Below are 144,179 nucleotides of genomic sequence, written 5' to 3'. Positions count from 1 at the left end.
AAATGTGTCGACACAAACACATGCAAACGCACAGACAGGCAAAGATATAAACACAAACACATACATGCACGGTCACACAATTACGCTAACTCAAACAGACACACACATCAACACACAGATGCAGACACACACAAACTTACACACACGCAACAATACACACACTGCAAAAAGGTAAAACATGCGTGCACACTGACAAACACACACATACACACAGTTGTAGCCACACTCAATAATACTATAACAAACTGACACACACACACCAAAACACACATGCAGAAAGACACACACATACTAATGCTGTAGCAAACTGGCACTCACATCACCTGACGGATGCAGACACACACACACACACGCACACACCATTATATTATAACAAACTGACAGACACACTGACACACGCCAACACACATGTGCAGAAAGACACACACAATAAGGCTATAATAAACTGACACACACATGCAGAAAGACACACACAATAAGGTTATAACAAACTGACACACATGAAGAAAGACACACAATAAGGCTATAATAAACTGACATACAACTAACATACGCAGACACACACACAATAATTTTATAGCAAACTGACACACACACACACACACATGCAGAAAGACACACACAATAAGGCTATACTAAACTGACACACACATGCTGAAAGACACACACAATAAAGCTATAATAAACTGACACACACATTCAGTAAGACACACACAATAATACTACAGCAAACTAACACACATGCGCAGAAAGACACACACAATAAGGCTATAATAAACTGACACACACATTCAGAAAGACACACACAATAATACTACAGCAAACTAACACACATGCGCAGAAAGACACACACAATAAGGCTATAATAAACTGACACACACATGCAGAAAGACACACACAATAATAATATAGCAAACTAACACACATGCGCAGAAACACACACACAATAATGCTATAACAAACTGACACACACATGCAGAAAGACACACACACAATAAGGCTATAATACAACTAAGACACACACAATAAGGCTATAGCAAACTAACACACATGCGCAGAAACACACACACAATAATTCTATAACAAACTGACACACACATGCAGAAAGACACACACAATAGGGCTATAATAAAACTAAGACACACACAATAAGGCTATAGCAAACTAACACACATGCGCAGAAACACACACACAATAATTCTATAATACAACTAAGACACACACATGCAGAAAGACACACACAATAAAGCTATAATAAAACTAAGACACACACAATAATACTATAGAAAACTAACACACATGCGCAGAAACACACACACAATAATGCTATAACAAACTGACACACACATGCAGAAAGACACACACAATAAGGCTATAATACAACTAAGACACACACAATAAGGCTATAATAAAACTGACACACACATGCAGAAAGACACACACAATAAGGCTATAATAAAACTGACACACACATGCAGAAAGACACACACAATAAGGCTATAATACAACTAAGACACACACAATAAGGCTATAATAAAACTGACACACACATGCAGAAAGACACACACAATAAGGCTATAATAAAACTAAGACACACACAATAAGGCTATAATAAACTGACACACAACTAACATATTCAGACACACACAATCACACTACAGCAAACTGACACACACACACAAAAACACAGACACACACACAGACATAAGATGCAGATGCTAACAGCTGTTAGCATACTTGCTACACATCATCGCCACAGTAACCAGCAGACGATGAGCATCATTAGCGTCGACGTCTGTTTAAACAAGTCGTGTCGACAGAAGCCACTCATTCAATCCTGCAGAGATGGAATCAGAGTCTGTTTGCTCCGATGATTGTTGCACACACTCCCCAGGAATGACAACGAGAACACACACATCACCCCTCGACGAGCCCCTCGAACACACACTACACACGCCAGAGTCCTCAGAAGAAACACACAAATGGATCATGAAGGTTGCAGCAGCGTTCCAGACGGTGATGGATGACATCATAGAGTTTCATCATCTACTGTCTTGACTGCACCTGTTTGTATTTGAAGTTAAATTAACTATTGATACATTAATAATAAAACAAACTGACACACACACCAACACACACGTGCAGAAAGACACACACACACGTTAATACTATAATAAACTGACACACACATGCGGAAAGACACGCACAATAAGTCTATAATAAACTGACACACAACTAATATATGCAGACACACACACACAATAATACTATAATAAACTGACACACAACTAATATATGCAGACACACACACACAATAATACTATAATAAACTGACACACACATGCAGAAAGACACGCACAATAAGTCTATAATAAACTGACACACAACTAATATATGCAGACACACACACACAATAATACTATAACAAACTGACACAAACCAACACACACGTGCAGAAAGACACACACAATAAGGCTGTAATAAACTGACACACACATGCAGAAAGACACACACAATAATACTATAGCAAACTAACACACATGCGCAGAAAAACACACACAATAAGGCTATAATAAACTGACACAAAACTAACATATGCAGACACACACAAAAATACTATAGCAAACTGACACACACCAACACAAAAATGCAGAAAGACACACAATAAGGCTATAATAAACTGACACACAACTAACATATGCAGACACACACACAATAATACTATAGAAAACTGACACACACCGACACACACGTGCAGAAAGACACAAACACAATAAGGCTATAACAAACTGACACACAACTAAAAGATGCAGACACACACACAATAATACTATAGAAAACTGACACACACCAACAAACACGCGCAAAAAGACACACACACAATAATACTATAGAAAACTGACACACATCGACACAAACGTGCAGAAAGACACACACAAAATAGTACTATAGAAAACTGACACACACCGATACACACGTGCAGAAAGACACACACAATAAGGCTATAACAAACTGACACACAACTAAAAGATGCAGACACACACAAAATAATACTATAGAAAACTGACACACACCGATACACACGTGCAGAAAGACACACACAATAAGGCTATAACAAACTGACACACAACTAACATATGCAGACACACACACAATAATACTATAGAAAACTGACACACACCAACAAACACGAGCAAAAAGACACACACACAATAATACTATAGCAAACTGACACACACCGACACACACGTGCAGAAAGACACACACAATAAGGCTATAACAAACTGACACACAACTAACATACTCAGACACACACACACAATAATACTATACCGAACTGACACACACCAACACACACGTGCAGAAAGACACAAACACAATAAGGCTATAACAAACTGACACACAACTAAAAGATGCAGACACACACACAATAATACTATTGAAAACTGACACACACCAACAAACACGAGCAAAAAGACACACACACAATAATACTATAGAAAACTGACACACACCGACACAAACGTGCAGAAAGACACACACAATAAGGCTATAACAAACTGACACACAACTAAAAGATGCAGACACGAGCAAAAAGACACACACACAATAATACTATAGCAAACTGACACACACCAACACAAAAATGCAGAAAGACACACAATAAGGCTATAACAAACTGACACACAACTAACATATGCAGAAACACATACACAATAATACTATACCGAACTGACACACACCAACACACACGTGCAGAAAGACACACACAATAAGGCTATAACAAACTGACACACAACTAAAAGATGAAGACACACACAAAATAATACTATAGAAAACTGACACACACCGATACACACGTGCAGAAAGACACACACAATAAGGCTATAACAAACTGACACACACATGCAGAAAGACACACACAAGTGGATCATGAAGGTTGCAGCAGCATTCCAGACGGTGATGGATGACATCACAGAGTTTCATCATCTACTGTCTCGACTGCACCTGTTGGTATTTGAAGTTAAATTAAAACACGATCATTAGTAACGTCTCGGATCCAAAGATCAAAACCCAGTTTTCTCTTCCCCACCAGGAAACCTCTTCACAGTCGCTGCACAAACATGTGAACGTCTTCTGCAAACATGGACACATGGAAGAGCTGCTGATGAAACAGCTTCAGCGGAGCTTCATTAGTGCCGAGACCAGAACCAGGAGCTGGAACACAAGACACGGAGGGAGTCCAGAAAGTGTCGCTTCCTTCAGGATCCTTCGACTATGGACTCCATACTGTCCACGTGTCATTACAGAAAATACTGGTAAGAAAACACGTCGACGTAACGAGGCAAACAAATAAATATATTAAAGTCTAAAGACATGAACACCTCTCTGGAGACATCGAACCCAGAACCTTCCTGTCCTTCATTCATCCCTTCATTTGACCAACACGTTAGGTTAGGTTAGGTAGAACTTTATTGATCCCTCAGGAGGTCTCCCTCGGGAAACTGTTTTTTTCCAATTAGACACAGCAATACAGCAATTATTCATAAAAGTAAAAACAAAAATAAGAACAAAAACAAAGAGAAATAAAAAATAAAGAACAAGATGAAACAATCTAAGTCTAAAGATAAAGATAAAGAACATAAATCAAAGACAAATAACAAAGACAAAGGATACAAAGATTAACATAGAACAGAACGTCAAGATACTTTCACTCAACATCAAACTCAGAATTATACAATCTAATAGCCCGAGGAATAAATGAGTCCCTGAGTCTATTAGTGTTAAATCATCCATGATGGACAGTAGTTTGTTCAGTGATCTCCTCTCAGCAACTGTCACCAGTGAGTCCAGCTTCATGTGGAATAATAATAATAAATAAATTGACTACTGTCCATCATGGATGATGACATCATCCTCTGAACACTGTCATCAGTGAACAGAGAAGCGGATGCTCCTCCCATGATGCAACACTAATAGACTCAGGGACTCATTTATTCCTCGGGCTATTAGATTGTTTAATTCTGAGTTTGCAGGAGTGAAAGTATCTTGACATTCTGTTCTATGTTAATCTTTGTATCCTTTGTCTTTGTTATTTGTCTTTGATCTATGTTCTTTGTCTTTAGACTTAGATTGTATCATCTTGTTCTTTCTCTTTATCTCTCTTAGTTCTTATTTTATTTGTACTTTTATGAATAATTGCTGTATTGCTGTCTAATTAGAACAAAAACATTTCCCGAAGGAGACCTTCTCAGGGATCAATAAAGTTCTACCTAACCTACCTAAAGTGTTGGTCATTCATTGTAAATAATAAAATATTTTAAAATAATAATAACACCAGACATTATGGAACGAGTACCGAGCTACTTGACCGAACTCTCAGCCAATCACGTGACGCTATATAAACAATTCTGCTAATGTTCAGATTTGAACTATTTGCAACAAACGGTAGTTTTACAGCTTGATGTTAAATTTAAAAAGTCAGAGCGAGTGGATCAGGGCTCGATTGGTTATGTCTGGAAGGATGACACTATTATAGCAACATTCTTAGACTGAATTTAAATGGCTGAAAATTTAAAAAATATATAGAATTTAGTAAATTTATTTTTGAATTATTGGAATTAGAATATCAAACTCTGTGTAAAAAAAGTTGATTCATTTTGGAAATATTATTTTTAACTAATTTAATTACTAAAGAAATACAACAAAATTAAACTATTCAATATGCAAATGAATGTATGCACTAATTAAATAAATAAATAAAAAAATCAACCTTTTCATATAAAAATGATTGAATCCAATTATTAACAAAAACAATCAATGCTTAACCTTTGTTTTGTCGACAAAACAAGGGATACCACTAACACATTTGTTTTTTTCGGGTATTCGGGTCACATTGACCCAGACACAACCCAAGCATAAAAAACATTTTGATAACAAAAATGATAAGATAAGAACATTTTTTCTGATGACTCTGATCTACTTTCATACTTAATAATGCAGAAGTCAACAAGCAAATAAATTGTCGATCAATTCAAACTAATAAAGATAATTTAAATCAATTTAATTTTGATTCTAAACCCGCGTTAAGATGCTTTTCAGAGCCACTGACCACTGCAGACTATCAACAAACACGTGGTCATCACGTAAACTAACAATAACTTTGTGGTTTTGATCATTCTTGAAAGTTGTTATCTCGGCGAGGATTTCCTCTAACAAACACCCTGCTCCCGCCCGCCCACCGAGGGATTGTGGGTAATTAGCGTCCGGGGCTGAAAGTCACCGTCTCTCTTGGCCGCGGCCGTCTGCTGCATGCTGATAACATTGACGCGTCCTCCGTGTCTCCGCCCGCAAATTCTGCCGCATCCACCGAGGAAGAGGAGGAAGTGGCGAAGACAGTGATGGATGAAGAGACCGCGACCTTCGCGCCACCGGTCACGTGACCTCCCGTCATCGATCGGCGCCGGCGACCACACGCCAAGGAGAAAGAGAAACAAAACAGCCTTCAGACTTTTGAGACGATTTTGACGATGATTCAAACTGAATTTTCGAATCAACCGAAGTCTAGAGTGTCCCGGGTTCGCCCCGGGGCCTCCTCCACGTCGACAAACTCACTGACAAGATCATATCACGACCATCTTTTGACAAACTTTTTCTTCCCTTCGTTTGGACTTTTTTCTGTTTTCTTTCGCTTGTTTTGTTTCCACAGAATCCGAGTGTAATTTAATTTACGGGGGAAATTGGCCGCTCGTCTCTGGAGTTTGTTCGGAGAGGAAATGAACGGCGAAGGAGACAGTGACTTTATTTTTGATTAAAAAGAACGTTTTTTTTTGGGTCGAACGTCTCGGAGAATTTAAGGACGCCGCCCGACGGGGAAAAGCAAATTAGCCGAGTCGGCTAAGGTCGGACGAGGACGGGGGAAGATCTTCACGATACAAGACCGGTGGTCATAATGTTATGGCGGATTATTTGATGAATGCACTGCTAAGATATGACCTCTGTCGTCCAGGAGAGACTCAGAGTAGAAGCTCTGAGCTAGGAGGAGGCCCCGGGTCGGACCCAGGAGAGACGTCGTTGAAGACACTCTCCTCGCTCCCACGTTCACATCCAGGATTGATGGAGCGACTCCATATCTGCGCCGAGATAAGCGTTCGCTAATTGCGCGGCGGATAAACGCCGCCGACGAGCGTCCCCGCCGCCGAAATAACGAGCTCATAAAGATAAGGATCATGGGAAAATTGCAGATCAGGGACCTCGTATCGCCGGCGACGGAGCGCGACCGCCGGCTCGTCTTTGAGGCCGGACTCAGAGAATTAACTTTCACACCTTCGCGTTATCGTTCTGTCCTTCATCCTCGACTTCTTTCCTTCCCGTCTTCTAGTCTGTCACAGTTTCTTTGTTTCCTACTTTCTCGTTTGTTCTGCTTTTTATTGTCACTTCCTGCTGTACTTAGTTTTATTTAGTTAGTTGGTCACTTCCTTTCTAAGTTATGTGCATTTTGTTTTTCAATTTGCTCTTATGTTTGTTTTTTCATACCTTTATCTGTTTTTTCATCCACTCTTTTTTGTTTCTTTACTCTTTTATTCTTTTTTTTACCCTATTTGTTTGTTTATTCAAAATTATATTAGTTTATTTATCACCTCTGTTTGTTCCTTTAGTCTATTATTAATTTGTTTATTGACCATATTTGTTTGTTTGTTCACTTCTTCATGTGTTTGTTTGTTCACTTCTTCATTTGTTTGTTTATTCCCTCTTTTATTTGTTTGTTTTTTCACTTCTTCATGTGTATGTTTATTCCCTCCTTTTTTTGTTTACTCACTTCTTCATTTGTTGGTTTATCCCCTCCTTTATTTGTTTGTTTATTCTCTATGATGTTTTTTCCTTCACTGTTTTATTTGTTTCCCATTTGTTCTTTGTCAGTTTCTTCATTTGTTGGTTTGTTCAACTTTTCCTTTTTTTGTGTTTGTTCCCTGCTTCATTTGTTTGTTTAATCACTTCTTTATTCTTTTTAGTTCATTCATTGTGTTTGTTTCGTGTAGTATTTTTACTGCATTTATTTGTTGTTTTTTTAATCCCTATTTTTATCTTTGTCTTTTTCTTTCTTTTTTTCTTGTTTGTTTGTGTTTTTGTTAGTTGTTTATGTTTATAGAACATTTGTTCTTTGTTCCATGGTTTTCTTCTTCATTTGTTTGTTTGTTTTTCACTAATTTGTTCCTTTCTTCATTTCTTCCCCAATGGATCATAATTTTCTTCGGTTGTTTGTTATTTTTGTTTTATTTTCTCACTTTGTTTCTAATTTCCTTAACTCTTGTATGTGTGTTTGTGTGTGTTTGTACGTGCGTGCTTGCGTTTGCGTTCATAGGTGTGTGTGTGTATGTACGTGTGTGTGTGTGCGAGGGCAAATTTAAACCTGGTCGGCTTTGTGAGAGACTCAGGCCTGGAGGACTTTCTATGGACCAACACTTCCATGTTAGTTTTGGAAGTGACTCACGAAGCGATTCTTCTGGGTTCCAAGATGGCCGCTCGTGATCACGATGTCACTCACGTGTCGACTCTGAAACAAACCTTGCCGAAAAGACGCCGTAATTGAGCGTCCCCAGGACTAAAGGTGGGGATCGGTTCTGTCCTTCAACAGAGGGTCCAGAGTCGTGTCCCTCTTGAACAGCAGATGTGCTTCAGCCGAGGACGCCTCTCCTCCGTTCTCATTCTCTTTCTCTTTCCACTCGGGCTGCTCCGGCGTCGGGGTAATTACCAGCCGGCTCGCTCGCGGAGGCTCGGCTTGTGAAATTCAATCAGCGGTGAAGCGAGATTTAATTCCCAAAATCCCCCATGTTGAAGCAGTAAAGCTGCGTCCATTGATTTAGTGGCAACTTTTGTCTTCTCTCCGTCGACTTTTCGCCGAGAACACGGACGACCGCGGACTGTTTGAAGCTCGCCGTCGATGAACGTTTGCTCTTTATGTCGAAGGAACACGATCGCTCGGTCGCGCACGGACGATCGCGAAAATGAGCTGAACTTTACAAAGACTTCAGAGCGTTTTCGATGCAGCCGGTGATGCTAACGGTTAGCATTGCGCTTCTACGTCATCTATCCAGAGTCAATTCTGGTCGAAGTATCGTCAAAAACAATAACAACAAAAATAATAAGGTTCTGTTGACGACAGCAATACAATTTAAAAAAAAGATGCCCTCGCAAGATTTGAATGTTTCCTGTCTGTGTAGCATGTTAGCCTTTTAGCTTCTGCTACAAACAAGCTTAAAATATAGATTTATTAAATTTGTTTTTGGAATATTTCCTCTTGTCGAGGCTTCAATACAAGATGGACGTTACAAACAAGCAGTATGGAGGTATTTGGATGTTTTTAAGTGTCTTTTTTCGACAAAGAAAAACTGCAATACAATTCACCTTGTTGCGGCACCAACAAGGGAGGAAGTGGAGCACAATAACAAAATAAAAGCTTCTGTTTTGTTACCTTTAAAACGTAAAAGAAACTCTTCATAAAGCACTCACTGACGCCGTATCATCTTTTTGATTTTTGTTCTCGCTTCTACGACATCTCTCCAGAGTCAATTCTGGTCAAAATTCTATCGAAAACAACAACAACAAAAATATTAAGGTTCTGTTGACAACAGCAAGACAATTAAAAAAAAAGATGCCTTGTTTCTCGCAAGATTTGAGTGTTTCCTGTATGTGTAGCATGTTAGCCTTTTAGCTTCTGCTACAAACAAGCTTATAATATAGATTTGTTTAGATTTGTTTTTGGAACAATTCGTCATGTTGAGGCTTCAATGCAAGATGGACGTTACAAAGAAGCAGTATGGAGGTATTTGGATGATTTTAAGTGTCTTTTTGGACGAAGAAAAACTGCTTCTGTCTGAGTTCAAATACAGCTCGATGCAGCGCCAACAAGGGAGGAAGTAGAGCACAATAACAAAATAAAAGCCTCTGTTTTGTTACCTTGAAAATGTCAAATAAACTCTTCATAAAGGACCCACTGACGCCGTATCATCTTTTTCATTTTTGTTTTTGATTTTTGTTCCGCTTCTACGACATCTCTCCAGATTTAATTCTGGTTGAAGTTCCATCGAAAACGACAACAACAAAAATATTAATGTTCTGTTGACGACAGCAAGAGAATAAAAAAAAAAGATGCCTTGTCTCTCGCAAGATTTGAGTGTTTCCTGTCTGTGTAGCATGTTAGCCTTTTAGCTTCTGCTACAAACAAGCTTAAAATATAGATTTGTTTAAATTTGTTTTTGGAACAATTCGTCATCTCGAGGCTTCAATACAAGATGGACGTTACAAAGAAGCAGTATGGAGGTATTTCGATGATTTTAAGTGTCTTTTTGGACGAATAAAAACTGCTTCTGTCTGAGTTCAAATACAGCTCAACGCAGCACCAACAAGGGAGGAAGTGGAGCACAATAACAAAATAAAAGCCTCTGTTTTTTTACCTTTAAAACGTAAAAGAAACTCTTCATAAAGCCCTCACTGACGCCGTATCATCTTTTTGATTTTTGTTCTCACTTCTACGACATCTCTCCAGAGTCAATTCTGGTCAAAATTCTATCGAAAACAACAACAACAAAAATATTAAGGTTCTGTTGACGACAGCAATACAATTAAAAAAAAAAGATACCTTGTTTCTCGCAAGATTTGAGTGTTTCCTGTCTGTGTAGCATGTTAGCCTTTTAGCTTCTGCTACAAACAAGCTTAAAATATAGATTTATTACATTTATTTTTGGAACAATTCGTCATGTCGAGGCTTCAATACAAGATGGACGTTACAAAGAAGCAGTATGGAGGTATTTGGATGTTTTTAAGTGTCTTTTTGGACGAAGAAAAACGGCTTCTGTCTGAGTTCAAATACAGCTCGATGCAGCGCCAACAAGGGAGGAAGTGGAGCACAATAACAAAATAAAAGCCTCTGTTTTTTTACCTTTAAAACGTAAAAGAAACTCTTCATAAAGCACTCACTGACGCCTTATCATCTTTTTGATTTTTGTTCTCGCTTCTACGACATCTCTCCAGAGTCAATTCTGGTCAAAATTCTATCGAAAACAACAACAACAACAAAAATATTAAGGTTCTGTTGACGACAGCAATACAATACTAAAAAAAAAGCCTTGTTTCTCGCAAGATTTGAGTGTTTCCTGTCTGTGTAGCATGTTAGCCTTTTAGCTTCTGCTACAAACAAGCTTAACATATAGACTTGTTTAAATTGGTTTTTGGAACGATTCGTCATGTTGAGGCTTCAATACAAGATGGACGTTAAAAACAATCAGTATGGAGGTATTTGGATGTTTTTAAGTGTCTTTTTGGACGAAGAAAAACTGCAATATATATGCAAAATATTCAGCTCGATGCGGCACCAACAAGGGAAAAAGTTGAGCACAGTGACAAAATAAAAGCCTCTGTTTTGTTACCTAAAAGAAACTGTTCATAAAGCCCTCACTGATGCCGTATCATCTTTTTGATTTTTGTTCCGCTCTCTTCTCGTGGACTATATTGTGCCGCATTCAGTTCAAGTCGATGTCGACTGCGACAGTCAACGTGAGAGAAGATGAAAAGGAAGGAGGAGAAAATCTCATTTGCGAAAGGCCTCCGTTGTTCCTTTTTTTTTTCAACCCTGCGTCACCGACTGTGCGGCTCCAGTCGACGGCTTGACTTCGGCGCGACAGCATCATCCGCCGCGATCCCGGCAGGATCCATTAAGAGCAAAGCAAACCGAGCCTGCAGCTCGACGCTCGGCAGCTTTAATGAGTCGGGATACGAACAATAAGCCGTCAGGGTCCGCCGCAGGTCGAGTCCCACTCACTCGATTTAACGGTGATTAAATCCAAAAAAAGTATTAAACTCTCGTCGGCGGGATCATTCCGAACCGGTGAGCCGGACGAAGCCCCCCGATTTCGCCGGGGAGTGAGGCGAGAGAAACCTCTGCTTTCTGTGTGCGTTTTAATTTGGCTCTCTTTATGAAATGTTCGTCTCGGAGACGAGATCAGTCGCCGGGTTTTTAAAGGTGGTTTTATTAAAAGGTCAGCAGAGGAAGAAGTCTATACGCCGTAATGTCTTTTTGATGGAAGTGAAGTTGGATCGTCGGAGGTTTTTATGAATTTAACTCGAGTTATTCTGGGGCTTAAGTTCTCAGCGGCAGACGTCAAAGTCCAGATGGTGAGTTCAGAGGTCATCTGTGTCTTATGCTTTTATATATATATGCTTGGACGCGTGTGTCCACCAGGGGGCGCATCGGCAAACGAGACAACTGAATGGTGGATTTAAAAAAAACACGGGTCGTGGATGGACCAGGTTCGGTATCAGGAGGTGAGTCAACCACCTCAGGTAAGAACGTAAATCAGTGCCATCAGAATATTGACTGAATAATTATTCAATTTTTTTAATTGAATCTTTTAATTAAAAAGAAAAAAATAATCTTTTTTTTTTACACATGGAGTTTGGTTTCTTATTTAAATAATTCTAAAACACACGTTTTTAATTCAATGTTTTTTTCAATATATAGTCTTTTCAATTGTATAATAGTGTAAGCAGACAGTACTAATAGAGCACCGAGCGACTTGATCGAACTTTCAGCCAATCATGCGACACGCAGACGACCATGTGAATCTTCTGCACATTAATAGAATTAAAATATCAAACTCCATGTGTAAAGAAAATCAATATATATTTTTTTAATTCAATGAACTAGAAATACCTTTCAATGTAGGACAGTATTGGACCAACACTCTTTTTGGAGCCCGACCTACACCTTTCATTAACGACGCTTCATCTTTCGAGGTTTAATTAATGAACACGGACGAGGAAACCGGCTCGTCTGATGAAAAACACCTCGTCGTCGCGGCGACGCTCCGTTTCCCCTCTAATCTGGATTTAATGATTCTAAAACTGTTTGTGTAAATGAGTCATGTTTCATCTCCACACTCTTCAGGATCACACGCTCCATTACAGCCACGAGGAGGAACGAGGGAAGAGACGAGAAACAACCGAGGGGGAAACGATACGACGCTTCAGGAAGAACAAAGATGTTCGTTTTCATGTAGGAAAAAATGATTTATTTGATTTAATATATGTTAAAAAACGAAATTAAATTAATGTAAAGGTAACTATTACCTTTAAAAAAATGGAGTAAATTATGATTATTTGTAAATAGAAATGTTAGTATTTGAAAAAGTTAATAGTGATTATTATATATATAAATATATATACTGAATACGAAGTATTGTTCGAGAAGAAAACTTTAAGGTATATAAGGGAAAATAGACATCAGTTAAATAATAATAATTATAGGTATTTGTATTGGCAAGAATCTGGTGATACGATACATGTCACGATACAGAGGCAACGATACGATATATTGCAATACTGTAATAACAAGTTTACATTTGTAGTATTGTGGAGTACTTGACTCTGGTGTTGTAGAATTTACAGACCACATGACTCTTGACGAAGTCATAACTGCTTTCATTTGTTTTGAAACCAAAATATGTCCAAATATCAGCTTTAAAAGCTGCTGGAGTCACTGCATCCTCTCGTCCTCAGTCATCGCGGGGATCTCAAGGGATTTCATTGTTCCTTTATCTGTGGAGGATGTAATGACTGCTGCCATCTACACACTTTATTGAAATATAAACCATAAACATTTGACAGTATTGTGTAGAAAAAGATTTGCAATATTTCAGTATACAGATGTTTTCGTACACCCTTAAGTGTAAATGGGGTTGAAGGTCAAAAAGAGCGGTGGAAAGGTCATCGTTACTCAGTGTAACTGCTTTCATTTGTTTCGAAACCAAAATATGTACAAACATCGGCTTTAAAAGCTGCTGGAGTCAACTGTATCCTCTCGTCCTCAGTCATCGCCAGAATTTTCCTTGTCCCTTTGGCTGCGTAGGATGTAATGACTGCTGCCATCTAGTGGGCAGAGGTTTAATCACAACTGAAAAATGAAAAAAGTATGCAAATATTTGCATGTTAACTGTAAATGAAAAGAAAAAAATGTTTTATTTTACACACACTTCATTAAAATACAAACTGTGGAAAAAATTTGATTTTTGATCCGGAAAATAATAATAGACATCTCTTTAAAAATCAGATCAGTGTCGTGAAATAAATATGGTAACATTTAAACTTGAACAACAACTTTAACAAATTAAAGAAATATATATATATTATTACAGTGCTACTATATGATAAGGTATCTTGAAAAATACAAACAAAAACTGGATATTCAAGTATTTTCCTCGAACCTCTGGTTGATCACGATTCTCATAAATACCACATTAAGACGTTGTATAAACCGGAGTTTGATTGACGCGCCTCCGACTCTCCGGGTGTTCTTCCTGGAGGGTCTCCGTGGGTCTTCGGGTTCCACTCGTGGTTCTGCTCCCTCAGAGCTTCACGCTCCACCGACCAGATGCTGCTGCTGCAGGAAGAAGGAGCCGCAGCTGAGGAGAAAATACTTCCCTCTTTCCACAAAAAAACCTCCTGACTGATGATTAAAGAAATACCTGTGAAGATCCCTCTCTGAGGCTTGAATATCATTGGTTCAATCCCCGCTTTTTCCGACTTTGTGCCACTGAGCAAGACCCTCAAGACCACAGGACCCTCGAACTGATCTTCTCTACGATCCTCCTGAGAACCATGGACTCAAATTAAGCTAGAGATGACACATCTGGAACACTGAGAACATCGTCATTTTCACAAAGTGATTTGAGCGACTCTCCTGGAACTTCCTCTCCGGAGGATAGTTCAGCTTTAATGGAAGCATTTAAAAAGTGTTTCCACGGCGACGACAGATGGCGGGAGAGATGGGGGGGTGGGGGGGGGACCAGAGGGTTCATCCAGGTTCATTCTCCAGGTTCATCACCAGGAGAAAGAGGACGACGCAAATCCATCCGAGCTCAAGTCACTCGTCCGAGTCACTGTACGCTTCATGATTCTCTGGATGAGGATCAGCACCTCTGCTTTAACTCACAGCACACACTAGAAGAACTGAACGAGAGCCACACAGCGTTGTTAGCTGTCCTCAAGTTGAAGGATGTTCACGTCAAGGAGATCTTTGTTTGGAGGACGAAGCATTTCCCGCCGCGACTAAACTCTTGTTGATGTTTCCTTGACAACGCCGAGTCAAAGCAGCTGCAGATCTGAGCGTCCAGCACTTAACACACCAGGTGAAAACTGAAGAGCTGCTTCTTTATTTGTCTCTGATGAGATAACATCCATCTGTGATAGAACATTCAATGATGAAGATAAAAGGATGGAGATACAAATATAAAGATAAAAGGATGAAGATAGAAGGATGGATATAATAAGATTAATATAACAGGATTAAGATGAATTGATTTTGATTTTGTGGCCTCAGATGTGGAGTGACCTTCAGTCTATGCTTTGACCTTCACTCTCCTACTCTGACCTTCGGTCTCCTACTCTGACCTTCGGTCTCCTACTCTGACCCTCACTCTCCTGCTCTGATCTTCACTTTCCTGCTCTGACCTTCAGTATCCTACTCTGACCTTCAGTCTCTTGCTCCAACCTTCACTCTCCTACCATGACATTCAGTCTCCTACGCTGACCTTCAGTCTTCTGTTCTGACCTTTAGTCTCCTGTTCTGACCTTCAGTCTCCTGCTCTGACCTTCAGTCTCCTGCTCTGACCTTCACTCTCCTGTTCTGACCTTTGGTCTCCTGTTCTGACCTTCAGTCTCCTGCTCTGACCTTCACTGTCCTGCTCTTACCTTCAGTCTCCTGCTCTGAACTTTAGTCTCCTGCTCTGACCTTCAGTCTCCTGCTTTGACCTCCAGTCTCCTGCTCTGAACTTCACTCTCTGACTCTGACCTTCACTCTCCTGCTCTGACCTTCGGTCTCCTGCTCTGACCTTCAGTCTCCTGCTTTGACCTTCACTCTCCTACTCTGACCTTCACTCTCCTGCTTTGACCTTCAGTCTCCTGCTCTGACCTTCACTCTCCTGCTCCGACCTTCACTCTCCTGCTCTGAACTTCCCTCAGGTCTCCTACTCTGACCTTCAGTCTCCTGCTCTGACCTCCAGTCTCCTGCTCTGAACATCACTCTCTGACTCTGACCTTCACTCTCCTGCTCTGACCTTCGGTCTCCTGCTCTGACCTTCAGTCTCCTGCTTTGACCTTCACTTTCCTACTCTGACCTTCACTCTCCTGCTTTGACCTTCACTCTCTTACTCTGACCTCCAGTCCCCTGCTCTGACCTTCACTCTCCTGCTCTGAACTTCCCTCGGGTCTCCTCAGGTCAAGGCTCCTCCAGCAGCACATAATGCGCAGCAGCTCCGGTGAAGTTAAATCTCTCTCTCGCCCACATTACCAGATCTTAATGTGTTTTATGTGGAGAGCAATAACGCCGCGGTGGGAAACTCCAGTAATCTATAGACACTTCAGCCTCCGCCGCGGTAATGAAGTCGCTGCTGGTTGAGTAATTTATTGTGTATTCTTACTGTGCTAATGGATTTTAGCCTCATTACGCCTCAAAGCGCTGTTTCTTCGCGGGTCTGCGGTTCCACTTTGACTTCAGGTGAGTTCTGCTCGTGCCTTCATCTCCTTCACGTTCATAATTCACGTTTATAATTCATGTTTACTTAAGAGCTCATTGGGCGATAACCGCGACAATACTTAAGTCGGCGTACATCAACATCGCAACGTCTCACAACAGTCGCACACTGAAGGTGTGAAAATCCATTTCTCGCCTCGACCTGTAAGCAACGTCTGTCTGAGCGCCGCTCGCTCCTCCATCACGCCGCCGCGGCTGTTAGCGCTAACGACGCCCGTGATGAACGACGCCCGTCTGCGGAGGCAGAAGCTGCTTTTGTGTTTCCGACGGCAAACGTCCTTCAGATTGCAGGATGAAGGTTCGAGTCCGACACGTCAAGGTGCCTGGAAGTAAAGAGTCCATTGTGCGCCTTATAGCTTCTAATTCTGGCTGTACTCACTGAACTCTCGAAATGGTGGTAAACTATCAAGTCAACACAAGTCTCTGTAGTATTATTCCGTGAGTAATACTATGAAGCAGCACCGTACTAAATATACCTTATAGTCCTTAAGGACGGTATATATTCTCTTATTCATAGATCCATTCATTCATTTATCCATTCATTATTCCCTTATTGAGATTGCAAGGGCTGGAGTCTATCCCAGTTTCTTTGGGCGAGAGGCGGGGGACACCCTGGACAGGAAGCCAGTCTGTCGCAAAGACACACAACCGTTCATACCTATGGACAATTTCCTCAAGTTCCAAATCACCCTTTTTATGTGGGAGTAAACACAGGCAACACGGGGTAAACATACAAACCTTTGGTCACAAGTTTCCTCCCTCCTGACCTGGAAGCGAACCGGCAACCTTCTTGCTGTGACTTTGAATTGACTGTAGACATCTGTTATGATTGAAGGATTCTGATATCACTTTGTGTTTCTGTTATTTATATACTGGTTTGATTGTAAGACTCTGGTTCGACTGTAGGACTTGACTTTAGGACTTTGGTTCGACTGTCAGACTCTTGTTACGACAGTATGACTTTGGCTCGATTGTAGGGCTCTTGTTCATCTGTAGGACTCTTGTTCGACTGTAAGACTCTGGTTCAACTGTAAGATTTTGGTTAGACTGTAGAACTCTCGTTTGACTGTAGGATTTTGGGTTTGACCATAAGACTCTGGTTTGACTTTAGGACTCATGTTCGACTGTAGGAATCTTGTTTGACTTTAGGACTCTTGTTCGACTGTAGGACTCTTGTTCGACTGTAAGACTCTTGTTTGACTGTAAGACTCTGGTTCGACTGTGAGACTCTTGTGCGACTGTAAGACTCTGGTTCGACTGTTAGATTTTGGTTCGACTGTAGGACTCTTGTTTGACTGTAGGATTTTGGGGTTTGACCGTAGGACTCGGGTTCGACTGTAGGAATCTTGTTTGACTGTAAGGCTCTTGTTCGACTGTAAGACTCTGGTTTGACTGTAGGACTGTTGTTCAACAGCAGTACTCTGGTTCAACTCTAGGACTCTTGTTCGACTGTAAGACGCTGGTTTGACTGTAGGACTCTTGTTCGACTGTAGGAATATTGTTCGACTGTAGGACTCTTGTTTGACTGTAAGACTCGTTTGATTGTAAGACTCTGGTTAGACTGTAAGATTTGGGTTTGACTGTAGAACTTTCGTTTGACTGTAGGATTTTGGGTTTAATCATAAGACTCTGGTTTGACTTTAGGACTCTTGTTCGACTGTAAGACTTTTGTTTGACTGTAAGACTCGTTTGACTGTAAGACTCTTGTTGACTGTAAGACTGGTTCGACTGTAAGACTCTTGTTCAACTGTTAGACTCTTGTTCAACTGTAAGACATTTGTTTGACTGTAAGACTCGTTTGACTGTAAGACTCTTGTTGACTGTAAGACTGGTTCGACTGTAAGACTCTTGTTCAACTGTTAGACTCTTGTTCAACTGTAAGACTTTTGTTTGACTGTAAGACTCTTGTTGACTGTAAGACTCTGGTTCGACTGAAAGATTTTGGTTGGACTGTAGAACTGTTGTTTGACTGTAGGATTTTGGGTTTGAATTTAGGACTCGGGTTCGACTGTAGGACTTTTGTTCAACTCTTGTTCGACTGTAGGACTCTTGTTCGACTGTAGGACTTTTGTTCAACTCTTGTTCGACTGTAGGACTTTTGTTCAACTCTTGTTCGACTGTAGGACTCTTGTTCGACTGTAGGACTCTTGTTTGACTGTAGGATTTTGGGGTTGACCGTAGGACTCGGGTTCGACTGTAGGAATCTTGTTTGACTGTAAGGCTCTTGTTCGACTGTAAGACTCTGGTTTGACTGTAGGACTGTTGTTCAACAGCAGTACTCTGGTTCAACTCTAGGACTCTTGTTCGACTGTAAGACGCTGGTTTGACTGTAGGACTCTTGTTCGACTGTAGGAATATTGTTCGACTGTAGGACTCTTGTTTGACTGTAAGACTCGTTTGATTGTAAGACTCTGGTTAGACTGTAACATTTGGGTTTGACTGTAGAACTTTCGTTTGACTGTAGGATTTTGGGTTTAATCATAAGACTCTGGTTTGACTTTAGGACTCTTGTTCGACTGTAAGACTTTTGTTTGACTGTAAGACTCGTTTGACTGTAAGACTCTTGTTGACTGTAAGACTGGTTCGACTGTAAGACTCTTGTTCAACTGTTAGACTCTTGTTCAACTGTAAGACATTTGTTTGACTGTAAGACTCGTTTGACTGTAAGACTCTTGTTGACTGTAAGACTCTGGTTCGACTGAAAGATTTTGGTTGGACTGTAGAACTGTTGTTTGACTGTAGGATTTTGGGTTTGAATTTAGGACTCGGGTTCGACTGTAGGACTTTTGTTCAACTCTTGTTCGACTGTAGGACTCTTGTTCGACTGTAGGACTTTTGTTCAACTCTTGTTCGACTGTAGGACTCTTGTTCGACTGTAGGACTTTTGTTCAACTCTTGTTCGACTGTAGGACTCTTGTTCGACTGTAGGACTTTTGTTCAACTCTTGTTCGACTGTAGGACTCTTGTTCGACTGTAGGACTCTTGTTCGACTGTAAGATTTTGGTTAGACTGTAGAACTCTCGTTTGACTGTAGGATTTTTGGTTTGACCATAAGACTCTGGTTTGACTTTAGGACTCATGTTCGACTGTAGGAATCTTGTTTGACTTTAGGACTCTTGTTCGACTGTAGGACTCTTGTTCGACTGTAAGACTCTTGTTTGACTGTAAGACTCTGGTTCGACTGTGAGACTCTTGTGCGACTGTAAGACTCTGGTTCGACTGTTAGATTTTGGTTCGACTGTAGGACTCTTGTTTGACTGTAAGATTTTGGGGTTTGACCGTAGGACTCGGGTTCGACTGTAGGAATCTTGTTTGACTGTAAGGCTCTTGTTCGACTGTAAGACTCTGGTTTGACTGTAGGACTGTTGTTCAACAGCAGTACTCTGGTTCAACTCTAGGACTCTTGTTCGACTGTAAGACGCTGGTTTGACTGTAGGACTCTTGTTCGACTGTAGGAATATTGTTCGACTGTAGGACTCTTGTTTGACTGTAAGACTCGTTTGATTGTAAGACTCTGGTTAGACTGTAAGATTTGGGTTCGACTGTAGAACTTTCGTTTGACTGTAGGATTTTGGGTTTAATCATAAGACTCTGGTTTGACTTTAGGACTCTTGTTCGACTGTAAGACTTTTGTTTGACTGTAAGACTCGTTTGACTGTAAGACTCTTGTTGACTGTAAGACTGGTTCGACTGTAAGACTCTTGTTCAACTGTTAGACTCTTGTTCAACTGTAAGACTTTTGTTTGACTGTAAGACTCTTGTTGACTGTAAGACTCTGGTTCGACTGAAAGATTTTGGTTGGACTGTAGAACTGTTGTTTGACTGTAGGATTTTGGGTTTGAATTTAGGACTCGGGTTCGACTGTAGGACTTTTGTTCAACTCTTGTTCGACTGTAGGACTCTTGTTCGACTGTAGGACTTTTGTTCAACTCTTGTTCGACTGTAGGACTTTTGTTCAACTCTTGTTCGACTGTAGGACTCTTGTTCGACTGTAGGACTCTTGTTCGACTGTAAGACTCTTGTTCGACTGTAGGACTGTGGTAACCATCTGAGTCAGCCTGTCTGGTCAGGGCCGTCAAACAACAGGCTGTCGTTGGGACATTGAAGTGTTGCATGACTTTGAGTCCAAAGTTCTCTGATAAGGCGACAACGGCTTCTATCTTTGTAATCAGATCAAGTCCAGTCCGAGTCGGGAGGGAGGGGGCGCTACAACGCTCCGTCCTCGGGCGGGTCGCCTTCTTTTTAAAATGCAAATGAGACAGCGGCCGGCGGGTCGATAACGGAGCGAGGTGGAGGCATTTTAATAAGTGACACAGTGGGCGGCCGAGGAGCCGCTGGAATTGAACCCGTCACTTTGTAATTACAGCTCAGAGTGTCTAAGCAGCTCTGACACATAATCATTGTCGCCTCTCGGAAACTCTCCGTCCTTGTATCTCACTTCGGCCCCGAGTTGAAGTCATGTGATCCGAGCTCACCCTCGCACCAGGTGACCACGACTGACCATCTGGGCGTTGGTGAGAGGGACGGTTGTCCGGTTCGACCAGGTCCCTCGGACGTCTGATGGAGACCGAACAGGTGAAGGTGGGACTTGTGAAAGTTTCATGTTTATTTCCGTTGATTTAATTTATGTATTTTCAACAGTTTGTTTCCTGTAAACACTTTCTTAAACATTCATAGATTCTGGCAGCAGGAGAGAACATTTCTGAGCAAGATTATTAAAGTCTCCTTCAGTTTCCGTCTTTGTGTGTGTGTCTGTGCATTTGTGTCCGTGCATGTGTGTGTCCGTGCATGTGTGAGTCTGAGTCTCTGTGTGCGTGTGCTTGTCTGTGCCTGTGTTTGTGCATGTGTGAGTCTGAGCAGTGTGTGTAGGCGTGTCTGTGTATATGGACATGTTGTGTGTGTGTGTGTGTGTGTGTGTGTGTGTGTGTGTGTGTTTGTGTATGTCCGTACGTTTGTGCTTGTCCGTTTATATGGTTGTGTTAGGAGTAAGTGTGAGTCTGTGCATGTGTTTCTGAGTATATGGTTGTGTTTGGATTGTTGTGCTTGTGTTTGAATTTCTGTGAGTATGTTTGCACGTGTGTGTCTGTGTGTATCTGTGTGTGTGTGTGTGTGTGTGTGTGTGTGTGTGTGTGTGTGTGTGTGTGTGTGTGTGTGTGTAATCCTGTCTGTGGATATGGTTGTGTTACGAGAGTGTGTGTTTTTATATGCGAGTCTGTGCCTGTGTACATGGATGTGTTAGAAGTGTGTCTGTTTGAATTTGTGTGTGAGTCTGTGTGCATGTGTGTGTATATAGTTGTGTCCGAAATGTATGTGTTCAGTTGGAGTCTCTGTGTGTGTGTGTGTGTGTTTTTTTTGTATGCATGAGTCTGTGCAGTATGAGTAAGCCTGTCTTTGTACATGCTTGTTTCCGGAGTGTGTATGTGAGTGTGTGTAAGTTTTTGTTGTAAGTAAGTAAGTAAGTATTTTTTATTTATATAGCGCTTTTCCAGACCAGGGTCACAAAGCGCTTAAACAATCAAAACAATATTAAAAGTCTGTCTATGTGTTGAGTGTGTGTGTTTGTGTCTGTGTGTGCGTTTCTGTGCGAGCGTGTGTTTGTGTGTGTATGTATGAGTCTGTGCAGTGTGTGTGTGTGTGTGTGTGTTTGTGCTTGTGTGTGTATGTGTAAACGTGTGAGTGTGTGTTTGTGTTTGTGGTTGGAAATGTGTCAAACCGTTTAGGTTCAACAAGTTTCTCTGCTGGTGAGGAAAGTTTATTTTTATTCTACAAACATCAGTGTGTGCGCTCAGGAGAAGAACACAACTTTGTGCGTGTGTGTGAGTCCGAACATCAGCTGGTTCTGGCACACGTGTGTCTCCTCCATCACTCCCGTCTCTCTCGGTGTGACTCCGGCTGATAAGGTTGTCATGACATTTTCCAGCTGGCGTCGGTTTGAGAGCAGGAAACAGAAGCAGATGATGGATCATCAACACACACCCGGTGGAGGAGACTAATGGACCTGACGGGAGCTCTAATCCTCCACCGGTCCTGCTATGGTGGAGGAAAAAGGTCAGACCTCCATCAGCTTCATGACGCTCAGGCACAAACATTATGACCCCACGAGCAGAGTCTCACTGTAATTTAATGTTCTTAACGCCACACACATGAAGAGTTCGATGAATAAATTGTTTTAATTAATAATAATTCATCATTAAAAAGAGTAACTTCACCTCGACAGAAACTGGAACAACCACCTCTCGCTTTTTTCAGTCGCTTTGAGGGTTTGCCGTTTGAAGGAAGTACATGTGCACAGCAGGGATGTAGTTTCAAAATAAAAGTTTTGAAACAATGAAAGGTGTTTAATTAACTATTAAGTGAACATAATGTGAAATACTCAACATTAAAAATTAAAAACACTCTTGCCATCAAAAGTACTCTACTAAGGATTTCCACTTGAGTAAAGTACAGATACTTAAAACCTGTACAAATACAGTAAGTAGGTTTTGTAGTTCCAAGCTAAGAATGTGGAGCTAACAAACATTATGCTAAGAATGTGGAGCTAACAAAAATTAGGCTAACAAATGTGGAGCTAAAAAACATCTAGCAAATACGAATGGAGCTACAAACATTAAGCTTAAAAGTGTGGCGATAACAAATAATGAGCTAAATAATGTGTAACCAACAAACATTAAGCTAATGAATGTAGAGCTAACAAACAAAGCTATTGAACGTGAAGCTAAGAAACAATAAAAGAATGAATGGAGTCAACAAACATCAAAGTAAAAGGTGTGGAGCTAACAAACATTAGGCTAATGAATGTAGAGCTAACAAACAATAAGATAGCAAACATTAAGCTAACAAACGGGGGGCTAACATATATAAAGCCCACAAACACAGAGCTAACAAACATTAAGCTGAAGAATGTAAAGCTAACAAACACTAAAGCTAACAAACATTAAGCTCACAAACAGTGGCTAACAAATATAAAGCGCACAAACACAGAGCTAACAAACATAAAGCTAATGAATGTAGAGCTAACAAACAATAAGCTAGCAAACATTAAGCTAACAAACATTAAAGCTAACAAACATTAAGCTCACAAACAGTGGCTAACAAATATAAAGCGCACAAACACAGAGCTAACAAACATAAAGCTAATGAATGTAGAGCTAACAAACAATAAGCTAACAAACATTAAGCTAACAAACATTAAAGCTAACAAACATTAAGCTCACAAACAGTGGCTAACAAATATAAAGCGCACAAACAAAGAGCTAACAAACATTAAGCTAAAGAATAGGCTAACAACAATAAACTAAGTTCACCTGAAATGTGTCTTTTTTTCTAAACCGAGATTCATGAAAACAACTTTGTCGTCTTCATATTTACTTGTTCCAGAGTTTAAACACTCGTCGACTCTTTGGATGGATTTGTTTGTTTGTTCCTGCCTCGGGCCGCGAGCAGCAGCAGTTACAGTAATGGCTTCACGACGTCTCCAAAGCTGTATTTGCATTTTACTCTCCTGACCTTGATGATTATGGAAATATGAAACGTAATTTGGAGCCGAATTCCCTTTTCAGGCTCGTCACGTCGAGGGAGGAAACTGATCCGACTGCAGATGTTTGCTCACCGCTCACCTCCTTTGTTAACCCTTGAGTCGTGACTCAAGTCTTTCATATGGTCAGTTTAACCCTTGAGTGGTGACTCAAGTCCTTCTCATGGTCAGTTTAACCCTTGAGTGGTGACTCAAGTCCTTCTCATGGTCATTTTAACCCTTGAGTCGTGGCTCAAGTCCTTCTCATGGTCATTTTAACCCTTGAGTCGTGGCTCAAGTTCTTCTCATGGTCATTTTAACCCTTGAGTCGTGGCTCAAGTCCTTCTCATGGTCATTTTAACCCTTGAGTCGTGGCTCAAGTCCTTCTCATGGTCATTTTAACCCTTGAGTCGTGGCTCAAGTCCTTCTCATGGTCATTTTAACCCTTGAGTCGTGACTCAAGTTCTTCTCATGGTCAGTTTAACCCTTGAGTCGTGGCTCAAGTCCTTCTCATGGTCATTTTAACCCTTGAGTCGTGACTCAAGTCCTTCTCATGGTCAGTTTAACCCTTGAGTCGTGGCTCAAGTCCTTCTCATGGTCATTTTAACCCTTGAGTCGTGGCTCAAGTCCTTCTCATGGTCATTTTAACCCTTGAGTCGTGGCTCAAGTTCTTCTCATGGTCATTTTAACCCTTGAGTCGTGGCTCAAGTCCTTCTCATGGTCATTTTAACCCTTGAGTCGTGACTCAAGTCCTTCTCATGGTCATTTTAACCCTTGAGTTGTTACTCAAGTCCTTAATATGGTCATTTTAACCCTTGAGTTGTTACTCAAGTCCTTAATATAGTAAGTAAGTAAGTAAGTAAGTAATATTTATTTATATAGCGCTTTTCGAGACCAGGGTCACAAAGCGCTTAGACAATCAAAACAATACTCAAAAAAGTACATACTTTAAAGATCAAGATAATACTGAGAACAACACAGGAGTTCCAGAAAATCAAGGAAAAGCCTGAACAAATTGAAACGTCTTAAGATGTTTCTTAAAGGAGTCAGTAGATCCATCAAGCGCAAAGAGAGAAGAAGATCGTTCCAAAGCTTAGGAGCAACAGCCTGACAAGATTTCTCTCCTCTGGTCCTGAGCTGTGTGCGTGGAACCATAAGTAGATTCTGATCCACAGACCTCAGAGCCCGAGCTGGGGTGTAAGTCTGGATCAGATCAGTGATGTAAGGAGGAGCCTGACCATGAATAGATCTGAAAGTAAGAACCAGAATTTTAAAGTTGATCCTGAAAGAAACTGGAAGCCAGTGAAGAGTTTTAAGGATCGGAGAAATGTGAGTTCTTCTACTAGAGCGGGTCAGAATTCTCGCTGCAGATTTCCGAATCAACTGCAGGCGAGACACATCCTTCTTGTTAAGACATGAAAACAAACTGTTACAATAGTCCAGGCGAGAAGAAACAAACGCATGGATTACAAGCTCCAGATCATGTTCCGACAACATTTTCCTAAGTTTAGAGATTTTTCTCAGTTGAAGGAAACAGTTTCTGGTCAGTTTTCTGCAGTGTCGAACAAGAGACATGTCTTAATCAAATACAACACCCAGGTTTCTCAGGCTCAGTTTGACAGACTGACCTAAGTCACCCAAGTACTGACTCAACCCTGGAACCTTATCATCAGAAGCAATCACCAGAGTTTCAGTTTTGTCCACATTTAGCTGTAAAGTGTTTTCACTCAGCCACTGTTTGATTTCTAGCAAACAATTGACTAATCTGTTCAGCCTTTGGGGCTCAGTTGGATCAAAAGAGCAGTAGAATTGGATGTCATCAGCAAAAATGTGATAAGAAACATCTGGAAATCTCTGAATGATTTTACCGAGGGGAATCAAGTACAGCAAAAACAATAAAGGACCCAGAACAGAACCTGGAGGGACTCCACACAACAGATCTGCCGATTCAGACCTCATTTGATTGGCAGATACACTGAAACTGCGCCCAGAAAGGTATGATGAGAACCATTCTAACACAGACCCAGACAGTCCCTCTTCATCCCTCAGTCTTCTCAGCAGGATCTGGTGATCAACTGTGTCAAAGGCTGACGACAGATCCAAGAGAACCAGAACAGTGGATTTACCAGAGTCAGCCGACATCATGACAGTTTAACCCTTGAGTTGATACTCAAGTCCTTCTCATGGTCATTTTAACCCTTGAGTCGTAACTATAGTACTTCACATGGTCATTTTAACCCTTGAGTCGTAACTAAAGTACTTCACATGGTCAGTGTAACCCTTGAGTTGTAACTTACGTCCTTCATATGATTAGTTTAACCCTTGAGTCTTGACTGGAGTCCTTAATATGATAAGTTTAACCCATGAGTCAAGGCTGGAGTCCCTAACATGGTCAGTTTAACTGTGGAGTCATAACTGGAGTCCTTCACATGATCAGGTTTAACCCTTGAGTCATGACTCAAGTCCTTCACATGATCAGGTTTAACCCTTGAGTCATGACTCAAGTCCTTCAAATAATCAGGTTTAACCTGTGAGTCAAGAACTAGAGCAGCTACAGAGAACTCGACAACAAGGTTACACACTGCAGAGCGGCCGCACACACACACCATCACTCTTCATCGCCGCACAACTCGACACTTGTCAGCGACACCACAACTGTCGCCTTGTGTTTTTTTCCGACTCGTTCAAAGAACGGCGTTCTCTCTGGTCGCAGCACCGACACACTTAAGATAAGACGACTTGAGTCGGAAACTTAATCCTGAACTTTGAAACAAACAGAGTCTGAATCAAAGGCGACAGATCGTTTCTCTCCTCCGTCACCGGAGAACCGGTTTCAAAGCGGCGTCGCGAGTCTTGAGTGTTGTTTGTTTGCCACCGAAACATGAAGCGCTTCCGACTCGCCCAGAAATGAGTCTTCAGAAAGAAGCTTTGTGAGTTTCTTCTCCTGCAGCTCTCAGGTCACAGATAAACACACATGTGAGTGTTTTCTTCTCGTCTGCTCCTGAACTATAAACCTTTGACTCTTCCTCACAGAAGAGAGAGATAAACATGAATTATTCTAAAATAAAGTCATGAACTCGAGCCTTAGTTACCACGACGGTGTTAGCATGAAGCTAATCCGCTAATGCTATTGAAAAACCACATCATCTCTTCTAAGTGCGTAGCTAGTTTCTTTTTTTAAATTTATCTTTTATGTTCTCAAATTTCACTTTAAATAGAATAAATACAATTTAAAATAAATCTTCTCAATTAGTATCGCGCTCAAAAACGTAGCATTAGCAGGCATTAGCTAGGCAACCTCAACATTTAGCTTAGCATTAGCTTACTAAACACCAGTGCTGTGTCTCAAATCGCATACTTCTCTTAGTATACTAGATGTTAGTATGCATCAGGATAGTGTACATACTAATTAGTATGCAAATTCTTAACAGATAGTACATCTCAAATCAAACACTTCTGCTACACACTAACAGGAAATGACACGACTTCTTCTTCTACTTCTATTTAACGATGGTTGCAACCAACTGTTTGAACGCTATCGACACCTGCTGGCAGTACGTCTTGCAAGTTTGGAAAAAGAAATAAAGAAAAAATATGAGAATCGAAATATTCGCCAGATAGTTAAGCTGGTATCAGCAGCGAAGATGTGTCGTCCTTCTACTGCTGCTGAAAATGCACCTGTAAGTATATGAATATATATAATATATATATGACGTAACTTCCGTTTAAAACGTCATTAAGATGGCGGCCGTTTAGGGTGGTTAGTGTCCATCGATCCATACTCATTTTTGTGGGCGTTTTAGTGACAATTTAGTGTGCATGGAGCACTAAATTTCGCATACTAAGAATTGAGACGCACTTACGCACTAAAAATACTAACTTTGAGTACGCTAGTATGCGATTTGAGACACAGCACAAGATATAAAAGTTTGATTAGCAACAACTGAGATATTTACCTTTTCTTGATGAGAGTTGTTGTTCAAGTTTAACTCGATGACGGATCAATTTACGAGCCGTGCGAGTCTGTTGTCGCGGAGATTCCCTCGTCGCTAATGAATCTCGCTAAAGGTCGACAAGATTTACAAATAGAGTCACTCAGAGGTGCCATGAGTGAATCTCAATAGAAATGTATTGTTTGGAGGAACTAACCACTATTATACTAATATAATAATATAATAATAATACTAAAATATTATTGTTTAAAAAAACCAGAGGATCAAAGTAAAAAAAACATTTTTTTACTAACTGATGCCAGGTTGAAGAAAAAGTCGTGACTATGACGTTATAAGACGTCCTTGACCTCCCGTTCAGCGTCAAGATCGGAAATATGTTTTCGGGGGAGGCGGGGGAGTCGAAGGGGGGAGTGGAAGGGGGGAGTCGAAGGGGGGAGTCGAAGGGGGGAGTGGAAGTGGAAGGAGAATTGTGAGTCAACACAACCGTTTGTCTGCAAAATGTAAATAAACACAACTTTAATTAGAGAAACAAACAAAATTACTGGATCGACTAATTGTTGCTGATGAAGCTGCTGATTGTTTTCTTTCATTAGTCCTTTACACACATATCAACACAAACACACATATACACACAGGTAGACTTATTTAAACACACACAACTGATATCGATATGTAAAAACACACACACAACAGCTCCTTTCAATGCACACACCTGACTCATATCAACACACTTACACACCAACTTGTTTTAATACACACAACGACTCATTTAACCACACACCGGACTCACATTAACACACGCACACACAACTCATTTTAATACACACACCTGACTCTCATCAACACACACGCGCGCACACACAGAACTCATTTTAATAAACACACCTGAATCCTATCATCCCACACGCACACAACTCATTCCGATTCATTTAAACCCACCTGACATGAAACAACACAATTTCAGTGGAAAGGAAACAAAGTAACAGATGGAGCGAAGATACATCAGTGACAATAAACGAGTGAAGATACATCAGTGACGATGAAGGAGTGAAGATACATCAGTGACAATAAACGAGTGAAGATACATCAGTTACAATGAATGAGTGAAGATACATCAGTGACGATGAACGAGTGAAGATACATCAGTTACAATGAACGAGTGAAGATACATCAGTGAAAATGAAGGAGTGTAGATACAACAGTTAATAAAAGGAGGATGGATAATGAAAGAGTGAAGGTAAAGGAGGATGGATAATGAAAGAGTGAAGGTGAAAGGAGGATGGATAGTGAAAGAGTGACAATGAAAGGAGGATGATAGTGAAAGAGTGAAGGTGAAAGGAGGATGATAGTGAAAGAGTGAAGGTGAAAGGAGGATGATAATGAAAGAGTGAAGGTGAAAGGAGGATGATAGTGAAAGAGTGAAGGTGAAAGGAAGATGATAATGAAAGAGTGAAGGTGAAAAGGAAGATGATAATGAAAGAGTGAAGGTGAAAGGAGGATGGATAGTGAAAGGAGGATGATAGTAAAAGAGTGAAGGTGAAAGGAGGATGGATAATGAAAGAGTGAAGGTGAAAGGAAGATGATAATGAAAGAGTGAAGGTGAAAGGAGGATGGATAGTGAAAGAGTGAAGGTGAAAGGAGGATGATAGTAAAAGAGTGAAGGTGAAAGGAGGATGATAATGAAAGAGTGAAGGTGAAAAGGAAGATGATAATGAAAGAGTGAAGGTGAAAGGAGGATGATAGTAAAAGAGTGAAGGTGAAAGGAGGATGATAATGAAAGAGTGAAGGTGAAAAGTAAGATGGATAATGAAAGAGTGAAGGTGAAAGGAGGATGATAATGAAAGAGTGAAAGTGAAAAGGAAGATGGATAATGAAAGAGTGAAGGTGAAAAGAAGATGATAATGAAATAGTGAAGGTGAAAAGGAAGATGATAATAAAAGAGTGAAGGTGAAAAGGAAGATGATAATAAAAGAGTGAAGGTGAAAAGGAAGATGATAATAAAAGAGTGAAGATGAAAGGAGGATGATAGTGAAAGAGTGAAGATGAAAGGGTGAATAAAGTTGCACACAGACCAGTTTGTTCTTCAGGTTTATTGTGAGCGTCAGTGAGACACAAACGGAGGAAACAGACGTGAGAACAGCAACGGTTGTTTGTGAACAAGGTGACAAATCGACAAGTATGACGTCACATAAACTTTATTTACACGCCTGAAGAGGACAGGAAGTGAGCGTTTTTGTGTCCGTGACATCACTTCCTGTCCTGGCTGTGGAAAAAATTCAACATTTGGAGTCGAGAGTGAAAGATGCATAGAAACGAGCTCCGACAGGTTTTCGTCCTTCCGTGACTCAATCGTTTTTTCTTTTTAAATGAATAAATCTGATCAAAAAAATATTGACTCTTTTTATCAGCTTTTCGTAAAGACTATTAAATCAAAGTCTCATTTGCATATTTGGAAATAATCAGCACTTTTTCTTTTCTTTTTTTTTTTTGGTCCCGGAATATCTGACAGAGTTCAGGCAGCTACGTTCTAACAGGAAATCGAAACTTCCTCACGTCAGGCGCAACATTGATTCAGCGGAATTGACTCGGGTTTGGGGACGCACGAAAAAAGGAGAGATCTTTAAAATCCGAACGAATGAAAAGAGGGAAAAAAGAAAGAAGGATGGTTTCGGTCACACTGGGGAATCAGAACTTTTCCTTGAAGGCACAGGAAAGAAGTTGGGAAAAATAAATCCGATATTTACATAAATGAATATCGTAAAACAATCTTTAAGCGACGATCGGAACTTGATCGATCTGAAGATGAGTTTTTGTCTCCCACTAGTGGCTGATGATGGTAAACCTGCGCTTGAAACATCTTCAACCTTCTGAGAAAATATCATTAAAATATCAAATAACAGAATTTAACGTTTTTTTTAACAATTGAAATCTAGTTGTTGTTTGTTGTAGCATTTAATTATTAATGTAAAATTCAATAGTTTCTATATTGAAACGTTGAATCTGCTTTGATTGAAATAAAATCAGTATTTTCAGGTAATTTTTTAATAATTTTATGGATTTTACACGTACATTTTGATATTCCTTTTTTAGTGTTAGCACTGTTATGTTAGCATACTGAATTTCAAATGCTACAAATAAATAAAATTGAATTTAGATTTTGTTTTCGGAATTATTGGAATAAGAATATCAAACTCTATGTGAAAAACAAACAAAAAAACATCTATTATACCAACAGTATCGAATGTAAAATGCTTTGGGGTAAAAAATATAGAATTTAGAAAACTTTGAATTATCGGAATCAGAATATATAAAAAAAAGAAACAATAATTAAAACCTATAGAAACGATTGTTTATTTAAAATAAAATTAAAAAAACGTAACATTTCAATAAAACGTTTAAATTCAACTAATTAATATTCTGTTGGTATTGATATACTTTCATAAGGGCGCCCCCTGCAGGCTGAAAAAAAATCGAATAGGGTATTTTTTAATTAAATTAAAAGGAAAAAAAGCCCAAGATGTGCGCTGGGGGCGTGGCTGCTGAGCTGGGCTAGCCAGAAGAATGATTCAAAGGTTATTTTTGATAATTTTATGAGACAAAAATTCATCCTCACGGTGGCGCTGTCGCCCCTGACATTTGATAACTGCATGTTTCTGATTCCCTCGTCAGCGACACGTGTTGAACTGCGCCTTGAATTTTTTCTTTTTCGTCGTTTTTGAGTCTCGTCGTCGTAGTTCTCTCGCCGCGGACCCAAGACCGAAGTCCGAAGGACCGCCTAAGAGTCCCCGACCCACACCACCACGTTGCCCTTGGCCACGTCGCTGATCTCGCAGTTGAGCTTGCTCAGGCGCCCGTCCAGGACGAAGAGGGACTCCCTGGACGGGCTGGCCAGGTACTGACCGAACATCCCACCAGAGACCACCACCCGGTTCCGGGCGCTCCAGGGCCACTGGGACGACTCCACGGCCTCCTTCAGGCTCTTGATCATCTTCACCTTCCCGCTGCTCAGCTCCACGAACAGAAGGTCCGTCTGGCGTCCGGAGCTGCCGAACACGTTGTACTGGTGCAGCTCGGTGAAGGATCTCTGGAACGCCAGGTCCGAGATGTGCAGGTTGGTGTGGATGTCGTACGGATCCTGGATCTCGCCTCGGTCCGAGACGCTCTGGATCCTCAGCAGGCCGTCGCGGTCGTCCACCGTCACCAGGTGGCGCCCGTCCGGGGACACGTGCGGCGTCCCGGTCACGTCGCCGTTGGGCCCGACCACGCTGTCCGTGACCCCGTCCACGATGAGCTGAGGCCGGGCGGCGCCGGTGGAGTCGGGTCGGCAGCCGACCAGGTAGTAGCCGCCCAGGTGGGTGTAGGCCAGAGAGGTGGGGACGCAGCCGGACTCGTGGAGGCTGATGTTCCTCACGTACGACAGGGTCTCCAGACTGACCTTGTGCAGCACCGGCTGGTTCTGGTGGAGGACGAGACCGAACCTGACAGGAGAAGAATCAGGAGGTTTATTGAGTGAACCTCGAGACCGGCACAAAAACAAGACCTGATGGAAAGACTGATAGAAGTTTGAATAGAGATAACAGTGTCAGGTTAACATTTTAAATTTTGGAACTAAATGTATTTATTGAATTTTTTAAGCGTTTAAGTCAATTATTTTTAATGAAGTTTGATTTTTCTTTTTTAATAAATTGAGAAATCACATTTTTTCAAAATATATATATTTTTTTTTTATTTACACATCGTTTTTGATATTCAATGTTTTGTTTAATTTAAGCCTTGAATTATTTATTTATTTTGAAATAATTTGATTCAATAATTAAATTTTTTTTTTAAATTAATAAAATACATAGAGTTTGACATTCTAATTAAAAGAATGCAATCTTAATTTTCTAAATTCAGTATTTTTTAATTTGTAGCCTTTTTAATTCAATATAAAAAAAATGAGTGAATATTTATTTTTAGAATATCAAACTCTATGTTTAAAAACGTTTTTTTATACACTTCAAACAAATGTAAACGTTTAATATAAAATATATTAAAATCAACTAATTAAAAAAATCCATCTTAAGTCAAAAAAAAATTAAATATAAAAAAATGAGTATAATAGTGCAACATGAATGTTTTTTTTCATATCAAACTATGTGTAAAATGTTTTTTTAAATTCAGTTATTAAAAACAAATGTAAACGTTTAATATAAAATGTATTAAAATCAACTATTTAAAAAAATACATTTAAAGTTAAAAAAAAAAAAAAAATTAGTATAATAGTGCACCATGAATTCACATAGAGTTTGACATTTTAATTCCAATATTAAAAGAAACAAGTTTTCTAAATTCAATATTATTTTATTTGTAGCCTTTTGAATTCAATGTAAAATTGTTGGTTTAATAGCGTACATTTTCATGTTGAATTTAAAAGAATATGAATTAAAGATATATATTTTTAATTAGACTCTCAAACTATGCGTAAAAACTTTTTTTTAATTCAGTTATTAAAAAAAAATGTAACCTTTTAATATAGAAATGATTAAATTCAATTATTAAAATATATATATATATATATATTCAAGTTTAAAACAAGAATTCCATTTCAAAAGTTTGTAAAGTAAAATTCATCCCTTGTAATATTCCTCCCGAATAAAGTTCCTCCTGAATGTTCACACAAATGTCTGCTCGTTAACAACATGCTCTTTAGAAGCGACTCGAAATCGTCCCGCGATCAATGGCGTCGAAAACGTTCGCTCGTGTTCCGCCGGCGGAGGATCGCGGGGCAGCGTTGGTGAGGAATGGCTGCTGACAGTCGGCGCCGCCGGGCGAGCAGGAGAAACACAAGAGTGTTTTTCTGCTGACTGGTGCGACGGCAGGTCGATGCTGGAATAAATGAGAGAAGTTGCCGCTCGCTCCGGCGCTACACGGTCGCGGCGAGAATGTGAATTTATGCGAGTGTTAGCGACGCCTTCGTGTTCCTGGATCGACTGATCGATGATCGGCTGATGAACGACTGTTTGCAGCAGGAGGGAGCTGACGCCGACAAACCTCTGACTCGCGGGTCCAACGGGAGGCGCTGACGAATGGGACGGAGGGTCCGGAGCAGACCTACCTGACGTGGTCGAACACCAGGTTGGACTCGGGGATGAAGAAGTCTTGGACTCTGTCGAAGTGACGTCCGACCGGCTGAGTGTGAACGATGTGATGAGAGACTCGACTGCTGGCCTGACTGATGACCTGAGAACCAACACTTGAGTTAGTTCTGTTGGTTCGTGACACACTTGACTCACCTCCTCACTTGATATCACTCTCATGACTTTTTTCATCTCACTCTTTGCTGCTCACTCTCTTGACTGCTTTATCTCACTCTTTGCTGCTCACCCTTTCGAATGTTTCATCTCACTCTTTGCTGCTCACTCTTTCGAATGTTTCATCTCACTCTCTCGACTGTTCCATCTCACTCTTTGCTGCTCACTCTTTCAAATGTTTCATCTCACTCTCGACTGTTTGATCTCACTATTTGCTGCTCATTCTCTCGACTGTTTCATCTCACTCTTTGCTGCTCACACTCTCGACTGTTTCATCTCACTCTTTGCTGCTCACTGTTTCGAATGTTTCATCTCACTCTCTCGACTGTTTCATCTCACTATTTGCTGCTCACTGTTTCGAATGTTTCATCTCACTCTCTCAACTGTTTCATCTCACTCTCTCGACTGTTTCATCTCACTATTTGCTGCTCACTGTTTCGAATGTTTCATCTCACTCTCTCAACTGTTTCATCTCACTCTCTCGACTGTTTCATCTCACTCTTTGCTGCTCACGCTCTCGACTGTTTCATCTCACTCTTTGCTGCTCACTGTTTCGAATGTTTCATCTCACTCTCTCGACTATTTCATCTCACTATTTGCTGCTCACTGTTTCGAATGTTTCATCTCACTCTCTCAACTGTTTCATCTCACTCTCTCGACTGTTTCATCTCACTATTTGCTGCTCACTGTTTCGAATGTTTCATCTCACTCTCTCAACTGTTTCATCTCACTCTCTCGACTGTTTCATCTCACTCTTTGCTGCTCACGCTCTCGACTGTTTCATCTCACTCTTTGCTGCTCACTGTTTCGAATGTTTCATCTCACTCTCTCGACTGTTTCATCTCACTATTTGCTGCTCACTGTTTCGAATGTTTCATCTCACTCTCTCAACTGTTTCATCTCACTCTCTCGACTGTTTCATCTCACTCTTTGCTGCTCACTGTTTCGAATGTTTCATCTCACTCTCTCAACTGCTTCATCTCACTCTCTCGACTGTTTCATCTCACTCTCTCAACTGTTTCATCTCACTCTCTCGACTGTTTCATCTCACTATTTGCTGCTCACTGTTTCGAATGTTTCATCTCACTCTCTCAACTGTTTCATCTCACTCTCTCGACTGTTTCATCTCACTCTTTGCTGCTCACTGTTTCGAATGTTTCATCTCACTCTCTCAACTGCTTCATCTCACTCTCTCAACTGTTTCATCTCACTCTCTCAACTGTTTCATCTCACTCTCTTGACTGTTTCATCTCACTATTTGCTGCTCATTCTCTCGACTGTTTCATCTCACTCTTTGCTGCTCACGCTCTCGACTGTTTGATCTCACTCTCTCGACTGTTTCATCTCACTATTTGCTGCTCACTGTTTCGAATGTTTCATCTCACTCTCTCAACTGTTTCATCTCACTATTTGCTGCTCACTGTTTCGAATGTTTCATCTCACTCTCTCAACTGTTTCATCTCACTCTCTCGACTGTTTCATCTCACTCTTTGCTGCTCACTGTTTCGAATGTTTCATCTCACTCTCTCAACTGCTTCATCTCACTCTCTCAACTGTTTCATCTCACTCTCTCAACTGTTTCATCTCACTCTCTTGACTGTTTCATCTCACTATTTGCTGCTCATTCTCTCGACTGTTTCATCTCACTATTTGCTGCTCATTCTCTCGACTGTTTCATCTCACTCTTTGCTGCTCACGCTCTCGACTGCTTTATCTCACTCTTTGCTGCTCACCCTTTCGAATGTTTCATCTCACTCTTTGCTGCTCACTCTTTCGAATGTTTCATCTCACTCTCTCGACTGTTCCATCTCACTCTTTGCTGCTCACTCTTTCAAATGTTTCATCTCACTCTCGACTGTTTGATCTCACTATTTGCTGCTCATTCTCTCGACTGTTTCATCTCACTCTTTGCTGCTCACACTCTCGACTGTTTCATCTCACTCTTTGCTGCTCACTGTTTCGAATGTTTCATCTCACTCTCTCGACTGTTTCATCTCACTATTTGCTGCTCACTGTTTCGAATGTTTCATCTCACTCTCTCAACTGTTTCATCTCACTCTCTCGACTGTTTCATCTCACTATTTGCTGCTCACTGTTTCGAATGTTTCATCTCACTCTCTCAACTGTTTCATCTCACTCTCTCGACTGTTTCATCTCACTATTTGCTGCTCATTCTCTCGACTGTTTCATCTCACTCTTTGCTGCTCAAGCTCTCGACTGTTTGATCTCACTATTTGCTGCTCATTCTCTCGACTGTTTCATCTCACTCTTTGCTGCTCACGCTCTCGACTGTTTCATCTCACTCTTTGCTGCTCACTCTCGACTGTTTCATCTCACTCTTTGCTGCTCACTGTTTCGAATGTTTCATCTCACTCTCTCAACTGTTTCATCTCACTCTCTCGACTGTTTCATCTCACTCTTTTTTGCTCACTCTATCGACTTTTTCATCTCACTCTTTGCTGCTTACACTCTCGACTGTTTCATGTCACTCTTTGCTGCTCACTCTTTCCAATGTTTCATCTCACTCTTTGCTGCTCACGCTCTCGACTGTTTTATCTCACTCTTTGCTGCACACTCTCTTGACTTCTTTATCTCACTCTTTGCTGCTCACTCTCTTGACTTATTTATCTCACTCTTCGCTGCTCACTCTCTTGACTGTTTCATCTTACTCTTTGATGCTCACTCATTCGAATGTTTCTTCTCACTCTCTCTACTGTTTTCTCTCACTCTTTGACTCTATTTCTTTCCACTCACTCTTTTCGGCTGTGCCTCACTCTAAGCTATTTTATCTTTTCATATTCTATAAATTGCATTTTTACTCACTCTTTAAAGCTCCCTGTCTCACTCTATAGTATTTAATTTCACTCTATGTTGCACTTGTTCATATTTCTCTAATGTAGCTTTCTGTCTCACTCTCTAAACATATTGATCTTACTCTTTTCCACTCTCCAGGTCGCTTTATCTCACTCTTTTGTGCTTTCCCCCACTCTCTAGAGCCCACTGTCTCACTCTCTGGGCTTCTTTTATTCACCCTCTCTTTAACGATCTGTGTTGTCATTTCATTCACTCTTTTTTTTCTGTCTCACTCTCCCAGCAGAAAAGTGAGACCTCACCTGCAGGGTGGGGTAGTTCTTCTGGGCGTCGCCCCAGCTGAGCAGCCACACCTGGTCATGTGACCTGTCGTAGTGGATCTTGACAGGATACGGGTCAGTGCCGACCGTCTGCAGGACGAGAGACACGTGAGGGTCAGAGGTCAGAGGTCACTCGGACGCTCTTCTTCTTCTTCTTCTTCTTCTTCTTCTTCTTCTCTCTGTACCTGCACGGCCTTCTGGGACTGGACGTCCACGATGAGGACTCGGTCCAAGGTCGGCTGCGTCACGTAGATGAACTTGTCTCTGACGTTGACGGCCGACGCCCACACACACTTCTGGACTTCCTGTCCCGGGGAGGACGGACACACTTCCTCCTGGAGGACAGAGTGGATTTGAAGACCTGAGCTGTTTTTATTAGTGTGTGTACAGTTTGTGTTTGTGCGAGTTGTGTCTATTTGTCTTTTAATTAGTGTGTCCGAATGTGCTTGTGTGTGTGTGTGTGTGGGGGGGGGGGGTGTGTGTGTGTGTGTGTGTGTGAGTGTGAGTGTGATTGAAGTGTATGTGAGAAGGTTTGTGTCATGTGTGAGAGTGTGTACTTGCCTGTGTGGAGTTGTGTGTGTGTGTCCATATGTATGTAAAGGTGTGTGGAGTGTGCATGTGTGTGTGTGTGTGTGCTTAAAGGTGTGCATACATGTGTAAAGGTGTTTCTGTGCATATGTGTGTGAAGGTCTGTTTGTGTGCGTGAAGGTGTGTGTGAAAATGTGTGTGGAGTGTGCATGTGTGTGTGCGTGCTTAAAGGTGTGCGTACATGGTAAAGGTACGTGTGTGCATATGTGTGTGAAGGTGTGTGTGAATCCGTGTGTGTGTGTGTGTGTGTGTGTGTAAAAATGTGTGTGAAGGTGTGTGTATGAATATGTATGTGAAGGTGTGTGTGGAGTGTGCATGTGTGTGTGTGTGTGCGTACGTGTGTAAAGGAGTTTGTGTGCATATGTGTGTGAAGGTGTGTTTGTGTGCATGAAGGTGTGTGTGTGAAAATGTGTGTGAAGGTGTGTGTATGAATATGTATGTGAAGGTGTGTGTGGAGTGTGCATGTGTGTGTGCGTGCTTAAAGTCGTGCATACGTTTCTAAAGGTGTTTGTGTGCCTATGTGTGTGAAAGTGTGTTTGTGTGCGTGAAGGTGTGTGTGTGAAGGCATGAGCGGTGTGTGTTTGTGTGAGCAGTTTAAGGGCACAAGTGTAAATGTACGTGTGTGTGGGTGGGGGTGTCTGTGTGAAGGTGTGTATGTGTGTGTGTAACGGTGTGGTTGAGTGTAGGTGCTTGTGTCTGGTGTGTGTATAAAAGCGTGTGTGTGTATGTGTGTATATGAGTGTGTGTGTCAGTGTGTGTGTTGGTGTATGTGTTGGTGTATGTGCTTGTGTCTGGTGTGTGTATAAAAGCATGTGTGTGTGTATCTATCAATGTGTGTGGGTGTCAGTGTGTTTGTTTGAGTGTATGTGCTTGTGTCTGGTGTGTGTATAAAAGCATGTGTGTGTGTGTATCTATCAATGTGTGTGTATGAGTGTGTGCGTCTCAATGTGTGTGTTTGAGTGTATGTGCTTGTGTCTGGTGTGTGTACTGTATAAAAGCATGTGTGTGTGTATCTATCAATGTGTGTGTGTGTGTCAGTGTGTGTGTTTGAGTGTATGTGCTTGTGTCTGGTGTGTGTATAAAAGCATGTGTGTGTGTGTATCTATCAATGTGTGTGTATGAGTGTGTGCGTCTCAATGTGTGTGTTTGAGTGTATGTGCTTGTGTCTGGTGTGTGTATAAAAGCATGTGTGTGTGTATCTATCAATGTGTGTGTGTGTCAGTGTGTTTGTTTGAGTGTATGTGCTTGTGTCGGGTGTGTGTATAAAATCATGTGTGTGTGTGTATCTATCAATGTGTGTGTATGAGTGTGTGCGTCTTAATGTGTGTGTTTGAGTGTATGTGCTTGTGTCTGGTGTGTGTGTATAAAAGCATGTGTGTGTATGAGCATGTCAGTGTGTGTGTGTGTTGTCACTACAGTTGTGTGCTAAAAGGTTCATGATGACACAGAGCTTGTGTACGACGTGTGTATCATGTGTGTGTTTATAAACACTCGCAGGTGAAGCAACATCTACTGACTCTGAGTCAGTGATTCAAGAGCAGATCATCGATTACATTACGACTCTGAGGACGAGCTTCATGAAACATGTAGAGACTTTAGCTTTTCATAAAACATGACGTTTAGCGTGAAGAGCTGCAACACAACCGCACACTGGAGCAACACACCAGAGATCGACAACACCTGAGAGAGGCTGGTAATAAACGCGCACACACACACACACACACATGACGACGAAAAGATGCAAAACACAAGCTCAGAAGTGTGTGACACACAGAAGAGGTGAGACACACACAAGTGTCGACAATCTGTGGTTGTCAGAAGTGTTACACAAAAGTGTGTGTGCTAGAATGAACGTGGAGCTCATGATGGAAGTCTCCGCACAGCTCTGAGATGATTGAGGCTCAGATGAAGAGAGAACATCATCAGGAGCTTCTTCTCAGACTCGAGCGCCGACGATCACTGAGAGTCAACAGAGACGAGTGAAGAGACATGAACGTCACGGAGCAGAAGAGCAGTGTTTGAAGAAGGAGAGAGTCTCGGAGATGACAGACATTTTCATCTTCATCATCATCACCATCACCATCATCTTCTTCATCATCTTCATCATCATCATCTTCTTCATCATCTTCATCGTAATCATCATCATCATCATCCTCATCTTCATCTTCATCACTATCATCACCATCGTCATCATCATCTTCATCATCATCATCATCACCATCGTCATCAACATCTTCATCGTCATTTTCATCTTCATCATCATCTTCATCATCATCATCATCTTCTTCATCGTCATCATCCTCGTCTTCATCGACAATATCATCTTCATCATCATCATCAACTTCATCATCATCATCTTCATCATCATTATAATCATCATCATCATCTTCTTCTTTATCATCATCATCACGCTCATCATCTTCTTTATCATCACGATCATCATCTTCATCATCATCATCTTCTTCTTTATCATTATCATCATCATCATCTTCTTTATCATCACGATCATCATCTTCATCATCATCATCTTCTTCTTTATCATCATCATCATCTTCTTTATCATCACGATCATCATCTTCATCATCATCATCTTCTTTATCATCATCATCACGCTCATCATCTTCTTTATCATCACGATCATCATCTTTATCATCATCATCATCATCTTCTTCTTTATCATCATCATCATCTTCATCATCATCATCATCATCTTCTTTATCATCATCATCACGCTCATCATCTTCTTTATCATCACGATCATCATCTTTATCATCATCATCATCATCTTCTTCTTTATCATCATCATCATCTTCATCATCATCATCATCTTCATCATCATCATCATCACGCTCATCATCATCATTATAATCATCATCATCATCATATTCTTCTTTATCATCATCATCACGATCATCATCTTCATCATCATCATCACCATCTTCATCATCATCATCATCTTCTTTATCATCATCATCATCATCATGATCCTCGTCTTCATTAACGTCATCATCGTCATCTTCATCACCATGGCCCCTATATTGGTTAAGTTTCTTGTCACAGGTTCTAACTCTGCTCTAACTTTTGACCAGGTTTAACTTTCTGCTCCACAGCACAAACAAACGTTACCATCAGAGGCTTGAAGGCAACAACGTGACGAGAAGTGAGTCCAGACGTTCACCCTTCACCGCTGTGGACGCACTGACCTGCAGAGCCAGGAGCTTCTCACTGGGTTTGATGTGTCTCTGGATCTCACAGGCCACAGGGTGGACCACCTTGATGCCCTCCTCGTAGAAGACGTAGAACATGTTCCCGATGCCGAGTCCTGTTGGAGACACAAGGACGTCAGCAGGTACACCTCAGGATAGAATAGAGGTGAAGAAAAGACTCGTACCTTCTTCCCTCCACAGGATGTTGGCCACTGAGAGAGATAAGAAGAAGAGAGAGAAGAAGAGAGAGAGGAGAAGAAGAAGAAAGAGGGAGAGAAGTCATGCAAGAATCAATATGTCAGTTGTTCAGAGACAAACACTGCTTGATGACAAACGTCTCCTTCACTTCCACAAGAACAAACAATCGATGGAAGGAAATGATTTGAGGACAAACACTGCAGGACGAGAGCGAGAGAACAAGTCATAAAGCTCTCCATGATCTCTGATGATCTCTGGAACTCATGAAGGTCCGTGTGGATGAGAAGAAGGTGTCAAGGTCTTTTTTTTCCACCTTTTAAAGTTGAAGTTTTAAACTCAAACTTTCTTCCTTTTGTTCATCATCTACTTCTTCTATTTCCTATCGAATATATATTTATTTTCACTATTTTTTCCTCTTTTTCCTTCAACCCTCGACCTTCTTCCTCTTTGTTCCTCGACAAATATTCTGCTTCTCTTCAGATTCTAATCCTCGCTGACGCGTCGCTTCAAAAGTGCTTCGTCGGGAGTTTTTTCCTCGACGTTCCTCCTCGAAAGACCACCATCGTCATTGTGTCTCAGTGTGTGTGTCTCAGTGCACGAGGGGATTTGAACCCATGACCAATGTTTAGTCATGTCATCATCATCATCATTCTCATTCTCATCATCTTCTTCATCTTCTTCATCATCATCATCTTCATCATCATCATCATCATCATCATCATCATCATCTTCATCATCGTCTACTTTATCTTCTTTATCTTAATCATCGTCATCATCTTCTCTATCTTCATCATCTTCATCATCATCATCATCTTCGTCATCGTCATCATCATCATCATCATCTACTTTTTAAATTCTTTATCTTCATCCTTATCTTCTTTATCTTCTTTATCTTCTTCATCAACCTTATCTTCTTTATCTTCATCCTTATCTTCTTTATCTTCATCATCATCCTCATCTTCTTTATCTTCATCATCATCCTTATCTTCTTTATCTTCCTCATCTACTTTACCTTCATCATCATCCTTATCTTCTTTATCTTCATCATCATCCTCATCTTCTTTATCTTCATCATCATCCTTATCTTCTTTATCTTCCTCATCTTCTTTATATTCATCATCATCCTTATCGTTTTATCTTCATCATCGTCCTCATCTTCTTTATCTTCATCATCATCATCATCTTCTTTTTATTCTTCATCATCATCCTCATCTTCGTTATCTTCATCATCCTCATAATCATCATCTTCATCATCATCATCATCTTTAGTCATATATTGTGTCCCAAAAACAAAGAATCGGAATCTGAACCCTTGCGTGGTAACTTGATAATTTACAGCACATTTGCTAACATTTAGCATTGTGCGTTAATGGCTACGTTCAAAATGTACATCCTAAATTCTTTATCTTCATCCTTATCTTCTTTATCTTCTTCATCATCCTTATCTTCTTTATCTTCATCCTTATTTTCTTTATCTTCATCATCATCCTCATCTTCTTTATCTTCTTCATCATCCTTATCTTCTTTATCTTCATCATCATCCTTATCTGCTTTATCTTCATCATCATCCTCATCTTCTTTATCTTCATCATCATCCTTATCTTCTTTATCTTCCTCATCTTCTTTATATTCATCATCATCCTTATCTTCTTTATCTTTATCTTCTTCATCATCCTTATCTTCTTTATCTTCATCATCATCCTCATCTGCTTTATCTTCATCATCATCCTCATCTTCTTTATCTTCATCATCATCCTTATCTTCTTTATCTTCCTCATCTTCTTTATCTTCATCATCATCCTTATCTTCTTTATCTTCATCATCATCCTCATCTTCTTTATCTTCATCATCATCCTTATCTTCTTTATCTTCCTCATCTTCTTTATATTCATCATCATCCTTATCGTTTTATCTTCATCATCGTCCTCATCTTCTTTATCTTCATCATCATCATCATCTTCTTTTTATTCTTCATCATCATCCTCATCTTCGTTATCTTCATCATCCTCATAATCATCATCTTCATCATCATCATCTTCTTTTTATTCTTCATCATCATCCTCATCTTCGTTATCTTCATCATCCTCATAATCATCATCTGCATCATCATCATCATCTTTAGTCATGTATTGTGTCCCAAAAACAAAGAATCGGAATCTGAACCCTTGCGTGGTAACTTGATAATTTACAGCACATTTGCTAACATTTAGCATCGTGCGTTAATGGCTACGTTCAAAATGTACATCCTTAACTGTACACGAGATGAGGCCATGTTTGTAATTTGTCAGCAAGGTTTAAAAATCTCAGGAAAACTTGTCCAAGTCAGGGAACAGCTGGTCATAATGTTTGACAATTTAATAGAACGAGGAACGAGATTCTGCTGCCTGACGTCCAATCGTTGCCTTTCATTATGTGGCAGGAAGTCGGCGGCGGCGGCGGCGGCGAGGGAGTCCATACATCAACCTCCTCTTCCACTCGTCGTCTTCCTCTCTTCAGCTAATACGTGGATTTCCTTCGCCCCCCGTCAGCGAGGTTACATAAATTCAATTTGTTTACACGATCAAAACAGCCCTCGGTGCCGCCGGAGCGTCAGCGGCAGAAGAAGAGTCAGAAGTGGAGACGACGGCGAGAGGAATACTCACGAGACGGAATTACGGGAATCATCGGAGAGAAGAAAAAAGGGAGGATGAAAGAGTTGTTGTTCCCCTTTGAAATCAAACAACAAGTTCTGAGCCGACGACAAGTAACAAGGAGAAGAAAACAAGTCTGCCGAGGGTTCAAGGCTTTCAAAGAACATTCCGTCACGAAGCCTCGACTTCGGCTGCAGGATCATCAGTTCGTTCGTTAGTCGTTCCTGCAGCGAAGCTGAAGGTTTTATTCGTGTTTATCGACATAAACACCTTAAATAAACAACCTTCACCTCAATTATCTGTAGAAACAAAACAATCTACTTTCACAAACAAGTTCAGAAAATCTAAACCAGTGTCAGTTTCTTCGTCCATAGAAAGAGAAAAACGCAAGTAAATGGAAAGAAAGGTCACATTTTTAAAAAAACCCATATTTAACCATCAGATGAGGAAAAATAAAAACTATCATCACTAAAAGGTTCATGAAAAAAGATCATTTTATTTGTGTTATATTGTGTAAAAAAAAACAACACATTATTGGTCAAAGTAAAAGAGAATTTAAAAATATCGAAGCCTCTTCAAACAGCTCAGAATAAATTTAACAAAAATAAAATTAGGAAAAAAATTAACATAATAAAAGAAAATAAATTTGCTGCTACGTACATTTTTTTTTAACACAAATAATTAGTAAAAATGTAAATCTTTTGTTGTGTTAATCGTCCAAAAACAAAGCAAAAAAAAAGAAAGAAAATAAGTTAATTCAAGGATTTAAAAAAGATTAATGTCATTTTAAAAATGATGAGCAATATTTTGACAAAAATCAATAACTAAATTATATGTAAAATAAAATCTAACATGAAAAAAAAAGTTCCAAAAAGTCCTCGGGTCAGTGTCTTCGACAAATGGAAGAAAAAAATGTTGACGTCTGCTGAAGTTGTCGAGCAAAACTTCACAAAAAAAAATCTAATTATAAAACAAAACAAAAAATAATCTTACCACTAAATAATAAAAAAAAAGTTTACAATAAACTAAATTTAATCTTGTGTCTTTGTCAAGAAAAAGAAAAGATCACACAAAAGGCCATAGTAAAAAAGAATGAAATAATATTGACGCTCGTGCTACTGAGCAACACATTTGACAAAATAACTTATTTAAAAATAAATCTTAGCCAAAATAATTTGTAAAAAATACAAAAATAAAACATAACATTACAAAAAAAGTGAAAAACAAAACTCTATTTCCCATATGTCAGTGTTATTTCCCCTCCAAAAAACAAAAAAACAAAACGCAACTAAATAGGTCGAAGTAATGAATAAAAAGAAATCGCCATCAAAAGCAAAACTTCGAACAAAAATCATGTTGTGAAAAATGGTTGTTAAAAATGAAGCTTGAACTAAATTATATGTTAAAAAAAATCTTTAAAACAATCTTACTTTTGTAATTCATCTAGAAAGAAACCAACACTAAAAAGGATGGATGGATGGATGGATGGATGGATGGATGGATGGATGGATGGATGGATGGAGGGAGGGAGGGAGGGATGGATGGATGGAGGGATGGAGGGATGGAGGGATGGATGGATGGATGGATGGATGGATGGATGGATGGATGGATGGATGGATGGATGGATGGATGGATGGATGGATGGATGGATAGACAAGTCAAGAATAGAAACACAAAAAAGGTCACGTTATAAATGAAAACAAATGCTGCCAAACAAAATGATAGCAAGACGTTAAATCACAAAGATCAAAAAAAATGTTTCCTGCATAACCTGAACCTCCACTGGAGCCTGTTCATCCCAGATCCTGATCCCTCACCTGCTGCTGCACGTGACGCCGTCACACTCTAAATAAATCCTCCATGTTTTGTTGCGGGTGTGAAATCCACTCCGGTCTCGGCTTCTCTCCAGATGAAGCACTCGAGCTGTCGGGGTGACTGAGCTTTTTGTGGTTTTCAACAACGCCAGGCTCGTGGTCAGCGAGGCTCCTTGTCGTCGGGCAGAGACCAGGAAACGCCGGAGACGACTTTCCAGACACTGACGCTGACGAGACCGAAATCCATCCAAATGTCGACAACTTTGATGGTTCGAATCTCCACTGATGTGTTGCTCGTTTACTTCTGTGATTCTGTTCATTATGACACTTGGATTAAACTTTTCAATTCAATAATATGTATTTTTAAAGGTTGAATTTGTTTAATATTTAATTTGAAAATTCGAAAATTTTCCAAATAAATTAACGTTTTTTACACATAGAGGTTGATATTCTAAGTCCAATAATTAAAAATTAAAAAATATAAATACAATATTTATGAATTCATAGCCTTTTGAATTCAATATAAAAACGTTGCTATAATAGAACCTTTTAATATTGAATTCAAATGGATATAAATTAAATAATATTGTATTTATAAAATATATTTATGAATAATTGTTATTACAATACCAAAGTCTATGTGTAAAATGTGTCTAATATAATTATTTCTTTAAATTTCACATTTTTTAAATCAATTATCAAAAATTAAAAATGAACACATCAATTATTGAGTTTAATTAATCTATAAAACCAATTTTAAATATACATTATTAAATTAAATAATGTCAAAACTAATTAAATGCTTAACCATTGTGTTATCTCAGGGCCTCTGGGTCACCTTGACCCGGAAATAAGACTCACAAAAAATAATACATTTTATTTTAAAAATTTGAAGTTGGGAAATAATTTGTTTAAACCAACGCAAATCAATTTTGCCTAAATGTTGAAAATGTTGTTTTCTGAAGCCTCGAAAAAAGGTTGAAAATTCAACATATTTCCATTACAGAAAGTTGAAAAAGGGTGAAAGGTCAACGTTTCCGAAATCAGGAAATAATGTCTTGAAACCATAGTTTTAAAACCTGTCAGTCAGGAGGACGTGGGATCGAGTGGGCGACCGAGGCTCCAGTTTCAGATTCAAGACTTTTCTCTTTTCACAATTGACGGCCGATCGGTGCAAGTATTGATCCATCAGATCTCTTCTGGTGGGTTTTTTTGGAAGGAGAACTTCATCCCTCGTTCGGGAGTGAAGAGCGAACGGTGGAGCGAGCGGAGGAGAAAAGTGTTGTGCAAGCGAGCGGCCCACTTCTGGACTCCTTGTTCCTGCGGAGGTGACTGAAGGTCAAACGTTACCTAACGCTTCTTGGCGGTGAGTCATGGACGAGATCGCAGGCGTCGTGAGGAGATGTTACGCGAGCGAGGAGCTGCCGTAACATTACGACCAGCAATTCTGAAGTTTCATTTCTTTCTTTTCTTTGACGAAAATATATTTATTACGAGATTAAAGTTTTGTAAAATATATTTATTACAAGATTAAAGTCTTATAAAATATATTTATTACGAGATTAAAGTCTTATAAAATATATTTATTACAAGATTAAAGTCTTATAAAATATATTTATTACAAGATTAAAGTCTTATAAAATATATTTATTACGAGATTAAAGTCTTATAAAATATATTTATTACAAGATTAAAGTCTTGTAAAATATATTTATTACGAGATTAAAGTCTTATAAAATATATTTATTACAAGATTAAACTCTTGTAAAATATATTTATTACGAGATTAAAGTTTTGTAAAATATATTTATTACAAGATTAAACTCATGTAAAATATATTTATTACAAGATTAAAGTCTTATAAAATATATTTATTCCAAGATTAAACTCTTGTAAAATATATTTATTACGAGATTAAAGTTTTGTAAAATATATTTATTACAAGATTAAACTCATGTAAAATATATTTATTACAAGATTAAAGTCTTATAAAATATATTTATTACAAGATTAAAGTCTTATAAAATATATTTATTACGAGATTAAAGTTTTGTAAAATATATTTATTACAAGATTAAAGTCTTATAGAAAATATTTATTACAAGATTAAAGTCTTATAAAATATATTTATTACAAGATTAAAGTCTTATAAAATATATTTATTACAAGGTTAAAGTCTTATAGAATATATTTATTACAAGATTAAAGTCTTATAAAATATATTTATTACAAGGTTAAAGTCTTATAGAATATATTTAATATGAGATTAAAGTCTTATAAAATATATTTATTACAAGATTAAAGTCTTATAAAATATATTTATTACAAGATTAAAGTCGTGTAAAAATATATTTATCACAATATTAAATTAACGTAAAATATATTTATTACGAGATTAAAGTCGTTTAAAATATATTTATAATGAGATTAAAGTGTATATATTTATTAATATATATCATTAATACAGGAAATCTCCACGCAGTGAATCCATTATTACCTCATAATGAACTCCGCCCTCGTAACCTCTCGTTCGCCCAGATTTCAGTCACGGGAGAAGGTTGCTCTGAGCAGACGCACCTGAGATGCTCCTCACAGGATCAACATGATCATATTCCCCCAAAAAAACCCTCCGACTCCACGTAGACGCCTGTCAATCACAGAGCATCTGTCACAGAAGCAGGCTTTGGTCACATGACGGATGACTCTGACAACTTTAAAGGGTTTGCAAAGAGGAAAAGTTTGCTCAGTTCCTCTCGACATCTGTCAGCGCTCAGGTGTCACGGCGGCGCCGCCATCAGACGCCGGGAAGGGAATCATCGTCACGCCTGAAGGTCAGGTGACTTCGCTCGCTCAGCGGCTGACAGGCTCAGATTGATGAGGCCTCGCCGGCCGCCGACAGCCCGGAGATGTGCGGCGCCGACCAGGCTCTTCCCGAACAACAGATGTGAGACGGGAATGAAAAGCCCCGACTCACTTCAGAGCGGCGCCCGCCGAGGAGAAACGCTTTGACCTCAGAGTCGCTCGGCGCTGAATTCTGGTGAAGAAAATGAGGCGCCGCTTGTCGACTTTCTCATTTTGTCTTGCGTTTGAGTGTCACTGCTTCGCCTCGTTTCTGAGCTGAGAGAGCGAAGAGATGCCGCCGGACCGCTGAGGAGGAACGATGGAGAAGCACGTCCGAGAGATTCCTCAGCCGGAGCGACGGGCCTCGTGTGCGGCGAACCTGTTGCTACGGCGACACGAGGAAGTGAGTGTGAAAGTTTCCAGTGGTTTTCTAAAGTAAAAAGCCTCACATATGTGTTGATTACAGTGACTTCCTGCTGTCATCCATCCTGACACGACAGCAAGAATTCTGACCTGCTCTAGTAGAAGAACTCACATTTCTCCGATCCTTAAAACTCTTCACTGGCTGCCAGTTTCTTTCAGGATCAACTTTAAAATTCTGGTTCTTACTTTCAGATCTATTCATGGTCAGACCTTCCATCAGTGATCTGATCCAGACTTACACCCCAGCTCGGGCTCTGAGGTCTGTGGATCAGAATCTACTGATGGTTCCTGAACACACTTCAGGACCAGAGGAGAGAAATCCTTCCAGACTGTTGCTCCTAAGCTTTGGAACCATCTCTGTGTTTGATGATCTGCTGACTCCTTCAAGAAACATCTTAAGACGTTTCTATTTGTTCAGGCTTTTCCTTGATTTTCTGGAACTCCTGTTGTGTTATCAGTTTTATCTTGATCTTTAAAGTATATACTTTATTGAATATTGTTTTGATTGTTTAAGCGCTTTGTGACCCTGGTCTAGAAAAGCACTATACAAATAAAAATTACTTACTTACTTACTTACTACAGCAGAAGAAAAGTTTCTTCACTGCGTCAAACGAACTTAACTTCGCAGTGTTTTTGTTTCACTGGAAACAGAAGAAGAAAGACGTCGAAAAACTACAAGTGATCGAACAAATAATCTTAACTGTCGTTAGTGGAGAAAAAAAGAAGAAAGAACGACAAGATCAAAAAGAATAATTATCCACCGTCATAAAAAGATAACAGCAAAAAGTTTGACGTCATATAATTATTTTTAAAAAGTCTAATGTTTTGTAATGAAAACAATAAAACCTTAAAAAGTAAACGGGAACTACAAAAAAAACATTAAAAAAGACACAAAAAAACGTAATGTACACACACAAAGTTACCTATCATTACGAAAAAAAGACAACAGCAAAGTGGTTTAATATTAAATTAAAAAAATATATTTTAAAAATAAAAAGTAAAATAAATATGTAATTAAAAAAAAGGATTAAATAACAGGAACCACAATAGACTCCGTAAGAAAGAAAACTAAACTTTTCATAAAGAAAATTCACTTGTAAAAAATGTTTTATTAAAAGAATGTTTTCCAAAGAGACGGAAAAAATCAAGATGAGCAAAATCACTTCATTGGGGAAAAAACAAAAAAAAAATCTGCCAGTGACACGAAAAAGGTCAGATTATAAAATAAATAACTTTGCTTTGACTTAGAATTTTGCAATGAAGTGAATATATTGAAACACTATTAAGTCATAATTTTTTTTTCAATATAATTATACACTTTTTTTCCTTCATTTGAAACATAAAAATATATAAAAGAAAATAGAAAAATATTAACTCTTGTGATACCACAAACACACATTTCCTAGCAAATGGGTCACCTTGACCCAGAGGCAAGTGTAAACAAAAAAATAGCTATCAATAAAAATGAAAAATGTTAGCAGTTAATACTAATAATCTAATCAAAAACTGTGTTAAGGCTCAGTCGTCCACAGGAGACTCAGTGTAGAGCGTCACAGAACCAGCTAGTTCAGAATATTTCTCAAGATATTTCTCAGGATATTTCTCAGGATATTTCTCAGGATACTTCTCAGGATATTTCTCAGGATATTTCTCAGGATACTTCTCGGGATACTTCTCGGGATACTTCTCAGGATATTTCTCAGTTTATTTCTCAGGATATTTCTCAGGGTATTTCTCAGGATACTTCTCAGGATATTTCTCAGGATACTTCTCGGGATACTTCTCAGGATATTTCTCAGGATATTTCTCAGTATATTTCTCAGGATATTTCTCAGGATATTTCTTAGTATATTTCTCAGGATATTTCTCGGGATATTTCTCAAGATATTTCTCAGGGTTTTTCTCAGGATATTTCTTAGGATATTTCTCAGTTTATTTCTCAGGATATTTCTCGGGGTATTTCTCAGGATATTTCTCAGGATATTTCTTTTGATATTTCTTAGGATATTTCTTATGATATTTCTTATGATATTTCTCAGTATATTTCTCAGGATATTTCTCAGGATATTTCTCAGGATATTTCTTAGGATATTTCTCAGGATATTTCTCGGGATACTTCTCAAGATATTTCTCAGGGTTTTTCTCAGGACATTTCTTAGGATATTTCTCAGTTTATTTCTCAGGATATTTCTCGGGGTATTTATCAGGATATTTCTCAGGATATTTCTTATGATATTTCTTATGATATTTCTTACGATATTTCTTATGATATTTCTCAGTATATTTCTCAGGATATTTCTCAGGCTATTTCTTAGGATATTTCTCAGGATATTTCTCAGGATATTTCTTAGGATATTTCTCAGGATATTCTCAGGATATTTCTCAGGATATTTCTCGGGATACTTCTCAAGATATTTCTCAGGGTTTTTCTCAGGATATTTCTTAGGATATTTCTCAGTTTATTTCTCAGGATATTTCTCGGGGTATTTCTCAGGATATTTCTCAGGATATTTCTTATGATATTTCTTATGATATTTCTTATGATATTTCTTATGATATTTCTTATGATATTTCTTATGATATTTCTTATGATATTTCTTATGATATTTCTCAGTATATTTCTCAGTATATTTCTCAGGATATTTCTCAGGCTATTTCTTAGGATATTTCTCAGGATATTTCTCAGTTTATTTCTCAGGATATTTCTCAGGATATTTCTCAGGATATTCTCAAGATTTCTCTGAGGATATTTCTCAGGATATTTCTCAGGATATTTCTCAGGATACTTCTCAGGATATTTCTCAGGATATTTCTCAGGATACTTCTCAGGATATTTCTCAGGATATTTCTCAGGATATTTCTCAGGATATTTCTCAGGCTATTTCTCAGGATATTTCTCATGGTATTTCTCAGGATATTTCTCAGGATACTTCTCAGGATATTTCTCAGGATATTTCTCAGGATACTTCTCAGGATATTTCTCAGGATATTTCTCAGGATATTTCTCAGGATATTTCTCAGGCTATTTCTCAGGATATTTCTCATGGTATTTCTCAGGATATTTCTTAGGATATTTCTCAGGATTCTTCTCAGGATATTTCTTAGGATATTTCTCAGGATATATCTCAGGATATTTCTTAGGATATTTCTCAGGATTTTTCTCAGGATATTTCTCAGGGTATTTCTCAGGATATTTCTCAGTATATTTCTCAGTATATTTCTCAGGATATTTCTCAGGCTATTTCTCAGGCTATTTCTTAGGATATTTCTCAGGATATTTCTCAGGATATTTCTCAGGATATTTCTTAGGATATTTCTCAGGATATTTCTCAGGATATTTCTCAGGATATTTCTCAGGATATTTCTCAGTTTATTTCTCAGGATATTTCTCAGGATATTTCTCAGGATATTTCTCAGGATATTTCTCAGAATATTTCTTAAGATATTTCTCAGGATATTTCTTAGGATATTTCTCAGGATATTTCTCAGGATATTTCTTAGGATATTTCTCAGGATATTTCTCAGGATATTTCTCAGGATATATCTCAGGATATTTCTTAGGATATTTCTCAGGATTTTTCTCAGGATATTTCTTAGGATATTTCTCAGGATATTTCTCAGGATATTTCTCAGGATATGTGAAACCAAAACTTCAAAAACCTCGGTTCATTGTTGTTTTTGTCTAATTAGCGAGTGGAAACTCTGAACCAGCTGCTGCCACAGAATCTGACATTTGTGGAAAAGGTTGAAGTTAATTACGCAGAGAGTCGCTCGCACCAGAACCACCGGGTCCTGACACCGGCGCCACAGTCCAGGTCCAGTTGGTTACAATAACAAGTCACTTTGAGACATCGTAGAAAAACTGTCACCAAGGCATGTCAGCTTCAGGTGGTCATAATGTTTAGGCCATGGAGTTGTTTATTCTCTGTGTTATCTTGACCTTTATAGTATATACTTTATTGAGTATCGTTTTGATCTTTGTGACCCTGGTCTAGAAAAGCGCTATATAAATACAAATTACTAACTTACTTACTTATATTGGTCAAAAAAAATACTTTTATTATGAGATCAAAGTTGTTTATAATACATTTATCACAAGATTTAAGTTGTTTAATTTATTAAAATATCAAAGTCATATATAATAAACTTGTTTTCAAGATTCAAGTCGTATAAAAGGAAATTATTATGAGATTGGTCATTTAAAATACATTTATTACAAGATAAAAGTTTTATAATAAACTATGACATCAAAGTTGTATATAATACATTTATTATGAGATTAAAGTTGTATAATTTATTACAACATCAAAGTCATATATAATACATTTATTACTAGATTAAAGTTTTATAAAATACTATGACATCAAAGTCATATATAATACATTTATTACGAGATAAAAGTTTTATAATATACTATGACATCAAAGTCGTATATAATACATTTATTACGAGATAAAAGTTTTATAATATACTATGACATCAAAGTCGTATATAATACATTTATTACGAGATAAAAGTTTTATAATATACTATGACATCAAAGTCATATATAATACATTTATTACGAGATAAAAGTTTTATAATATACTATGACATCAAAGTCGAATATAATACATTTATTAGGAGATAAAAGTTGTAAAATTTAGTATAACATCAAAGTCGTATAAAATACAGTTATTACAAGATAAAAGTTGAATAATTTATTATGACATCAAAGTCGTATAAAATAAATGTATTACAAAAAAAAGTTATATCATTTATTACGACATCAAAGTTGTATAAAATAAATGTATTACGAAATAAAAGTTATATAATTTACTATGACATCAAAGTCATATAAAATACATATATTTCGAGTTAAAAGTTGTTTAATTTATTATGACATCAAAGTCGTATAAAATAAATGTATTACGAAAAAAAGTTATACAATTCATTTTGACATAAAAGTCGTATATAATACATTTATTATGAGATTAAAGTCAATTCAAAATTAATTACAACATAAAAGGCGTATATATCATACATTATTATGAGATTAAATTGTACAAAAATGAATTCATTAGGTACTGAATTGTTAAATAATTATATTATATATGAATTTAATGATAAAAAAAGTAAATTTGAGCTGCACTAATACTCGTGGTACTGAGGTCTCAGAATCATGCAACAACAACTCACTTCGAGACATCGTAGGAAAACAGCTGTCAGGTGGTCATAATGTTTCGGCGGGGGCGTCCATGAACGAGTGAATGATTCATGCGAGTCTGAACTCCAGTGACCTTCATCAAGGATTCTACTCACGAGTCTTGCGTGCGGAATCTTCCACGAACAGCGAGGAGATGTCCTCGTCCACGCCCGCCTGGTTCCGGGCGATGCACGTGTAGGCGCCCGTGTCCTCGAAGTGCACGTTGCTGATGTGCACTTCGCTGCCATTAGCTGTGTGTGTGGGGGAGAGAAGAGGAGGTTGAGAGTCCGACTCCGGCTCCGATAGGGATCCGGTTCTTACCCTGCAGGGTCAGCTGTTTGGACAGTTTGCTGGTGATGTCCACGCCGTTCTTCAGCCAGGACAGCAGGGGGCGTGGCACTCCGTCGGCGTGGCAACGCAGGCGGGCGGTGACCCCCGGCTCGCGGGCCTGGCTCTCCGGGTGGACCCGGATCACCGGCGGGACTGAGGGAGGAGAGAGAGGAGGAGGGTCGTCAAAGGATGATTGACAGATGGATCTTTAGACGTCAGCGGTTTTACCGAAGAAGTTCAACATCAAACATATTTGCTTTCTGTCAATCAAACTGCTGCGACATTTGAACTTCCTGTCGTCGACCTTCAACGAACGACCTTCATGTTGACCTGTATCACACCAAACGTGTTTGTGTGCATGTGCGTGAACATGTGTATGTATTTATGTATATGTTTGTATATTATTAATGCATGTGTGTTTATATATATATATATATATATCTGAGTGTGTGTGAGAGAGATTGTAGATGTTTGTGTGTGTGTGTGTGTGAGAGTGTGTGAGGGTGTAGATGTGTGTGTGCGCATGTGTGCGGATGTGTGTGTGTGTGTGTGTGTGTGCATGTGTGTGCGTGTGTGAGCGTGTGTGTGTGTGACATTGTGTGAGAGGGTGGATGTGTGTGTGTGTGAGTGTGAGTGTGAGTGTGTGTGTGTGTGCGTGTGTGTGTGTGTGTGTGTGTGTGTGTGTGTGTGTGCATGTGTGTGCGTGTGTGTGCGTGTGTGTGTGTGACATTGTGTGAGAGGGTGGATGTGTGTGTGTGTGAGAGTGTGAGTGTGAGTGTGTGTGTGTGTGTGTGTGTGTGTGTGTGTGTGTGTGTGTGTGTGTGTGTGTGTGCGTGCGTGCGTGCGTGCGTGTGTGTGTGTGTGTATGTGTCTGTGTGTGTGTGTGTGTGTGTGTGTGTGTGTGTGTGTGTGTGTGTGTGTGTGTGTGTGTGTGTGGCCTCTCTATCTCTGTTCAGACTTGACTGACATGAGCTCTGCCTCTAATAATGGTTGTGTAACTGCAGTGTGACCTTTGCTGAGGTCTACTGGGACGAGCCTGCAGGAAGAAACATTGATCAGCCTCCTCTCCTGCACACACACACACACACACACACACACAGACACACACACACACACACACACACACACACACACACACACACACACACTGACAGCTGTCACTCCGTCACACAAAGTTCCTGACACACGATGGATGACACTTCAGACGACATCTTCCTGGTGTGACATCATCACCCACCGGGACCTGAACCATGAGCGCACCCTGAAGACCAGGCTGGAATTCAACCCTCAACCTCGAGGGAGAAAGTCGAGAAGAAAAAAAAAGATGACAACCAGAGTCGCACAAGAGTTGTGACTCCATGTTGGCAAAAGTTCCTCTGATGAGTTTGTGAAAGTATCGACGGATTCATCACAGCTCCGGAGCTGCTCGTCAATCACTCAGACACACACACACACACACACACACTCCGCCGCAGCAGAGAGACACAGACACACACACAGTCCGCTGCAGCAGAGACACACACACACACAAACACACTCGGCAGGAGGTCGATTAAAACGGTCTGGGAAGGTTTCGACTCGTCTGAGACGACTTGTTAACTCACAACAGTCACAACAACACAACTCAAATACACGTGAGACACACACAGGGTCGAAGCCGCAGCCATTGACCTTTGACCTTGTCCCTGGGACGCCAGATGAGTCTACTAAAGAGGATTATGGGTCATGTGACCTTGCACACAGGCTCGATGGGATTAGCGTGGCGGCTAACGCTGTTAGCATGACTGACCCCAGTCACCGACACGACAATGATTCTCTTCGCTGCTCCACCCTGAGTCACGGCTCTGACTCACGGCTCTGACTCACGGCTCTGACTCACAGTCAGTCGTGCCACGTCTCTCTCTCTGTGAGTCTGTGTGTGTGTTTGTGAGTCTGCGTGTGTGTGCGTTTGTGTGTGTCAGTCTGTGTGTGTGCGTAAGTTGGTGTGTGAGTCTGTGTGTGTGTGTGTTTGAGAGTCTGTGTGTGTGTGTGTTTGTGAGTCTGAGTGTGTGTGCGTTTGTGTGTGTCAGTCTGTGTGTGTGCGTAAGTTGGTGTGTGAGTCTGTGTGTGTGTGTGTTTGAGAGCCTGTGTGTGTGTGTGTTTGTGAGTCTGCGTTTGTGTGTGTCAGTCTGTGTGTGTGTGTAAGTTGGTGTGTGAGTCTGTGTGTTTGAGAGTCTGTGTGAGTCTGCCTGAGTGTGTGTGTGTGTGTGTGTGGGGGGGTGTGTGTGTGAGTGTAAGTCTGTGTGTGTGTGTGTGTGTGTGTGTGTGTGTGTGTGTGTGTGTGGGGGGGGGGGTGTGTGTGAGTGTAAGTCTGTGTGTGTGTGTGTGTGTGTGTGTGTGTGTATGTGTGTGTGTGTGTGTGTGTGTGTGTGTGTGTGTGTGTGTGAGAGTGTGTGTGTGTGTGTGTGTGTGTGTGTGTGAGTGTGTGTGAGAGTGTGTGTGTGTGTGTGTGTGTGTGTGTGTGTGTGTGTGTGTGTGTGTGTGTGTGTGTGTGTGAGAGTGTGAGTGTGTGTGTGTGTGTGTGTGTGTGTGTATGTGTGTGTGTGTGTGTGTGTGTGTGTGTGTGTGTGAGAGTGTGTGTGTGTGTGTGTGTGTGAGAGTGTGTGTGTGTGTGTGTGTGTGTGTGTGTGTGTGTGTGTGTGTGTGTGTGTGTGTGTGTGTGTGTGTGTGTGTGTGTGTGTGTGTGTGTGTGTGTGTGTGTGTGTGTGTGTGTGTGTGTGTGTGTGTGTGTGTGTGTGTGTGTGTGTGTGTGTGTGTGTTGTAATTAACCTGCCACTAATCTCTCGTCAGAGACTCTCTAATGACGGAGCTGCTGTCAGACTCACTGGAGTTGTGGTTCATTGACGTTAGAGTTGTGGCTCGTTAGGTTCTTCTCACACACACACCTTTCACCTCAACACACTCCATATCACACTTTCTTTCAGAGTGAGAGGTGAACAAACAAACATTCACTCATGTACCTGCAGTTTTCTCACATTAAAGCAACATGTTTTATCCTGTATTTGTGTGTTTAACTTCCAGCAGCAGCTTCTCACCGTCCACTTCAAGAGTGTGAGTCTGGACGAGTTTGTCGTATCCGTCCACGTGACACGTGTAGTTGCCGGCGTGTGCGGTCGTCACCTTGGTGATGTACAACGAGCCGTCGTCTCCGAAATCCTGGTCGAGAAAAGAAGAGAAACTTCATAATAAGCAATAAAGCGAACATCTGATGAAGTACGAGAACAAAAGTTTCAGCTTAGAGCGTTTTTCAGATGAACAGATTTAAGGATATTGTGGTGAGAAAGAGCTGAGTCAGCAGGACTTCTTCAGACCAGGGTCCGGTCAAGATCGACGCAGAAGAGAAACTGATCCGGAAAAACATCTTTGAGATGTTAGAGAGATTAAAGGGTTAAATGATTGATGGAAGAACAGAGTTCAGTAGATGAACTGAAGTTTCAGAAGAGGAACATAAAAAACAAGTGTTGTGTGAAGAAACAAGGATGAGAGGATGAACAGAAAGATACACTAATGAGTGGATGCAAGGAAAAACCAGATTGATGCGTGGTTGAAAGAAAAACAAATGGAGGAGAGGATGAATAGAAAGATAGATGGATTAGAGAATGAATTGAAGGACAGATGGATGAGAGGATGAATGGAAAGATAGATGGATGAGAGAATGAATTGAAGGATAGATGGATGACAGAATGAATGGACGAATAGATGGATTAGAGGATGAATAGAAAGATAGATGGATGAGAGGATGAATTAAAGGATAGATGGATTAGAGGATGAATAGAAAAATAGATGGATCAGAGGATGAATTGAAGGACAGAAGGATGAGAGGATGAATTGAAGGACAGAAGGATGAGAGGATGAATTGAAGGATAGATGGATTAGAGAATGAATTGAAGGACAGATGAATGAGAGGATGAATGGAAAGATAGATCGATGAGAGAATGAATTGAAGGATAGATGGATGACAGACTGAATGGACGAATAGATGGATTAGAGGATGAATAGAAAGATAGATGGATGAGAGGATGAATTGAAGGATAGATGGATTAGAGGATGAATAGAAAGATAGATGGATGAGAGGATGAATTGAAGGACAGAAGTATGAGAGGATATATTGAAGGACAGAAGGATGAGAGGATGAATTGAAGGATAGATGGATGAGAGAATGAATGGAAGGATAGATGGATGACAGAATGAATGGAAGAATAGATTGATGAGCGAATGAATGGAAGGATAGATAGATGAGAGGATGAATTGAAGGATAGATGGATGAGAGGATGAATGAAAAGATAGATGGATGAGAGAATGAATGGAAGGATTGATGGATGAAATAATGAATGGAAGAATAGATGGATTAGAGAATGAATTGAAGGATAGATGGTTGAGAAAATGAATGGGATAGATGTATTAGAGGATGAATGGAAGGATAGATGGATTAGAGGATGAATTGAAGGACAGATGGATGAGAGGATGAATTGAAGGAAAGATGGATGACAGAACTAATGGACGAATAGATGGATGAGAGAATGAATGGAAGGATAGATGGATGAGAGGATGAATTGAAGGATTGATGGATTAGAGGATGATAGATTAGAGGATGAATGGACTGCAGATGGATGAGGGGATGAGTGGAAGAACAGAATGAGAGGCTTCATGGAAGGAAACATGGATAAAGGGGTGACTGGACAGACAGATAATTGAGTGGATAAATGGAAAAAAGATGGATGCAAGGATGAATGGAAGGTAAGATGGAGGAATAGGGGAAAGGAAAAACAGATACATGAGTGGATGAGTGTAAAAACCGATAGACGATTGGATGAATGGAAAAAAACGATGGACGAGTGATCGTAAAGAAAACAGAAGGACAGATGGATAAGTGGATGAATGGAAGAAATGGACACGTTGATGAATGGAAAAGTGGATGAGTGGATTAAAAGCTGGCTGATGGATGGAGGACAAATGGATGGATGAATAATTGAAGAAGAGAAAGACACACAGGCCGACGGATGGATGACGGAGGAGAAATGAACCAAGTGATAGACTGATGGAAACTCTGGTTCAAGGGTCAAATGGTGAACAGGTTCTTTGATAAACATAAACTCTTAATATATGGACTCTCTAGCTCCCCCTGCAGGTGACTCAGACTTCATAAGTGGGAGCCATGCCCTGTGTTGGCGGGGAACCCTCAGGCGGCCCATTAGCAAGGAAAGAAAAAGCGGCGGAACATGATTAATTCATGCGGCGACGTGATTGTTGTGGTGCAGGAAAAACAAACAACCGAAGAAGAAACACAAGAGAGAAGAAGGGGGAGGTCGGGGGGGAGCCCCGGGCTTGACTGGAGAACTGGACCGGCGGGCATCTTTTTCCAGGGTCTTGACTTTAGAGAGCGTTTGACTGGAGGTCAGAAGAATGAAACAAACGATTTTGTTAATTGTTCGAGTCATTATCGGAATCGTACACCAGTGACTCAACGCTCAGGGTCATGTGATGCCCACACAAGTCTCATGATCAGCAGCTTCAAGGTCAACAAACAAACACGACGACGAGGAGAAAAATCCACCCGAGAAGAAGCATCAGATTGGATCGATGATGTTGATGAGCTGCACTATCAGTTTAGAACCAGTCTCTACAGATCGACCTCGGGTCAGCTCAGGTCCCGGTCGAGTCTTGTGGTCCTCAATCTCTCAGAGCTTGTAGGTTTTCTTAAAGGTCAACTAATGTAAAAACTTCAACTCTCCTGACTCTCATGTAGCAAATGTTGAAGTCTTCCTCTACAGGATGCAGTAATATCACTCATCATGATCAAGTTTTGAATTTATTACATTATAAAGTTGCTCTGAAATCTGGGCGAACAAGAGGTTACGAGAGCGGAGTCCATTATGATCTAATGATGGCTTCACTGCTGTAATCACGCCCGCTTTGTTTATACAACGAGTCCATATAATTCAAGACTTCCCAGGATTGATGACGCCTGGTGACCAACCTCGATGCTTGACTTATAACAGCAGAGTAGGTGTGGTTATGGTAAACAAGATTTAATCTCCAGACCAACAAAGTGTTTTCAGTGGGCGGGGCTTAAGAGCATTTTCTGATGTAAACAATCAATAAAAAAATATTTTTTTACAAACATATTGATGATACAATGATTTATTTTAAAGAAACAATTAAATCAATGCTTTAGTTGAACTTTAAATCTACAATTAACATGAAAATATTAACAGCGATTGTTTATTTTTGTGTTGCAATGAAACTTCCTGCTACCAAATTACTTTGCTAGCCAGTAGGGGCTCGAGAAAATATTAAAGTTATTTTGTGGTTTATTATTCAATAGAAAAAAAGTATTTTTTATAAACATGAAAATATTATTATGTTATTATGACGCGTCTTTCTATGTTCACTGTACTGATTTTCAGAAAATCTATTTATTAAACTACTTACCTATAAAATGTTTTGCTACAGTCGACTTTTTTTGTTGGTACTAATGCTAAATGTTAGCTTCTGATGACAAGGCCGACAACAACATCAAATATGTGCTAAAATGCTAACACCAGAGAGAGCATCGTAGCACCTCGGCTACGTGAGCATTTTTTTTTCATTCACAACGACTCAAAATCCCCAAAGAACACCCACAGGTGCATTTAAGGAACAACCTTTGAATCAACATTTATGGTTAACCGGTCGACTCTAGTTAGTCGTGGAACCGTCCCGAGGCTTCCTCACATCCAACCGGTTTCAAATAGTGTTCAACAGAGAATCCAAAGAAGTTGCTCGTTTCATACGTTTTAGTTTTTTTCTCTACCTTTCTTCTTTGGTAAAAAAAAAACAGTTTTGATGTTTTCTGAGACAGGTTTCCTCCCACAGCTGCAGATTTCGGATGATTTCGTCAACGTCTCTCATCGTGTTCCAGAGTGTTTGGCAGGCGCTCAGATCAGCGAGCAGATTTGATTCTTTGTGCCGCGGCTCTGACAGTAATCCGGAGCGTCGGCTGGAGGACGGGCGAGGGATTTCTGACAAAGACGGGATGAAGGGGGAATACCAACGGGGGACAGACTCTGGAGGCGAGACCTGATTCCACGACTCCGTCAAAGACTCCTTTGGTTATGTAAGTGTGGGAGCTCCGTGCCCCAGATAGACCGGTGTGGCTTTCATCCTCCTCTGACAGCACATGAGTCCTGAAGGGAAGACCAAGACTTCGCTGACTTGACCAGCTTCAGTGTTGCTGGAGAAGATGGTTAACCGGCGCCGCCATATTGTCTCGAGGGTTGATGACCCCTTAAGGAGCAAGAGGTGTGCAGCAGCGTTTTAAACCACCACTGCCAAGAACTGCAACGACCACTAACAACAACATGTGAAAACAACCATAACTAACAATCAGCCTTGAGCTGAAAACAACTGCAGCTAAAACCAACTACTTCCACATTAGTCTTTAGCCAGCACCAATGAAAACAACCAATACAAACATCAGCCACTATCGACTGCTGCCAATAACCACCACCATAAACTACTGCCAACAACGGCTGCTGGTTAGCAACCACCATCGAAAACCACCACTTCCAACATTAGTTGCCAACGACTTATGCTTAAAAACACAGCTTACAACCACTGCAAACAACAGCCCTTAGCAACAATCAATGAAAACAACCACAACATTTTCGGATTAAAACCACACCTAACAACCACTGCCAACAAAAGCTGTCAGCAACCCCCACTAAAAAAAACACCGCAAAAATCAGCTGATAATAAACACTGTTAACAACCACTGTGAACGGCAGCTGCTAGCAACCGCCACTAAAACGGCGACTGCAAACTTTAGCTGCTTATCACAGCTGCTAATAAACACTTAACAACCACAGCCAACAACAGCTTTTAGCAACCACCACTGAAAAAATTATACGCTAAAGACTGCTACATAAAGTTCTATCTAACCTTACCTAACTAATAAACCCTGCTAACAACCACTGTGAATGGCAGCTGTTAGCAACCACCACTAAAACACATCTGCAAGTTTAACTGCTTATGAGAGCGGCTAATAAACACTGCTAACAACCACTGTAACGACAGCTGTTAGCAACCACCACTAAAAAAATGATATGCTAAAGACTGCTACATAAAGTTCTATCTAACCTTACCTAACTAATAAACCCTGCTAACAACCCCTGTGAACGACAGCTGTTAGCAACCACCACTAAAACAGCGACTGCAAGTTTAGCCGCTTATGAGAGCGGCTAATAAACACTGCTAACAACCACTGTTAGCAACCACCACTAAAAATGACGACTGCAAACTTTAGCCGCTAACGACTGCTGCTAATAACCACCACTACCAATTATAACTGCTAAAAGCAGTTGCTATTAACCACCACTGAAAACCACCACACTCCTAACACAGGAAGCTCAAGACCACATTGCCAACAGAAGTCGCTTAAACTTTGCTGCTAATAGCAGTTGCTAAATAACCACCACTGAAAACCTCCAACTTCAAACAAGTCCAAACATCACCACCACAAGTTAACGTCTCTGCAGGACTTACGTTGATGTCCTCCAGGTTCAGGGTGTTCAGGTACTGATGGTTCCGGCGCCAGAGGATGGGGGGTCTGGACTCCCCCGAGATGTCACACGTCAGCACCAGGCTCTGACCCGCGGTGATCGTTCGGACCTTCAGCTTCTGGTCGTCGGGCAGAGTCAGCAGGAAAACATCTGCAGAGAAGGAACGTGAAAAGGTCATGACGTGAGTCAAAGACGAACAAACTGAGGGTCAGAGACAAGAACGACCAGAAATAGGTATCTGGGCTCATGATAGACGACGTTGAAGGAAAACAGAAACGGAAACCGTAGTGTTTGAGGATCTTTCTTTTCTTAATCATCATCACATAAGCAGAACTAACTTATTAGTTTTGTCGTGAAAACTGAAGTGCCGCCACAGTCAGTACTTGTTTTTGCGTATTCTTGTTGTGTTTCTTCCTTCAAGTGAAGATTGAAAAAGAAATGCAATCACTTTTAATGAATATCTCAAGAACATGTTCAAGTTCTGTAAACTTTTGATCCAGATCTGGTCTCACCACCCACATCCGGACCTCCAGGCCCCCAGAAGCTCTGCCTGGAGACCCTCCTTACAAATCCTAAAACAAATGAATCCACTGCCGTTCGCTCCACCGGCCCACACAGCCATTACTTCCATTTGCAAAGTAACGTAGAGCAGCTGCGCCCCATGTTCCGTATATATTTCTGCATAATTCATGCTACAGTGCGCAGGGACGGGATTGTACTTGAGCGTCTCTCCGAGGACTCGGAACACTTTCGAGCCGCTGACGAGTTAAATCTTGGTGGAGAAATTCCCGGAAAGCATTGGGAGACTTTATTCAGCGTCAGACGAGAGCAGCTTTTAGAGGCGGATTCAACTGCGAGGAAACAAAAGGACTCTGATGGAAGCAGAATCTCAAGAGAGGTGGTCGGCGTTCGGACGGGAAATGTGAAAAGATGAGAGCGTGAGGAGGAGGTGGTGCTGAAGGGAGTCGATGTGAAAGAGAACAGGAATGTTATCTTCTCGAAATGTTTAGTGATCCATTACCATCATGTCACATGCTAAGATGAGGCAAAGATAGAATAGACTTTACCCTTCGATAAATGCTGTTTAGGGGTGTCAACTATACATGTATAGTCGAGGCTCGTGCACCATAAAACCCCTAAAGAGTTCTGTCTCCTTTGAAGCACCTCTTAATCCCATTACAGCAAACCCCTTCCACTAGTTATCAGATAATTAATCTTTCTTCATACTTGTCGACCAATTTCAAATTGGTACTTAATTACAGCTTCATAACAGGCAAATCACGTAACTTAATCTACTGTACTTAAAATTCTTCAATTTTATAAAAAACAACAAAAAAACAGTGTCTTATGTATGAATTCTTGTTTTACTTATTGACTTTGAACCGATTTTATATGGTACACTGCAATGAAATATTGGTCAAAATGTTGGTAAACTACAAAAACAAGTCACAGGCTACATAGCATTACTCATTAGTAATATGCCTTGCAGAGTAAGTAAGTAAGTAAGTAAGTAATATTTATAGAGCGCTTTTCTGGACCAGGGTCACAAAGCGCTTTAACATTTTTAAAAATACTCGAAAAATATATACTAAAAAGATCAAGAAAACACTAACACAGTTTTTGTGTTCCAGAAAATGGAAAAGCCTGCATGAATAAGAAAGTCTTAAGAGTAATACTATGAGATGAAGAACGCTGCACTAGATATTTTTTTGTAGTTTACCAACATTTTAAACCCTGTATAAGTATAAATACAAGCATAAAACACGTATCTATGAATACGATTTTTGTAATTTGCCGGGGACAAAATCTCTTTAGTTGTCGCTCTCAGTCTCAAAACTTTATTGACAGGTTTGTTTGACCAAGATTTGTCAAACATGATGATTTAATACTTATTTCTGTAAAATTTTACATTTAATTATGTATTCATGATATAAGATACAGGAAGTCAATGATTCTATCTTGGGTTTTTAATTATTTATAGTATCGTAAACATGTTATGGAATCAGAATTCCTTTTATTGCCATTTTCAGCAGGCATTTTAGGAATTTGTTTTGGTCTCAAAACTTTATTGACACCACACTTTCCAGTCATGACCCGAACACACACCCCCATTTGTCGACGCCAGCTCTGCTTCACTCGCCCCTCAGCACGTTGAACCAGCTTCCAGGAGAAATGAGTCGTCGCTACATTAGTAATTAGCCGAGCGAGAGGTCGGCGCCGCCGCGGTCCGTTAGCCGTGTCCACGCGTCCGCCGCTTCGATCAGCGAGTCATAACAACGAACACGCCGCTGTAACACGAGCGCAGAAACGCGTTTTAATCCATCTCTTATGTAACGAGCGCCGGAGCAAAAGAAACACAGACTCAATTTGTTCTGCTCCCGAAGGCATGAAATCCTGGCGCTAATGAAAGACGGGGTCCAGCGGCGCCGCGGGAAGGTGATGGCACCTACAATTACAGGATAGCGCGATGGCGTGGACTCAAATTCCTTCTTTAACTCTCTTTCGCTTCGCTCGTTCTTGGCGGCCGGTGCTGAACCTGATAAATCCGGGCTTCACTTCCATTCACCGGAGAGTCGGCTGATGATCTCTCAATTGTCCCGACTAAACCTCTCCCTGGATGGCGAGAAATGGGGGATTAATGGAGGAGAGCCCGCTGGCAGGAGAACGTCTCCGCGGGCACAGTCCAGCAGAAATCACTGCCATGATGTGGAGTCGAGAGAAAAGTCTCACTTCCGAGTTCGTTGCCGTGAACTCGCGTCGACCGGCGACGTGACCTCGAGTTGACTTTATCCACAAACTTCATATTTGTTGTTTCATCCAGAAACGTGAAGCTAAAAATGTTCGAGCTAGATTCACGTTTGTTAGCTGATGCTAGCTAGCACTGGTTTGGAGACGTTGCTGTAAATAAAGCGTGAGATTTTAGTGTCATTTCAGATTTACGCAAAAATCTTTTACCTTTTTTTTAAGGTTGATTCAAACCTTAAGACTGAAGTGTCAGCTATAGTAAGTAAGTAAGTCATTTTTATTTATATAGCGCTTTTCCAGACCAGGGTCACAAAGCGCTTAAACAATCAAAACAATACTCAATAAAGTATATACTTTAAAGGTCAAGATAAACTGATAACACAACAGGAGTTCCAGAAAATCAAGGAAAAGCCTGAACAAATGAAAACGTCTTAAGATGTTTATAAACCCGCCATTTTTGACAACGTCATATGACCAAGATGAGTCAAACATGATCATTTAATACTTATTTCTGTAAAAGTTTACATTGAATTATGATATTTATGATATAAGATACTAGTTTACAGGAAGTCAATGATTCTAATTTGGGTTTTTAATCATTTATAGTATCAAAAACTTGTTATAGAATCAGAATTCCTTGTATTGCCATTTTCAGCAGGCATTTTATGAATTTGTTTTGGTAGCGTTGTGAAACATTAAACATATCATTAACTGTAAATAAAACAGTTGAACTATTTACACAGTGCAGATTAAAAGATGAAGTATGTTTAATTACAAGTTTGTCTTCAAGGGCAATACCATACGTGCAATGTTTCTAAAATATGACGTTTTAATGATCAATTTCTATTAAATTCTACAAGAAAACGTTAAGATATTGATGAAGTCCACATCTTTTAGAAGACATCTGAGGCAGTCAATGATTCTGCTTTAGGATTATTATTAATTTATAGAATCATAAACTTGTCATGTTTTAATGATTTTTTTTTTCTTATGATGTTGTGTGAAATAGTGGTCCACATTCTCGAGGACATTGAGGAAAAGTTCTGATTTTAATTGCATCTTAAGCTTCCGATTTTAGATGATCTGAAACCTATGAACTGGGTGGAAATATTTTTAACAATCAATAGATGAATAAAATAATGAATACCAACATAAAAAAATAAATGCATTTTAAACAGAACTGAGTATAACAGTGAAAATAAAGGACATCAATGAATGTTCCACTGATGTGCTGTTTTTAATTTGAAAGTCGGACGTTTGGAGATTTTAGCTTCAAGTGAGAACACTAGATTTAACCTCTGTAATAAAAGATAGTTAGAGACGTCGAGAACCTTAGGTTGCTCGTGATTGGTTAATGTGGTGCTTTCAGTGATCGGACGGAAGTTTGTTATCATTAAACAATTAAATATAGAGTACTAAAAAAGGTACATGTAAGCGTTAAAAATGTCAAGTGTGGTGTGAGAATAGGTGACTGTCACACTGAGAACATGGCGCTCGACAGCTCTGGGTTTCGCTACAAATACCATTTCGGTTCTTTCGTGATGACTTCACACTCCACAAGCGCCAACGTCTTTTTTAAAAGCTTTTATATTTATAAGTGAACGTAACTTTAACTGAGCGTTTAAAGGAGACTTACAACATATATATTTGTACTACAACAAAACATATATTTTACCAAAAAGACGCATTTGACTTTCAACAAATTTGAATGTATCTAGGCTACATGTGATGACGCTGCTGATTGGCTTAAATAATATCCCATGTCGCTTTTTGAACTTACAGGTAATCAATACATTTCAATAGTTTTATGATTAGCTATTTGTTTGGTGATTCCTTTTTAGTCACTTAAATGTTTATATCCCATTGTACAGTGACACGAGTATTATTTTGGTCAAACACGGTTTAGCCAATCAGGGACTTTGTTACTTGTAGCCCAGACACGTCTTATTGGTGTGAAAGTCACATGTGTCGTCAGACCAGGAAGTGACAGACTTGTTAACGGCAACAGATTTGTTGTTTTTTAAACGTTCATCACATCATGTACAAAAGTTCCCTGACCGAAATGGTACAAAAATGGTAAATCTGATGAACAGAACCAGGTATTTTCTCTTATGTTACTGACCCAAAGTACTCAAAGTAGAATCTAAAAGGATAAACAAACATGTTTAAAATTTAAACTTAGCGTTAGCTAGCATCAGCTAACAAAAACAAAGCTAGCCCAAACATTTTTACCTTTGTGCCTCTTGAGGAAAGTTCACACGAGGATTGAAATCATTTTTCATCTTCCTCTGCTGGTGTTTGACTCTCGACAAACATCAATTCCATCTGTTGTCTCAGAACTGACAAGAAGAAAGAAGCATCGCTGAGGTTCAGAACCTGCCACAGGAAGTGACCCGCTGAGGAGGTCTGGGTATGAACGTCAAGCAGCTCTTTGAGGTCCGAGAAAAGGTTCCGAGCAGGACCGACCCGCCCCCTCGTCCGGACCTGGATCTCAGAAAGAACAGTTTTCTGGTTTGTTGGAGATTATAATGGCTCTGATGAACGTTGAGGAGCTTCTTTGAAGACCTCTGATCGGAATCCTCGTTCTCCCTGAGCGCTCAATAAAGTTTTAATGAGGCCTCGGTGAGATCAAGGATTTTTTTTTTTTGTCCTTTTCATCCTTTATTTTTTTCATTCCTGCACTGTTGTGCTTTTTTAAAAATACTCGTCTATCCGGCGTGTTTTTCTCTTTCGACAGTTTTTCAATCATATAACTTGCTGCTCTCGTCCACGCTCTGTCGAGTACTACGAGTCTGAAGTATAATTGTGTCTGAGATAATACATAATTGTTTTTTATGAACAATACACGTTGAAATACTCAGAGGTTTTATTCATTTTCGTGTTGCAATTAAACTAAATTAAACCGGTCGTTACGCCACTAAAGGAACAATGAAATCATGTGATGACTGAGGACGAGAGGATACAGTCAATTCCAGAATTTTGTTTTTAAGTATCACTGTGTTCCAGTTCTTTCGGCACAGTAAAACCATGAAATACTTTCGGTACCAGTTCAAGATCTTTCTGGATACGATACTTCCAGACAAACGAATGAGGTAAATAGATAGAGGTCTATGAAGGAGACCTCCTGAGGGATCAATAAAGTTCTACCTAACGTACCTAACCTAACCTAACCTAACGTGTCCTTTTCCTGAGATATTAGAGACTTCAAAGACATGGACCTGGACCTTCATGTGGATCTCACAAAGTTGTCCGGTTAGACTTTCAAGACTCAAAACTAGCATCGATTGTCCTGTTAATTCACATCCTTCGTGTCTTCAAGCACAGAACTAAAGCCAGCATCTCCAGGATGTCATGCGCAGATAATCCTCCTTCCTTTTTTTCCCAGGTATCTCGGCGTCGGTTGATGGATCAGGATGCGGCGCAGCCGCTCGCTTTCAGAGGATTGGCTGACGGAAAAAAATAACGTCCTTCCTAACCATTCAATTACATCTGCCGCGTGTTTGGAACGCCGCCGGCAACAAACCAAATTTGCCGCTGATCCTCGGAGGGATTGAAGTGTGTGAGGCACCGGGAGAATTTAAAGTGTGGCAGGTTCTATCACTTCCTTGGCTCCGGGATGAAAAGCAAGGGGAGGAGGACGAGGAATCATCCGACCTGGATCAGAGGCTCAGGGGAGAGACGGGAAGTCTCGGATCCGGCAGCTCATCTGAAGGAGGACTCATCAGACGAGGAGGATCCGACTCTTGTGGCTGCAGGATTTTAAGGAAAAACTTAGAAGTCCAGACAGACTCCCAGGTGACGTGAAGTTCTGACATGAACCAAAATACAAAACTTCTCTCCTGCTGTCATGTAACACAAAACGCCTCCGACAGCAGAGACGCTCTCGAAAAAATGAAGCATGTCACTCCGACAGTGTCATGTGACCAGAAACTTGGGAAATATATGATAATATTTTAGGGGTGTATAAATATACTTCAATATTTTTAAGTTTTTTAAACAATAATGTATCGACATTCAACAAAAACGTAAAAATATATTTTGTTTTGTTTGTTTTGGCTTTTCAATCATATTTTCTTCTTCTTTTATCATAGTTATTTACTATAATTGAATAAAGTGTTTATGAAATGACGAGTTTAAAATAAAATAATTCAATTTATTGAATTGAAATTCAATAGCATCTGTTTATTTAGTTAATTTTTGTGTTGTGATTAAACTTCCGTACACTAGATGGCAACAGTCATTACGTCAACCGCGGCCAAATGAGCAATGAAATCCCACAACATCCTGACGATGACTGGGGACGAGAGGATACAGTGACTCCAGCAGCTTTTAAAGCTGATGTTTGAACATATTTTGGTTTAAAAACAAACGAAAACAGTAACAACTTCGTCAAGAGTCATGTGGTCTGTAAATTCTGCAACTACAGAGTCAAGTACTCGACAATACTACACATATTTACTTGTTCGTAAAGTTTCACAAAATATTGTATATTAACTGGTGATGGGCTGATGAAGTTTCATGAAACAGTATCATGTTGTTCAGAGGCCAGTAAGTGGCGCCATTTAGAAATGATGTGATATTTCATTAGAACAGTTGTTCAAAAGAAAGGAAAATAATGCAGAGACGCATCTAGTGGACTCTGAAGATAATGACACTGCTTCATGAAGCTTCATCAGACCATTAATAATTGTTTCGCCTGTATCGTGATCTTATCTTCTATTTCTTGCGAATAAACACCTCTAAAATATTTGGAATACAAAATAAACTTTAAATTATAAATGGTACATGTTAAAACTTATTTAAAAAATAAATAAATTCAGCGTCTCGTATCATCTCGTCCTAATAAACTAGCATCGACTCCAAGGCCTAATAGGTTTAAGAAAGAAAATGAAAGAACAAATCCAAAAATAAAAAAACTATTTATCATTATCATCCTACATGTGACGCCAGGCCCTCGAAGTTTATGTGAACAATAACATCTCAACACTTCCAAAAGTCTCCTCCCGAGGTCCGAGACCTGGACCTGGGATGGAGACGGATGAGGTCGAGCGTCTCGTCCGACGCGCCTCGGTTGTTGCGAGCGCGTCGGCCGACGAACGCGCGAAGACAAATTGGTTTGTTAGCGAAACTCACATCCATCCCAAACATTTCGGCTGCAACAACCTGCTCCGGCGCCGCAGAAAAACCCTTTCAATTGAACGTTTTTTGAAGTCAAGATAAAAGTGTTTTTCTCTGATGCACACTCACTTCACAACACACACACACACACACACACACACACCGAGCACCAGAGGAGTCATTCATGTGAACGCTCTGATCTCGGATGGTTGAGCTGATTTCAGCGACTCTCTCTCTCCCGCACAAAAGGAATTTGGGGGATTCTGTGTTTTGATGAGTCTTTGTCAGCAGAAGAAAACAGTGGAGACAGTCGAGTTACTTCCTTCTGTGCTCGCCAGGAAAATATTTATTTGTGCTTCAGTGTCACAACACAGCAGCAGGTTCTCCTCGGCGGCGCCGAGGCCTCGGAGGACTAATGAGCAGAAGTGACTCGTTACACTCTTTGAACGACTCCGGAGCAGGAAACCGAACCCCGCTCGTCGTGCGGGGGTTTCTCTGCACAAAGAGGCTTATTAGACGCAGAAATAGAAAGCGAGATGACAGAAGCAGGACGAGCTCTTCACGCTCGGATCAAAGAGTTTTTAAAAATGTAAAAACATCCTTAACAAACTGGAAGTATATCAGTTATATTGAAAGTTGAATTGAACGTTTTGAAACTTTGAAAATTTGTTTAAGGTAAGGAAAAACTTTATTGATCCCTCAGGAGGTCTCCTTCGGGAAATTGTTTTTTTCCAATAGCCAGCAATTTTTCATAAACAATAAAAAATAATAAATAAAAATAAAATAAGAAGAAGAACATAAAGAGAAAAAGAACAAGATGACACAATCTAAGTCTAAAGATAAAGAACATAGATCAAAGAAAAACAACAAAGACAAAGGATACAAAGACTAACATAGAACAGAACATCCAGATACTTTTACTCCACTCCTGCCCCCGAACTCAGAATTGTACAATTTAATAGCCCGAGGAATGAATGAGTCCCTGAGTCTATTTGTTTTGCACCTGGGTAGGAGCATTCGTGCACTCATTCTGCTTCTTATTGAAATGTTGTTGCTTTCTTAAACATTTAATATATATATATATATGTATATATACATTTTAGTGTTTTAATAAATATAAAAAAAGGATTTGTTTTTTCTAAATGTTTGAACTTAAAAAAAGCAAATATTTTCAAAATGATTAAAAGAAAAATGACAGTTTAATATTTATTTCCAATGATTATTTTTTACTAGATTCAATATTTCAAAAATTCATGTTTAAAAAAAAAAATTAAACGTTGTTTTTTTTTAAGAAGTACTTTTAAGAATGTAAAGTAAAAAATAAATAAATAAAAGATCGCATGTCGTTTTATTTTGTAATTCCAAAATTTTCCCAAATTCTTTATTATCTTATTCGTTTAATGTTTATTTCCAACGATTATTTTTATTAGATTTGATATTTCAAAAATTCCATTTTTTCAGAAGGATTTTTAAAAATAAAAATGTATTTTTATATTTTTTATATTGAAGGTTAACGTTGTTTAATCGAATAATTGAATGACTGAAATGTTTTCTCTAAAATTGTTAAATTTTTCTTTTTTTTTTTTTTACTAAATAAATAAAAATCTAGTTTTTTTTTAAATGAAATGTTGTTTTTTTTTGAGAATGTTTGAATAATTTAATTGTATTATTTTTACATTGAAAGGTTAATGTTGTTGAATTTGTTCATTGAAGGTTGTGTTTGTTTGTGTATTTTAATAGTGAACAAAAGTTTTTTTTATAAATGATTACTTAAAAAAAATAGATTCACACGTAGTTTTATATAGTAATTCCAAAAATTATAAAAATGTTTTCCTAAATTCTTTATTTTCTTATTCGTAGCCTTTTAAATCCAATATGAAATTGATGTTAAAAAAAAAAGTTGGTATCAAATACAAAACTCAATTTGTTTTTTCTAAATATACGAGTTTCATAAATAATATATTTTCAAAATGAATAAAAGAAAAATGTTTGATTTGATTATTTCAATGATTCTTTTTTTCTAGATTCAATATATTAAAAAAACAAGTTTTTTTTCTATTGAAATGTTTTGTTTTTTTAAGAATGTAATAATTATTTGTAAGATTATTTATTTCAATATTTTTTATATTGAAAGGTTAATGTTGTTTTTTCGGATAATTTAATTTGTTTATTGAAGGTTGCGTGTGTTTCTGTATTTTAAAATTGAAAAATAAATAAAATTCACACGTAGTTTTATCTTGTAATTCCAAACAAACAAATGTTTGTGTTGCTGGAGCTCATCAGGTTGATTCCACCGCAGATCCTGAGAGACGCTGCAGGCGTCCTATAACTGGACTCATTCCATCAATGCAGTGTGTGTGTGTGTCTGTATGTGTGTGTTTGTGTGAGTATGAGTTTGTATGTGTGCGAGTGTGTGGTTGTGTGTTAGTATGAGTGTTTGTGTACATACAGTAAGTGTGTCTGTGTGTGTGTATGTTTGTGAGTATGACTTTGTGTGTGTCTGTGTGAGTATGTATGCTCATGTGTGTTTATGAGTGTGTGCGTGTCTGTTTGGGTATTTATATATGTGTGTGTGTGTGAGTAAGTATGTGCGTCTGTAACTCAGGTGTGTAGGTAAGCATGAGTTTGTGTGTTTTTGCAAGTGTGTGCAAGTGAGAGAGTGTACGTGTGAGTGTGTGTGAGCATGTGTAAGTGTTTTAATGTGTGTCTGTGTGAGAGTGTGTGTAAGTAAATCTGTGTGTTTGAGTGCGTGTGTGTGTTTGTTCGAGTGTGTGTAAGTAAATCTGTGAGTGTGAGTGTGTGTGTTTGTGCGAGTGTGTGTAAGTAAATCTGTGTATGTGAGTGTGTGTGTGTGTGTTTGTGCGAGTGTGTGTGAGTAAATCTGTGTGTGTGTGTGTGAGTGTGTGTGTGTGTGTGTGTGCGAGTGTGTGTAAGTAAATCTATGAGTGTGTGTCTGTGTGAGAGTGTATGTTAGTAAATCTGTGTGTGTGTGTTTGTGCGAGTGTGTGTATAAGTAAATCTGTGTGTGTGAGTGTGAGTGCGTGTTTGTGTGAGAGTGTATGTTAGTAAATCTGTGTGTGTGTTTGTGCGAGTGTGTGTATAAGTAAATCTGTGTGTGTGACTGTGTGTGTGTGTTTTTGCGAGTGTGTGTAAGTAAATCTGTGTGTGTGAGTGTGAGTGCGTGTCTGTGTGAGAGTGTTTGTTAGTAAATCTGTGTGTGTGTTTGTGCGAGTGTGTGTATAAGTAAATCTGTGTGTGTGAGTGTGAGTGCATGTTTGTGTGAGAGTGTATGTTAGTAAATCTGTGTGTGTTTGTGCGAGTGTGTGTAAGTAAATCTGTGTGTGTGAGTGTGTGTGTGTGTTTTTGCGAGTGTGTGTAAGTAAATCTGTGTGTGTGAGTGTGAGTGCGTGTCTGTGTGAGAGTGTATGTTAGTAAATCTGTGTGTGTGAGTGTGTGTGTGTGTGTTTGTGCAAGTGTGTGTAAGTAAATCTGTGTGTGTGAGTGTGTGTGTGTGTGTGTGTGTGTGTGTTTGTGCGAGTGTGTGTAAGTAAACCTGTGTGTGTGAGTGTGAGTGCGTGTCTGTGTGAGAGTGTATGTTAGTAAATCTGTGTGTGTGTGTGTGTTTGTGCAAGTGTGTGTAAGTAAATCTGTGTGTGTGTGAGTGTGTGTGAGTGTGTGTGTGTGTGTGTGTGTGTGTGTGTGTGCGTGTGTGTTTGTGTGAGTGTGTGTAAGTAAATCTGTGTGTGTGAGTGTGAGTGCGTGTCTGTGTGAGAGTGTATGTTAGTAAATCTGTGTGTGTGTGTGTGTGTTTGTGCGAGTGTGTGTAAGTAAATCTGTGTGTGTGAGTGTGTGTCTGTGTGAGAGTGTATGTTAGTAAATCTGTGTGTGTGAGTGTGTGTGTTTGTGCGAGTGTGTGTAAGTAAATCTGTGTGTGTGTGTGTTTGTGCGAGTGTGTGTAAGTAAATCTGTGTGTGTGAGTGTGTGTGTGTGTCTGTTAGTGCGAGTGTGTGTAAGTAAATCTGTGTGTGTGAGTGTGTGTGTGTGTCTGTGCGAGTGTGTAAGTAAATCTGTGTGTGTGAGTGTGTGTGTGTGTCTGTGCGAGTATGTGTAAGTAAATCTGTGTGTGTGAGTGTAAGTGCATGTGTGTGTGAGTGTATGTTAGTACATCTGTGTGTGTGAGTGTGTGTGTGTGTGTATTTGCAAATGAGATGGTGTACGTGTGAGTGTGTGTGAATGAGTTTCAGTGCGAGTGTATTTCATGTGCGTCTCTCTGTGTGTGTGAGTCTGTGTGTGTTCACGTGTGTGAGCGACTGCTCTATAATTTTCTTGTTACAGGAAGAGAGGAGGATTCATTACAGTGAAGTCAGCAGGAAATGAGATTTCTTGTTTCCACCTCCTTCGTAAATTTCCTTCTCGACGCGTGTGTTAATGAAGGGGTTCAAGATCTGGAGATGAATCCGTCGCAGTCACTCACAGCCGCCGTCACCGGGCTCTGGTCCGAGTCCCGGGAGGATGACGGCAGCGACACACACAAAGTCCTGATTCAAAGTCGCACAACGAGGCGACGACGACAACACCGAGCACCTTTTTTCTGGAAGTCTGTTGCGGCTCCGGTGGATCCGACGGCTCAGAAGTAAACACAACAAACGCATCATCAGAGTCTCCTCACGGTTCAATAATGAGTCTCCGTTAATATTCGCGCCGGCGCTCGCTGACCCGACGCACACCGACGGACCTTCACGGTTCCGCGCTCCAGCTTCCCCGGCTCGTTACGCGGGAAGATTGACGGACAGTCCACGTCTTCGCCTTTTTCTTCCGATGGAAAAGTGGCGTTAATGTACGAAGATTTATGGCCCATGAGTCGGCGCGACGCTCGGCGGGGGCTTGACAACTTAAGAGGCTCCCCCATTAAGTGTTTCCACGGGGGGGGGGTTCTTTCGGCGGGAAAAACAAGTCGCTGCAGACAGAAGGTTCATCGCGAAGATGATTGGAGTCAACGCGACAATGTAGTGTACGAGAGCACGAAAACGGCCAGAAGATTGAGTGTGGATCGAGGGACGCTTTCCACCATCAACGGCCGCCATCTTAGTGACGTAGATGACGCTAAACTGAAGCTACGTCGTTAGCGACGCGTCTTCGGATCGGATACCAACGTAAATGTCCAGAGAAAACACAAATTTTACCATAAAACAACACAACAACAGTAATAACACAATGAAACAGAACTTAACAACTTGTTTAAATTGGTGAAAAGAACTGCCAGCAGGTGTCAGTGATAGAGTTTCAACTTCCAGTTGCGATCATTAAATAGTAGTAGAAGAAGAAGCTGTCGAGTCATTTCCTGTAAGTGTGTAGCGACAGTGTTTGATTTGAGACAGTACTACACTGTCCAAATTTGAGTACTGCACAAGTAAGTGCAGTCTTAATGTGTACTATAAACCAGTGCACTTGGAGAAGTGCGCGATTTGGGACACAACACAGCTCTACTTAGAGTCGCTGAGTGATGACATCATCAGCTACATTGTAAGGTCGATTGCTTGAATTTTACACATTTTAAATTTGAAGTTTTTTTTAAATAGAAATGTTGTTTTTCTAAGAATGTAATAATTATTGTTTGAATTATTTAATTCAATATTTTTAATATTAAAAGGTAAATGTTTTATGTTTTTATTGTTTGATCGAATCATTGAATTTGTTTATTGAAGGTTGTGTTTGTTTTTGTATTTTAAAATTGGCCAAAAAAAACATGGAATATTTCAAAAGAAAAAAAAAACAGAAATTCACATTTAGTTTTGTATTTTAATTCCAAAAAAAGAAAAATTCTAAATTTTATTTAAAAAAAATCTTCATAGCCTTTTAAATTAAATTTGTTTATTGAAGGTTGCATTTATTTTTCTGTTTAAAAAAAAACAAAAAACAAAACACATTTAGTTTAATATTGTAGTAAATACTAAAAAAAATACAGTTTTCTAAATTCTATATTTTGTCATTCGTAGCCTTCAATATCAAATTGTTGGTGAAAAAAAGTTGGTATAAAATACATAATAGACAAACTATCTTTAGCAATACATTCATTTATTTTGACGATATTCCATTTTTTTAATCCTTGTGTTATCTCAGGGGTCAAGGTGACCCAAAAATAAACGTGTTTGTGGTATCCCTTGTGTTGCCTCTGGGTCAAGGGATACATAAAACACATTCGTTTTTTCGGTCCACCGGGTCACCATGACCCCCGAGATAACACAAGAGTAAAATTCAATTATCCAAAAAACAAATTCAACCTTTTAATATATAAACGTTTGATAATTTGATTCAATAATAGAGAAAAATAATTTGATGATTAAAAACAAAAGAACATTTCGATTCAGTTTAGTTTTCAACATTTTAAACGTTAAATACTAAACTATTGAACGTATTCGGTGAATCTTCAGTGGATCTTAACTGAAAGAGTCACTAACAAGCCAGGAAGGTCACGGTTCGGTAAAAGAATTCCGCTCCAGGTTTTCATAAAAAGTTTCTTCCTGTCGACTGCGGTGGCGTCGCGACGTGGAGCCGCGAGACTTTTGCCTGCGGCGTCTGACCGCGAGACTCAGTCGGCGTCTGCAGGAGATTACAGTCTTCAGGTGCCGCCTGCAGCTGCCGGGGCGTTCAAGGCCCCCGACCCCGAGGCCGATGTGACGACGCCCGCGGTCGTGTCTTCGAGGCAACGCCGCTGCTTATCGGAAAAATTTCGGTGGCGCGAGAGCGTCTCGTTCGCTTATCGTTGTTTGTTTTTACAGCGAGAAAAATGCAATCCTTATAGCCGATCTTCTTCTCCAGTGAATGATAAACTTATTTAACTTCGGTCCGGGTTAAGGAAGGGTAGATGTTCTTCAAAACGTCAACAAACAGATGAAAGATTTTGTTTCCTGGGACTTGACTTTTGTTTTTTTTCTTGTATGTGGGCTCTTTATATTTATTTTACTTAAGATTATAATTGGTTAAATTCACCGTATTGTCTCTTATTTTGTTTATTTATATTTTTCTTATGGTGCGCCCCCTGCTGGTCCAGAAATACAAGTAGCCAACTGTTGTGTGGACAAGGTCTAGCTACTATAAGATGGTAAGCCTTGCATGTCACATGACATGTCACACGATTACTTCCTGTTGTTTTTCTTTGCGTCATGTTACGACCCCGACTAGCTGGGACTATAACCCGGACGAACAGATCTCTGCGGCGCCCTCTACGGACACAGCGGCGGCGTAAAGGCAGACGACACTCACCGAACGCCGTGTAGAACTCGTCCCGGGTCAGTCTCTCGTCGTCGTCCAGGTCGTTGTACTTGAGAAGGTCGTACAGCGAACACTCGGACTCGTCCTTCGTCAGACGCTCGCGCTTGATGACCTTGAGGAGGAGGAAGAGATTCGTCACTCGCGTGGTCACCGTTGAATTTATCTGTCATATATACGCTAGATGGTCATAATGTTGTGGCTCATCATGTACGTGACGGAACCCTTGAGGTGACCAGAAGAATTCAAGGTCAAACGTCTAAGACCTTGTGTCTGAAAACTGTGCACACAGAGCTTCATCTGCTGATCCATCTTTATCTGCTGGAATTTTTCTGGCAAAGTTTTAAAAAAAAGTTTTCTGATCAGTATCTTGGACAACGATAAACTAAACAAACGGAAGGTGACTGGACAGATCTATCGTCTCTGACGTTCCTTAGCCAGAGTGAACGTTCGAGGTGGACTTCACGAGCTTCACGATGACGTCGTAAAAAAGGTGTTTGTTTCGGCAGGAAGTGAAGATCATACCAATGAGCTTTGGACGCAGGTTTATGCTAATGCTAACTCAGCATGCTAACATATTCAGTAAAATTTTAAAAATATCGAGTCTGAAGAGGACGCCCCACGAGGCACAGGGGGCGCCAGCGAGTGACCCCCTGCAGGGCGGAGCAGCGGGAAACTGTCGGCAGGACAGCGAGTGGATTGGAGATGCACCTCCGGCTGCTTTACGCGCTCAATTATTCAAATGGTTTCTGTATTAAATCAGACCTCAGGTGGCGCCGACGAGCGTCCGTCGAGCTCACACATTCCCGGGCTCCTGCGGGCGGCTGCGGTCGGAGGCTGCCCCGGCGTCCCAGCGGTTCTCTTGACCCATATTGCTTTTCTAAAGACTCACCTGGAGCCATGACGGCGAGGGGAGGGAGGAGGAGAGGCGGAGACAATCACTCACTATCACATGTTTAAACCTGGACTGACGTGGCCGAGACATTCTCTTGTCTTCTTGTTCTCTTTTCATTCCAGCAACGCATGGACAAACACACGTGGACAAACACATGTGGACAAACACTTGTGGACAAACACTTGTGGACAAACACTCGTGGACAAACACTTGTGGACAAACACTTGTGGACAAACACCTGGATAAACAATGGTAAACAAACACACGTGAACAAACACACGTGGAAAAACACACATGGACAAACACACGTGGAAAAACACACGTGGACAAACACACTTGGACAAACACTTGGAAAAAACAGTTGTGAAGTACGTTAGGTTGTTTTTGTGTTCTTGAACTTGGAAGCCTGTGAAACTGTGTGAATATGTTGATGAAAATGTTGATGTTCTCAAAAGTTGTGTGAGTCAGAATTTTGTGTTTCCACTTATGAATTGTATGCACAAGCGCACATCAATTATGCACGACAAGACAATACCATGACGACCAGCACATCATCGCTGAGTCATCCTTTTTCATAACCACCTGCGTGAGCTCGCCGGCGTCCACTTGACCGTCGCCGTTGACGTCGAAGCGTCTGAACATCACGTCGACCATCTTCCGCCGAGACTCCATGTTGTCGCCGCCGGTCCTCGTGTAGCGTCCGGCGTGGAGCTCCAGCACCTTGGCCTTCAGCCGGCGGTACTCGCTCAGTCGGCAGCTGTCGTCTGAGGAGACACAGAGGGTCAGTGACGGTCCTTCAGAGCCTGGACAACCATAGAAACCACGAAACATTGTGACCCCGAAAAAGAAGCCACTTCTAATGAGGATCCTCTGGACAAAGACATGAAGATAAACAGCTTCCGGGGGAATCCCTGAAGAACCGAAGGTCAAGGTCGTCACAACGACAGACTCACAACAGAGTCGTTAACAAGCTGTGTCTCGGTGAAGTTAATTACAGAAGCTGCCAGAAGCTTCCAGTGACGTCTTCGGCGAGCAGCTGGAGGACCCCGGGGAGACTCGCATGAGCACCGGGGACGTTTGACCACGTTTTGTCACGGTCGGCTCGGCGCCACCTAGTGGAGATGACAAACACCTGGAGTGGGCGGGACCTCACCCTCGCTGCGACCTCAAATAAATATCTAAAAATCTTGAAGCTTCTGCAGGAACACATCGACGACCTCGACGACCTCGGTCCATCAACACTGCGTTATTTATGAGAAGAAAAAGATTGTTCAGCAGAAAAGGTGTGACCAACAGTGAAGCTCCTCGCCCGGAGCTCCAGGTCGAAGCAGAGGTCAGTAGTCAGGTGGAACAAAAGTAGGAACTGGAGTCCGTACCTGTCAAGGTTGTGATATTTTTCCTCATGATACGATGTATATATTCATCAGAAATAAATATGTGTAATTAAAAGTTTTTATTTAAATTGTTGGCTTTTAAATCACGTTTTCAAATTTCAATAAAGTCTGTATAAAATATAATCATTTAATTTTTAACAAATGTATTCACGATTAATGAGCAAATATTCATACACAACTCCAAATTTTCTTAGGCTAAAAAAGTTGAACTGCTAGATAATATTAAAAATAAGGAGATTAAAACATCAAAGATTTATATTTATCGTTTTTGTTCGGTTTTCAACTTATATGATATATTTTTTTCATCTTTATTTAAATGTGTATAAAATAAATTAATTCTATTTTTATTATTATTATTATTATTGTTGTTATTCTATTTTTTACAAACTTAATTCAAATTGTTACTTTTTTCAAATATTTTTTTCTCTCTTTCTTTTGTCTCTTAAACTTCTAGACACTAGATGGCAGCAGTCATTACGTCCTCCATAACTAAAGAAACAGTGAAATAATTTAATTTAATTCATTTAAATTCAGGCTTTCAAATCGTATTTTTACGTTCATCATAGTTAATAAATGGTTTAGATTTCAATGAGTGTGTGTAAAATTAAATTATTCGATTTTTGAATTTGTAAGGTAAGGTAAGGTAAGGTAAAACTTTATTGATCCCTCAGGAGGTCTACAGCGCTTAATTAATATTGTCAGTGTTTTTTTCATATTTGTGTTGCAATTAAACATCTGGACGCTAGATGGCAGCGGTTATTACATCCTCGGAAGCTAAATGAACAATACAATTTTGCGAGATCTTGGCGATGACTGAGGACGAGAGGATACAGTCGACTCCAGCAGCTTTTATAGTTGATGTTTGGACATATTTTGGTTTGAAAACAAATGAAAGCAGTTACGACTTCGTCAAGAGTCATGTGGTCTGTAAATTCTGACACCACAGTCAAGTACTCGACAATACTACAAATATATACTTGTTACTACAGTATCACAATATATCTTATTGTTTCCACTGTATGGTGAGAGTTTATTTCAATACACCCTCCTACCAGAAGGAGACACCTGATCTCCAGCTCGTTCATCGGATATAATTCTCTGATTTAACGTCTCATGTTTACAGGAACTGACAGGAGGATGTTGAGGCTGTTGTTGATCCGAGCACAACTGTTGATTAATACTTGTTGTTACTCCGAGCGCCACCGTTGATCAGCAGGGCGCGTCTGCTGACCCGGATCGGCGCCCGCCACCAAAAGTCTATATTTGGAGAGGCGGATTGTTTTTTTCCACGCTTCAACGGCGTGATCAATAATTTCATCGTCAGATGCACATAAAAGAGTCGGCGGGTGTTTCCATGACGACAGTAGGTCACATGTTCGCTAATATCGACGTGTCGGTGCTCACAGATTCATGACATCGGAACTTTTCCCCAAGAACATCTGACAATGTGAAGACAAGTCTTGGAACAGGTTTTGTCCCTCAGAAGGACTGAAGGCCAGACCGGGTCCACATCTGGAATGGACCGGATACCACTGTGGGTCAGTCCAGAAGCAGCACCGCGAGAGCTCGTATGGATCCGCTGCCTACAGACGGATCGATCCAGCGCCAGGGCCAGCAGCGCTCAGATGCTTCTGCTCGCAGACTGCTGCAGCTGGAGTTGAGGAAGAGGAGGAGAAGGTCCGGGTCAGCATGGAGGACCAGCTGCTTCTCCAACAACTCCCACTTCACACCGACGCTTCACAGCTGCTGCTGAATAAGCCGACAAGAGCCAGAACACCACTGCCAGCACCTTCAGAATCCATCTTAGTTCGCACTGAGTCAGTGAAGACGCCGGCCGGAACATTTTGACCGCCTGCTGATTGTGTCACGAGTGGTTCGACCTCTCCGAGAGGGAGACTTGACCTCAAACTAACAATATGTTGGCTCCAACCTTGACAACACACACAAAAAACCTATTAGTTTAAATGTAATTTTTGACCCAGTCACAGGTTGACCTAAAGAACCTTGAGATGGATTCAAACCTGTGACCTTGTGAGGGTGCAACACCTACAGTAAATCAATGATACAAACCCTGATGTGAATTGAACTGAGACTAAAAAGTGGTGGTCGTAATCTTACGGCATATTTTTATTCTACTCATCTGTAACAACTTTCTCCGTTCTTCCCGTCAATCCCGCCGGAGTCATCTGGTCCAGACTTGATCAAACAATCTGGACTGACGTGTCAATATAAGATCGACCACAGGGGGCAGCACCGTCACGCTGTAATGATGTTGGATATGTGTGATTCCCGAGCGACAGCTCGACTCTGATTGAATAATTGCTGGCTTCGGACTAAAAAGAATTGAACGGGCGCAACGGATCTGACGCAGAGTGGGTTGTAAAGAAGCTGTCAATCAAAGCCCGGACAAGGCTTGCGAGTTCTTGAAGGTTCTGTCGGTATAACAACAATCAAACAAAAAGACCCACAACTAAGGAGACTATGAAGAGAGTTGTTCATTTGTATTCATTCAGTTTAAGTAAAAAAAAAACAACCTCGTCCCTGAGCCATCTGTGTCGCTCTGTGTGTGTGTGTTTGCGTTGTGGGAGATCCACGTGTACACTTGTAACGTCTACTTTATTCTGAAAGGACACTTCCTGTTTCATTGTTTAGTTGAATTCATCTGTCAAACCGGACGCCAGAACGTATTTCGGTATAGTTCCGTTACAGCTCTTAACTCTAATGATAGAATTGATTTTTAACCCTGTAACCACAACTTGTTAACCCTTTAATATAAGGGTCAAGGTGACCCGAAGGCCAGAAAACAAATGTCTTTGTGGTAAGGTGAACAACTTCCACCACTGCATGTGTATTTATGGAATCCAGGGAGGTTGTTTGGGCCTTTCGGGTCACCTTGACCCGGAGATAACGCAAGGATTAAAACACCGGTTTGTGAAAGTCAGTGACTGAACGCAGGATTTAAAATGTGTAGAACTGAGACACACAAGTCAGTAAAGAATCAGAAATAAAAAGCGTTCAAGTTTTGCATCACACGTCGTTTTTTAATTTTCTATTTCCTGTTGCACTTGTATCTCTGTGGTTCACGGATGGAAGTCCCTCATGTAAGAAGTTGATGTTTACAGCGCCTTGATACGGAGATGAACTTCCTGAGGTCAGTGGAAGATACAGAAGGCGTCGGAGGTGGGATAATAGTAAGCAGGGCCGAGGACGTAACTTAGATAACACAACGGCAACAGATTTAATTGCAGGTGTGAAGCGAAAGTCATCAATCGCTGCTTTCCCTGATAGCAACACAACTTCAGGCAATTTGCAAAAACTGCAGGTCCGGGATTTAATGAGGACCTTGTTCCGGGCCCCGACGCAGGGGCAGAGGTTGTCGCGCTAATGGCTTCACGCCGTCATTAGTGCCAGAGCGCCACAGGAGGAGCTGACGCCCTTTACTGAGCACGGATCCCTCAGGGGAAACTTCCAGGTGGGGCCGTCGGTAAGCTAGCACGTCTTCAGGGACGGCGAAAAACCAACGTTGTGTGTTTCTCGGCGCGGCGCCGGAGGGACGCCGCCGAGCAACAAAAACATCAACACGAGTTCCTTCTGAGTCTAATTACTGAGGTGAGACCGCTGACAGAGAAACGACATCTGCTCGTTACAGGTTTTTCTTTCCACCGACGTCGGCGATAAACTTCATCAAAACCCGGTTCAGGACTCTAATCACCAAAGCTGCTCGTGTTCGGTGCTAAATAAATAAGACGTCCTTGGTGAGCGTCGACTCGGGCTCTTCATCACGACTCCATCGTCTTCCTCGAAACGTATCTTCCAGCACAAAACTCTCGTGGAGGATCAGAGACGTGTGATCAAAATTCAGTTCAAGCGAAGAGGCAGCTCCCTTGTTATCAGGGGGAAAACAGATGCTAGTTTGAGTCCCACTGACTGAGGAAAGGCTTCAACTTGAAAGTCCGTCGATAATAAAAGGCCAGAAGGACAACACGACGGCGCCCGTCGTTCATTTACATTCGTAAATAAAAAATGCGAACTCGCTCGGAGAGAAACTCACTCCGGAGCGTAAATAAAATATTTCCAGGGATTGGTCACGGACGCCTGGCGCCGCCACACGTCTCTCGCTGTATCATCTCCAGAAAACTGGATTTCCAGGACGTCTTCCTCGCTCGCGTCTGCCTCCGAGATTGTTTCACTCACCGAAGATTGGACAGCCTTTTGTGCCTTTGTTTGATTTCCAATCCCATCCGATCAGCGGGAGACTGGCTCAGGTCATAAACACTAGCGAGAAGCTTCCGAGGAAGGATTGAATTCTTCTGCTCGAGGTTCTACGGTCGGAGGAGAATACAAGTATTGGCAGGAATGTGAAAAAATACGATATGTATCCACGATACATGGGTACTGATACAATATTCTGCGATATTGTAGAAACAGGAATATACTGTTTGTAGTATTGCACGAGTACTTGACTCTTGTGTTGCAGAACTGTATTGGATTGAATTAGAGTCGACTGTATCATCTCGTCCTCAGTCATCGCTGGGATCTTGTTGGATTTTAATTGATCCTCTAGCTGCCAAGGACAGAGTAACTGATGGCATCTAGGGGCCGGAAGTTTAATTGCAACAACAAATGAACAAACGCACTGAATATTCGCTTGTTAATTGTAAATAAAACATTGAAAAAATATTAAACTAGTTGGTTTAAGAGAGATTGATTTAACTATTAACGATAAAATAACAATAATATGAAACCAAAAATAAATAAATAAATCTTTACATTACTGTAAAATTTTGAATCAGTATCTTTTAAATTCGTTAAAGATTCATTGCTGAATTTCTGGGATCTGTGTTTCCTTAATCAACTATAGTCTTACTTCAACTGTAAAGTGTCTTGAGATAAATTGGTTATGATAAGACACTTTAAATAAAATGGAATTGAATTGAATTAAAAAATATATTGCAATATATTAATGCATCAATATTTTCTCACAACACTAGAAAATTATTAATTACTGGAACCGTCACTACAACGACAACCGCCTTCACGCGTTGATGCCGTAAACGTGTTAATTGCTACAACCACGCTAGCATCACGTACAGATAAGTACTCTGAGTCTGATCCCCATGAAGGAGCTTGATCCAGTGTCTACAAATACACAACCACTTTTGTGTTGAATCCTGCATGTGTATCTTTCACTTATTTTCGTAACTTTTTAGAGTATGTGGCAACAGTGCAACAGAGGTTCCACAATTCCTCGCTTCAGTTGTGTCACGTTAAATCTACCTCGCACACATGGTTGTCCATCTCCTGCCTGAGTGGCTCCACCGAGAAGTCAAACCGACTCGTGGGTAACAAAAATTTAACAGAAGTATTCGTGATGTAACAACACCCGACTGTATATTTTGGCCGACTCGTTGCGGCGCTCCCGGTCCCCGCTGTCCGTCATATTAATCACAGCGATTGTAATCTGCAGCCACACGCTGTTTAAATCAGCCGTAAACGAAGTGTCACGATGATGGATGACACATCTGTGCGACTCACACCCGGCTGACCAGCGCCGCCCTGATGCTGCCGCTGGCTTCTCCTGGTGCGTTTATTCAAAACACTGCAGCTAATGAGGAGACGCTCAGCGGGCGGCCGGCGGCGGGAGTTCTTATCTCATGTCGTGGCGACGACGTCACAGAACGAAGATTCTCGAGATTACTCTGTGAGCAGATGTTTTGGTGGAGGGGTGAGATGAAGAAGAAAGAGAATGGAAGGATGGATGGATGAATATATATGGGATGGATGTAAGAATAGAAGATGGATGGATGAAAACAGGATGGATGGATGAATAGAAGTTGGATGGATGAATATTTGATGGATTAATTGGGAAGGACAGATGAATGGAAGATGGATGAGTATGGGATGGATGGATGAATAGAAGATGGATGACTAAGGGATGGATGGATAAATAGAAGATTGATGAGTATGGGATGGATAGATAAATAGAAGATGGATGACTAAAGGATGGATGATGAATAAATAGAAGATTGATGAGTATGGGATGGATGGATAAATAGAAGATGGATGACAAAGAGATGGATGGGTAAATAGAAGATGAATTACTACGGGATGATGGATTGATAAATAGAAGATTAATGAGTATGGGATGGATGGGAAAATATAAGATGGATGACTATGGGATGGATGGATAAATATAAGATTGATAAGTATGGGGTGGATGGATAAATAGAAGATTGATGAGAATGGGATGGATGGATAAATAGAAGATGGATGACTAAAGGATGGATGATGAATAAATAGAAGATTGATGAGTATGGGATGGATGGATAAATAGAAGATGGATGACAAAGAGATGGATGGGTAAATAGAAGATGAATTACTACGGGATAGATGGATGGATAAATAGAAGATTAATGAGTATGGGATGGATGGGTAAATAGAAGATGAATTACTATGGGATGGATGGATGGATAAATAGAAGATGGATGACAAAGAGATGGATGGGTAAATAGAAGATTAATGAGTATGGGATGGATGGAAAAATAGAAGATTGATGAGTATGGGATGGATGGGTAAATAGAAGATGAATTACTACGGGATAGATGGATGGATAAATAGAAGATTGATGAGTATGGGATGAATGGATGAATAGAAGATGGATGACTATGGGATGGATGGATAAAAAGAAGATAGAGTATGAGTAGGTGATGGAGGAATGTAGGATGGACGGATGGATGGATAGAATATGGATATTTGAATATGTAATGGAGGAGATGGATGAAGACGAGCTGGAGAGAGGTTGCAGGTTCAGAGCACGAGCAGAACATGAAGACGTTACGTCTCCTTCTACTTCAACATCCCGATCAACAGAACCAGAGCCTTTGCTAACAAATCCCCGTCGTCATAGCAACCATTGCGCTGTTTACGTCACCGAGGGAGAGATGTTGACAATCGCAAGCTGCACATCTGACTCTGAAGAACGTGCAACAGCTGGAACATTCCATCATCATTGGACTCATCTTCATCATCTTCATCTTCATCTTCATCTTCATCATCATCAACTTCTTCATCATCATCTTCTTCTTCATCATCATCATCTTCATCAGCACCATCACCATCACCATCACCATCTTCATCATCATCATCATCATCTTCATCTTCATCTTCATTATCATCATCTTCATCTTCATCTTCATCAACTTCATCTTCATCATTATCTACGTCATCATCATCATGATCTTCATTATCACCATCTTCATCATCTTCATCTTCATCATCATCCTCTTCTTCATCATTATCTTCATCATCATCACCAACTTCATCCTCATCCTCATCCTCATCCTCATCCTCATCCTCATCCTCATCCACCACAGAGCGTCTCACGTCCGACTCACCTTTGTAGAAACACTCCTCGCTGTGCAGGATGGTGAGCCGGCGTCCGTGCAGGCAGGAGGCCCGGTGCAGCTCGCAGTGGTTCCGGTAGAGTTTTCCATCAGAACCGCACACGGGCTTGTAGTGCGGCTTGCAGTAGTCCAGACACTGGCACTGAGCCAGACCCGTCTCGCGGTGAACCAGGCAGTGTCGACCCAGGCCGCAGTACTTGTGCTCACACGGACCCCCGGACACGCTGCGTCCCAGAAGACCTGCAGACAGAAGAAGAAGAGGATGAAGAACCAGGTCCTGGTCCAGGGAGCAGCATTGACATGGAGGATTGAACGTTTACATTTATATTTAAAAGAGGTCCATAAAGACTTCGGCATTTACAACCTTGTTGATAGCAACAGGCTCAACAGGACAGCAGGTGCCAGTAGATTATCTCTGTACCACAGAAACCTTCAAATGATTCATGGACCCCAATGGTAATTCCAAAGACTACCAGGATGTAATTAACCGTTTTCTATCATCGACATTTTATTTGAGGTACTATTTATTTCGCTGATGCACTGAATCTAGATTAACTGGTTCATCTATGTTCCTGTTTCATGTGGTCCTCAAATCAAGCGATCTAGGTCACAGTTTTTTCTGCAAGATTCTTTTGAGCTCCTTAGCCTTGCTCGCCAGAGGAGACTCTTGGAAAATTTACATTGTTCAGGAGGGGGTCATAATGTATTGGCTCTGACCCGTGTGTGACTATAGAATACCTGACACTGTTTAGGAGGTGGTCATAATGTATTGGCTTTGACTTGTCTGTGACTGTAGAAGACCGAACACTGTTCAGGAGGTGGTCATAATTTATTGGCTCTGACTTGTGTGCAACTCTGGGAAACTCCAGACCGTTAAGGAGGTGGTTATAATGTATTTGTTGAGTTTTGTGTCTTACTCTGGGGGATATGACACTGCTTAGTAGGTGTTCATAATGTATTGGCTCACTCAGCCGTGTGACTATAGAGGACCCGACACCGTTCAGTGGGTGGTCATAATGTATTGGCTCTGACTTGTGTGTTACTCTGGGAGACTTCAGAGCGTTAAGGACGTGGTCATAATGTAGTTGTTGAGTTTTGTGTCTTACTCTGGGGGATCCGACACTGTGTAGGAGGTGGTCGTAATGTTTTGGCTCTGATTTGTATGTGACTCCAGAATACGTGACACTGTTTAGGAGGTGGTCATAATGTATTGGCTCTGACTTGTGTGTTACTCTGGGAGACTTCAGAGCGTTAAGGAGGTGGTCATAATGTAGTTGTTGAGTTTTGTGTTTTACTCTGGGGGATCCGACACTGTTTAGGAGGTGGTCGTAATGTTTTGGCTCTGACCCGTGTGTGACTACAGAAGACCTGACACTGTTCAGGAGGTGGTCATAATGTTTTGGCTCTGACTTGTGTGTGACTCTGGGAGACTCCATTCCGTTAAGGAGGTGGTCATAATGTTTTGGCTACATCAGGTGTGTGACTATAGAAGACCCGACACTGTTTATGAGGTGGTCATAATGTTTTGGCTCACTGGAGCGTCTGGATGTAAAATCTGCTTCTAGTGTTAATCATTATTGTTCCACGCTGCAGTGTGATGTGCGTCCAGCCAAAAAAAACTCCACTTCTGCAGCCAGACTCTTGTTCTGAAGACCCTCCTCACCCCTCCTCACCCCTCCTCACCCCTCCTCACCCCCTCACTCCCTTCTTCCTAAACTCCAAGTGTTGGATGTTTTCCATCAGCCCGGGAGGTCCTCAGGGACCTCGGCGTGGTAAACAACAGTCAAGGGTTTCGAGCCGAGAATTAAACCGGGCCCCGGCAGACCCACAGCGAGGAGATCTAAACAAACATCTCGCGGAACCTTCTGAGGCTCAGACGAGCCTCATAAACAGAACCGACGCGCCGCCGCCGCGGCGTTAGCATCGCGGAGGAGACGGAGCGAAGCCATGGTTGATCCTGGAAATCAGAAGATCTCTTGGACCTGTGATGTCGGTGTGAGGTCGAGTCAGATGTTCTTTAGTCTCAGGAGGATCGATTCACTTCAATAACACTATTTATTTTCTTTAGCTTAAATATTGCGATACTTACTTTACGATATCAACAGAACTGAATCCATTAAAAAAGTATTCAGGGCGTTTGTTCATTTTTGTGTCGCAATTTAACGCAATGACTGAGGATGAGAGGATACAGTCGACTCCAGCAGCTTTTAAAGCTGATGTTTGGACATATTTTGGTTTAAAAACAAAGCAGTTACGACTTTGTCAAGAGTCATATGGTCTGTAAATACTGCAACACCAGAGTCAAGTACTCGATAATACTACAAATATATCGTTGTTTTCCAATTTTTTTTTAACTTATATTTTGCTTTTTTTTAATATTCAATAAAACTGAATCGAAATTAATAGTAACATAGATTGTTTGTTTTCATTTATTTTCCGGGATATTTTTTTAGTTTTTAATGTAGATCTTTAGTGGTTTAAATTTCAATAAAATGTGTATAAAATACAATTATTCCATTTATTTTTTTACGTTTAATATGCAAATATTCACTGAATTTGTTCATTTTTGTGTTCCAATAAACTTCCGCCCACTAGATGGCAGCAGTCATTACGTCCTCCGCAGCTAAAGGACGTTAAAATTCAGCGCGATTACTGAGCACAAGAGGATACAGTCAACTCCAATCCAATATTTAATTTTGAAAGGGGAGTGTTGCTCAAGTGTATTCATAGGAGTTCGGAATTTAAACCACGCAGAATTTTCTAATGCTAAAAAGTTCATCTGCTATCAGAATAATTCAGTTTGGAGAGAAAAACTGAAAAAACTTTTTTTTTTTCCCGAAAAAGTAGCTATTTTCTTTTGCTTTCAAATAATATTTTAATAATAATTATGTTATGTCTTACATAAGAGTATATGAAATAAAATTATCCTGTTTTTAAATTTAACCAAAATATTAAAAATTTTCCTGCGCAAACAAACTTCTGGCCACTAGATGTCAGCAGTCATTATGTCCTCCGCAGCTAAGGAAACGATAAAATCCCGCGAGATCCCCGGCAATGACTAAGGATGAGAGGATACAGTCGACTCCAGACTCATATGGTCTGCAAATTCTGCAACACCAGAGTCAAGTACTCGACAATACTACAAATACTTCCTACAGTATCACAATACCGTGATAACGTTTGACGGGGGTATGTATGACCTGAGACGGGTCCGAAATGGCGTCACAGGTAGGATGTTTGTCGACGATTTTGTCATATATACTCGTGTTAAGATGCAACTGTGTTGAAGAGACTCTTCTTTATTTTTCTAATGATAAATATCAAATTCTGTAAAGACTGCCTCCCGCTGGATGGAGTAAGTACTACCAGAAAGGGGCCAGCAGATGATGAGGGAACATGACAAGACCATAGGTGGAGGTGATGCCCCCCCTTACATCCCCCACCTCACCCCATCACAGTGACACTTCCTCTCGGGCTGACAAACAACCACTGAACATTTCATGAAGCAGCTATTCGAGGCTTAAGAGCTTTCCTCTGCCGAGTGTGTAAATCATTGATACGACGTCCGCCCGCTCGGCCTTCACGCTCCAGCGCGCGACAAGATTTCACCCTCAGTTCGGGCTCGCAGGTGAACTGGTAACTTCCATCCCGGGTATATTTTTAGCGTCTTCGAGAGACCCGGAGAAGCCATTACATTATGACCGTCTTGGACGTATCCGTGCGTGTAAAGAATATATATTTTGATTAAAATAAAGATACATAAACGTTTCTTTTTTAGGAATGTGTGTGATATTTGGATGGCCGTGATCGAAGAAGAAGTTTTCACGAGGAAAGAGAGCATTTATCCAGAGTCAATATCGGTCCAATATCCAATAGCAGCCGAAAGGAAAAGAAGAAGAAGAAGAAGAACAAGATCCAATATTTTATTTTGTTTCATAATTAATCAGTATGAGTCTCGCTCAAGTTTTATTTATAGCGGTTCTGAATTTAAGCCACGCCAATTTTCTTTAGGCTAATAAGTTGACTTGCTATCAGAATGATTTAGTCAGGAGAAAAAAATAGGAAATATTTACTAACATTTAAAAATATTGGCCTTTTTTTGGTTTTCACATCACATTTTATATTTATCATAATTATTTTATGGTTTACATAAGTGTGTAGGAAATAAAACGATCAGATTTTTAAAATTTGATTTAACTCAATTCATTTTCACTTCATATTCACTGCATTTGTTCATTTTTATGTTGCAATTAAACTTACGGTCACTAGATGGCAGCAGTCATTACGTCCTCCGCAACTTAAGAAACGATAAAATAATTATTTATTCTTTTCAGGCTTTCAAATTGTATTTTACGCTCATCGTAGTTAATAAATGGTTTACAAATCACGTGTAAATATTTGTGGCGTTTGTTTATTTTTCTGTTGCAATTAAACTCCAGGCCGTTAGATGGCAGCAGTGATTACGTCTTCTGCAGCTGGAGGAACGATGAAATGCCTGTGATGACTGAGGACGAGAGGATACAGTCGACTCCTGCAGGTTTTAAAGCTGATGTTTGGACATATTTTGGTTATAAAACAAATGAAAGTAGTAACGATTTTGTCAAGAGTCGTGTGGTCGGTAAATTCTGCAACACAAGAGTCAAGTACTGGACAATACTACACATATATTCCTGTTACTACAGTATCACTATATAACATTTTATTAACAATTAACAAGGAAATATTCACAGCATTTATGTTTTGCAATTACACTTCCAGCCACTAGATGGCAGCAGTTATTACATGCTCCACGGCTAAATGAACAATAAATTCTAGCGAGATCCCAGCGATGACTGAGGACGAGAGGATACAGGCGTCTCCAGCAGCTTTTAAAGCAGATGTTTGGACATAGTTTGGTTTCAAAACTAATGAAATCAGTTACGACTTCGTCAAGAGTCATGTGGTCTGTGAATACTGCAACCCCAGAGTCAAGTACTCGACAATACTACACATATATTCCTGTTACTACAGTATCACTATATATCGTATCTTTCTCTCTCTTGAAAAAGATCTAGGTGGAGTAAAAGGTTCCTCCAGGTACCTCCACCTTCACGGTTGTAGCTGCTTCTCTCTTCATTTCTTCTGGTGGCTCAAGTACATCTTTGAAAAGAGGTTTTTCTCCACAGGAAATTACTTGTTATTAATTTCTCGGAGGCAGAGCCGTCGTGGGCGACGAGCGGAATCAAATCTCTGCCGTGGATCTGAAGATCCGATGCGAGGTTTGCAACGATTGCGCTTCCGGGGCCCAAACAAAAAAACACCGGCGTTTGTTTCCGAATATTATTTACTCGGCGACTGCAGGGGCCCCGAGGTCGAGTAAAGAGCTTCGCCGAACAAATCTGTGTAATAATTCAGCTCTTATCAGAAGAACTCCGGAGCGGCGGCGCTGATGTGAGTGTGTGTCTGTTGTGTGGCGACTACACAACACACACACGAGCATCTGGCAGCAAGTTGGCAGTCGTGTTCCCCGGTCAGCGCCGCCCGGCCAGAACCGTCCGGGCGGTGCAGCGGCAGAAAAGCACGTTCATTAAAGACTGAACTGATCCGAAGGGGGGTTTGCTTTCATCGCACTTCGCGAGTCGAGCCTCATATCTTTGGTTGTCAAGAAGGAGACAGTTGACCTCCGTTTAAAAACTCTACTCTCTGTTCACGTACCAGTTGAACGCATGCGATATTTTCTGAGTTAAAGTGTCTAAATATTTTTGCTCATTATTCGTCTCCACTGATAAAAAAAGCTTCATATCAACGTGTTTTTAACTCGTAATTGGCTCCGACTGACACGACTGCTGTGAAGACGTTGTCTATATAATGCAACAGATTTGAGAGAGAAAAATTAACTTGTAGATGCATTTTTCTTCCGCATGAATTACAACGAAAACCATTTGTACTTTTCAAAGCTATTGTTCCACTGAACAGTGAGTCAGACTTTTTCCTCCAGTGATTAATGTTTTGTGACTTAAACCTTTAGATCAAATGCTTCTCGAGCTTCTGTGCAGACATGGAAGAACGCCAGATATATTATCGTAACTACTTGTTTGTTATTGCTGCAGAAAATGTTTGCGTAACACATAATTCTTCATCGCCAACACTTTCATCAACCATTGCTATCCACAGTACGACCACTAGATGGAGGCAAAGCTGATAAGCATATGTGGACAAATAATCATCGCTAGCGTCGAATGAAAAATTCTGCGAAGTTAAAACTAGAAAAAGAGTGAAGGTCACTCAGGATCACTAAAGATGAACATAGTCCGACATGTTTAACACTTAACAATAAGTACTTACTTAGTATTGCTTTAGATGTTTTTCTGGGTTGATGTTGCTGCCATTATGTAGTTTAAGTTAGCGGTGTGTACGGGCGAGAATCTGGCGTTACGATATATATATACCTATAAAGGTGAATTGATTTATTGCGATATTGGGATACTGTATTAACAAGGAAATATTTGTAGTATTGTCCAGTACTTGACTCTGGTGTAGCAGAATTTACAGACCACATGACTCTTGATGAAGTCGTAACTGCTTTTTTTTAGTTTTGAAAAGAAAATATTTCCATTCATCAGCTTTTAAAGCTGCTGGAGTCACTGTATCCTCTCGTCCTGAGTCACCAATCTTGTGGGATCTAATTGTAGCTTTAGCTGCATGACGTTATGACTGCTGCCATCTAGTGGCTGGAAGTTTCATTGAAATACCAAAATATACAAACGCTGTAAATATTGACACTTAAATTGTAATCTAAAACAAACTAATACATTTATTTTCAACACACTTGTTAAAATATGACCAATTAAAGAACTATAATGAACATAAAGTACGATTAAAATAGTCCTGATACAGATGAATTGATACAATTTATTGCGATATTGGGATACTGTAGTAACAAGGATATATTTGTAGTATTGTCGAGTACTTGACTCTGGTATTGCAGAATTTACAGACCACATGACTCTTGATGAAGTCGTAACTGCTTTCATTAGTTTTGAAAAGAAAATATGTCCAAACATCAGCTTTTAAAGCTGCTGGAGTTGACGGTATCCTCTCGTCCTGAGTCACCAATCTCGCGGGATTCGATTGTAGCTTTAGCTGCGGAGGACGTTATGGCTGCTGCCATCCAGTGGCTGGAAGTATCATTGCAACACAAAAATAAACAAACGCTGTAAATATTGACACTTAAATTGTAATCTAAAAAAAAAAAATACATTTATTTTCAACACACTTGTTAAAATATGACCAATTAAAGAACTATAATGATCATAAAATACGATTAAAATAGTCCCGATAAAGGTGAATTGATACAATTTATTGCGATATTGGGATACTGTAGTAACAAGGATATATGTGTAGTATTGTCGAGTACTTTACTCTGGTGTTGAAGAATTTACAGACCACATGACTCTTGATGAAGTCGTAACTGCTTTTATTAGTTTTGAAAAGAAAATATGTCCAAACATCAGCTTTAAAAGCTGCTGGAGTCGACTGTATCCTCTCGTCCTGAGTCACCAATCTTGTGGGATTTAATTGTCGCTTTGGTTGCGGAGGACGTTATGACTGCTGCCATCTAGTGGCTGGAAGTTTCATTGCAACACAAATTAATCAAACGCTGTAAATATTGACACTTAAATTGTAATCTAAAAAAAAATAATACATTTATTTTCAACACACTTGTTAAAATATGACCAATTAAAGAACTATAAAGATCATAAAATACGATTAAAATAGTCCCGATAAAGGTGAATTGATACAATTGATTGCGATATTGGGATACTGTAGTAACAAGGATATATTTGTAGTATTGTCGAGTACTTTACTCTGGTGTTGAAGAATTTACAGACCACATGACTCTTGATGAAGTCGTAACTGCTTTTATTAGTTTTGAAAAGAAAATATGTCCAAACATCAGCTTTAAAAGCTGCTGGAGTCGACTGTATCCTCTCGTCCTGAGTCACCAATCTCGCAGGATTTAATTGTCGCTTTGGCTGCGGAGGACGTTATGACTGCTGCCATCTAGTGGCTGGAAGTTTCATTGCAAGACAAAAATAAACAAGCGCTGTAAATATTGACACTTAAATTGTAATCTAAAATAAACTAATATATTTATTTTCAACACACTTGTTAAAATATGACCCATTAAAGAACTATAATGATCATAAAATACGATTAAAATAGTCCTGATATAGATGAATTGATACAATTTATTGCGATATTGGGATACTGTAGTAACAAGGATATATTTGTAGTATTGTCGAGAACTTTACTCTGGTGTTGCAGAATTTACAAAGTTGACAAGTCGTAACTGCTTTCATTTGTTTCGAAACCAAAATATGTCCTAACATCAGCTTTAAAATCTGCTTGAGTCGACTGTATCCTCTCGTCCTCAGTCACCAATCTCGCGGGATTTCATTGTCGCTTTAGCTGCGGAGGACATTATGACTGCTGCCATCTAGCGGATGGAAGTTTCATTGCAACACCAAAATAAATAACGATACTGGAAAGTTTTCTAAAAGTTTCACCATATACTGTAATTTCAGCACAAACTTCAACCACTAAACAATGTTGCTTTACTTCTTCTTCCTGCATGAAATGTTGCTATGAAACAAGAGAGGGCAGGAAGTCACAAATCGTCCTCATCCGCAGTGAGGATGTTTGTCGTCTGTTAAGTCGCATCTGTAAAGAACCGCAGCAGGATCGCCGGAGCGAGAACACAAACTCGTCAGCGGCGTCTTCGTTTACAGAAAACAACCAAACAGGTGTTTTTTGTATTTAAATAACAAACACATGAAAAGGACTCTGAGAAAACAGAATTTGCTTCCTTTTCTTCTCCGCCGCTGCGGAGGCTGAGACCCCCCGCGGAGAGTCTGAGCCAGCTGTCTATCAAATGGAGTCTTTATATTCTCAAGCTGTGACTCTCTCAAGCAGGCAGGAGTCGAAGATCATCAGAGGCGCGTTAACTCCGAGTCTGATCTGCTGTTAACACCACGACGCGGCTGATGATTCAATCCAGCTGGCGTTTCATCCTTCGTCGGCGAGTTAAGCACGTCTGCCCCCGTCGAGCGTCCTTTAGGGGGGACGGGGGGGGACGCCGTAATTACAGAGGCGACCTTCAGCTTCAGGGTCGTCCAGAAGATGGGAAGGCGTAGAACAAAAGAATTGGAAGAGTCACAAGTTGTGGCACTTCATTTGTTCTCACAAGATCAACAGGAACGACGTCGTCGATCATTCTGAACACGTCATGACAGCTTCGTTCAGCAAAGGACGGGCGAGGATTGATTGACAGCTGAAACCATACAACATGTAACAGATCCTGACCTTCTTGTAGAAGCTGTGGTGGATGTTTAGTGTGTGGTGTCAACGTGGTGGAGGAAGTTTTTGTGATGTTTTGGTGGATGTGTTTTTTTTGGGGGGAATCGTAGAATGGTTGTTGCTGTGGAACTTTGGGGTGGATGAAGTATATGTTCAGGTGGTTGTTGTAATAATTGTTGGTGTGGATGTTATAATGCTTGTTGTGGTGGATTTTGGCGTTGGTGAGGTATATATCGTGGGGCTTGTTGTAGTAATTGTTGGTGTTAATGATGTGGTGGATGTTGATTTTAGGGGGGTGAATCTTAACACCTCACGAATGTATTGTGGTGGTGGTGGTTGTAATAAATGTTAGTGTTATTGAATGTGGTGGATGTTGATTTTAGTGGGGGGAATCTTAATACCACACAAATGTATGGTGGTGGTTGTAATAAATGTTGTTTTAATGATGTGGTGGATGTTGATTTTAGTGGGGTGAATATTAATACACCACGAATGTATCGTGGTGGTGGTGGTTGTAATAAATGTTGGTTTTAATGATGTGGTGGATGTTGATTTTAGTGGGGTGAATCTTAATACCTCACAAATGTATCGTGGTGGTGGTGGTTGTAATAAATGTTGGTGTTAATGATGTGGTGGATGTTGATTTTAGTGGGGTGAATATTAATACACCACGAATGTATCGTGGTGGTGGTGGTTGTAATAAATGTTGGTTTTAATGATGTGGTGGATGTTGATTTTAGTGGGGTGAATCTTAATACCTCACAAATGTATCGTGGTGGTGGTGGTTGTAATAAATGTTGGTGTTAATGATGTGGTGGATGTTGATTTTAGTGGGGTGGATCTTAATACCTCACGAATGTATCGTGGTGGTGGTGGTGGTTGTAATAAATGTTGGTGTTAATGATGCGGTGGATGTTAATTTTAGTGGGGTGGATCTTAATACCTCACGAATGTATCATGGTGGTGGTGGTGGTTGTAATAAATGTTGGTGTTAATGATGCGGTGGATGTTAATTTTAGTGGGGTGGATCTTAATACCTCACGAATGTATCATGGTGGTGGTGGTGGTTGTAATAAATGTTGGTGTTAATGATGTGGAGGATGTTAATTTTAGTGGGGTGGATCTTAATACCTCACGAATGTATCATGGTGGTGGTGGTGGTTGTAATAAATGTTGGTGTTAATGATGCGGTGGATGTTAATTTTAGTGGGGTGAATCTTAATACCTCACGAATGTATCGTGGTGGTGGTTGTAATAAATGTTGGTGTGGATGTTGTGATGGATTTTGGAGGAGGGGGTGTTGAAGTTGTAGATGTGGTACATGTTTTAGTGGTTGTCGAAGTAGATGTTGCGGTGGATGCGTGGTGGATGTTTTTGAAGTGGTGAATACCAAGCTGTAGTATGTATTGTGGTGGTTGTTGTAGAAGGTATGGAATGTTTTTTTTGTGGTGGATGTTGGGGTTGAAATTGTATTTGTTGGGGTGGGTGTTGTAGTAGATGTTGAGTTGGATGTTGGGATGTTTTTTGTGGTGGATTTTGGGGATGATGTCGGGACATGTTTTAGTGGTGCTTGATGTTGCTGTGGATGTGGTGGTTAATGTTTTTTGGGTTGAATGCCAAGGTGTACTATGTAATGTAGTAGATTTTTGTATGTATGCTGGGACGGTTTTTGTGGTGGATCTTGGGATGCATGTTGGGGTTGATGTCGTATATATATTGTAGGGGTTGTTTTAGTAAACAACGGCATTAGTGTTTAGGTGGATGTTGATTTTAGTGGGGGGGATCTAAATACCACAAGAATGTATCGTGGTGGTGGTTTTTAAACAAAATAAATGTTGGTGTGAATATTGTGATGGTTGTTGTGGTGGATTTTTGGGGGGTTGTGGTAGTTGTATGTGGTAAATGTTTTAGGGGTTTCAGAAGATGTTACAGTTGTTTTGTGGTGGATGTTGTTGTGTAGTGCTGAATACAAAGGTGTACTATGTATTGTGGTGGTTGTAGGTGTTGGAATGGTTTTTGGGGTAGATTTAAGGGTGGATGTTGGGGTCGAAATGGTATAGTTTGGGGTTGGTGTTGCAATATATTTAGTAGATTGGTTGGATGTTGGTGTTGTAGTACATTTAGTAGATGGGTTGGATATAGGGATGGTTTTTGTGGTGGATTTTGGGGATGATGTCTGGTGTATGTGGTACATGTTTTAGTGGTTGTTGTGCTAGATGTTGCTGTGGATGTAGTGGTAATTGTTGTTTTTCTTGGTTGAATGCCGAGGTGTAGTATATGATGTAGTTATAGTTGTTGTAGTAGATGTTGGTATATATGCTGGGACGGTTGTTGTGGGGGATCTTGGGGTGGATGATGGGGTTGATGTGGTATATATTTTGGGGGTTGGTGTTAGTTTTGAGGTGGACGTTGTTTTTAGTGGAGGAAATCTGAATACAACACAAATGTATTGTGGTGGTGGTTGTTGTAAAAAATGTTGGATATTGGGATGGTTGTTATGGTGGATTTTGTTTTTTGGGGCGGGGGGTGTTGGAGTTGGTTGTGGTACATGTTTTAGTGGTTGTTTGAGAAGATGTTTTTGTGGTGGACGTTGCTTTGTAGTACTGAATACCAAGGTGTACTATGTATTGTGGTGGTTGTAGGTGTTGGAATGTTTTTTTTGGTGTATTTTGGAGTTAGATGTGGGTGTAAAAATGGTATATATTGTGGTGGTTGTTGATGTATATGTTGGTATGTATGCTAGGATGGTTTTTGTGGTGGATTTTGGAGTGGATATAATAAATGTTGTGGTGGTTGTTGTAGAAGAAGTTAGTGTGGATGTTGTGATGGTTGGTTGAAACGGGAAGATGCCATAACATTATGTCCAGATCTTGATTTTGGAAAACTTAGGGAAGACTTGAGCGGCCGGTCGAGTCCAGTCACAACACGGTCGCAAACCTGCTCAGGCATAAACCGCCGACTCCGCATTTAACAGCAGACCTCGTCTTCACCAGGAGTCCTACTGTGTCTGCGCCTCGGGCGTCAACCTCGGAAACTGTTTCCTGTCAAAGTTTGTTTCTGTTGCCGGAACGACAAGTGTAACGAGGAGTGATCTCTGAATCTTCAGTCTTCTGACTTTCTTGAGTCAAATACACTCAGATTACTACCCTTTTTTTCCCCCAGACAATGACCATCCCACATCTGACGCCATTTGTCACAGCATGCCTGAATCATGCTAAGAAATCCCAAATGAATCGTTTACAAGTCGAGATCCAGACGGAACGTTAGTTGAATCAAGATCTCGGTTTGATACACACTACTTAAGTGCTCAGAGTTATGCGATCGTCTACGGCTCTGCTTATTTCTGACTAAGGCAAACATCACCTCCGCGGAGCTCCGGCTCAGCAGGGGGGCGTCCACGCTTCTGCCTGACTGAATAGTTTTGCACTCGCGGCTGGTAAATGAAGGTTTCGTCCAGGAGGAGGTCAGCAACGCTGGAATTAATACACAATTTAACACATGATGTTCACGGCTTTGAATTATTCAGACGTAGGCGCCATCGGGGGAACGCCGGCGTGCATACAGATGCATATATTAGCGTTCGGCGCCTCGGAAAGAAACAGATGATGGAGATTACGGAGAAGTAAACATGGCTGCCTGGCAACAAAACATGTTTGCTCTGAAGTGGAGACTGATGGGAGTTGTTGTTGTAAGTGATGGCGCCGAGGAACTCTGTGTTTGTGTTGACACGCCGCCGAGTCACTTGGCGCCGGCGATGTACGCGAATATCACGCCGCGGTTGTCACACGACGTTAGCACGACAACATCAGACGACAACAGGGACGAGGATTACTACACTTGGAAACACGGTTGTACGAAACACTGTCAGTTTTAGGCTGTATATGCAGTTGTTATGATATTTTCACAAATAGTACAAGACAATATAGCATAAGCATTTGCCTATTTAGCTAAATGCTAACAGTTAGTAGCCACCACAGCGGTTCCACTAATGTCACAGTACTCAAAAATCCCTGTTTCATCTAAAATGTTACGTTATCATATGACTTTAGACTAACAGTAGTCTTGCTCATACTGTAACAAATAAGGATCTGTCTCGCCTGCAGTTGATACAAAACTCTGCAGCGCGAATTCTGACCTGCTCTAGTAGAAGAACTCTCATTTCTCAAATCCTTAAAACTCTTCACTGGCTTCCAGTTTCTTTAAGGATCAACTTTAAAATTCTGGTTCTTACTTTCAGATCTATTCATGGTCAGGCTCCTCCTTACATCACTGATTTGATCCAGCCTTACACCCCAGCTCGGGCTCTGAGGTCTGTGGATCAGAATTTACTGATGGTTCCTGAACACGGTTCAGGACCAGAGGAGAGAAATCCTTCCAGGCTGTTGCTCCTAAGCTTTGGAACGATCTTCCTCTCTCTTTGCACTTGATGGATCTACTGACTCCTTTAAGAAACATCTTTAGACGTTTTTATTTGTTCAGGCTTTTCCTTGATTTTCTGGAACTCCTGTTATGTTATCAGTTTTATCTTGATCTTTAAAGTATATACTTTATTGAATATTGTTTTGATTGTTTAAGCGCTTTGTGACCCTGGTCTGGAAGAGCGCTATACAAATAAAAATGACTTACTTACTTACTTTCTTAAGCTAAATGCTAACAGTAAGTAGCCACCACAGCGGATCCACTAATGTCACAGTACTCAAAAATTCCTGTTTCGTCTAACATGCTACGTTATAATATGACTTTAGATTTACAGTAGTCTTGCTCATACTGTAAAATACATGATTTGTAAATATATGCTACTGAAGACCGGGGCCGCCAAGTCTCACGCTTTGAGTCTGACATTCTGATTTGACCTATTCTCACATCACACGCCGCACTTGACATTTCTCACGCTTAAATGCACCCGTTCAATACTATATACTTATTTTGGAGAAATCGATCATTCAAACTAACATTTTTGGCTGTGATGCTACAAACCAAAATCCCTTGGCGGCGCCGTGAAGACGCTAACGGCGCTAGCCATAAACAAGACGGTTAAAAGTTAATGAATGATCATAAAACTTAATTTATAAACAATCATTCAGAACGATGTTCATTCAGTTTATTACCCATTTTAATCTCTTGCCATGATAGTCGTTAGCCACGTTAGCATTCCTTCAAAAGAGGCGTTGATATTTTTCTTCGTTTTGGCCTCTGGTTTTCCAGAAAAACCCTTTTTTTTAGTCACACAAAATTCTTTATAACTGGGTTTAGGGTCACGCTTCGCAACAGAAATCCTTCATCGTTTCATCGTGTTTGTCCACTCGCAATGAATGCTATCAAAGTGAGATTTATTTTTGTGGTTAGCGCAAACATTCCTGCCTGTCGTGTGTGTGTGTGTGTGTGTGTGTGTGTGTGTGTGTGTGGCGCTCCGAACTATAGATCCAAGTTTAAACGCTCCATTAAAATGTTTTATCAGCCGGTAAACCACGACAGCAACGTTATCGGCGGCGACTCCTCCGTCACGGTCATTATCGCGGCGGCGAAGAAACATTCCTGACCGTCCGGTAATCTCAGCAATGAATCCGTTATTCGCCACAGCGACCGTTGGCAGCCTCGAGCGAGCAGGTGTGATCCGACACACCTGATCAACGTCTCATCCGAGGCGCATAATGGAATCGACCGAGTGTCACGCTTCCGCGGCGGCAGACGGCCAGAGATGAGGGGAGATTACGTCGGAGAAGAAGAGGACCGCGGGACGGGAAACGTGGGGATGAGGGATGATAATCCCGGTTAATCCGGGAGCCTTTCTAGAATCGTCAATGACGCGGATCGCTGTCCTCAGACTCCGGAGCTGCTGTGAGTCGTTAACCATTATTGACTTGAATCCAGCGGAAAAAAAAAAAAAAAAGAAGATGGTCAGATTAGAGGAGATTATCTGAGATTATTAGCAACTGTTGACGATCAGGAGGTTCACACGCTGCCTCAGTGACTCAAGGAAGATTAACAAAGAAATTCATAGCGTTAAATACGACAAATCGGGTGCGATCACCCCAGACTGCCCCCTAGTGGACAGCAGCAAACTACTATATTCTGAAAAAATGAACCCAAACCTTGATTTATCCTGATGTTAAAAGACTCATTTGAGTCAGTCAAAGCAGTGGCTCAAAGATCTGATAAGGTCCACAGGCAGATTCGAAAGTTCTGAACTTGTTTTTCACAAATTTTAAGCGATTTACGTAACAATATTAGTACAAGGATCCTGGTGTTGCAATAGAGACAGATTAAAAAACCTAATTTCGGATAAACCGGCGTGAAACATGTTAGCTAACTTCCGAATAGTTTATTGTCGCGCAGGTTTTGATTGTCGTGTAAATTTTCGCGACTTCACATCGAAAAATACTTCAGCTAAATCAACGTTGGTATAGTGAACACAACCTACGATTCCTCCGCAGTGCGACGTTAGCGGCCGCGTGACTGCGACACAATCGATTAGTCGACCTGGATTCTGATACGTCAATAAACGCAGACCATCCGCCCAAACTCCGTTTTCCCGTCGAACAATTCCGGCGGTAATGAGGATGCCAGATTACGCGAGAAACCTCCATCAGGTGCGCCGGAACGGCCAAATCAGTCCATTTATTCAGTAAGATTGCATTTCCAGCGGCGGGTTCCCGGCTCTCGCCCCGCATAACGAGGCGAGCGGCGTCGGTCCTTCTGGGACTCCAATTACAGAAGATCCGGCAGAAACCAGGGAGGCATTTGTCAGTCTTTGTCAGCACCAGGAGCTGAAGCATTCCATTATTGTTGTTGTTGTTTTCCCTCAAACTAAATGTCAGACAGTCATAATAATCCTGCTTCCATCCACACTCTGGAGCCGACTTTGAGACCCGGACAGGCGATCGTAATGGTGTCGTCTTCTGCAGTCGCCGACACTCTTCACCTGAGACTCCGACTAATGATGACTTTTGCGAGAAAAAAAATGAGTGTGAGTGTGAGAAAACATCGGTATGCTTAAATATTGCAAATCCTGTACTGTATATATATTGTACTGTATACCTTATTTAAGATTTATATTTCAATAAGGTGTGTATAAAATTAAATATTCATGACTCGCATTCATTACTTCTTCCACAGCTAAAGGAACAATGAAATCCCTTGAGATTCCCACGATGACTGAGGATGAGAGGATACAGTCGACTTTGGCAGCTTTAAAAGCTGATGTTTGGATATATTTTAGTTTGAAAACAAATGAAAGCAGTTACGACTGAGGACGAGAGGATACAGTGGACTCCGGCAGCTTTAAAAGTTGATTTTTGGACATATTTTGGTTTAAAAACAAATAAAAGCAGTTACGACTGAGGATGAGAGGATATAGTGACTCCGGCAGCTTTAAAAGTTGATTTTTGGACATATTTTGGTTTAAAAACAAATAAAAGCAGTTACGACTGAGGACGAGAGGATATAGTGACTCCGGCAGCTTTAAAAGTTGATTTTTGGACATATTTTGGTTTAAAAACAAATAAAAGCAGTTACGTCTGAGGACGAGAGGATACAGTGACTCCGGCAGCTTTCAAAGTTGATTTTTGGACATATTTTGGTTTGTAAACCAATGAAAGCAGTTACGACTTTGTCAAGAGTCATGTGGTCTGTAAATTCTGCAACGCCAATGTACTCGACAATACTACAAGTATATCCTTGTAGTACAGTATCACGATATATTTTATTTTGCCCCTGTGTATTGGTACGTAAGCTATCGCTAGATTCTTGCCAATACACACAAAAAAACTTTTAAAACTTTCACACAATCAAGCTTTTTGTGGCTCCTTTTCTGCTTTTGTTAAGTTTTTCAGCATCAGTCCTGTTTTTCAATTTGTTTAGTTGCAAAAAATAAAGCGAAAAACAAATAAATCATTACAAGCACTGTAAAGAAATCAATGCCACTCAACCTCCTTAATAGGAAGAAGCGAGATTACTTACTGAAAAATTACATTCAAACACCACTGCACATGGAAAAATGCAGATTCTCGTGGACTGCTGACACACTGCTTGGCTGCCTCCACACTCCGAGCCACTAGTCTAATGTATATATACTTCCTCAAATATTTGTCATTTATCAATACCAGGTTTTTTCTTTCTTGATTGCGATATTTATACTTTAGTATCGTTATAAGAAGTTTAGTTTTTCTTGATTTTTTAAGCTAATACCAATGTTTTTTCCATCACTTCTCGACCAGATTATCATATTATTGGGTTCACCATTTGACTTTCCTTTCCAGCAGCTAATTTAATAGCACTTTGACTTGTCGGTGTCAAACTTTAATCGATATCTCCAGCAAGGAAAACTCCACGTGAAGTTGAAAACTCTGATGTCAATCCAGATTAGAAACCGACTCGTCCGCCGCAGATGTCCCGGTTGAAATATTCAGACCCGGAATCAAACGGATATCCATCCAGATCTCCATCAAACGTCTCCTCACTTGTAGATCTCACGTGTGAATCTGACCTCCGTCGGGTGATAATAAGAATCTTCCGGTGCGATGCCTGAATTATTTATGTCCCGCTCTTCACTCGGCTTGTTATCGGGGCTTGAAAATGAGTTTGCTGAAAAGCGGCCAAAGCGAGATCCGAGCTCCCGGGTTACGAACGCGCCACATTACAGTGAATCACGCAGACAGTCGGGGTGGCCCTTTATGCTAATGCTCGCGCCGCAATTACCGCGTCGACCTTCCTTCCACGCACATGAAAAATGAGGACGGGTCCACTTAGCGGACCTGGTTCTGAAGCAGGTGTGCCGGGGTCGAGGGGGGAGAACTGACATTGACTCGTGTTTAGAGGAGACGGGGGGGGAGATGTTCGAGGGGTGACAGTCGACAGATGATCGGTCGGGCGGCGAGAGGAGCAGGAAGCGCCGAAGCGTCGGAGACTCTCCGGCTCGCTTTACTCACCGTGATGTATGACGAGTCGAAACACTGCGACACCAGCCGGAGGTTAAAACAACGCGAGGAGCGCGAGGAGAGGACGCCAAACATGGCCGTCACAACGTGACCTCGCACTAGAAGATACGAATCCTCTTTACTTTGTTGTGTTTTTGCTCTTAGAAGACGAAAAGAAGTGACGTATGGAAGTATAATTGTTACTTCCTCCTCAGCTAAAGGAACAATACAATCCAGTGAGATCCTTGCGACGACTGAGGACGAGAGGATACAGTGTCGTAAAAACATTGAATGGTTGAATTTAACATTTCAGATTTATTTTAAGAATTGAATTTTTTTTTTAATAATTGCATTTTTTTTGTTAATTATTTATATATTTGAAGGTTAAATTTGTTTTGTAATTTTGAGTTATTCAATAAAAGAAACTGAATATGTTCTTTAAGTATATCAGTGCCATAATGTGTAAATCATTTAATTATTTTAGAGTTTGATTCAAATAAATAATTTCTTAATTCAATATTTCTTGATTGGTAGCCTTTTAATTTCAATATATAAATGTTGTATGACATGATTTTTTTTTCACTTTACACATATAGTAGGATATTCTTATTCCAATATTGTAAAACATTATTTTCTATATTTGATATATTTTAAATTTTAAATTCAATATAAAATTGTTGATATAAGAGTTCCAACATGTTTTTCTTCACAAAAATTATAAATTCAATATTTTTAATACTGAATCCTTGTAAAATAATTATAATCAATTGGTATTATATAAGCTTTATTGGATTTAGAAACAATATGTGTGAAAAAGATTAATTCACTATGCAAAAATAAAAATTTGTTCTCAACATCGCTATAAAAAATACAAATTAAATAAATTAAATAATTCAATTATTCCAATAAGATTTCCCTAAAAAGTTTAAACATGTAAAAAAATGTTAATCCAACCATTAAATATTCTAGTCCTCTATTTGTATAAAACTATGTAGTTTTATACTGCTTTTCACTGACCAGCTAGCTGGGCTAGTTAGCAAGCTAAGAATGCTTGTATGCTAACTAGCATACTACGTTGTGATGACGCTTAACGCTAATCGCCGTCACAACATAACCTCGCACTAGAATATACAAATCCTGTTTATTTTGTTGTGTTGTTGCTCTTAAAAGACAAAAAGAAGTTACATATGGAAGTATATCAGTGCCGTAAAAACATTTAATGGTTTTATTCTAACTAGCTAAGATATTATGTTGCAGATGAACTACTTTGTGAGGCGGTTTCGTAGCTACACAACACAGGAATCAAGGAAAATGTGTTGTTTCCTCACCGAGTCGCTGACACAATGAAAAAGAGAAGAAAACCTGACGCGTGTGAATAAACGTCATTTTCTGAAGAGCTCATCGATTTTTTTTTTCCTGCAGCGTCGCGGAACCAGCGACTCCTGATCCAGTTACAGGCTGTCGCGGCGAAATTAGCGAACGTTAAATCGGAGCTTTATTCTCATAAACGCCGCCACAAACTTCGAATGACTTCCCTCTGATCCACTTTGCTGCTTTATGGCGTTAATATCGAGCAGCTCTCGTCGTTGGAGCTCGTCTGCGCGGCTCGCCGTCGCTGCTGCGGGTAATTAGAGTGAAATAAATTCATCGCCTCTCGCCCGCCGAGCGTTTTACGACCATCTGTGTTGTTGATGTGGATTTAAGGTGCAACGATAAACAAATCTGAGCCGCCGTTGTCGCCACTGTTGCATTTTTAAAGAGTTTGTGCTTCACAAAAACATTATTTGGGGAAAGTGAGTTTGTCCTTTGACAATATAAGGAAGGGCGTTAGATTAGTCAGGTCTGTCACTGACCCACATGTTGGACTATGAACCTGAACACATCCCATTGTTGGACCACCTCGACTTGTTCACAAATAAGTGTTTATTTATGATTCCTGGGCGGCAAAGCATCATGGGAGCTGTTCAGGTCACCGTTACTGAGAGGGTTGTTGAGACCTCCGATGGAAAATTGAGTTTGCTTGTTTAAATATATGTTGTTAAATTAATCAAGAATTTAAAGGTCACAACTTGAATTGAAATGGATTTAATTTAATGCAGGCTATATATATATATATATATAACTTTATCCATCTTTTAAAAAAAAGGAATTTGAGCAAATTATCACAAAAAAATTGCAATAGGAAAAACAAGCAACATTTAAAAATAAATGAAAGTATAAATAATCTCCAAAAAATAAAACACTAGTTAAAGAAGAAAAATGTTAATATTTTTTGGAGAATCTCTTTTTTAAATAATTTGAATTAAAAATACACTTATTAAGCGTAAAAAATAGATTTATTTCATAAAATGGTAGTTTAAATTGTTTGTGTTATTGGTGTGGTTTTATTGTGCAACAATAAACACATCATTGGGGTTTTTTTCATTAAAAAAAAACAAAAAGAATTCTTATTTCTGGGCGGCCAAGCACTGTTCAGGTCACCGTTACTCAGAGACCTTAAATGGAATGTTGAGTTTGCTTGTTTAAATATATGTTAAATAAATCAAGTGAAACATTAAAAGTCTCACTATTATATGGAGTTTGTTTAACTCAGAATTTTGTTTTTTAAATATACTGTAACAAATGCTGTATACTGTATCCATCTTTTGAAAATGTATATGAGCAAATAACGATTTTTAAAGTGTTTTTTAAAGTTAAAAAAAAAAAGAAACCAATTATAAATAATAAAAATAAAAATATCAAACAATAGTTAAGGAAGACATTTTTTGGGGGAAATAAAATAGAAATAATTGTAATTAAATAATAATTAAACATTAAACATAATAATTACAATTGCCTTTTAAATATAATAAGTGTTCATTCAAGCGTTTCCGTGACAATAACGGGTCACGTGACGACGACAGTGACAATAAAGCCGACTCATCATTCCCTCTGTGATGTGGTTATGATTCGACACAATCGTAGCTGGAGAGAGAGACAATAAACGCTGACTCACCCTCGGTCCCGGGGCTCTCTGGAATCCCGTCCTGCAGACGACAGAGAGAAGAAAGAGTTGTAAAGCGAGAGTGTGATGCAGCTTCATATCAAACAGATTTAATGTCCAATTATTTCACATCGCGCTCCGAGCCAGAGTCGCGGCCGCGGCACCGAAATAAAAAAAAAAAGAAAACCATTCCCGGGATTGAACAGCGTTTCCTTTTATTTGAAGCGGGAAAAAAGTTTCTTTGAAGTGGAAAAACCTTCCGTTCGAACACAATCACGGAACAATGGCGACTAAATAGACAAGTCAAGTATTGGAATGATTGGTCGTCGACATGCTAACACGCTAACACGCTAACGAACAATCGCAAACCATCAGCAGGAGATGTTTTCCCGCCACCTGCCGAAGAGCGAACCTGCGGCGCCGAAGCGCCGAGGGTGGCGAAGGGAAGCGTTATCGGGGACTATTCTGAGCCGCCGCTTCCCCGGCATCCATGAATACGGAGCCGCATAAATATTTAATCGTCTACAGTCGCATCTGCATAAAACATCGTTCATGTTGTGTTTCCAGCGAGCGCTGGCGATATGAACGGATGCATAATGCAACAAGTACCACACACACACACACACACACACACACACGCCGCCGGAAAATAGAAGACGCACAAAAATCACAACCGTCTTCGTGTTTATTTTTCAAGCATTCGAACCGAGTTGGAATTTTAAGCGTGAGCGGAGAAACCGGACGGGTTTGATTTAAGTCCGTCTGACTCGACAGCTGCATTTTAAGTTGGATTCCATCGCTGTGCTGATGGCTACGTTCAAGAAACTGAAAGGAAAGCTTGGTTTCCGCAAAATTTTGAGTGACCTTTCTTAACCCCTCGTGTTGTCTCTGACCTCCCTGGCAATTGTTTTCAGGGCCACCGGGTCACCTTGACCCAGAGAGAACACAAGGGATAAACACAACTGGAGAGATATGTAGTATCCATTTTTTAGTTGTTGTATAATTGTCTCTTTATCTGCTGGTGTTCTTCAAGTAAACAGATGTCAGAACTTCATAGACTTATAATGGTACCGAATTAATTTTCGTATTGAAATAAGAAATATTGGCTGAATAAAAGATATTTGGATGTAAAAACAACTAAATTACATTTTTATTTGCTCATTTTTCTATATCAATTGTTAATCAGCCAATATTTTTTTAGGTTTATTACTTTTTTCAGTCAATATTTTATTTTAATGTTAATTTAATGTGACACTAATCTAAGCCCATATAACTTTGAGTCTTATATAGTGTCACCAATAATTGTGTTCAAATAAAAAAGACAAGCACTCGAATCTGGAGAAACGATGCGCATCACGAATCAGGGGCAGAGATAGAATATATTTTGTGATACTGTAGTAACAAGATTATATAGTTGTAGTATTGTCGAGTACTTGACTCTGGTGTTGCATAATTTACAGACCACATGACTCTTGACGAATTCATAACTGATTTCTTTTGTTTTCAAACCAAAATATGTCCAAACATCATCTTTAAAAGCTGCTGGAGTCCACTGTATCCTCTCGTCCTCAGTCGTCGCCACGATCTCACTGGATTTTATTGTAACTTTAGCTGCGGAGGATGTAATAATCTTAGTTTATGCACACTTTATGGAAGCATACACCTTAAAAACTATGATTGGAAATAAATAAATGAAAATTAATAAACTAAAAATACATCAATATTGTGCTATTAAATACTGATAAAGTATCGTGAAAAAAAACATTGTGATATTTACACACTACTTTCTCACAAGCCTTTTAAACTCATGGATAAGTTTGTGAGCCTAAACTTCACGTGACAGCATGAGTAACCAGCAGAAACCGGTCATAATGTTTCGGCTGCACAAATAAACAAGTAGGATGACTCGCAGCATGTTTACATCCCGGCTGATGAGTTCTATTTCCAGAGCAGTGTGAGCGGATTAGCTGCGACAGGCGCTCTTGAAGGGATCAGTTCCTCCCACGACTCCTGCCACGAGACAGAGGTTCCGTCTGTTCGGTTCTACGACATCATCGCTCGGACCTCGAGAATGAAGACCCCAGAACCATTAGTGGACGTTTAGTTTCCAGTACTCCGTCCTTAAATGTAACACCATCAGGGAGGAAACGTCGGCAGAAGCTTCGTCGTCTCTTACTAGTTACAGACTGAAATTGATGAATGAATTATGAATTAATCTGGACCTTTTGGGGGATTTAACCCTTGTGTTATCTAAGGGTCAAGATGACCCGAAGGCCCAAAACAAGGGTGAACAACCTCCCTGGCTTCTATAAATACATATGTAGTGGTGGAGGTCGATCACCTTCACCCTGAGACAACACAAGGGGTACCACAAACACATTTGTTTCCGGGCCTTTCGTGTCACCTTGACCCTGAAATAACACAAAGGATACCACAAACACATTTGTTTCCGGGCTTTCGGGTCACCTTGACCCAGAGACAACACAAGGGAAACCACAAACACATTTGTTTCCGGGCCTTTCGGGTCACCTTGACCCTGAGATAACAAAGTATACCACAAACACATTTTTTCCCGGGCCTTTCGGGTCACCTTGACCCAGAGACAACACAAGGGCTACCACAAACACATTTGTTTCCGGGCCTTTCAGGTCACCTTGACCCAGAGACAAGACAAAGGATATCACAAACACATTTGTTTTTGGGCCTTTCGTGTCACCTTGACACAACAATAACACAATGGATACCACAAACAAATTTGTTTCCGGGTTTGGGTCACCTTGACCCAGAGACAACACAACGGATACCACAAACAGATTTGTTTCCGGGCTTTCGGGTCACCTTGACCCAGATACAACACAACGGATACCACAAACACATTTGTTTCCGGGCCTATGGGTCACCTTGATCCTGAGATAACACAAAGGATACCACAAACACATTTGTTTCCGGGCTTTTGGGTCACCTTGACCCTGAGACAACACAAGGGATACCACAAACCCTTTTTTTTCGGGCCTTTCGTGTCACCTTGACCCTGGGACAACACAAGGGATACCACAAAAATATTTGTTTCCGGGCTTTCGGGTCACCTTGACCCAGAGACAACACAAGGGATACCACAAACAGATTTGTTTCCGGGTTTTCGGGTAACCTTGACCCTGAGACAACACAAAGGATACCACAAACACATTTGTTTCAGGGTTTTCGGGTCACCTTGACCCTGAGACAACACAAGGGATACCAAAAACAAAATTGTTTCCGGGCCTTTTCGGATCACCTTGACCCTGAGACAACACAAGGGATACCACGGCTCCTGAAGTTCCATCCAGGATTGTTGAGGGCTGCGTTGCCACGGCAACTTGTTCATAATCGCACCTTGGGTCCGGATCATAAAAGCAGACGAGTCGTGAGTGATCCACGAGTCTCAGGAGTCACATCTTGAGGACTCACCTGTGGTTCCGGCGTCAGATGAACTCGTAAAGACGAGTCAAAGCTCATTTGCATGTGACAGACAGCGTTTCACACTTGGTTTGTTTGCGCTGCTTAATTTCCCCGGGGGGTCCGGTGAACCCGGCCGACCCCCTTCACAGCCTCAGATCCACGCGCGAACGAGGACGAGACCGGTTCTAAAAGAAGCCGACAGCTCTGCCGGCGCACGAGCCGGGCCCGCTGCCACGCCTGGCTCCGGTACCATCCATCAACACAGCCGCGAGCCCCGGGTTCCTCCTGGTCCGGTCCAACAATGTGTCTGGACCTCGTCCCAGCCGGAGTCGGTTCCGGAGACATCAGCATCGGGCAGCTGTCGGGACACGCGCCGACGGATCCATCAAGGAAAGTCTGGTGAGAGTCACACGACCGGGCCGGGTTCCGGGGCCGACCACGGGCCCGACAGCTCGTCCATTATTCAGAGGCAGGTTTGAAGTTTTTAGAGATTCTTATCCCGGACTAGACCAGGAAGACTTGTTCATGGACCAGGTTTTCTCCGCCGGGAAAAAATCGCGCTACCTGAGCCGGCTGATGCTGACCAGAGGGGGCGCCGCGCTGCACTGACACTGAAAATACTCTCTTTGACCTTTTGGATATAAATCTGTGGAAGTATATGTGTCAGAATAATATTGAATGTTTACTTTTAAAGGGTAGTTCACTCAAATGCGAGTTACAGGCAAAAATGTTTGTTCATTTTAATGTAGCGACCGGAGCCTGTGTGTCTTCGTCTTCGTCCAAAAATACACTTAAAAAACATCCAAATACCTTCTCTTGTATCGAAGCCTTGTTTGTAGCAGAAGCTAAAAAGCTAACATGCTACATAGACAGGAAACACTTCAGGTAAAATATTTAGCCTGTTAGCCTTTTAGCTTCGGTTACAAAAAAGATTGAAATACAGACTTATTAAATAAAGCTAAAGCTAAAAGGCTATCAGGCTAAATATAGTATCTGAAGTGTTTCCTGTCTGTTTAGCATGTTAGCTTTTTAGCTTCTGCTACAAACAAACTTAAAATATATATTTATTTAAGATTTCTAGAACAATTTCTCTTGTAGAGGTTTCAATACAAGATGGACGTTACAGACGAGCAGTATAGAGGTATTTCGATGTTTTTAAGTGTCTTTTAGGACGTCGAAAAAAGTTAGCATGAAGTTTACATTAGCATGAACATACATTTTTGTCTATATCTTTAAAAAAGAACAGATTACTCTGAAAATAATTAAACCGTTAGTGGACATAAGGGTTAGTAAAAAATGAGTGAAGTTTGAATTTTGGGCGAACCATCACTTTTACATATAAAATTGTCATGTTTTCTTTTAATTGATAATTAAATTATCTTTTTTGGGGGAAAAATACCTTCAATACTTTTCATATATATATACATGATATAAAATCTTTTTCTTTTTTTTTTTTTACCCGCAACCTTTTAAATTCAATAGAATTGCTGGTAAGACAAAATCAGCCCCCAGAAAATATTAATAAAAAATACTATAAATTCCAAAACATTGGTTAAAAAAAAATAAACTCTACTTACAGACTGAAAGGACGACTATAAATTAATCTGGAATTTTTGGGGGGATTCAACCCTTGTGTTATCTAAGGGTCAAGGTGACCCGAAGGCCCCAAAACAAAGGCTTGGCTTCTATAAATACATATGCAGTGGTGGAGGTCGATCACCTTGACCCAGAGACAACACAAGGGATACCACAAACACATTTGTTTTCGGGCAAAATAACGTAAAAAACTATGTGTAACGAAAGATTCATACATTTTAATTTTGAAAATATATTTGAAAAAAATGTTTTTCTTTAATTGAATTAACCAAAACATTTAAATATCACTCTTTTAATATGCAAATTATTTAATTTAATTTTAAAAAATCTGTCGATGCTTAACTTTTTTTTAATAAATACAAATATTCAACGTTAAAAATGTTAAATTCAACCACTCAATACTCTGATAACTGATAAACTCCCATAGAAATCTGTGACTCAACATTGAACTGAGATCCACCGCGAGTCTCTGACGGACGACGTAGCTTCTCTTGTTTCTTTATCTGTTCCGACAAAAGTCGCCGCCGCGGGTTCGACTCCCGCCTCCATTCGCTCCTGGTTGAAAATCCATCCGTTCCGCCTCCTGCCAGGAGCGACCATTCGTCTCCGAGCGACCGAGGTGAGCAACAAGGCGGCGAGCGGGAGAGATAAGTCTGCGGCAGGTTAGCGCCGACGTCTTGTTATTGTTACAGTAGATCGACTTCGCAGTCGCTCGCCCGCCGAGCTGAGACTCCCTCTCTCTCGCCCGCCTCGCTCCCTCGGGCGAGCTGCCATTTGAGGGCCGACAGCTCATCAGGATGATGGACAGGAGTCGAGGGCTGGAGCTGACCGGCTGAGGAGGAAGAATCCTCACTGCAGGTGGAATTCTCCTCCAGCATCTTCGACTGGAACCACTTCACACATTTTCCCGCCGGTTTTCCCCCCACATGTGGTCCAGGTGACGATATAGATTTCATCGTCTCCGATCCATCGTCTCCGATCCATCATCTCTAATCCATCATCTCTAATCCATCATCTCTAATCCATCATCTCAAATATTAGATCAGACCTGGGCTTAGAGATGAAATGTAAACGTATTATTCATTCACATTTCAACATATAAAACTTTTTCCTTCTTCTTATTTGTCCTTTTTATGAGTATTTCTTTCCCCTCAAAATAAGTAAATTGAATAAATGTTATTTAAAAAAATGTTTTTGTCATATTTTATTTTAACTAAAATAAATGTAGCTTATTTATCTTAATAACTGTCGTGAATTAATGAGTAATGGATCTATTTTTTCCTTAAAAATGTGTGTTTTTTTCTTCTCTCTATTGGCTTGTCGGCTCTTACAACAGTCACAGAACTTATTGTGGCCCTTGAGGAATTTTAATCGCCCTCTATGTTATATCCACTCCTTCAGTGATAGGGAACACTATAGTTAAAAAAAAAAAGAAGGGAACTGTAGTTTAAAGATAGAAGAGGGAACACTGTTGTTTAAATATAGACAAGGGAACACTGTAGTTAAAAAAAAATGTGGGAACACTATAATTTAAAAAAAATTAGGGAACACTGTAGTTTAAAAACTGAGGGAACACTGTAGTTTGAAAACAGACGAGGGAACACTGTAGTTAAAAAAAAAATAGGGAACACTGTTGTTTAAACATAGACTAGGGAACACTGTTGTATAAAAAATGAGGGAACCCTGTAGTTTCAAAGTAGACGAGGGAACACTGTAGATTAAAAATAGACGAGGGAACACTGTAGTTTAAAATAATGAGGGAACACTGTAGTTTAAAAACTGAGGGAACACTGTAGTTTGAAAATAGACTAGGGAACAATGTAGTTTAAAAAATGAGGGAACACTGTTGTTTAAAAAAAATGAGGGAACAACTGTAGTTTAAAAATACACGAGGGAACACTGTAGTTTAAAAAAAAGAGTGAACCACTAGTTTAAAATACACAAGGGAACACTGTAGTTTAAAAAAAATGAGGGAACACCGTAGTTTAAAAAAAATTAGGGAACACTGTAGTTTAAAAAAAGACAAGGGAAATTGGTTTTAAAAATGAGGGAACACTGTAGTTTAAAATTAGATGAGGGAACACTGTAGTGAAAAAAAAGAGGGACCAACGTATTTTTTTTTTTTTCTTTTTTTAAGGGAACTGTAGTTTAAAGATAAACGAGGGAACACTGTAGTTAAAAAAACTGAATATCTGAGAATTTTATTTTGAAAAAAAATGTTGCCTGTGACTCTGGACGAGTCCGGACGCTACTATTAGTCATGTTTACCAAATTAAAAGCCTATAAACTAGCAAGAACAAGTAAAACAAACACTATACGAGACCAACTTGTTGTGGGGAACCAAGGCCTGGACTCCTGCTGACTCAGCGTTTTTTAATGAACTTAATGGGGTTTTTTTGGCAGGTCATACTATTTTATTTACTTATTTCATGTACCTGTGAATATAACAACATTTCTGAAATACTACTATAAAGTGGTCTCTTGCAATTTCGTGGTTCACCTAACTTGATCGCTGCTTTTCGCAGATTTTCTTTTTCATTTTATTCACTACATCAGCTACATATTTAAAAATATCGTAGTATAGTAGTAAGACATCATCAAGAACGACAAAACTTCTCGTCTGTGATCACAAACTGATTCATTTACTGAACCCACCTTAGTTATGGTGCAGACAGTGAACTCCCATGATGCTTTTCTACACACTAATGTATTCATAACACAGTCGCTACAATATTGTGTCTAAATTATACTATGTTGCTATGTCGAAAGCAATTGACAGCTGTGATTGGCTGGGCGGCAAAGCAGTTCAGAGGGACTGCAGTAAATATGCAGCGATTTACAAGTTCAAATAAATTATGTTTTTTTATATGGTCACTACACAGATGGTCAGAGTTTTTGTTTTAAATAAACAAGAGGCTGCTAAAAAAAAATGAGGGAACACTAGTTTAAAAATAAACGAGGGAATACTGTAGCTTAAAAATCAATGAGGGAACACTGTAGTTTAAAAATAAATGAGGGGACATTATAGTTTAAAAATAAATGAGGACCACTGTAGTTTAAAAATAAACGAGGGAACACTGTAGCTTAAAAATCAATGTGGGAACATTGTAGTTTAAAAATAAATGAGGGAACATTGTAGTTTAATTTTAGACGAGGACCACTGTAGTTTGAAAATAAACGAGGGAACACTGTAGTTTAAAAATAAATGAGGACCACTGTAGTTTAAAAATAAACGAGGGAACACTGTAGCTTAAAAATCAATGAGGGAACATTGTAGTTTAAAAATAAATGAGGGAACATTGTAGTTTAATTTTAGACGAGGACCACTGTAGTTTGAAAATAAACGAGGGAACACTGTAGTTTAAAAATAAACGAGGGAACATTGTAGTTTAAAAATAAGTGAGGGAACATTATAGTTTAAAAATAAATGAGGACCACTGTAGTTTAAAAATAAACGAGGGAACACTGTAGTTTAAAAATAAATGAGGGAACATTGTAGTTTAAAAGTAAAAGAGGACCACTGTAGTTTAAAAATAAACGAGGGAACACTGTAGTTTAGAAATAAACAAGGGAACATAGTAATATTAAAAAAAATATGATGGAACACTGTAGTTCAAAAATAGATGAAGGACTACTGTTGTTTTAAAAATAGATGAGGGAACACTGTAGTTTAAAAATAAATGAGGGAACACCGTAGTTCAAAAATAAATGAGGGAACACTGTAATTTAAAAATAAATGAGGACCACTGTAGTTTAAAAATAAACGAGGGAACACTGTAGCTTAAAAATCAATGAGGGAACATTGTAGTTTAAAAATAAATGAGGGAACATTGTAGTTTAATTTTAGACGAGGACCACTGTAGTTTGAAAATAAACGAGGGAACATTGTAGTTTAAAAATAAGTGAGGGAACATTATAGTTTAAAAATAAATGAGGACCACTGTAGTTTAAAAATAAACGAGGGAACACTGTAGTTTAAAAATAAATGAGGGAACATTGTAGTTTAAAAGTAAAAGAGGACCACTGTAGTTTAAAAATAAACGAGGGAACACTGTAGTTTAGAAATAAACAAGGGAACATAGTAATATTAAAAAAAATATGATGGAACACTGTAGTTCAAAAATAGATGAAGGACTACTGTTGTTTTAAAAATAGATGAGGGAACACTGTAGTTTAAAAATAAATGAGGGAACACCGTAGTTCAAAAATAAATGAGGGAACACTGTAATTTAAAAAAAAACAAAAAAACGAGGGAACACTGTATTTTGAAAATAAATGTTTGGAAGATATTTGGATCAACGTTCCAAAAACAGCAGCATCAGAAAATGCTAAAATCATCTTAACCCAGATGTTCAAAGAAGACTCTGTTCTGCTTCAGACGGAGAACGAAACATGTCGACATGCAAACTTCATCTGATGGAACACGACAAGTGATTTACTTCGTCTACTTGTTTCCATCCCGACCTCCCGTTGATGGCTACGAGTAAAAAAGCCTCTCTGTGTTCTCGTCTCCCTCCATGGACTTGACAGACGTCTCCACTAAATCTCCGGGCGAGAGCCAAAAGCCGTGACCCGGTGAAGAGCTCCGGACCATTCTCTCCATCAGCGGACGGTAAATCCCGACAGGCCGGGCGACAATAAAAGTTTACTCCGGACTCTCGGTGATGGAGTGTAATTACACTGTGAGGCCGGCCAGGCTTCTCGGTGAGCCGAGCGGAGCGACTGCTGTCGTTTCCTGCCGAGGCCGTGAGGACATCCATCACACTTGTGAGTCGCTGACACGTCATTAATAAAGTCTGATCCTCAGGATTTACTCATGCAAGCAAGGGAACGTAGGAGGAGAGAGTGAGAGACACACCAGTGGAGATCATGGATGGTAATGACCAGAGAGTTTTTTAAACATGAACGTGTCAAACTGTGCAAAGAACATTTTCATCTTATCAATTCTTTTTTCAAAAAATATTAAGGAGCCTTTACGTTGCCACAAACTCACAACTTTATTTTTTATAAAAGTAAACCAGAATAATAAATGGTGAATTTTACATTTTAAATGTTAATATTTTTAAACATTTAATATATATATATATTTTAATAATTGGATTACATTTTTTTTTTAATATAAAATATGCTATTTTTTGTATACATGGATTTGATATTCTAATTCCAATAATCAAAAAAAATATTTTAGAAATTCAGTATTTTTTATTTCGTACCCCTTTAAATTCAATGTTAAAATTAGGGTATAGATAAGATGCCACCGTTTTTCAATCCAACATGAACCTTCCATCCACCTTCTACATTGTCACTTCATTCGCTAAAAGCTAACAAAAAAAAATAAATAAAACTACTTTAATTTATACAGACTTTTTTTTAAAAATCTGAACCATACAAAGACCATTAAAAATGGATGCACTACTATTAAATATTTATACGGTATTGTAAAACAAAAATGTTACTTTATATTATTTTATTATTTTATTATTTATATAATTTTTGTGGAAGTTCATCAAAATACTGAATTCTTATTTATTAATTTTTAATTTTTATTATTTTTCATTTAAATGCTTTTTAAAGCGTTTCATTATTTTTAGAATTATTAAATTCAATATTTTTCTAATTTAAATTACATAAATTTGTTTGTACACAAAGAGTTTCAAATTCCAATTCGAATCATTAAAAAAAAGATTCTCTAAATTAAATATTTTTTTTATTCGCATCCTTTTAAATTCAATATAAACATGTTAGTATAAAAATGCCTCCAAACAATATAGTTGCCTTTGAATCCGCCGGGAAGAATCGATGCACCAGTGATGCAACGTCATCACATGATCGCCTGTCGCATGATTGGCTTAAAGTTCGATCCAGTAGCTCGGTACTCTTTTGTTTTTGTCTGTTGCTACTATTATACCACCATTTTATATTGAATTTAAAAGACACAAATTCGTAGGAAAAAACGTTGGGAAAAAAAGTTATTATTGGAAACACAATAAAGAACTATATGTGTAAAAAGAATGCTTTACTTTTATATTAAACATTTTAATTCATATTTTAACATGTAAATTATTGAATTAAAATTCAAATAAAAATCAAGACTGTTGCATTCCATTATTCAAAAAAACGTATATATTGTATATTGTCCGTAATTTTAAACGTTAAATTCAACCATTCATTATTCTGGTGCCGCTGATATTCTTCCATATAGATGAAAAAGTCTTATACATACAAGCCATTAACTTTACATCATAATTATTTTTTAAATGTGTCGTCCCTCCTCCTCCTCCCTGGTTCTCTCCGGTCAGGTTCCTCTCCAGACTTCAACTCTCGACTGCAGCACAATTACGGAGACGAACCGGTAGAGATTTCAAACGTCTGACCCAAATATCCGTGTTTCCTACGTTTCATCTCGTCGCAAATCAAAGCCGACACTCCGGAGCAACACATCCCTCTCCTCCTCACCACCGGCACACTTGCCTCGCGTCTGATTCGGTTCCAGACGCTCAGACACATCAATTACGAACGACTCGCAGGGAGAGTCGAGAAGAAAGTGAGACGAGCAGAAGCTGTAAACGTACGTGCGGCAGATGAATTACGACGTTCGGGGGGAAGAGAGAGAACTTGTGTTCGTCGCACACACCAGGACGCCAGGAGGATTCTCTAGTTTCGTCACGACGACTTCTTAATGTCTGAGCCAGTGTGTGGAGAATAGAAGTGTGTATTAACACATTGTTGATACGACACGTATCGCTAACAGGGGACAATTATACGATATATATTGTGATACTATAGTAACAAGTATATATGTGTAATATTGTCGAGTACTTGACTCTGGTGTTGCAGTATTTACAGACCACATGACTCTTGACGAAGTCGTAACTGATTTAATTTGTTTAGGAACCAAATATGTCCAAACATCAGCTGCTGGTGTCGACTGTATCCTCTCGTCCTCAGTCATCACCAGAATTTAGAGACCACATCACTCTTGACGAAGTCGTAACTGCCTTTATTTGTTTTTAAACCAAAATATGTCCAAACATCAGCTTTAAAAGCTGCTGGAGTCGACTGTATCCTCTCGTCCTCAGTCATCACCAGAATTTACAGACCACATGACTCTTGACAAAGTCGTAACTGCTTTGCTTTGGTTTTGAAACCAAAATATGTCCAAACATCAGCTTTAAAAGCATCTGGAGTCCACTGCATCCTCTCGTCCTCAGTCATCACAGATATCATTGTTCCTTTAGCTGCGGATGACGTAACGACTGCTGCCATCTAGGAGGCAGGAAGTTTGTTTGCAACACAAAAATGAACAAACAATATTATGTATAGTGATATATCTATATATATATCTATATCTATATAGATAAAGATAAAGATAAAGATATAGATATAATATATATATATATATATATATACATTGTATATATATATTACTGAATATATATTATTTTATTACAATTTTTAATTCATTTTATTATCTAATTATTTTGATTTATATAATTTAAAACACAATATGAATCATAAAGTGCTATGATTAAAAAAAACAAATAGCTAATGAATCCAGTAGGGGGCGTAACAGTGTGTGAGGGACAGAGGAGGACCACAGTGGATCAGAACCAGGTCTAAAGGATGTAATCTTCTAGGGAAGATCCTGGTTCTGATCCAACTTTGAGTTCAGATAAGTCGGAATGTTTCACTTCCTGAATCGTGGTTTCTTCTTCCTGCTCCGTGACCTTCAGGCACAAACACCTGACGAGGTCACGTGGACAGGAGGTCACGACCTGCGTCATGCGTGGACGACGACAGCTCGGAGACAAACGTTCGTGAAAGAGTTTCTTCCCGAACACGACGTCACGCTCCGGCTCATCCTCTTTCTCCACGGCTGAGACTTCAAAGTTAGCCGTGACACCGAGGTAACCAGATTGGAGCTTCAGAGCCGCGGAGGCGCCGCCGGCAGCAGCGCCGGACCAACACAAGTAAACATCCACCTATCGGGGTCCGGCGCCTCAGACGACCCGCTCGCCCGGACCCGACCAATAACATCGCCCGACTCTCAGACGATGAGAGTTCTAAGATGTTTCGTCCTAAATCGACTTCTATGGAAGTGAATCAGTGATTGAACGAAGTTAACATTTTACTGTTGAAAAGTTTGGAAACTGATTTATATTTTTGAATAGTTTAATAGTTCAATAGCTTATATATTGAAAGGTTGAATTTGTGTTTTTTTTTCTTATTAATTGAATTGAAGTTGAAATTAAATAATTTCGAAATATTGAGTTTGACATTTCAATTCCAACAATTAAAAAAGACACATTTTCTATTCAATGCATTTTATTTTGTAGCATTATTATTTATGTATTTATTTTTAAAGTCTTATTATACCCACTTTTTTTCCATAGAGATGTATATACTTATTCCAATAATTAAATTACAATTTTAATTGTATTTATTTGTTATTTTTAGGCTTTTAAATTCAATATAAAAACTTTGGTATAATAGTATTAACACAAACAAGTTTTACAAATAGAGTAATTAAATAACTTTTTTATAATTCAAAGGTAATGTTTTTTAATTCAATATTTTTTAAATGATATCCTTTTAAATTCAATTTAATATGTTGGTATTATAGTACCAATTTGAATCTTGTTGTTTTTATTTTTAAACACAGTTTTATATTGTCCAATAATTCAATTCAATTATTTTTCGAAATTAAACTTTTAATCTATAGTCGCTTAAATTAAATATATATTGTTACGGTATTAATTATATTTTTTACAAATAGAATTTGATATTCTAATTATTAAAAAACAATATTCACTATTTTACCAATATTTTAATATTGAATTTAAAAGGCTATAAATTGAAAAATATTTAATTTGGAAAGTATATTTTTTAATTATTGGACTTAGAATATCAAACTCTATGTGTAAAAAACTTCATTAGTTTAGAAAATGTTTCCTTTTTTATTACAATTTACTAAAAAAAAAAACATTTCATTAAAAAACTAGTTCAATCCAACCGTTCGATCTTCTGACGGCGATGATACACTCCTGGAGTTCATGATCAATTAATGGAGTCAAACCTCGTTAAGCGAGTAAACGTTCGTACCTTGTGACGGAACCTGACGGCGGCTCGATGAGGCGTCGACCAGAATCCTTCGCCGTCGGGTCTGCCCTGGACGCCGACGGCGGCGAGGCCCAGCAGCAGCATCAGCAGCGTCGGCATCGACGACCACGTCCGACATCCGTCCGCCTTCATCGGTTCGCTCCTGTCGACGACAGACACAATCAAAGGAAGCCGACGATGAATCAAGTCGTGGGTAATTATCGCAGACAAAAGAGACGCGGCGCCGGGTTCCGAGCCGAAGACATCAATACTCAGATTAGATCGTCGCCGGATTCAATTAGAGGGAAGTTGACGGCGTGAATGAATCAAGACGGAGAGACGGAGAGAGACGACATATTAAAGCCAATTAAAGTAGAGATGAAATCTGCAGACAAACATGTTTGATGGAGAACGATGTCGAGTCGAAGAAGCGAGTGACGTTTTTTTTTCTTTCCAGACCAGACGAGTCGAACAGACGCGTCAATGGAAAATGATTTAACACTTTCTTTAATGTAAGACATTGAATGCTACGCTAGCTAGCGTGCTAATTTGATCGGCGTTCGTACCCGATCTTGTTGTTGGTGACCACAGATTACATTTTAGCTCAGCTCTTCAGAGGTCGTGACCCTCACTCGTGAACATGACCCTTGAGAACTCTTTAGAACCATAGATTTAAGTTGTAAAACTCCTGCTAACGGCAGGAGAAATTTGAACATTAAAAAAAAAACTTTTTTGCAATGACTGCGACTCACCACTAGATGGTACAAATAAGGTCGTGTATTCTTCCCTATTAAAAAAAAAAACTATGATTTTTTTTTCCGGTAATTAATTGGCACTAATCTGGAGATACTTGTTTGATACATTGTGAACAAAATATGTCTAGACGTCAGCTTTAAAAGCTGCTGCAGTCGATTGTATCCTCTCGTCCTCAGTCATCTCGCGGGATTTCGTTGTTCCCTAGCTGCTGGAGGATTGTGTGTATTTGCAACACAATAATATTCGCAATAAATGTATATATAATGTATTGAAATTAAAGTAATAACGTAACTATGATAATAAATAAAATACAATTTTAAAGGCCAATAAAAACACACATTTTGAATCGATGCATTGCTGTTGAATGTCGATACAATATCGCTGAAAAATGGTTGCGATGTTTAATTAAATCGATTTTTTTCTTACATCCCTAGTGTGCAATGGCTGCGGCTACCCACTAGATGGCACGGGTGAGGTTGTGTAATTTGCTAATTTCTAGGGTTGTTTATTGGCAAGAATCTGACGACATGTATAGCAATACAAGGGTGTGTTATGATATACTGTAGTAACAAGTATATATTTGTAGTATTGTCGAGTACTTGACTCTGGTGTTGCAGAATTTACAGACCACATGACTCTTGATGAAGTCCTAAGTGTTTTTATGAGTTGAAACCAAAATATGTCGAAAATATTAGCTTTAAAACTGTATCGACTGTATCCTCTCGTCCCCAGTAATTGGCAGGATCTCGAGATCGTTTCTTCAGTTGCAGAGGACGTAATGACAAAATGCTAATTGTAATTGAAGTCGTAACTGCTTTTATTTGATTTGAAACACAAATACGTCTGTATCCTCTTGTCCTCAGTCATTGCGGGAATCTCACAGGATTTAATTGTTTCAATAGCGGCAATATTAAATGTAACAGAAAAACATATTTGTACATTTTTTATTAAACTATATTCCATAAAGCAATTGATCTAAACCACTTCTTTTGAATTTCTATACGGTTTCGGGTGGAAAAAAATGTTGCGACTCACCACTAGATGGCGCGGGTGAGGCGGTCTATTTCCGCCCCAATTATTCAACAACAAATGTGTACTTTGATGTGATAATATAAAAGCTGTCGCACATGTTCCTTCGGCTCGAGTCACACTTTTAATTACGCCTTCAGAAGAACGACGCGCAGGAAAAAAAAAACACGTTCGTCTTTCACACATTTTTAAACATCTTTTCCCGAAAAAAAATGCGTCTCCTCGCGCGAGAGAGAAACGCCGACGTTGTAAAGCGGAGACGATGATTCAAAGAAGTTCCACTTCAAAGAGACGAACACAATCCTCGCTCATGTCTGTCAGTCCGACACAGACTCACCAGGGAGCGTCTGGCTTGAGAAGAAAAAAGTACTGTTGACTTTCTTTTTTCTCAATTATTCACCATCGTGAAGAAAAATCCGTCTGGCCTTGACCAGAATAAAACAACATTTTTTTGTTTTTTTTATCCGAAACGCCGGAAATTTCCAGGAGCCGATGTGTTAACCCGATGTTAACACACTCGCACACATAAAACTAAACGTTGTTATCGACTTCTTTCTTCTCTCCTCGTGAGATCCTTCAGGGAAACAAGAACTTCTGCGGTGAAGACACATCGCAGGAGGATCTGCAGACACTCGAGGCCACAGAGATTCAATTGAAACCGGCTGTCGAACCTTGATGGTGGACTTTGAATAAAAAAAAACAGTCGCGATCGATGTTTAAACGCGAAGAGCTGAAGACGCTTTTGTGCGACACTTTCTTTCTTCTTTATCGTTGACTCGTCGACTGGTGAGAACGTCAAGGTTCGATCTTCACTCAAGTTCATGTTTCTGTCTGAGGCTCGTTTACACTTCCTGTTGAAGATGATCGACACTGACCACTGCTCCTCCTCTCCTCACCATCTCCTCCTTATCTTCTCTCCTCCTCATCTTCTCTCCACCTCCTTCCTTACCCCTTTATATTATCCTCCCCTCCTCCTAACCTCCCTTCCATCTCTCAGGCTACTCTCCTACTACCCCCATCTCACCCTTTCTCCCCTCTACTCCTCATTTTGCTTCTTTTCCCCTTCCTTCCTTTCTCCTCTCTCCCCCTTCTGTCCTCCTCTATTTCTTTCTCTCATTGTCACCCGCTTTGCTTCTTATCTACAACTCTCCTCCTCTCTTCTTTCTCTCCCCCACCTCTTCATGTCACCTTCCCTCTTATCCTCCTCTACTTCTACTCCTCCTCATCTCCTTCTCTCACTCCCCGACTCCCCTTCTCTCCAATCTCTTTTCTTTCTCTCCCTCTCTCCCCCCTCTACTCTCATCCTTCTATCCTTACCTTATCTCCTCCTTTCCCCCTTCCTTCCTTCCTTCCTTCCTTCCTTCCTTCCTTCCTTCCTTCCTTCCTTCCTTCCTTCCTTCCTTCCTTCCTTCCTTCCTTCCTTCCTTCCTTCCTTCCTTCCTTCCTTCCTTCCTTCCTTCCTTCCTTCCTTCCTTCCTTCCTTCCTTCCTTCCTTCCTTCCTTCCTTTCTTTCTTTCTTTCTATTCCACTCCTTTTGTTACATCTAGTGTTTTCACGACATGCTAACTGTTAGCTTGTTTGTTAGCCCTGATATATTTATTGTTTTCTTGTAACAAAGTTAAATACAGACAAAGAAAAAAAGTCCAGGTTTACAAATAAATTGAGTATTTTTAACATTCCACACTAATAATTAATTAATAATTAATAATATAATTAATATAATTATATATAATAATATATAATAATAAGTAATAATGTCTATTATTAACAACTTTTTTTTCACTTTGGCGACAAATATTTAGATTCTTTGATGAAGTTTTTAGGAAATGTTCTTGTCATCTTGTGTAAGATTCGTCTTCAAAGGAGATTTTAGAAACAAAAACTAAAAGTTCATCATGTGATGAGTTGCAGTTTCATCACACCTGAGACTCACCTGTGTGGTGAGAAACAAACAAGAGCATGAGAGCAACGTTAGCAACGAACAGAAGCTCTTCTGTCGGCCAAACCTTCTGAAACATTCCGTAGCGAAGCCAACGAGCTAATTAGAGGCAACGTTCAAAGAGGAACGTGTTCAAACGCTCAAATGGAAGTAAATATTTCTGCCTTTCAGCCCATTTGCCTTCAAAATAAAAGCCTTTGAAGATTAAGTGTCGATTTGTAAGACTCGTGTCGGACGCAGAGAGGGAGGATCCAGCCTTTGAAGCTGCTGGTTTGAAACCCCAAAAGCAGAACTTCTCTGCGTAATTATTAAAACGTAGCTAATGAGGGTTTTTATGAACAAACCTCTCGACGCACAACTATCTACTGAGGGGACCCCGAAGTCACGCCGCATGTCTTAATGGTCTTGATCTGTTCAGGGACATTTACAGTCCCACATGTGTTTTCAGGAAAAGTAATGGATCCAAAAAAGAATAAAAGATGAGGATCGAGTCTGGAGTTGGAATTCCATCAGAATGGACGAAAGGACCAGGATGGAGTCTCAGACATGAAAGGACCATGAAAGGACCAGGATGGAGTCTCAGACATGAAAGGACCACGAAAGGACCAGGATGGAGTCTCAGACATGAAAGGACCATTAAAGGACCAGGATGGAGTCTCAGACATGAAAGGACCATTAAAGGACCAGGATGGAGTCTCAGACATGAAAGGACCATTAAAGCACCAGGATAGAGTCTCAGACATGAAAAGACCATGAAAGGACCAGGATGGAGTCTCAGACATGAAAGGACCATTAAAGGACCAGGATGGAGTCTCAGACATGAAAGGACCATTAAAGGACCAGGATGGAGTCTCAGACATGAAAGGACCACGAAAGGACCAGGATAGAGTCTCAGACAAGAAAGGACCATGAAAGGACCGGGATGGAGTCTCAGACAGGAAAGGACCATGAAAGGACCAGGATGGAGTCTCAGACATGAAAGGACCATGAAAGGACCAGGATGGAGTCTCAGACATGAAAAGGACCAGGATGGAGTCTCAGACATGAAAGGACCATGAAAGGACCAGGATGGAGTCTCAGACATGAAAGGGACCAGGATGGAGTCTCAGACATGAAAGGACCATGAAAGGACCAGGATGGAGTCTCAGACATGAAAAGGACCAGGATGGAGTCTCAGACATGAAAGAACCAGGATGGAGTCTCAGACCTAAAAGGGACCAGGATGGAGTCTCAAAATCCTCAGCAAATCCTTGCGAGGAGTCAAAGCCATTAGCGTTAGCATGTAGCGAGCGATCACTGGGATCAGCGTTCCAGAGTTAAACGTGTTATTAATTGAGGAACTTTAGCAGGAAGTGCTGACAAAGACATACGAGGACTTCATGGAAGCTCAGCAGTTCCACGCGTTTAACTCCTTACAATCAGTCACCGCGGCGACACGTACAAACACCTCCTCACTTCTGCACCTCGACGGCTGTTAGTGATCAATCTGGAAAAGCGGCGCCGCCGCAAAGATCGCCCATAAATCTTTTCCTTTTCTTTATGCAGATGAAAAAAAAACTTTTTTTGTGTGTGTGACTCCAGATGAGATTCTGCAATAAAATGTTCACGGCGTGAATCTGTCGGCGCCTGCAGAACGTCATCACTCAGAGACGTCTTTTTAATGTCTTCCCCTCGGGCCTCGACACCGGGGGGCGCCGGTCGCTGGAGCCCGAGGGCCAGAGGACCAGATGATGATGCCAATGGTCGACCACAACTTCTGTTGACTTATTTAGATGTTACAGGGACGTCACTGACGTGTCGTATCTAATGGAGTCACCAGCTCAAGTAGCAGGTAGTAGCATAGCCGTTAGCATCGCTTTAAAAAAAATGTTATTTTGCTGCAGGGATATGTAAATAAATCAGCAATTACCAATATTACCAAAATGGATTAAAAAAGAAATCAAATGTTATTGTTTATAAAAAGCAGAATTTGTTATTTTTTTTACTTTAGTAATTGCATAAAATTATTTAAAAGGTTTAATTTGTACATTTTCAAATCAATGAAATAAAATAAAAAATAAAAATATCCTTATCCTTTCAAAATAATGCATTTCCTTTACCTATATAGTTTTATATTGTTATCCAATAATTACAAAATAATTTGTTATAAATTCTTCATTTTGTTATTCATAGGCTTTTAAATTCAATGTAAAAATGTTAGTATAATAATGTCACCAGACATTACCAAACGAGTACCGAGCTACTTGATCGAAATTTCCTCCGATCAAAGTGTTACTTTTAAACCAACATTTTTTATTGAATTAAAAATGCTACTAATTAAAAAAAATATATCGAAATTACAAAATGTATTTTTTAATTATCTGAATAATATTAAACTTTTTCAAGTTAAAAATAACGTTTTTAAAAAAGAACAAACTTTTTAAAAGTTTCAATCATTCAATATTCTGACAGTTATATATACTTCCATACACTAAAAAGTTAAGCTGTATGTATATTTTAATAATATTATTATTGTTATAATCATTATTGAGGCATATATTGACTGTAGTGAAGCTAAAGGATCATAATTATTTAATTTATTGTCAACTAAAGCTTGTTATTTATACATTTTCCCTCACACAAAGCTTCGTAATTTGTCAAAAACAAAACACACAATGACACACAACTAAGGTCAATAAAGGGCACTAAAACAAAGTAGTTAAAAAGTAGCTCAAGCAAAGATTGTGTCTTTATTTTTTTGCAGAAACCTTCCGTCGAGGACACAACCGGCGACTAAGGATGACAAAGATGGCCGCCGGTTTTTATTTCCCTGAAACATTGTCGGCGAGAAGCTTCCAGCAAGGCCGACACAGTCGCGTGAATAATTCATCACTTTGTTTGGCTCTAAATATTTCAGACTTTCCGGAAAAGCCGTCCGGGCGAGCGAATCTGAGCCTCTGATCCGAAAGTCCTGGGTTAACAGAGGTGGTACCAGGACAGACTCGGAGCAGGAGAGCTCAGCGCGTCGATACAGAAAGAACCTCTCGGCTCCCTGGAGGTCAAACAACAAGTGTGGGAGCAGGAAAGGTGAAGAAACATGAGGTCCAAACCGGTGGAAAAAGCTCAGCTCAGTTCATGTCAGAGGGGGATACGTAAAACACAAAAGTGGATGTAGCCATTAGCGCAGTGGAGCTACATGAGCGACAGCTGAGGCTGATCGTAAATCACCGGCGAGGCAGTAACTCCGGTGCAGTCATGTGACGCAGAACCGCTGGTGCACGAGTCGGCTGAGGACGATGGATGGGGGCCGGCGAAGAGAGAGAGAGAGAAAGGGAAAGAAAAAGAGAAAGAGAAGAGAGAAACACGTACAGTATATATTTGTAGTACTGTCGAGTACTTGACTCTGGTGTTGCAGAATTTACAGACCACATGACTTTTGACGAAGTCGTAACTGCTTTCATTTGTTTTGAAACCAAAATATGTCCAAACATCAGCTTTAAAAGCTGCTGGAGTCACTGTATCCTCTCGTCCTCAGTAATTGGCAGGATCTATAGATCGTTTCTTCAGTTGCAGAGAACGTAATGACAAAATGTTAATTGTAATAGAAAATATGTTTTTCAGAAAATGTTTTGTCATATGAACCATAGAAAAAAAAATTTATGATAAAAAAGGGAGTTGAAGGCCAAAATATATTTTTATATATATATATATACATATATATGTTTTTATTGATAGTGTTAGATACGAAAAAACTATTGCAGTATTTAAGTGTATTCATTTTTTCTTTTGCAATACCTGCGACTCCCCACTAGATGGCACGAACAAGGCAGCGTATTTCACTTTAGCGTAAACAAAATTCCATTTATTCAGTAATTAATATGTACTTTGATGGTATTAAAGTCATCCGGCATTTTGGTTCGCACTTTTAGGGCGTTTAATCGCAACACAAAAATGAACAAAATGCTGTGAATATTTGTGCTTAGTTGTGTTGTTTTTCCTATCGCTTGTGCGTCATCTTATCTCATTCTATTGTGAACTGACAAAACACAAATGTTGTGTTTACTGGCAATAAGAGTTACTAAATATTTGCATGTTAAATGCTAATAAAAATAAATAAAAAATCGAATTGTTTTATTTTATAGACACATTGAATATACAAACTAAAGAGGAACTGTTATAAGAAATTAAATATGATTTTAATGTCAAAAAAAAAAAAAAAAAAAAATGTATATTGATGAAGTGATTGATAAAGTTTAATATACATACAGTACCTTGATAAAAAATACAACCTGATATTTAAGTGTAGCGATATTTTCTTAAACCCCTAGCAATGATGTGGATCAGATCCTCCAATTCTTCAGAAAAAAACGATTTATTCTTGACCCCGGAACTGCAATAAAACCCGGTTGTTAACAATGGAGACTAGTTACGAAAGTGGGCGGAGACCAGTTACGAAAGTGGGCGGAGACTAGTTACGAAAGTGGGCGGAGACTAGTTACGAAAGTGGGCGGAGACCAGTTACGAAAGTGGGCGGAGACTAGTTATGAAAGTGGGCGGAGACCAGTTACGAAAGTGGGCGGGGACCCGTTACGAAAGTGGGCGGAGACCAGTTACGAAAGTGGGCGGGACTCGTTACGAAAGTGGGCGGAGCCACTTCTGCTGACACGAGGCGTCGAAGCTAAAATCATCGTCTTCAGAAACTTTGTAGCGTCTAAAACTCCGAATAACTAAATTAAGCGAGAAGTGGGATCCGGGATGTCGCCTCTGTTTATGTAAAATATACAACATTTAGATTAAAAAGCTTCTCCTCGCTCGCCTCCAGCGCCGCCGCCGCCGCCACCCGCTCTCAAACCGGATTAGCCGCCGTATCAGGGAACATGTTTACTTCCTCGCATTTCCATAATCTCATCAAGTCGGCGCTGATGAAGTCGCTGCTGCGGACAAGATGATGGATGGAACTTCAAACGTCATCGCCGGCACTCGACACATTTGAAGAGTTTGCAACAAATAATTTAAAAAAAAAAAGAGAAACGTCTTCCGGGTGAGTTTTTCCGACGACTGAAAGTTGAAGTCGCCGAGTCAGCTTTAAAGTGTCAGCAGGACGTCCTGCTGCAGGTGCGGCAGACGAGACGGTGACTGAGGACGAGGAGACGCTCCAGACTTCGACTTATGTTTCTGACATCTAATAGGCGGTAGGTGACCCTCAAAACGTTGTGATCAATACCAACATCTCCACTTTCACAGACAGCGATCAACATCCACTCATTAGGAGCATTTGGAATTATTACCTTTTTGGTTGGTTTTACAGGTGAGAACAAGTTATTTGTGTTAAAATAATTAATGAACTGAACGGTGAAGAAGATTTTATAAATATTAATAAATATAGATTATTTTGATTTTTCGTTAAATCATATAATCATTTGTGATGTTTCAGGGTTTATTTTGTGGCCAATCTCACTTGGAATAGTGGCTCCATTAAAATACAAGGATTTATTTTAGTTTTTCTAATTTAAAAAAAAGTACTTCTTTATCTGTTTTTTTTTTAATAATCTTGCATCTGAAAAATACTTTTTGAATACTAAAATGAACCTCATAAACATTTCATGGTCATTTCTCTGAAGCAGTTTTACTCACTGAAAGATGAAAAACTTCCAACATGATACGATGGCGCAAGTATCAAATATATAACACACAACATTTTGAGGATCACCTACCCCTATACAAACATACAGCATTAACAAAGAAAAAAATAATTCCTTCCGTCCTAAAACAATGGGATGCTAACTAGCGCGAGCGCTAACGGATCAAAATTCTTTGGGATTCCCACATCTCAATCAGTGGAAGAGAGAGGACGTCCCAGCTCCCCGGGGTCACACGGACACGCTGAGCCAGGTTAAATGAAGCTCGCCTGAAACTGGACCCTCGGTGCGTCCGACTCTCCGGGAGAGGCTCGTCTGCGATTATTCAAATAGTCAGCGAGGTCGGTGGTGGCGACCTTGAAGTCAGCAGATAAACTCACCCTCTCCCTCACCCTCTCCCTCACCCTCTCCCCCCCCCACCATATGCTTGAGCTGACACATCCTTGACCCCCAGTGGGTGGATCACTTTACGCACGCTCAGCGGTATTTTTTTTTTCACCGCGTGGATCAATTTGGCCACCGTCATGTTTGGCAAAAACGTATCACGCCACCGCCGCCGCCGCCGCCTCTCCAGCTGCCCCGGCGGCGCCTGATAAGAAACCCCTTTGAGTTCCGATCACGTCCCGAACTGCAGGCGACCCTCCTCCTCCTCCTCTGCCCCCCCCACGGTGTTTCGTTCTCCCTCACAGACGCCGATTTTTCTGCTTCTGTTCCATCAGCGCGGCGAGATAACGCTTCGTGTGACATTCACTCTCGCAGCAGCGTGTCCATCATCGCGTTCTTCCTCACGGTTGAAAGACAGGAAGTGGACTCGTTCGTGGCGTTTAATATGTGTTGTGAGGCCGGCGTCCACCAGGGGGCTCTGTTGAGCACGTACAAGCGAAGCTACGACGCTACATTGCGAAGTTTCCTACGCGATCCGAGTCAACGTAAGTCAGTCACACTAGGCCTGGGGTCAAGGTCAGACGTTTGTGCCGCTTCATTAAAGTTTTCTTTATTGATAAAGTTCCACCGACAGATCTTCTGCTAGCTTCGCATTGTTGTCGTCATGTGGACAAAACATGTTTTTTTCATCTTTGTTAATTAATTGTGTTTATCTGTGTTTTATACATTTATATAAGTCTTTAGAATGTTGTGTATTGTTCATTCGTAACGTATGTCATCGTATCGTACGAAAGGTTTTTCAGTGATTTAAAAAAATACTTCAAAGAAATGTGATGAAATGACCTTGAATCATCAGATGTTTGTCCTGCGTTATTAAAGTTTTCTTTATCGATAAAGTTCCACCGACAGATATTCTGCTGGCTTCGCATTGTTGTCGTCATGTGGACAAAACACGTTATTTTCATCCTTGTTAATTAATTGTGTGTGTCTGTGTTTTATACATTTATATGTCTTTGTTATTTGTCTTCGATCTATGTTCTTTATCTTTAGACTTAGATTGTATCATCTTGTTCTATCTCTTTATTTCTCTTTATTCTTGTTCTTATTTTTATGAATAATCGTCTGTATTGCTGTGTCTAATTGAAAAAAAACAACAATTATCAATAAAAGATCTGAAGTCCTACCTAACCTAAAAGGTTGTGTATTATTCATTCGTAACGTATGTCATTGTATCGGACGGAAAGTATTTCAGTGATTTTAAAAAACACTTCAAAGAAATGTGATGAAATGACCTTCAATCATCAGATGTTTGTCCTGCGTTATTAAAGTTTTCTTTATCGATAGAGTTCCAGCGACGGTTGTTGTGGTGCAGAATTATGAAGGACGATGAGTGACGGCACTTTAACTAATTAATAGATAAATACAAAAATAAAATAAAAAAAAAATACATGGTTGAATAAACGTGAAAATGTAAAAAAAAAAAAGAATAACTTCTGATTTTATTTCTATTTTCATATAGATTTATTTATTTATACATTTTAACTGTAATTTATTTGTACATTCAATTATTTATGTATATTGGTATTTTCTACGTTACTCTTTCAGGAATTTATACTTTATCGCTTTTTGTCGATTTTGTTTTTTCTATTTTGCGACATTTCCCTACGAGTAACACGTTTATTTATACATGTAGTTGTGTATTTATACATCTTTTTATGTCTTTTATAGTAATAGATACAGGATATAATGAGGGTAAAAATAACGTGAGAACCGTAGCAGTTGACATTCGACGTTAGCATGTAGCATCTCTGCAGTTTGTGTTGAAAAAAAGTGTTGAAACGTGTTTGTTAAACGTGTTAAACTCAGATTATACTTCAGATGGAAATAAATGTCGACTCAAAGGTTTCGTGCTCGGCCGTCGAGGGAAGCTCTGGGTAAGAGAGTCGTTCCTGCAGGTCCGTCCATCATCATCTCGCAGCAAATGTGTTTGATGAAGAGGGCGGCGACCTTCTCTCCCGCGAGCCTCCCACCGGGGGCGACTCCAGACTAGAGTTCCAAATGTGTTCTGGCCTTTCGCTGAGCTGCGTTTAATAAGTCGGCGTTTGACCTCCGGGGGGCGGCGTTGGGACTCGCCGTCGGCTCCGATGTTTCACTGGACGCTGGTGAATCGATGAGAGCCGATGTTTACGAGGAGCTGAAGACGCCGTAAAACCTGCCGCGGCGACACCGTCGGCGAAGACGAAGGTTCTTATAAACCGGCCACTTGTTCGTCCGGCGGGAGTCGGACTCGAGTACGACTTGAAGTTGTGACCTGAACGAACGCCGAGTTGTTGTGAGTCGCACAAGAACACAACCGTTTCTTTTTTGTTATAGAATATAAAAAGGAAAATTTGTTTTAACTGTAGCCATCAGCAACAAATACAGGTTCCAAAAAACCGCCTGTCAAGGTGAATAGACCGACACTGACTTGCTCATAGTTGTCGACTCTTCTGCTCTCTGCTGCCACCTACTGATCGGGGGGGTTCGAAAATATTGATATACTTTAACATTGCAAAATGTTTTTTCACAATGTCGTATTGATATTCAACATCAGTTTGTCGATATTAGAAAAATAGAAATCTTTTTCATTTCTTTTTTTGGGGGCTTTCAAATAATACTTTATTATGATCATAGTTTAATGGTTTATATTTTAATAAAGTGTGTATTAAATGAATTAATTTGAATTAAACATTTGTGTAATTAAGATGCAAAGTATTTGTTCATTTTTTAGTTGAACGAATCTTTATCCTGCAAGAGGGCAGCAGTTATTATCTCCTCTGCAGCTAAAACAACAATTAAATCCTGGCGATGACTGAGGACGAGAGGATACAGTCGACTCAAGCCACTTTTAAAGCTGATGTTTTGACATATTTTGATTTTAAAAGTAATTGAAGTAACGACTTCATCAAGAGTCATGTGGTCTGGTAATTCTGAAACACCAGAGTCAAGTACTCGACAATACTACAAATATATCCTTGGTACTACAGTATCAGAATGTATTGTATTGTAGCCCCTGCAGTGTGATACGCATCACCAGATTCTTGACAGTACACGCTCTCAGAACTCGAGTTCATCCACGTTTATATTTCTTCTGTTTGCTCGCCTGAACTTCCCGTGACACCGAACTCTTCTTGACAAGTTCCTCCTACAGATCCACTGATGCCTCCACTTGTTCTCCGTCGACCCACATGAAGTGTGCAGTCGACTCCAGCTCCGGTTCGACCGATGATCTCCCTCTGCAGCAGCACCGGGGGTCCCGAGCGCAAACCCGTCGTGCAAAAAGTGGAGATCACAGTGAAAGTAAAGGCTGCTCGGGAAGCGCCGTCTCAGAACCGCCGTCAGCCGATCCAGCTGCCGGCACAGCTGGACGTCTGCAGCAGCAGAGGGAAGAGGAAGATGGAGGAGAGGAGGAGGAGGAGATGGACAAAAGCCTCCGAGAATCCCTTCAACAAAAGCATCTGTCGCGAATGAATGGACGACGACGACACGACCACGAGCTTGTGAGGAGAATCCGAGCTGCTTAATCTGAGGATTACAGCGGAGATTACAGCCGAGAAACCAGGATGAAGCCACCGGAAGTTAAAGGAAGCAGAGAACATGACAGAAACATCTGAATTACAGGTGGCAAACTCATGGTTTGGAGGCCAACTTCAGGCCCGCTGAGACATTTAAGATGGCCGACAACAGCTGTAGGACAACGGTAGCTCCAAAAGCAAACAATATTGATAATAATGTAAGAAAATATCGTTACAAAATAGAAAAATCTGGAATTTTACGATACGGTAACATAATCAAAATCACTTTATACTAATTTTTGGTCATTTATTTAAAAAAAACAAAAACTTTTTTATTCAGATTTCAAATCATTCAAACTTTTTCGAGTTCTTTTATGGTTAATATTTCAATAAAATGTGAGTACAATTTTATAATTCCATTTTTTTTTTTTTACATCAACATGCACATTTTTACCGCCTTCTGTTAATTTTTTGTGTTGCAATTACCTTTAATGTAGCCAAAGGAACCATTTAAGATTGTGGCTATGACTGAGGACGAGAGGATACAGTCGACTCCAGCAGCTTTTAAAGCTGATGTTTGGACATATTTTGGTTTTTTTTCATGATACTTTATCAATATTTAATAGCACAATATTGATGTATTTTATGTTTATTCATTTTCATTTATTTATTTCTAATGTTAGTTTTTAAGGTTTATGTTTCCATAAAGTGTGAATAAATTAAAATTATTACATCCTCCGCAGCTAAAGTCACAATAAAATCCAGTGAGATCCTGGCGACGACTGAGGACAAGAGGATACAGTCGACTCCAGCAGCTTTTAAAGCTGATGTTTGGACATATTTTGGTTTCAAGACAAATGAAAGCAGTTACGACTTCGTCAAGAGTCATGTGGTCTGTAAATACTTCAACACCAGAGTCAAGTACTCGACAATACTACAAATATATACTTGTTACTATAGTATCACAATATATGGTATCGTTGTCACTGTACACAGCCCTAATACTCAGTAAAAGTGAGCAAGAAAAATAGTTTTCTGTTGTTATTCTGACCATATAACCTCCTTGGCAGTGGAAATAACAATCTCAAAATGACGGTTTGATTGAAAAACACAAAGTGAATCATTTGTGAATCGACTCTGAAGGATCCAGACCAGCAGCTCGTCCTCGGGTTGAATCTGAATCGACGAAGGAAGTAAATTAAAGAGACGATCGGGGGACGCGGCTCATATACTGCACGTACATTAAAAATAATAAAGAAGACGTAAAGTCATCTCTAAAAGCTCTTTGGCTGATGAATTGAAGATATAAATTCTAATTACGGCCAACCCTGCGTCACATTCGTCTCTGGCCGCGGCTCATCCATCAAAACGCCGCCGCCTCCGACCGCAGCCTCTTCCTGGTGTTCGAGCCCAGAGACGCTCGCCTGATAACCATCCAGAGTCAGACAAAGAACCGCAGCCGTAACCAAAATAAATGACTCCTCGACCCAAGATTGACGACCAACACCGTCGTCATCTTTGCGCTCGCGTCTCTCTGCTGTGTTTTTTCTTTAAACCACATTCACGATCACGAGTCTGTTACCGTGTTTACACATGTTCACTGCGGACACGTCTGATTCTGATCTGATTTACAGGCCGACTGTCCACACTGGACTCATCCAGCTAATGCTGTGGTGATGACATCGCTGAGGATTAAATGATTGTTACTATCACTTATCACGATAAAGTAAGTAAGTAATGGTTGTTTCTAGAAAGGGCAAGGATAAGATTTATTGTGATACTGTAGTAATGTGCTGTTGAATGTCGATACAGTATCATGAAGAAATGTTGCAATGTTTAATTAAATCTATTTTTTTCTAACATCCCGAGTGTGCAATGGCTGCGACTCACCACTAGATGGCACGGATGAGGCAGTGTATTTCACTGTAGTGTTAATAAAAACTACTTTTTTTTAGGGTTGTTTATTGGCAAGAATCTGGTATGAATCGCAATACAAGGGCATGTTACGATAAACTGTAGTAACACGTATATATGTGTAGTATTGTCGAGTACTTGACTCTGGTGTTGCAGAATTTACAGACCACATGACTCTTGACGAAGTCGCAACTGCTTTCATTCGTTTTGAAACCAAAATATGTACAAACATCAGCTTTAAAAGCTGCTGGAATCACTGTATCCTCTCGTCCTCAGTCATCACCAGAATTTACAGACCACATGACTCTTGACGAAGTCGTAACTGATTCCATTCGTTTTCAAACCAAAATATGTCCAAACATTAGCTTTAAAAGCTGCTGGAGTCACTGTATCCTCTCGTCCTCAGTCATCACCAGAATTTACAGACCACATGACTCTTGACGAAGTCGTAACTGATTCCATTCGTTTTCAAACAAAAATATGTCCAAACATCAGCTTTAAAAGCCGCTGGAGTCGACTGTATCCTCTCGTCCTCAGTCATCACCAGAATTTACAGACCACATGACTCTTGACGAAGTCGTTACTTCTTTCATTTGTTTTGAAACCAAAATATGTCCAAACATCAGCTTTAAAAGCTGCTGGAGTCAAATGTATCCTCTCGTCCTCAGTCATCACCAGAATTTACAGACCACATGACTCTTGACGAAGTCGTTACTACTTTCATTTGTTTTGAAACCAAAACATGTCCAAACATCAGCTTTAAAAGCTGCTGGGGTCGACTGTATCCTCTCGTCCTCAGTCATGGTCGGAATCTCACAGGAATTCATTGTTCCTTAGCCTTTCAGAGGTCGTATTGACTGCTGCCATTTAGTGGCCGATATTTAATTGCAGCACTAACATGATCAATTTGATATCGATATAGTGTCGTTAGTATCATGAAAAAACATCGGGATATTTAAGTGTATCTATTTTTCTCTCACATCCCAAATTATCAATGTCTGAAAGGATCTTTTTCTTTTAAAGATTGGATTCTCTCTGAAGGAACATTTGACACATTAGGATTATACAAAAAAAGAAGCTTATTAACAAAAGATAATGTCAATAAAACCACAAACTCTATGCAGGAACATCTGGTTGCGAAAAAAAAAACAGCTGACTCAGCATTATGTCGAGATGGTTCTTTCTTGAATTTAACATTTCTTTTGGTGCCATTTTATTTTGGTTGTTTTTCATCTAAGCGTCTATTTATGGAAAAAAAAAAAGCAAACGTTTAATTGGTTATCGTTGAAAAAATGTTGCTAACGCCTGATTTAGCATATTGATGATGTCATCCAAGCGCGACAGTGAAAGCAACAACAAAGGGAGACACAATAATTTCACACAGTATGTTACCTTCATCGACACCTGTCACAGAGCAACAAACGACTCGGACCACGAGGGCGAGTCGGGAACTCCGGGGACCCTCGGAGGGACCGGACGTGTGGGCAGCAGAAGCTAATTGATCATTAGCAGAACTGACTAGGTCTGAAAGCCATCGATCAATGAAGGAAACCACAGAGGAAATCAACCACAGAAAAGGTCACGTGACTCGACTGCTATCGAATTTCTCGAGTCGTCGTGTGACAGTTTTCGGACTTTTTGTCGTCTCTCGACCAAACTTTTCTGCTCGTTTGATAAATCAAATGTGACAGAAAAATAAATTATAAAAAAAACAAATACACACGTTTGTCTAAAGATAAAAAACATGCCCAACAAATTGATGACTTAGTTTTTATCTGTTGTGGTCTGCAAAGGTAGGGGCTTGAGAGGAGAGGTGGTGGTCTGCAAATGTAGGGGCTTGAGAGGAGAGGTGGTGGTCTGCAGGGGTAGGGGCTTGAGAGGAGAGGTGGTGGTCTGCAAATGTAGGGGCTCATGAGGAGAGGTGGTGGTCTGCAAGGGTAGGGGCTTGAGAGGAGAGGTGGTGGTCTGCAAATGTAGGGGCTTGAGAGGAGAGGTGGTGGTCTGCAGGGGTAGGGGCTTGAGAGGAGAGGTGGTGGTCTGCAAATGTAGGGGCTCATGAGGAGAGGTGGTGGTCTGCAAAGGTAGGGGCTTGAGAGGAGAGGTGGTGGTCTGCAAATGTAGGGTATTGAGAGGAGAGGTTGTGGTCTGCAGGGGTAGGGGCTTGAGAGGAGAGGTGGTGGTCTGCAAAGGTAGGGGCTTGAGAGGAGAGGTGGTGGTCTTCAGGGGTAGGGGCTTGAGAGGAGAGGTGGTGGTCTGCAGGGGTAGGGGTTTGAGAGGAGAGGTGGTGGTCTGCAAAGGTAGGGGCTTGAGATGAGAGGTGGTGGTCTGCAGGGGTGGGGGTTTGAGAGGGAGGTGATGGTCTGTAGGGGTAGGGGTTTGAGAGGAGAGGTAGGGGCTTGAGAAAGAAGGTACTACAGCAGGGGGGCTCGAGACAGGAGGTGCAGGGGTTTGAGAAGAGAGAGGGTCTACAGAAACAGGGGTTTGAGGTCAAACCATTATTTTTAGAACAAGGATCTGAGATGTTGTTGTTTTTTTAATACAGATTCTTCTCGACACGTAGAAGCGAAAACAACGATCACGTTTCCTCGTCCGTCGATCTGAAAGTTCTGATCTGAAAGTTCTGATCCGACGGAGCGTCTCCTCAGCCTCCGAGCGTCGACGTCTCATCATTAGCAACTTCAAACAGAACCGAGCCTTCAACCCGGAACACTCGCTGCGACTCCTCGTTACCGACGTGAAGAAGAATCGAAGACGACGACGACTCTCGTCCCGAGAGACGCACACGTGGTTCCAGCGACACATCAAACACACAAACGCACACTCGCACGCTAATATGCTACGTGTTAAACCACAGAAACATGTCGTCGAACTGTTTACTCAAATAAAAATAATAATATGACACTTAATTGAAATGTGTTTTACACACAGACGCACCTGACAAACACGCACATCAAAGTGTGCGTCCGAGTGTTGTGTGACACGCACAAATGTGTGCGTCTTCCTCGCTCAGATCTCAAGGCAACATCAGCTCCGTCATGTTGGATCATCTCAACCATCACATGCTCCTTGTTCCACCACGTGAATCCACATGGGACGTCTGATATGAAGAAAACGACACTCGCAACAGCGACCCCAAGTGGTCGGAGGGCACATGAACGACATCGTTTTTGTTTTAAAGTTAAATAAGGAAATTTCCATTACAAAGAAATTATTAAATTTGACTTCTTGAATTAGATGGTAAAGATGAACATGTCAGCATGAGAACAATTGAGAATATATTTGACAAAAAACGAATTATTTATTGAAATAATAACAAGTTTTCCTTGATATTTATTAGTTTTTTATTTGTTTTATGTGTAGTTGTTAGAAAGCCCATATATTTTATGTTTTTCTTGGTTTATTGTAGTTGAAACCGTTCTTTTTTTTATTTTTATTATAAAATTCGTACGCCCTTGAAGGCATCATTGACGTGTGACGATCGACGCAGTGCGTGAATTCAAAAGGACGAATCTGATTCATTAGACTCATAAAGATTATAACAGTTTAGTCAGAGTAGTACTTTAATCTCATATATGCCGATGTGTGTGTGTCATTAAAAAAAATGTTTTATCTTGAAATAAAAGATGTTATTATGTTTACAAAAGGGTGTATAACTTTTACCAGAATATTACTGAATTATATTAATTCAATCAATATAAAAAAACAACATAATTAAAATGACAAAACTATTTATCTGTAATCTGAGGTCATTTAATCCAGGATTCTCAGAGCTGCTCTGGCCCTGAACACACTGTTCTGCCCATATTCTGCCTGTAATCTCAGTCAGATTTACGAATTCAAAACCTCCAGCAGCGCCCCCGAGTGGACGGAGGTGTGACCACAGCCAAAGTGTTACATTAAATAATTAATTGTTTTTTTTGTAATGAAAATGTTCAGGAGGACGATCAACACACAACATCTCAGTGGCACAACAACAAGCAAGTCGCCAGATCGACTGAGGAGGACACCCTGGAAAGCGAGATGACTCGACAGAAAACCCAGCTGTGTCTCCCATTGGTGCCATCTTTGTTACGATGCAGGAGCAGGAGTAAATGTCAACAGTTGTACATGAACTCAGGAACGAACGTGCGATTAAAAGTCAACTTTAGATGAGTAATACTAAGTTATATGGTATCAGTAGGTTGTATTGGTATCAGTGGAATAAGTACAAGTATTAGTACTCGTTGTAGAATATGGCAAAATGACAGTAAAGTAGTGAAATAAAACTCTAAACAAGTATTTAAAAAACGATTGAAAAAGTAATAACAGTAAAACTATAGTAATGTTTACTTTAATGTTATTATGAGTATAAATATTACTATAACTTGTAGTACAGCAGAAGTGTTGGTTGGATTATTTGCTGTAGTATTTTAATAGTACTGCAAATGATACTAACACTATAAAGCAGCAGCAGTAGAAGTGGATAATAAAAATATATATATATATTAATCCATCAGAGATTTTAGGGGATTAGGTTTTCACTAGTGATATTCCGAATAGACGTCATGTGACGTCATGGTCTCAATCGTGTTTGTTCACTATCATCATCATCATCATCTTCATCATCTTCATCTTCATCATCACTGTCGTGTCTCCTCTCGACCACTTCATCCGCTCCGTCCGTCCGCGGCTCGTCCAGCACCAGAACTTTCCAAACGTCGTCACGTCCGAGCCTCAATCCGCGCGTTGAAAACAAAAGTCTAATCCCGCCGCTAACGGTGTCACTCGGGGATTACGGAGCCGGGCAGGGACGGTCGTGATGGAGGTCCGCGAGCCTCGTGACCGGACGAGTTCCGCTCGGACCAGGAGCTCCACCGACCGGAACCAGCGCCACGTTATTTTTCAGGATAGACTTCGATTTTTGCCTCAACTATAGTTAGGGATTAAGTTTGAATAATCTGCGGAATAAAGATGTTTTACCTGAGAGTCCAGACGAGGACCATCCAAGCGCTATAATCCGGCAGATTAACCCGCTCCAACTGGACCTAATCCACGGTCCTTGCGCGCCTTTAGATCCGTTGGGTTCTGACGGAGAAGTTTGTTCCAGAAGGTTTTAAGATCCGAGTTCAGCACCAGCTCCTCTGGACAGCTCCCGCGCGCGCTCACAGCTCCGACCTCGGCCACTGTCGGCTCGTCAGTGCGCGTGCGCGCCACCAGCCCCAACCTCACCTACACACGCGCGCGCCGACGGGGGGGAGGGAGGGTGGGAACTAAACACAACTCTGTCACGCGCACACGCACACGTCCACTTATCAGCTGCTACCCCGCGATAAGACTCTCTGACCCTGGAGAGCTGGGACAAGAACCAAGAGACGTGTGGAGGTGAAGAGCGCCTCCTGGCGGTCATGAAGCTAAAAACAGATGGTTTTTTTGTGTGTGTATTTGTGTGTCGTGAATGTTGTGTTGACACTTGACAACTGAGCCCTTGAACGCAACACTGACGCAGTGAAGGTGAGACCGTGAAGAAGTCGCAGCAGATGGAA

The 144,179-nt window shown here is 40.1% G+C and overlaps 1 protein-coding gene across 1 annotated transcript; it reads right to left on the bottom strand.

The window, feature by feature from the left end:
* Window positions 1-30,131: 30,131 nt before the first annotated feature.
* Window positions 30,132-143,727, bottom strand: fstl5 (follistatin-like 5). The gene is made up of 16 exons (XM_087799340.1): window positions 143,617-143,727; window positions 123,467-123,626; window positions 109,343-109,373; window positions 88,085-88,333; window positions 79,879-80,060; window positions 78,396-78,516; window positions 63,253-63,419; window positions 57,765-57,885; window positions 54,682-54,843; window positions 54,477-54,611; window positions 41,455-41,481; window positions 41,267-41,385; window positions 37,661-37,810; window positions 37,458-37,565; window positions 34,149-34,273; window positions 30,132-32,529 (listed from the first exon to the last, which is right to left on the bottom strand). The coding sequence occupies exons 1-16, from the start codon at window positions 143,637-143,639 to the stop codon at window positions 31,827-31,829; spliced, it is 2,583 nt and encodes an 860-aa protein (XP_087655466.1). The 5' UTR covers window positions 143,640-143,727; the 3' UTR covers window positions 30,132-31,826.
* Between the last annotated feature and the right edge of the window lie 452 nt (window positions 143,728-144,179).

Source organism: Callionymus lyra, chromosome 9 (genome assembly GCF_982586985.1).
Source record: "Callionymus lyra chromosome 9, fCalLyr1.hap1.1, whole genome shotgun sequence".
NCBI lineage: Eukaryota > Metazoa > Chordata > Actinopteri > Syngnathiformes > Callionymidae > Callionymus > Callionymus lyra.
The sequence above is the reverse complement of the archived record's forward strand: the minus strand, read 5'-3'. Positions and strand labels throughout refer to the sequence as shown.

Bases quoted from the DNA above. Each gene is read 5' to 3' on its own strand.
- fstl5 (XM_087799340.1), bottom strand. From the start codon at position 143,639: ATGGTCCTCGTCTGGACTCTCAG. The intron at 37,811-41,266 runs GTCAGTGCGTCC...TCTGTCCTCCAG, and splicing joins AGAAGCTCCTGGCTCTGCAG to GAGGAAGTGTGTCCGTCCTC. The intron at 34,274-37,457 runs GTGAGGTCTCAC...GTTGGTTCTCAG, and splicing joins AGAACTACCCCACCCTGCAG to GTCATCAGTCAGGCCAGCAG.